This window comes from Sciurus carolinensis, chromosome 6 (genome assembly GCF_902686445.1).
Source record: "Sciurus carolinensis chromosome 6, mSciCar1.2, whole genome shotgun sequence".
Lineage (NCBI taxonomy): Eukaryota > Metazoa > Chordata > Mammalia > Rodentia > Sciuridae > Sciurus > Sciurus carolinensis.
In genome coordinates, this window is record NC_062218.1 from 57,129,344 (window position 1) to 57,263,047 (window position 133,704).

Here is a 133,704-nt window from a genome sequence, read left to right on the forward strand (position 1 = left end):
CAGCCCCTCAAAAGCCCCATTTTCTCTATTTTGGATTCATTGTACTTCCTTCCCATTTGGGTTTTGACATCAATTCTCCATATTGTTCTTTGAGTTCTACATAAATTCATTCTACCAACCATTTTAATCAGCATTTTCTTATGCCACATCTTCCTTTAAGGTTATTTGAGATGTTAAAAAAATCTAATATTGAAGGGTTTTTTAATCATATAAGTCTTTCATGCCTTGCCACAGTGGTGACAATACCAGTTATTGTTTATGGAGTGCTCACTGTGAATCAGGCATCATGCTAATTGCTCCTCGTGCATTAGTATATTTAACCCTCACAAATCAGAGGGTGTAAATTCTATTAGAAATGAGGGAACTGAAGTCAAGAGAAGTCATTCATCCAAGGTCATAAAGTTAGTAAGTGAAACCATAATTAGTTCATTCTTTCAGCAACTATATGTTAGGGATATATATATATCTATATCCCTAACATAAATATATAAGTAATATAAAAAATATATGTTTATATATAATGTGGCTCATATGTATATGAAATAAGCCACATCTTTTTAAAAGTCTAGATTAAAGAAAATAGAGATATAGTTATATTTTTAAATGTAACTATTCACAAGAACTGTGAAAGCAAGTCAAGAACAATTGAAAAATAGAGAACTTCATTTCAAAGACATGGGCAGGTTTTTTTGTTTGTTTGTTTGTTTTGATTGTCAATGGACCTTTATCTTATTTATTTATTTTTATGTGGTGCTGGAATTGAACCCAGTGCCTCACACATGCCAGGCAAGCACTCTACCACTGAGCTACAACCCAAGTCCCAGATTTTATTTTTAAAAACTAGCCACAGCCATACCTTCCATTCTATATGTGATTTTAATTGTGCTTCCAAGGTAGGTCTAGTTTGCCTCTCTTGAATCTTGGAGGGTTTAGACTTCTGGTGGAAGTGACATGTACTTCCAAAAAGAGATCATGAAAGGTTCACAGTTTCTGTCAGTTTCTCTCCGGATGCTGCCCTTGGACCCAGCTACTGTACACTATGGGAAGTCCAACTGTCAAGGGGCCAGCACTAGAAATTCCAGCTGACATCCCCAGCTGAGGTTTCAGCCAATCGTGAGCATTGACCTATAGACACAGCACTGAAAGAGAGTGGTTTCAGACCCCAGTAACCAAGTTGCCCGCCGATCTTCAAGTCTTCCCAACTGAGGCTCCAGACATCATAGAGCAGAGATAAGATATACTCTTTGTGCTAAGTATACCCTTTCTGAATTCCTGATCCATGGTATCCATGAGCAGAAAGAAATGGTAGCTGTTTGACACCAAGGGAAATAAGTTAAACAGCAATAGCAGCTGGAACAATGTTCAACATCAAGCACCAAAGAATAGAAACATAAAATTGCAGTAACCTGGAATGTCATATTCACCTTTTCCTCAGTTTTATAGTTAGGCTTCTTCACAGCATGGAAACTGTATTAGTCAGGGTTCTCTAGAGGAACAGAATCAATAGGAATTATGATTATAAAAAGGGGATTTATTAGATTGGCTTACACAACTAGAAACTGGATAGTCAACAATGACTGTCTGCAGACTGGAGAGAAGGAGGACCAGTAGTTGCACAGTCCAAGAGGTTGAAGTCTCATAACAAGGGGGATCAACGGTGCTACCCTAGTCTGAGAAACTCCCTGGAGAATCACTGGTAGAATCAGCTTTGGAAGAGTACAGAAGCAAGAGTCTGATACCTCAGGCAATGGCAGCAGCAATCAAGAAGAATGGAGCTTGCATTTGCTGTTGCTTCCTTGTTCTTCCAACTTCTATTCCATCCAAGCCACCATCCTATTGGACAATGCTGCCCATGCTTAGGGAGGGCCTCCACTTCAGTTCACTATCCCACTTGCCAATCATTCTTAGACACACCCTCACTGATACACCCAGAAGTCTCTTAATCATTGGCATCTCTCAATCCAATCAAGTTGACAATTCAAATTAACCATTACAGAAGCACAAGAGGATAGGACTAGAAATCAAAAAAAATCTTTGTCCTCATGTCAACTTAGAAAAGAGCCATGTCACCTTGGTCAAGTCTCTTGGCCTCCATTTCCTCACATGTAAAATGAAGTTTATGCCTAACCTTCTGAGTCCTTGTGAAAATCAACCAATATATATATATATGTAAGAAAAGATTTGGTCAGAATACAAAACAGAAAATGCCATTTGTCTATCTTATTATTTTACCAATTGCATTAGTTTCCTAGGGCTGTAAATAAAGTACCACAAACTGATGCCTTAAACATAGAAATTTATCACCTCACAGTTCTGGTGAATAAAAGTCCAAGTCCAAAAGTCCAAGATCAAAAGTTCATCAAGGTTGGTACTGTCTGAGGGCTGTGAGGAAGAATCTGTTCTATGCCTTTCTCTTCTTCCAGTGATTTGCTGGCTATCTTTGGCATTCCTTGACTAGTAGAAACATCACTCCAATCTCTGTCCTAATAGGCACATGGCATTCTCCCTGAGTGCATACCTATGTCCAAATTTCCCTTTGTTACAAGGACACCTACCATATTGGATTTGAGCCCACTCTAACAACCTGATTTTGATATGTTTTCCTCTGGAAAGACCCTATCTCCAGAAAAGGTCACATTCTGAAGCACTAGAGGTTAGGAATTCATATGAAAGGGGCAAGGAGATGGCACACAATTCATCACATAAAATCAATGAAAACATGATGATCGATCCAAAATGGGTAGTGAGGTCATGTAGGGAGAGCAGGACATAAATCCAGCAGACGATGACAACATGCTTGATGCGTAGAGAGAAATGTGCAAAACATTTCTTTTGAATTCCCAGACTAAGTGACTCTGGCTGGATCACTTTATGAACCTCAAGTTCGGCCCAGATTCATAAAAACTGGAAGAAAATCCAAGCCAATTTTGGAGTTTTTGACAAGCTCCAGAGGCTGAGTGGATCAGACAGAATTTCACTTGGTATTTAGGCTTATTGAGTCTAACTTGAAGCTTAATGCAAATTCATGGAAAACAAACTCCTTACAAATTGAATAGAAGCTAATACAAAGGGCCCCTGAGCCATCTGGAATGCATGTGCTGAAGGTTGAGGTTTTCCCATCTCAGTAACATGGGGGCGGGGGAAGCCAGGCTGGCTAGGTCTCACCATCACCACCTCTGCAGCAACTCCTCTGACTCTGAATTATTTCAAATAGTGTAGAACGAAAGTAATAATAATGGCAAACTGTCACTTTGCAAACAAAATTTAAAACAATACAAATCTCCTTAATGTAAAACCTTGTCAAAATTTGCAAAATTTTCAAGATGGGCCAACTGAGATGCTCATTAACTGTATTTTTGTTAATATAGTCAGAAGGTGTTTCTCTAACTGGTTAAAAGAAATATTTGCCATCTTCAATCAGCAGGCCCTGTAGTACATAGGCATCCAAACATTGGCCAGCAGTCTTAGGGGAATTGTGCTGTCATTGTAAAGATGACAGTTGCTAAGAATCAGAATATTTTGAATAGTCTATAATAGTGTCATCCAGGAGTTCATGTGAGTGATGGCCATACGGCTGAAAAAAACACACTAGAAAATCAACAACTTGGAACTGGAAGTTCAGTGTGATAAAGTTATGAGGAAGATCAGACATGGGCCTTGATATACTCTGATGTTAAATTAGGAGACAGCACTGTATAAAAGATGAAAGACTGAGAAAACAAAAGGCAGGTAAAGCAAAACTATGCCCATAGGTGTGGGGTTTTGCCCTTTAAGAATATATCACCTCTTCACACTTATTCCTATGGGAAAATTAACTTGCTATACATTTATTTGATTTTAAATTGTGCAAGATTTGAATTTTGCAAGGTCTTCAGGAATACATCTTTTTTTTTTTTTTTGGTACTGGGGATCGAACTCAGGGCCTTGTGCTTGTGAGGCAAACACTCAACCAGCTGAGCTATCTCCCCAGCCCACATCTTTTGAATAAAGGTCACAACCCTGTGTTTTCTTAACAGTTTTATTGAAATATAATTTACATACTGTAAGATTCACTCCTTCAACAATTTTTAGTTCATTTACTAAATGTGTAAACACCAACAAAACTAGCTTTATAGCATTTTAGCATTCTAATAAGAACTCTTATGCCCATTTATAATTAATACCCAGACCCACCTCTAGCCCCTGGCAACCACTGAACATCATTTAACTTTTGGTCTCCTTAGATTTGCCTTTTTTGAACATTTCATACAATAGAATCATAAAACAAAGACATGTTTTTCTTTCTGGCTTATTTCACTTAGCATGATGTGTCCAGAGTTTATACATGTTGTAGCATATATCTGTGTCTCCTTCCTTTGTATTACTGAATAAAATTCTATTGTATGGATCCTATAGCTATTTTTAGGTTTGTAGTTTCAATGAAAACCAGAGGCATAACTACTTCTTACCATATGTGCCAGATGTGACTACAAATATGTGTGCTAGATGGTCCCAAATATGGTCATGATCAATTCCTCCCCTTCCTGTATATACTCCTTGTAATGAGACATGAAGTCTATTTCTTCTTCCCTAGAATCTGGGCTGGTGCTGTTACTTGTCTTAGTCTAGTAAGATGGAGTAGCAGTGATGTTCTGTGCAACTTCTAAGCCCAGACTTTAAGAGAATTGGCAGCTTCTGCTTCCCCTCTTGGAAGCCAGCTTCCATTTTGTAAAAAAAAAAAAAAAAACTAGGGCTAGACTACTGAGTGACAAGATGTCACAAGGAGAAAGCCCTGGACAATGAGAGGCCACCTTGGAAGGCCAAGCTTCCAACTAAATGCAGCTGCATAAGTGACCGCAGCTCCACCCCATGAGAAACTACCCAGGTTAGCCCAGCCGACCCACATAATTATGAAAAGTAATAAACTATTCTTTTTTTCCAGTCATACAGATTTGGACTAGTTTGTTATACAGCAGTAGGTAACTGAAACACTATCATTTAACCAAGTCTTTCTCTTTCCTTATTGATCTTATTGGGTTTGGGTTTTTTGTTTTGTTTTGTTTTGTTTTGTTTTGTTGCTGTTTTTGAGTTTTTACAATTGTATTCTAGTCTATACAGATTCCCACTGGGCCCCGACTTTAACATCACTTCCTTGGCTGTTTGTGTTACATGGAAGAGTTTTGTCAGTGAACCTTCCTGATATTCATACGCTCAAATCTTGAGACAACACTTTTTTAAATGTTCTGAAGAGAATCACCTGGAAATCTTTGTAAAAATGGATTCTCCATCTTCCCTCCACTCCCTCCATGATATATAAGGAATTAGTATCCAGCTGCTCCCCAAATGGTGTACAAGTTAATTTAATAATCACACCAGGAAAGCTATTTCAATAACTCAATTAGGTATTTCCTGAATTTTGATTAAAGGAAAATCAGCACGCTAACCTCTGTGCATAAGGATAGAAAAACTGTCAAAATATAATCCTTACCCTCAAAAAGTTTAGAATTTGGCTGCAATAAATAAATAAATAAAAATGGCAATAGCAAAATAGCATTCCATCAGCCCTTCCTCCATATTACACAACTCTAGGGGGCAGGGTGCACAAAGAAAACAATGTGAATTGTGCCTCCTGGGAGGTATTTAATGGACTGCATTCAATAGTGAAGATAATAAGGGCTATGACTATTCCGGCAAATAATGTATCCTTCAAGAGCTGCAACTTTGTCATTCATCTCTGTCAACTCACAGTCTCTGGCCCAGCAGCTGGTACAACACAGGTGCTCACTAAGGCTAGTTCAGTGGCCATCATTGAGATGACATGTTTACTATGTGCTTCAGTGGTCATGGAAGGCTTCAGGCTTCATCAAGGAGAGGAGACTCAAATCAGACTTGGGGAAAGGGGTGCAGCGAGAGAGGGAGTGTAAAAGCTAAATAGGCCTGATGAGTATCTTTTCCTCTCAAGAAGAAATTCTCAACATGAAGGTGAATGTGCATCAGCACAAGACTCATGCTTACTATAACTCATAAGCCTTCAAAATCATCCTACTCAATTCCCATCCTCTGCATGCACCTCAGATAAGATACAGAGAAAGAGGTGAGAGCCCCCATACCACCACCCTCCACTGCAGGCTCTGGCTCGTACCGTGAAAGACAGTGCTCTTGCAGAACAGGGGAGCCCAAGATCTATATACGACTCTTCTTTTCTTTTCTTTTTTTTTTTTTGCATTTTACAAATTTTTTATTCTAATTAGTTATATACAACAGTAACAACTCTTTCAATTAGAGTGATAAAGACTACAGAGCCCTGATATCAGGCTGTGTCCCCATGACACTATATTTCTGCTATGTTTGGAAAAAAGCAGGAATGAGTATTTCCAAAGATCAAGCTACTCCTGATTCCTCATCTTCTGTGTCTACAGAGTCTGTAGAGGGCTTCAGGGAACTGAGTAGCCATGCGAGGTCTGAAGAGGACAAGTGTTTGAAGCGAGCAGCACTCAAAAATGATCACACAGCTTTAGTTGGCACCCCTGACACTCAACAGCAAAGCATAATGTACCATGCTGGTTTGAGAGGCTTCTCAGGCTCAAGTCAGAAGACATTCAAGTTTGCAGAAAACATGCTAATTAGAATGTGAAGCATGCCCCACCACACAAGTCCTCCACATCAGCAAGCTGGCATGGACTGTTACCAAGTCCTAACTATTGGGCAGGGGAAAATTCAAAGACAGAGAATCCTCCAAACTCAAGAGTGTGAAGAACCTTCCTACAACTCCCATGCAGGAAAAACAAGTACAATTTCCCACTGCTTCAAGATAAGTAAAACTCAACCATGGATGACATTTCATATCAGGGGTCAATTTCTACTGTTAGTGAGAATATTTTCAATGGGTGGTAGAAGATAATTTGGGTACTTCACAAACAGAGAAAGGAACCTGCCTTCTGTCCCCAGTTGATGAGACTCAGCTGTTGGTATTGTAAATAAATACTTAAGGCAAAGCTGTTGTGTCCGTCAGGTACAGAGACGATAACAAGGACACCCACAAAAGGAGATGAAATGCGAAGAGAAAACAAGCATGGGTGCTGAGTCCCTTCTGTGGCCTTTCTTTCAGATTGGTCCTTCCTGGGGTCACACATAGTCTTTTCTACCCCAGTTGTGCAGAAACAGATCTGCCCACGACTCTGAATAAGTGAAATTTTCATGCTCCAGGTAGTTCTAGAAGGAACAAAGATGCTATTTTGATCTTCATCAGTCTGATTTCATGTTTTATTGCTGCATATGCACCTTCCAAACTCCCAGAGAGTTCTCCTCACCCTCCCTGCCTGTTGAGGAAGAATCTGTCTTTGCTAGGTCTAGTTTTGGGAAATGGTGGTAATGATCTCAGTGCAGAAGAGCTCAAAAGAGGTCGAATTAATTTGCATGAGAAAGGGCATGGAGCTCATCTCGAAAGATAGATCTGGAAGGCAAGAAGAGCTGGCAAACAGCTGGCATTTGCAGAAAAAAAGCTGCAGAGACATGAGAAGCAGTTAGGGTGATGAGGGGACTTTGGGAAGAGAGATCTACAAAGATATTGGGTGGCCTAGTTCCCCTTTTTGCTCCCACTTCCAGAGGCTTCCATCTTGACCAGCCACGTAGCTTTTCAAGGCAGGTGTGGGGTTAGCCAGACTTGTGTTTCTTCTGGATGTGGCAGTATGCTGAAACTGGCCTTGAGGCAGCCCGGTTTCATTCAGCTTAGAACACATGGAGATTGACTCACAGAGCAAGGGGAACATTTTCCAACAGGCTTTGTTGAACATTAGTACCCATTCAGAGATTCACAATGGGTATTACTAATATGCCGGTCAAGGTTCTGGAAAAAATGTTAGTAAAAGAGCCTATGTGACTTCAATCAAGCAACTTCCAAATTTAATTTACCATAGAACTCTCCAGGTAAGATACTTTGAGAACCATGGCACAAAGGATAAAACAATAAGACCCAAAGTTATTGCTTAGTGATAAGGGACACTGCAAATTATTGCCAGAAAATATCACGGCATTCGTATCTCTGCCCACAATGAAACCGCTGTAACTGCAACTGCAGTTAAAAGTTAATTGTTTTAACTTGAACTTGAATCTGGAAGAACTCCTATCATTGAAGGAATCTGGGAGAGTTAGAGGGAAAGAAAGAGAGGAGGTGGGGAGAAATAGTCTGTTGTGGCCACACAGAGCATAAAAATGATGATCTTACAGAAAAAGTATAAAAACCTAAAGCACAGGACTACTTGCTGCAAAGATAAGAAGCTTTGCACGGTCGGGACCAGTCATAGCTACATAAAGGGAAGTCTTCCATGAGGTCAGTAGAGGAAAACAGAACACTTACAAACTTCATATGCAAAGATTAGAATTTACTACTTGGGCTCTGGAAACAAGAAAAGGCTGAGACAGGGGCAAGGCAATTCCCACAGAAGGGAATCCAGACCAGACAAGGCCTAGTCACGCTAGTTAAATGTTATTCCTAATTCCTCAATGAAGTGGCACTGGAAAATGATATGAATGGCAAGGCTGACTTTCTTATAACAAAGTACTTTTCTCTACTTCATAAAGTCCCGAGTTAAATAAATCCACTAGTTGAAAATATGAACAGATAAATAACTTCAAAAGGAATTTAAAGTATAATTGAGGATATAGTTCTTAAAATGGCACCTGGCCCAGAGGGTTTCGTTCAGTGAGTTCTACAAAAATGCGGGTAGAGCTAGGGATGTTAGCTTAGTGGTACAGTGTATGTTCAAGTACTGGTGAGGCCCTGGGTTTGATCTCCAGTACTACAAAAATAGAAAAGGAAGGTAATCTGAGGGCCACCAGTTGAGACCCACTGTCTTGGTTCAGTGCTGTTTTGTTTTCTGTTTTTTATACTGGGGATTGAACTCAGGGGTGCTTAACCACCAAGTCACATCTCCGGCCCTTTTTATATTTTATTTAGAGACAAGTTCTCACTGAGTTACGCAGGGCCTCGTTAAGTTGCTGAGGCTGACTTTGAACTCGAGACCCTCCTGCCGCAGCCTTCTGAGCATCTGGAATTACAAACATGTGCCACCACCGCACCTGGTTCCAATGCTGTCTTAATGAAACTTCTTTTGATCTGGCTGTGTTTCACCTATTAGAAATTGAAATCTTAAAACTCTAAACAAAGAAGACAAGTAGTTAAGGCAGCATTATCACAGTAGGAATGACATCAGGATCTTACCATCCGAGTAGCCTGGCAAGCAGGACACAATGAGAGGCAATAACCAGGCAGACCAGTCTGTCTTAAGATTCAGCTGAGCTGGGCATTGGAGCTCAGGAGGCTGAGGCAGGATGATCGAGAATTCAAAGCCAGCCTCAGCAAAATCAAGGCACTAAGCAACTCAGTGAGATTCTGTCTCTAAATAAAATACAAAATAGGTCTGGGGATGTGGCTCAGTGGTCAAGTATTCCTGAGTGCAATTGCAGATACCAAAAAAAAAGAGAGAGAGATTCAGCTGAAACTGAAGAAGTTAATTTGGAGTTGGACCAGGGTAAGTTCCAGAAACCAGGACATTCCCAGGAGCCCACTTATACAGAGAGCTGCCATCACATGTACACAGTGCATATGACATGCCTATGACAAAAGAAGGAGATAGATGAAATCCTTTTTTTTTTTTTCTTTTTTTGCAGTGCTGGGGATTAGAACCCCGGGCCTTAGTGCTTGCAAGCACTCTACCAACTGAGCTATATCCCTAGCCCTGGAATCCATTCTTTAAGGATTCCCCCAGCAGAGCGTTCACTAGAGTCAAGACTTGTTGAAAGAAAAGCCTTCTTTCTAAATCCATCTACCTCTGTTAACTACTGTTTTCTTGTCTCTCTCCACAACTATGCTCCAGTTGAATCAGCAGCTCCTGGGACATCCCTTGTCTTCTCTCCCAGTTTTATTCCCCACCTAGGTCTGGCCAAGATACAGAGGACGTGGGTACTCACCTTGACTTAAATCTTTCTAATTCTGTTATCTTATCAACTTCCTGTTGCCCACACTCAGATTGAAATTTCCATGCTTTCAGCTCAGGAGCCATTGTCTCCAGCCTGGCTAATTTGAGTTAACTAAACATTAGGAAAACAGAACTGGGAGATGTCAAGATAGATTAGGGCCTCAAAGTATCAGCAGGACATGTCTTTCAAGGTATACCGAAAGTTGGTACTACCCCCAGACTCCTCAATTCTGTGAGCCAAAACAGAGAGAGAGAGAGAAAGAGAGAGAGAGCTACATACCTTATACCTTTTTTTTTTTTTTTTTTTTTTTGCTTAAACCAGTTCAAATTTTCCATCACTTGTGAAACATCTTTCTTGGAAGTGTGATTTTCATCAACAGAATGAGTGTCATACTTGCTACCAGGTTTCAGCAGGGTCTATTTCAGAAAGTATAGAGCCTATTCAGTTGTAAAATATTGTTCCTATTTACTTCCTCTTTTCTTTTCCTGCTGGAGTTCCTTGCATACTAATCATTTTTAAACATAATAATATACCAAAGGAACATTTCATTACCTGATATTCCTGTTCCATGTTCAGGGACTCGTGATCCCATCTCATGTACGGAATTTTTTATATAATAGAATTCTTTGAAACCAGATCAGCAAAGTTCTGTTTCTATGAACCATTTGTTCCCCAGGTCACAAAAATAGCTTCTGCAAATAAGTCCTATGTTAAAAATGATACTGTGAAAATATCATTTACTTGTATATATATAATGCAAACGTGCTATGGAAATGAAATTGCCTTGTAAATTTGTTGTTGATGTTTTGTCAATTTTCATTACTACTAATGAAAGTCTTAGTTCCTTCTGGTTTCTTGATCTTGGGACTTGTGCTGCTCAAAAAAGGCACAGCCATACGGGGAGCCTACAATGAAAGCTCTTTGATCTTTATTCAAACAGCAGAAGATTTTCTTTTCAATAATCAACTGCTCATTTTACTTCTGTGATTCTCTTTTTCCTCTAATTCTACTTCTCCCTCCTTTTTTCATGACTCCTTAATCCAGCTTTGAAATTTGAGTCTTTGATTTAACCCATCTGTAATATTTATTCCTCCCAGCCATTATTGATGCCTTTGCAGAAACTCATCTGTTGCCTGTGGACATTAGAAGACATGGAGATAGGTGTTTTGTTCACACTCTAAAAAAATTGGTGTAAGAAACAATAGTTAAGTATGTGAATTTTAACTCAGTAAGACTGTTACTTAAAAAGCAAACAAAAGCAATGAGTTAATACAGCAAGTCCCTCCAGAACTAACAGAGTCACAAATTGCTCCTCCCCAGACACAAAACACTTGGGGGGGGGGGGGTTCTCAGCATTGAGGATGATGACATTCTTCTCTTGGTATCCAAATAGAACCCAGCAAAATCTCCTTCCAGTGTCACCAGTGAGGTATATGGGATCACAGTTGAGTGGGTTTAACTGATAAAGGCATTTTATTTGCCAGTGTTCAAATGCACCCCCCTTTAAAGACTAAAATCAATTACAATGTCCCTCATTATACTCTGGTGTGTATCTATAGCAAAACAACCATTAGGAAATAAGCTTTGCATCTCTCCTAATCCAAAATGATGGCAAAGTATGATATAATTAGATCAAGACCTTACATAAGAAAAAAATATATTATGTACTGGATTTATTCAAAGCTCCCTTCTTTGTAAATTTTACTTTCCATTTTTTGTTTCACCCCACCTTGCCAGCTCACTGTCCTTGTAATTCACTCTCTAGCTCGGGTGGAATTACTGCAGTTACTTAGGATGGCAGATACAACAGCAAAAAGATGATGTCACCCTTTAGCCAAATTGCACTATTATTCCAGAACCGCATGTACTCTCATTCATTTATCTCTGCTGACATCGCTCCCCGGGAAGGTTTTCCAGGGCAGATGTGCTCTCCTTTGGCAACAAAAGTGGTGGAGAATGCACATCCATTTTAAAATCCTGAGAGGTAGAATTTAGTAAATCCTGACGTTGTATAACTGTATGGTGAATAAAGGAGACATCAAATATTGTCCTCAAGTCTGTTCTGATTAAAAGCCTCAAAGAATCTGAGTGTGAAAGAGCCTCCCAACTTATTTTCATTATAAAAATGTTTTCTTCATTTCAAGGTATGCTTTTGACTCTCAAAAGTATTACTCATATTAAAGCAGTCTATTTTATAAGTGTATGTATATATGCTAAGAAATGACTATTTCATGATCATTTGAAGAGAGGTTGGGACAAATATTAGTAAAAGATCATTATGTAGGGTTCCATTCAAATGTATTAAAACAATTAGAGAGACAGGAAGGGGCTTTTTGAAGAGGAAAACAAGCCATCCGAGAAATGGTATAAAACAGAAAAAAAAAAAAAAGCAACCCAGGAAATGAGACTGAACAGAAATCCCAGGAAAACTCGGGTTCATTTGAGGGATACTTTCCCACAGATTTGTTCTTCCTTTTTCTTTCTTCCCTGGTTCTTAGGAGCAACAGGTAATTTTTTAAGCATTGTTTTTGAACATCTTTTTAGAACATAATCCATATACATAGCAAAAATTCCAATAAGAGGATATTTTAAAAAGTAAAAAACCTCTTTCCCACTCCTGACCATAGTTCCCTATAAGCTACCTCACCCGCCCCCACTCCCAAGGCAAACACTGATACCACATTCATGCTCTCCTTATTTGTGTGTGAGTACCATGGATCCCTTTGCTGTTTGATGAAGCCTATAGATCCCCCTCTCAGAAGAATGTTTGAAAGTATGGAAACTAAAATGCAAAGAAAGTTAGTTCTGTTGTAGATGGTTCTATCCATAAGGGCTTTAGGCATCCATGCCTTCAGAGTGACAACTTCGGCTCTTAGGGTTCCAGGCATGTGCAATCAGGTAGATGGGCACAAAGGTCCTTTCCCACAAGTGGCAGCATGCCTTCTGCAGTGGGTGCTGCTGTAGCTCTGTCCAGATCCCCTGTGGCCAGTACACCCACCTCTCAGCATCTGTGAGTATGACTAATGGTGATCAATGGTTCATGGTTGCCCTTTTCTACAGAGAATTCTCCACCTTGTGGCACACACCTGCCCACAAGAGACAGAAAGATGGGACTGCTCCCTGGTGCAATTCACTCTCCAGAGCTCCCCGTGGAATCAGGCTAAATCTAATGACCACTGAAACCACCTACTTGCTTGGCTTTTTCCCCTGCTTTATTCTGTTCCCACCCCTTCTTCTGTGAGCAAACCCTTCTGAAAGCATAAGAATCCCTCTCTCTCTCTTGGTTTCCAGAGATTTCAACTTAAGATACTTACTTGCTGTCCCTTATCTTGGTTTTTCCGTTTATTGGTTCCGTGGAAAGAATGCCATATCTCTCTATATATGGATCCATTGCACTCTTTTAACAGCCACATACTATTTCATTAAATGGTTTTGCCATAACTAATGGAGCACATTTCCCTGAGAGTCATTTCTAATAGTTCCTCTCTGGAAACTTAAAAATCTAATTTTTACACATTTAAATGCAATTACTGCCTTGCCACATTTTAAATATCTAGTTAGTTGCTAGGAAGCCTTTCTTCAATGTCATGAGCTACAAAACTTTAGTACCTTGCAATCTTTTTGGAACAAAGCTTTGTTCTCAAAGTAATTTATCTTCATATGTGACAACTATAAAGACTTGGCTGGCTCTTAGCCCTGCATCTCTCAGTCTTTACAGCCCCAGCCTCAAAGCACCAGATCCAAGACCAATCTCCATTCTAAACTGGAGGAAAACAAGGACCTGAAAATGCTAAAGTTAGACCCTCAAATCTCTGAGCTTCATCACATGCCTCCCTACTGGTGAGGGGAGAAAATGGGCTCTTGAGTCTGGTAGGGAATTTGTAGACTGCTTGTTCTCCCTCACACTGCTCCTAATGACAAACATTAATTCCAAGGACAGCACAGTTCAAACTCTAAGGGGAAGAGAAACCATTTCCTTCCGTCCACACATTGAGGTGTGTCCCTGCACAGTGTACTTACTACCTGTTGAGGGTAGCTGAGGCTGCCCTCTGCCTTCCACAGAGCCATCCTGTATGTAGGGATTTCCCTTAGTGTTAAATTCACTTCACCAAAGTCAAAATCCAGTTCTCATCTTCCCTGCAGGGGGCTCACAGTTTGCACAATCATATGTCTAGAGCAACACAAGGAACAGGTGCTACTTGAAATCATTTTCTGACCAGGATGGAAGGCAGTGACAAGAGTGCCAGGGATTCTTGGGGTGGCAGTAGTGTCTCTGGTGGACTTGGGAGGTGGTGCAAGTTCTGTTGCTGGCACTCAGCAGAAGAGCTCTCAGAAGAGCTCAGTCTGAACCATACTGCACCTTCACTTCTTCCTCCCTCACAGATTCCAACCTCTTCCAACCATGAGAAGAAAAGGAAAAAAGCATTCAACTTCAATTAAAAGAGAAATGCAAAATGAATTAAGAGAAATATTTTTTTCTACCTACTGAACTGGCAAAGATGAAAACATTCAATGCAATACCTTGACAAGAACATAAGAAATCATACTGCAAGTAAAAGAATAAATGCAAGCTGTACAAAGAGAATTTGGCCATCATTATCAAGTGTGAAATACAAAACCTTGTTTTTCAAAAAATATATTTTTAGTTCTCAATGGACATTTATTTTACTTATTTATATGCAATGCTGAGAATTGAACCCAGTGCCTCACACATGCTAGGCAAGGACTCTACCTACCATTGAGCTACAACCCCAAACCTGAAATACAAAAACTTTGACCCAGCAATTCTTTTTTTTTTTTTTTTTTTTTTTGGAGGGGGTTGGTGGTGGTTAGTAGAGATTGAACTCAGGGGCACTTAATTGCTGAGCTACATCCCCAGTCTGTTTATTTTTTTACTTAGAGACAGGGTTTCACTAAGTTGCTCAGGGCCTTGTTAGTTGCTGAGGTTGGTTTGAACTTGTGATCCTCCTCCCTCAGCCTCCTGAACTGCTGGGATTACAGGCATGGACCATCGTTCCTGACTGACCCAGCAATTCTTCCAATAGGAATTTTTTTTTCCCACCTCTCCTCTCCCTCTATACAGTCCTTCCTTCCTCCATTCCTGCCCCTCTCCCTAAACCCAACTCCAACCCCAACACTAACCCCTCCCACCCCCCATTATGTGTCATCATCCACTTATTAGCGATATCATTTGTCCTTTGGTTTTTTGAGATTGGCTTATCTCACTTAGCATGATATTCTCCAGTTTCATCCATTTGCCTGCAAATGCCATAATTTTATCATTCTTTATGGCTGAGTAATATTCCATTGTATATATATATACCACATTTTCTTTATCCATTCATCAATTGAAGGACATCTAGGTTGGTTCCACAATCTGGCTATTGTGAACTGAGCAGCTATGAACATTGATGTGGCTGTATCTCTGTAGTATGCTGATTTTAAGTCCTTTGGGTATAGGCCAAGGAGTGGGATAGCTGGGTCAAATGGTGGTTCCATTCCAAGTTTTCTAAGGAGTCTCCATACTGCTTTCCAGAGTGGCTGCACTAATTTGCAGCCCCACCAGCAATGTATGAGTGTACCTTTCTCCCCACATCCTCGCCAACACCTGTTGTTGCTTGTATTCCAATAGGAATTTACAAATCGGAGGTCCGCAAACTGTTTATTTAAAGGACCAAATACTAAATATTTTGGGCTTCCAAGTCAAACATCATTGTTGCAATTACTCAGCTCTACTATTGTAGCAAAAAAGCAGTCATAGACATGCATAAACAAATGGGCACATCTGTGTTTCAATAAAACTTTATTTACAAAAAAAAATGGCAAGTTGAATTTTACCCACAGGCTATAGTCTGCCAACCCCTGTTAGGTAACCTAGCACATGCATACAAAACATCTACTGTATTCATCACAGCAATAGCCTAGGAATAGCTATTGTTTTGATGTTATCAGGAGAGAACTAGATAACTGAATTACATCACCTCCATTCAATGGAATACTGCAGCCACTAAAAAAGAAAGAGAAAGTTCTGTGTGTACTGATAAGGATTGATATCCAAAATACATGTTTTAAAAAGCAAGACAGAGAACAAAGTAGAACGTGTTCCATTTCTTATTAGTAATGTACACATGCATATTACATATTGGTTTCTCATAGCAGAGCCTATGTCCCAGGGACACACAAGAGATTGGGGAGGGGAGGGACAGCTGAGGGACAGGAGCATGAAGAAGACTTTGTTTAGTTTCATCGTGTGCTCTTTTGTGCCCTTTGAATTTTATACCATATGCTTTATGAATAATAGCAAATAAACAATTTAATTTTTTAAGTGTGTTTGCTCTTGCAACAGTGTTTTAGATCACCAAGTACAGATAGAAAACTAGAGTAGGGTTCTGTACAACAGACTAGCTATCTCCAAGGACCCCTCCCATGCCCAGAAGCCATGTGGCGTCCATCAGGAACATTGGAGTGGATATCAGGAGGCCTGGCTTTCAGCCCAGATTCTGGCTCCAGCTCTCTGTACTGCCCTGGCCAGACACCTCATCTCCCTGATCATCCCTTTCCTCTTCTAAAAAATGAAGGCAATAGTACTTTTGAGCTACTTGAGTAAAATAATATTGCTGCTATTGGAGAATCTCTTAATATCTCTCAGCTTCTCTTGATCTTTAAAATCAGAACATTGGACAAAAAGGGTCTTTCAACTCTATGATGCAGGGTTCTGTTAATAAACAAAGTTGTCATTTACAAGAATTCAGGCAAAATCATCAACTTGGCAAGTAAGTGAGGATCTCTTTTTGCTTACCTCAAGAGAGTGAACTCCATGTCCAAAAAGAAAATTAGAGAGATGCTTGTGCTTAGAGATCTAGTCCAACCTGGAGGTGGGAAAGGACTGCCTACTTCCAGGGACATCAACTCTTCTATCCTTGCCTGGTTAACCCAGTCATTGCCAGCCATATTTTTTTAAACTGTCACTAGTTATAAAATACACCCTTTAGAGAAAAAAATTGGAAATGTTCCTCATAAAGAAGGATGCACTAGGAATTTCAAATAATTGACTACTGAGAACTGGCAGGACAAAGAATGGAGGGGTTGGGTCAGAGGGTCCACTCAGGTAGTCCTCAGCCCCATCATGATTTCCAGGCTCTGCCAAGAGCCATCATGTGTATTACTTCAGGAACTTCAGGAGATGACAGAATTAGTGGTGAGGCAGAGGAGCATTGCACTATCCTCAAATTTCTGAGAATTAAGAACAGGAATTGGTTATTGTTAAAGTTTGGAGGAGTTAAACTGACAGGAAATAACATACATGTTGAGTTAGAGGGTGCCGAAGGTTGTGAAATCCACTGCCAGAAAAGGCCAACTGGAGGAGAGTGTGTCGATGTGATAAGAACAGAGTTCTCACCCCCTCTCAGCTGGAGGGAGACGCTCCTCTCTTTCCTCATGTCCATGGGCTTGTGTGTAACTTCACAGACACTTGGAAAAGAAGTTTGAAAAGACTCCTCCTGACCCTGGCTTTGAAGGACATTTCATTCCTGAATAAACCATTGTTGTTTTGTCCACCTAGAACCAAGGCAGCCAGGCCTAGCTAAGAGATTTTAACAAGTCACAGACTTCCTGGCAATGCAGAGTGCAGCCGAGGTTGATTCCCAAAACAATGATGGGATGGGGCAAGGGACAGGGAACATGGCACCCTACATCAGCAGAAAAAGAGGTTGGATTTTAAATGTGAATTAAAGGATTACATTTTCTCTTTGGTAAGTGAGAGATGAATATTTATTAAATACAAGATACAAGACATGAAGGTTTGGCAACAATTTTGGAAGATGATGGGGGCAAGTAGAAATCAGATGGAAAAAATAAAAGAGAAAGTGAATATGACACCAGAAGAATTGGTTTTGTGTCCATCTTTGGGTTCCTAATGAAGAGAAAACTCCCAACAGGGGACTTAGTACTAGAAAAGAACAGGACAAACCCTGATAGGGCAGAAGCCAGAAAGAGAACATTCAGAAAGACTAGCATCCAAGAGTTTGAGAAAGGGACCCAACATATGACCCTTTATTTCCCTAACCCATCTTAGTTCTCTCCCAACCTCCCCAGAGAGAACTACGTCAATTAGTCTTTCAGTCTGTGGGGTTTTTTTAAATATGTTTTTAGTTGTTGATAGACCTTCATTTTATTTATTTACTTTTATGTGGTGCTGAGAATTGAACCCAGTGCCTCACACATGCTAGGCAAGCACCACTGAGCCACAACTCCAGCACCCAGTCTGTGTTTTGATCCATACACACACATCTGCAAACAATGGATATTTTTGTGTGTTTTCACTCATCATTAGAAAGAATAGTATCATCCAGGATACTTTTTTTTACAACTTGCTTGGAAAAAAAAAAAAAAAAAAAAAAAAACTAAAAACTCATTGTATCCCATTGTATCATTGTATTCTTTCTTTTCAACAACTTTGCCTCCCTCTACCATGTCTTCATACCCTGATTATTTATGTATCCCCACACACCTCTTTTTTTCTTGTACTGGGTGTTTACAACTAAGACACATCCCCAGCCTTTTTTAAAGTTTTTTTTTATTTTGAGACAGGGTTCCCCTAAATTGCTAACACTAACCTCAAACTTGTGATTCTCCTGCTTCATCCTCCCCAGTCTCTGAGAGTACAAGTATACATCACTATGCCTGACAATGTATCCCTCTTTTTTGTGTATGTGTGTGGTGCTGGGGATTGAACCCAGGGCCTTGTGCTTGACAGGCAAGCACTCTATGACCTGAGCTATAGCCCCAGCCCTGTATCCCTCTCTCAATGGACAATTAGCTTTTTTCCAATTTCCTACCTTGCAAACAATGCTGCAATGTTTATCCTTGTACATATTTCCTGGAGTGCATATGAAAAAATGTTTCCCCAGACCAATAGCTACCTAGGAATAGAATTGTTGAATACTATAGTATGATTACTTTCAACTTTAGAAAACATTGCTGAATTATTTTCCAAAATGATCATGGTAATTTATACTCACACCTACTCCCTACAGACTATTATGTAAATTTATTTTTGCCATTCTAATGAATATAAAGTGCTACCTTGTTTTGGTTTGCATTTTTAAGATTAATAGTGGGATGAGCATCTCTCCATATAAATTTACCATCTGTGACTTTTCTATCTATACCCTTTGCCCACTTTTTTTTGCGTGTGTGTGCACGTGTGTGTGTGTGTGTGTGTGTGTGTGTGTGTGTTTTATATCAATTTGTAGGAGTCCTTCATATATTCTGGAAACTATTAATTTGTTTGATATATCTGAACAGATTTTCTATTCCACGGTTTGGGAACCAAAATATCAGTAATCCTTTTCATAGTATAATGTTCAGTTATATAAATGTTCTTATAAGATATAAGAACTCATTTGATTTTCTAATACAAAAAAATCAATTAAAATATTTACTTTGACTCTTTATATATTTTTCTGTATTTTGCACCAAAAAATTTACAAAAGGACAATTCCTAAAATGTCTAAGACTATTTTATCATATGGTCCAATCAAATTTCACACAGCAAAATTTTCCCTCTGAGTTTTAAACTTCTGTATCAGGGAATGTCCCCTGCCTCACAGAACAAAAACAGATGGTACACACAAAATGGGAAATTTTGAAGCAATTTTATTTACAAGTGGACTAATTTCAAAGCATTGGGTGAGTTTTGAGGAACGATGAGAGATAAGAGCAGAGTAGCTGTTGCCATCCCTAAAGGGAGAAAGGGGAGAACTTGTGGAACCTGGAAAGGCAGAGAGTAATACAGTGGGCCACCCGAACAAGAGCAGTGGTCTTTTGCAGAAGGACACAGCAGCCTGAGGCAATCTCAAAAGAAGGAACCAGGAAAATAAATGCCCGGAGCCCATGCCCCTCTCCCCCTCCTGCAGAAAGACAGAGAGCATAGGTGCCTTTGATATAATCCATGCAGAACAACCCATTCACAGAGAATGGTCTGGAGAAAAGTGAAGAATGCATCTAGAGGGGCAAACAAGAAATCCAACACTCTTGTCCAGCCAAGTAACATGAGATTCTATTTCACATATAGGAAAGGAAGATAATATAGAGAAGATATAAAAAAAATTGAGATCACTACTCAGAATGGCAGTCATCAAGAATACAGACAATAACCACCATTTGACCCAATTATCCCACTCCTCGGTATATACCCAAAGGACTTAAAATCAGCATACTACAGAGACATAGCCACATCAATGTTTATAGTAGCTCAATTCACAATAGCTAAGCTATGGAACCAACCTAGCTGCCCTTCAACAGATGAATGGATAAAGAAAATCTGGTACATATACACAGGAATATTACTCAACCATAAAGAAGAAATTATGGCATTTGCCTATAAATGGATGGAACTGGAGACTATCATACTAAGTGAAATAAGTCAGTCCCCAAAACACCAAAGGCTGAATGTTCTCTCTGATATGAAAATGCTGACAATAGGTAGGGAGGGGGTGTTACTGGATTAGGGGAGTAGGGAGAAGGAAGGAGGGTGGGAATGAGAAAGATAGTAGAATGAATTGAACATAATTTTACTCTGTTCATATATGAATACAGGACTAGTGTAACTCCACATCATGTACAACCATAAAAATGGGAAATTTTTTATATATATATTTGTTTTCTTTGTATATATGACATATCAAAATACATTTTACTATCGTGTATAACTAATAAGAGCAAATTTTAAAAATTTTAAAAGAATACAAACAGGGCTGGGGTTGTGGCTCAGTGGTAGAGCACTTGCCTAGCATGTGTGAGGCACTGGGTTCAATTCTCAGCACCACATATAAATAAATACATAAAACAAAGGTCCATTGCCACATCAATGTTCATAGCTGCTCAATTCACAATAGCCAGATTGTGGAACCAACCTAGATGTCCTTCAATTGATGAATGGATAAAGAAACTGTGGTATATATATAGAATGGAATATTACTCAGTCATAAAGAATGAAAAATTATGGCATTTGCAAACAACTAAAAATTATTTTTAAAAAATAATATAAACAATAATGCTAGGGCTGGGGAGATAGCTCAGTAGAGTGCTAGCCTCGCAAGCACAAGGCCCTGAGTTCGATCCCCAGTACCGCAAAAAAAAAAAAAAAAAAACAATAATGCTAGAGATAATGTGGGGGGAAAGGGACATTTTTACACTGTTGGTGGGATTGTGAATTAGTACAACCACTATGAAAATCAATATGGAGTTTCTTCAAAAGGCATGGAACTACCATAGGACCCACCTATACCACTCTTCGGCATTTATCCTGAAGAATTAAAGTCATCATACGTAGCAATACATGCAAACTGATGTATATTCCAGCACAATTCACAATGCCAAACTATGGAACCAACCTAAGTGTCCATCAATAGATGAATGGATGAAGAGAATGTGGTATATATACACAATGGAGTTTTATTCATCTCTAACGATAAACAAAATTATGTCATTTATAGGAAAATGTATGGAACTTGAGACCATTATGTTAAGCAAAATAAGCCAAACTCAGAAGGTCAAGGGTCATTTATTTTCCCCCAAATGTGGAAGCTAAAGAGGAAAAAGGAAAAGAAAGGTGGGGATGAGGATCTCATAAAAATCAAAGGGAGATCAGTAGAAGAAGGATAGAGTTGGAAGGGGAGGGCATGCTAGGAGTGATATTGGCCAAATTATATTGTTATATTGTGTGCTTGTACATTTGTAACAACAAATTCCATCATTATGTACAACTATAATGCACCAATAAAAAATGTGGAAAGAGGGAAAAAAATAATTGAGACCTTTTTTCCTAATATAAGTTTAAGCCATGAGTTACTAAGTCAAGAGCCCCACTCTAAAACCTACACTACACACTACCATACTCCAATCCAATAAAAAAGCCCTTTAAAAAAAGAACAGAACTGTTTAATAACTGACAAGTCCTTGTAAACTCTTGTGTTCCACTATAAATTTTAAATGTTAAAGGTGAGTTAAAGGACTCTCTGAAATTACGCAAGAGTAATGAGAACAGGAAAGTGAAAGACTGATAATAGGAACAGATATATAGTCCAGAGAACTTCATGTATTTTCTATCTTTCATCTCTGTCAAGGAGAAAGATCACTGGATACAAAAAAAATAGAATATTGACCAAATTATGTTGTTATATTTTATGCATGCATGAATATGTACCAACAACAATATTGCATCAATAAAAAAAAAGTAGAATAAGCATTTAGATGAACAACCTAAAAAATCCAAACTGGTAGAGATTATAAGAAAGCACCTGGTTTCATTGTATCAGTGCAAACCTCCGGGCCCAGCAAATCACATCCCAGGCTCCTCCTAGAAGAGTTGGTGTGAAATAAGCCAATATTTGTTATATAAAAAAGAAATCCTAGAAACTGAGAAGAGCATGAACAATGTACTTCTCAGACAGGGCTATCAAACATCACCTTAAACACAAGAAGGCGAAAGGGTAACAATCGTGTATAAAATTCAAGAAGGACAAATCATGATTGAATGAATTGACAGCACTTTCCTTTCTATTCAAACTCTGCTGGACTCACAAATCAGAGAAAGTCATCACACATCTTCAGCATGTGAACTCGACATTTGACAAAGACTCTTACTTGTAAACAAGACAGGAGAATGTGGCCCAAATGACCACAAAGAGAGAAGCTAATTTTGAATCAGTGTCTGCCGAGAGTCTCTAGGGCCATGGTGTGCTGTCTCCAGCCCTGACCTGTTCATGGAATAAATGGCTAAGTGTACAGCCTGCTTGCCTGTGCCCTTCTTTCATAACTGGGAGATGAAACTGATAGATTGAATGACAGAATGAAGATCCAAAGGCTATAACAACAAGCTAAATTCAACAATAAAAAATTTAATTGAAATTAATATAAAACTCTACACTAACACTTTTTCATTCACAAGAACAGAATTAGAAAAACATGAAACATGGCAGGGTTTATTTCTTGCTTTTATTTTTCTCTCTTTCAAAACCTATCAAAATGACAATAAAATAATTTTTTAAAGAAAAAATATTGAAAAGGGCAAAAAGAATGAGAGAGGAGAAATAAAGAACAGGAGATGTGAGCAATATTTGAGAGATGAAAAATACAAAATAACTGATTTGGCATAACCCATCACCAAAGCATCTGCAAAGAGGAATTCCAGTGTGAATGAAGCCAATTCACCCAAGAACCCTGGAAAGACCTAGGACTAGGTCTTGCTCAGATATTGCAGAAGGAACTAGTAAAGCCCAGAGTAAAAAGTAGAAGTGTGTTAAATCATTACAATAGTCTCCTCTGATACTTGTTTCTGCTTTCTGATGGTTCAATCAATCATATTCCAAAAATATTAAATGGAAAATTCCAGAAATAAACAATTCTTAGGTTTTCAATTGCATGCTGTTTTGAGTAGCATGATGAAATCTCTCCCCACCCTGCTGCATCCCACTCCATCCCACCCAGGAAATGAATCAGCCCTTTGTCCAGCATACCCACACCGTCTGCAGTCTACCTTACCTCCTCCGGTCACTTAGTAGCCAGCAGGGTTATCAGATCTACTGTCCCAGTATCACAGTGCTTGGATTTAAGTAACCTTTATTTTACTTACTGATGCCAAAGAGACGATATATAGTGCTTCCATTAAGTGTGAAGGAGCCAGGAACTGTCACCCCTCAAAATAGCATGCTGGTATGTGGATTATTTTAAATTAAAGGTCTTAGAGAGCAGTAGGTGCTGAAAGAAGCTTTCCTCCTTGTCTGCCTAAAGTCTGGAACCACCAAGGAAGAAAATAATTACCTTTGATTCCTTTCCTGAGTTTCCATTAATTAAATTCATTTCACAATAAGAGAGACTGAAGTCTGTCAACATCCCTGAACAGAATTTTGTCTTACATCATTTTCTTCTTTTTTGGTTCCATTAAGTATTCAAAAGAGAATCATTTACAAACTATCGTCTGTTCTTTGGGCCAAAAAGAATTTGTCCCAGGTCATTGTATGTCTGAGTCCCGCAAAAGTCATTTACAACTCCTCAAAACTGTGTACCTTCAGCAGGACATGGTGGCACACACCTGTAATACCAGTGACTCAGGAGGCTGAGGTGGAGGATCACAATTTCAGAGCCAACCTCGGCAACTTAGTGAGGACCTAAGCAGCTTAGTGAGACCCTGTCTCTAAAGAAAACATAAAAAGGGCTTGGGATGTGACTCAGTGGTTAAGAACCTCTGTGTTCAATCCCTGGTACAAAAACAAAAATTGTCTACATTCCCTCTTTTCCCCCTGCAAGTCATTTCAGGCAGTGGGTAACAACAGTATGTGATTGCCTCTTTGCATGTAATAAATCCATATGCCTTTTCTTCCATTTAATCTGCCTTGCTCAGATTATTCTAGTAAATCTGCAGAGGCTAGAGAGGAACTTTCCCAGCACCACTATAAGTGAGAAAGTGAAGGTCCTTGGCTTTAATAAGATAGGAAAAATATTGTATGCTGAGGTTGCTAAAATCTATGGTAAGAATGAACCTTCTCTCTGTGAAATAGTGAAGGAAAAAAAATTCATGCTAGTTTTGCCATTGCACCTCAAACTGAACAAGTTACAGGCTTGGTACATAAATGCTAAATTAAGATGGGAAAGGCATTCAATCTATGTGTGTATGTATAAGAAAAACATAGGATATATAGATTTTGGAACTATCTGAACTTTCAGGCACCCACTGAAGGTCTTGGTGTCTTTAGCAGGACCACTAAAAATAGAACCAGCTAGCCAGGAATGGTGGCACACAGCTGGAATCCCAGCAATTCAGGCAATCTAGTGAGGCTCTGTCTCAAAATCAAAAAATTTTAAAAAGGGCTAAGGATGTTGCTCAGTGGTTAAGCACCCCTGGGTTCAATCCCCAGTACTGCAAAAATTAAAATAATAAAAATAAAATAGATGGAGATTTTCAGTGAGTCTAAATCCAGTCACTTGAGATTTCAAGCAGAATTAGACAAACACTAATCAAATATGTAATAAAAACGATTCACTATTCGATTATAAACTTGACTCTGATGACCTCTAAAGTTCCACCATATCTGAAGTTATGATTCTAGAATGTTTACTGCTGTCATTGTGTAGAAGGGACTACAGTAGGTTTTGGTGATAGTTGGATGTAGTTCCCATGGGTCTCCTAGAGATGGCACTGTGGTTTATGATGAGACCCAGCAAAACTGCCACTCCTGCCTGGCTCCCTGGCTGTACTGCGTGTGTCTGGTGATACATAACTAGAGTTTCTAATTTTAAAAACATCAGAAATCTAAACCCATAGATTCAGAACTTGTAGCTCTAGTGAGGCATGAGTCATCATGTGCTTTGGTTGTTATTTCTTTCAGCACTGGGCTTCTACCTCATTGATATCTCATCTGCTGCACTTCATTCTATTTTGTCATTCTTGGGCAGCTAAATAAGTCAAATGCCAAAGTTGCAGCTGCTTTGCATCCCAGGCCTTCTGCCTCATTATGCATACCTTCATCTCAGGGGTGCAGGAGTGTGGGACTCCACAAGTAGTGACCCCACCTTGATTATTAAAATAATATTTGTTATTATTTTAAACAAAAACAACAACAATAACAAGACCCTTTTCCAGCACAAGTTTAGAACCTTATCTCTAATATGAATACCTCTGGCTATCCTCCCTTTTCCATAGCTAATGGAGATTTATGCTTTGCTCCTAAAAAATCAATTACTTAATACCTAGCTCCTCCTGACAAAGGCCAACACTCAAGGCTCTAAAGCCCAGTTCCTTCATTTTCCCCTATCTGTTTCAGAAGTACAAAGTCCATGGTGGTTTTCTTCTGCTCACCATAGAATATCTCCATCAACTCCATAGATTCAAACAGCTCTGCTCCTTCATCCACATCTCAAATCCAGGACAACTTCCTAAGACTAGGGATCTATAAATGTCAGATCCACTCATTTTTATCATAACTTGCCCCTTTGGATTTTTCAACCTACAATTTTTTTTTTTTTTTTTTTTTTTAGTTAAATGCCAGTAGTCCAGCCCAAAACCTAGACTGCCTTTATTTATGCTAGGGTCCAGTCTAACTAACAAAAAATACTAGTGAGTTAAATAGGAAAATAATTCCCACCTCACAGTCCAAACAACAATAAATCCCAAACAACAAAAGCAGCGTTCTTTTCATTGCTGTCTTTTCAATAGTCAAGGCTTCTTTGCATCTTATTCCAAATATGTGTTCCAACCGCTTTGGTCAGTTATGGAAATGCTCCCCGCCAGTCAGGTGCAGTGGTGCACATCTGTAATCCCAATGGCGAGGGAGGCTTAGGCAAGAGGATCACAAGTTCAAAGCCAGCACTTAGGAAGGCTCTAAGCAACTTTAGTGAGACCCTGTCTCAAAATAAAACACAAAAAATGGGGGGCTGGGGATATGTCTCAGTGATTAACCGATGGACTCTGTTAGTTTTGTTTAATTGTTTTTGCTTTTTTTGTTTTTCAGAAATGTCCTCTGTACTAACTTCATCTGAACTCATATGTCCCAATTATCCTAATTCTTCTATCAACTTTCTAGACTTATCTTTCTGTTCTTCTCTGGTGAGAAAGAAATGTTTACAACAGTTAATAAGCACTTGTGGAAACATCTCTGAGTTGTTTGTCCCACAGAAGGCAGGGCTGCACCTAGTTAATTCTTCTTTCAGTTAAACAATTTCTATAGTTAGGGTTAGGGTTAGGGTTAGGGCTCTTAACATTTCCAATATCAAATAAACAGTTCCCTTAACCCAACTCCCAAAAAGGAAAACTTCTAAATTGGAACAGATTCTGATGTATTCAATTCAATTTCTTACCATATTCATAACACGATTCTTAATCCTTTCTGTATTTTATAAAGGTGGGGTGGAGTGGTCTAGCAGTCCTTCTGATCTGTTTCTGTCAGGCAAATTGTACAGCCTGCTGAAAAGTGAGGATTTGAACATGGTAGGTTCAAAATCAGCACGTAAGCCCCCCTTCAGGCCAAATTCATTAATTCTGTGATGAAACTATGTCCTGGGAGATCCTGAGGATGAAGGGAACCAATGTCTCTGATGTAATTCATGCATGTGGAACAGAGATGTGGCTCGCCTCCCAACAGGATGAGAGAAGAGCTTCTAAAGCTCATGGAAGAACTGCATGAGAAAGCATGACAGTTCTTGGTTTCTAAGGCAAAAAGAAAAAAATCAACAACTTGAGCCTATAATTGCCTTAAGAAGTTTTTCAGTGAAATTTAAACAACAAACAAAAATAGCATAACAGATGCTTGCTACAGAGTTAGCTTTTGGTTAGGGTAACTAGGCCTCTAGTTCTCTCTGAAGAAGAGGTCCTAGGTCTCTCCAAAAGTCTACTCAAAGGAGCTATAAAAATGTCCCCATTTGTGACTCTTATGGTATTAATCTTCTGATGTTTCTAGTGAAAATAAGAACTTATACATCGTAGATCAGGCTTCTATGAAATTATATCACATGAAGTGTGTCTCTGTCAACTCAGGCTGCCATAATAGACTGAGTGGCTTAAACAACAGACATTTATTGTCTCACAGTTCTGGAAGAGTCCAAGTCCAAGATCAGAGACAGTTTCCAGTGAGCGCTCTCATAGACAGCTGCCTTCTTCCTGTGTCCTCACATGGCAAGGAGAGAGCCAGTCCTCTGGTACCTCTTCTTATAATCCTATCATGACCACATCCAAACCTAATTATCTCGCAACGGCCCCATCTCCAAATACCATCACACTGGGGTTCATGGCTCCAATTTGTGAGTTGGGGGTAAGGATACACTTGAGTTCATAGCAGAGTGTAATTATTTGTAGTATTTTATAGTGTTGGCCTGTTTTGTCCTTTGGAAAACTTAGTGCGAATATAGTTGGGGGGTAGGGGGCCTTGTTTCCTTAAAAAGAAAATCACTAAGAAAGAATATCGTTTGCTATTTTACTTTTGATTCTATGGGAAGCTAAGATACAGCTTGCCTCATTTCAACTCACAGGAACTTTTTCCAGTTCACACTCAACAAAGAAGGATTTAACTTCTTTGTTGTACATGAAGCTAAAACAGTGGTAAGTGTAGCAGGACATCTAGGTGGGTTAAGTTTTTTGGTATCAAACAACTTTAGGTTACTTCAAGTTCTGAGGGGTTTTTTTGGAGGGGGTTTGTTCGTTTGCTTTTTGGTTTTTTTATGAGTTGCATATGGGATTAAGAGAACTTGGACTCTCTGCTATTTGGCCAGGCATTACAAGGCACAGACAGCAGGAGAGCTGGTCTGCAGTTTCGGAACTGTAAGAAGACAATGCAACAGCAGAGACAACAGACCCCAGGTAGCCACACTTTCCTCAGCCCCCCGAGGACACTGCCCTCCACTGTCACAGTGACTCAGTGTCTGTCTTCCTCTGCTTCTCCAGCTCATCTGTCTTCAACCACCACCTCACTCTGAGTATCTTTTCTCCACCCCATGGCTAACATAACTCCTGACTTCTGCCAGTTCGTGGTATCTGCAAACTCTTGGTATCTGCATCCTGCCCTCCGTGTGGAGATCCAGGTAAGCTTTCATTACCAATCACCTACCTCTTTCCCTTTATCAATCACCAGTACAAACACCTGAGAAAACCCAACTGATTTAGCTACTAACCACAGACCACCTGATACACTGCTAGTTCAGTGGTTCTCAAACTTGAGGATGGAATCAGCTGGAAAGCTTACTAAAGGACGGATTTCGTATGCCACCTCCAGAGTTTCTGATTCAGTAGACTTCTAGAAAAGACCCAATAATTTGTATTTCTAACAAACTTCCAGGTGATACTGATGTTTCTGATTTTGAGACCACATTTTGAAAAGCACGCTATAGCCTATAGGTGGATGGTTCTTGGTTAAATGTTCATAGCAATAGGTAGGGCATAAGTTATGTGGTTTAGAGGCACTTATGAATAAGGAACTTCCCAGTGCCATTTCCCTCAGGAAAAGGTTCTGAACGTAAAGCTTTATTACAGCCTGTGGCTAGGCAAGCCACACTCCATTTTCCTGTTCTAACTTTTCCTAAGTGAAGCTCATCAAGCATTTGTTAAGTGCCTACTACTGAGTGCCTCCTCAGTACTTAGTGCCTTCTTAGTACATTACTTCTTGTGGCAAAATGAAGATGCAAATAGAGATACAAAATCAGGCCATTTTAATTTGTAATGACAGAGGACTTTACTAAATAATTTTAATAACTCACAAAAATGAATAGGAAGACACGTCACCAAAAAAACTAGACATTCTTAACATCTGCGCTCAAATTATATTGTGGTAGAAACAGAAGTTTGAGAGGGGCATGAACAAGAAAAGCACATTTGAAAAACTAAGATGAAAAAAATGAGTTATGAACTATTCAGAATTTCTAACACTGATAAAACTGATGTCTGTTAGATCGAAAACACCTCAAAATCCAATTGCATACAAAGAAGGAAACACTCCTGAAAAGGAAGAGGTATTTGACAGGTCTGCTAGACGCAGGAAATAAGCCAAATATATGCTGGCGTTTGGGGAAAGAGCAGGTATTGTCAGCCTCTAAAATGGGGGCACTGTTTTTCCCTTGAAAGTAGAATGGCAGAAAGTAGAAGACAACTTAAAGCCTGCTCCCTTTCCCAGGCAGGCATCCCAGGCTGCAGCGCCCACCCTTCGCTTCTCTGAATTTTGGCAGCACTTTTGCACTGTCTGAATTCACAGTGTATAGTGTTGTATTACATCGTCCTCTAGTGGTTACAAATTTTTTTTGTCTCCCTTCTCTTCAAGGCAGTGTTAATCTCAGTGCCTAATAAAAAAGTCTGTTAAATAACTAGATTTAATGACAGGTCCTATGTTCTCCTTGATGACTGAGACTAGATATGACCTACCTCAGCCTCACTAGGAAAATGGGTGTTCGAGAGTCTTGGACTCAGGTAACTCATGCCATCACTGATCTTTCTTTAAAATAGATAATGCCATATAGTTTGCCATTGCCTCTGCTATGGACTGAATGTTTGTGGCCCCACCCCCCTGAAATTCATGTTGAAACCTTAATCATAAATGTGATGTATTTGAAGGTTGAACCTTTAAGAGGTGGTTAGGTTTAGGTGAGGCCGTGATGGGGGAGCCTCCTTATTGGAATCAGTGGTCTTCTAGCATTCCCTCTGTGCCATGTGAGGACACAGCAAGACAGCCACCTGCAAGCCAGGAAATGAGCCCTCATCAGTACTCCACCATGCCAGCACCCTCATCATTTATTTCTCCAAAATGGTAAGAAATAAATGTGTATTATTTAAGCGCCCTCTCTATGGTGTAATGTTATAGCATCCTGAGCTTAGACAGCCTCTTCTTGTACAGTTTCAAGGAAATCCAGAGTAAATTTTGGGCATGCCAGGGAACACAAAAACTTCAAAAATAATAACTATAGGTTTCCTATTGATATGATCTACGGTAGTCAGTGAGTAGATTTGAAACTGGTCTCTATTCCAGAATATTGTGACTACAAAGGATTTCAGAGTGAGCTTTTGCATCTCAGTCATGTCTGAATTGTGAACACCTCACTTCCTGAATAGAGAAACCATGTAAACTTATGACTGTTTCATCCTTTTGTCTCAGCGTGGTATATGGTATTTGGGGGGGTTCGTTGCTTTTCTTTTAATTTTGTCCTTTTGCTTCTACTGTGCACAAGGCACACTGAAATCAGTTTAGGGACATGGGAAATACAAATGGAACACACCCTTCCCCTCAGTGTGCTTACAGTATAGGGAGAAACCAGAGTACATTCAGATTCTATATCACCAGTGTTTTAAAGTTCCCCAAGAAAGGGATAGAGGAAGAGTTTTAGGACTTCAAAGAAGATAGATATCACCTCTCAAATAATTCTTTTTGGATGTATGACATCTGTCTTTCATTCCTGAATGAAAACCACTCAACTGCAAACCAACCACAGAAAATCAACAATGACTGACAGCTGATATCATTAATCTATATTGAAACTGACTAAGGACAAAGGACATCACTCCTACTCTTCAGATGACAAAAATTTTACCGGATTTTAACATAGAAAAAAATCGCTCATTATTTACTGGCTTTAAGATACTTTATCAAGTACTAAAGAAAAAAATAGCAAAGATATTGACCATGACCTGAATAAATGTATCATACAGTGGGAGAAAGTTGCTTAGTCAAGTAATGTATCAGAACCAAGATCTTATGAATGACTTTCCAGCTTAAACTCAGCTATTTTTCTATTTTTTTAATTTCAAGATATTCATTAGCCTTATTTTCCAATTCTAGAATTAGGCAACATATCATACCACAAAATAGAAATAGTGTTCCCTCAGGAATTTTTTAAGTTTTATAATATAAGTTGTGCCATATCTAGGTGTTAGGATTGGAGTTGAGGGTAAAAATAAGTTTTATCATTTTGCTAGAAGAAACTAATTTCAAAATATTTGTTGACAAAGGAATGGTATATGTAAAATATGAAGAACTACAACTCAATAATAAAAGACAAACCACCTATTCAAAAGTTGAGTGGTTTTCCAGAAAAAACTCAGCCTCATTCTATAAGGACCAGCCTCAATATATTGTGAGACACAAGTAAGAGGGGCAGACCGCTTCAGAATTGCACCAAGCGTGATCTATTGGGGTACTTACTGACTTAAGGGTGGTCCTGGGCAGTGGCAAGACCAGTTAAGGCCCCACAATTAGGGTCAGAAAGAGGGGCTGTGGGTTAGGACAAAAGTGACTTTATTCTGGCTAGAATGTATTTAGTTTCTCGTAAGCTAGTAACAAAGAGGCAGACATATTCCTAGAGCTGGGATCTAGTTGTAAATCTCCACATACCACTCTAATGGTTTTGCCCATTTATAGTTTGCTGGGAAACTATCCAGGAAAACCTGACTGGGATAACTCTGGGGTAATCATGGCTGCAGTCATGTCAAGCTGAATCTATACAGGTGGAATGCTCACAGACTTTTCAAAAGATGACATAGAAATGGTCAATAAGTATCGCGTTCCCTCTGCCCACAGAGAGAGACACGACAAACGTCTGAAGCTTTGGAAGTTTATTGTGCACAGTCTTCCTTTCTTTCCCTCTTTTCTATCCCTTTCTCTCTTTTCTTTCTCTCGCTCTCTTTCCCTCTGCTTAACTCTCGCCTGCTCCAGTCGCTCCGCTTCTCCCGCTCAGCTCACACCTGCTTCGGCCGCTCCGCTTCTCCCACTCGGCTCTCGCCCGCTCGCACTCTTCTTCCTCGCTTCTACTCCTACTTTCAGCTTCTCCGCTTCTCCCCCACCCATCAAGCTTATATACACTTCAACCAATCAGGGGAGAGCACACGAGGTAAACGCGCGGACAGCTGCAGGCATAGAATAGGTACACGAGGGGGGCATGCTCTAATCACATCGTTAACTAGCCAATCATTGGAATTCGCTGGTTGTTTACTGTATAGCTGGCCGCTTTTGGCTCAGCGCCAGGCGCCATCTTGACCGTGCCCAAGGCTGGGGGTCCCGGAAACCCTGACATATCCCCCTTCTTTATTATTAAACTAAGGCTCGGGACCGTGTCTGTCTTAGGCTGAGTGGTCAGCATATGTCCTTACCCGTCATCAGAGCCTGCAGAGCATGCTGCAGCTCCTGTCTTAGGTTGGTACACAGCCACCTCCATTACCCGTCTTTGACTACCGGTCCAGCATCAAGAGCCATACTAATGGGGGGCTGTCGGCCTTTAGGGCGGTCATGGCCTGATGAAAGATAATCTGATCTCTCTATTGGCTAGCTCATAGATGCATGCCAAAACGAATGAAGAGAAGGAGGCCAAGGCAGAGGAGTACCACCATAGCTCCTAAGCCTGCCCGCTGTTTGATAAATCTATAAACAGAAGAAAAACCATGTAGCCATATTAAATACAGAAACAATATACATCCCAGTAGAGTTACAATACGGGCAACACAAACAGCTCTCAGGGAATAAACGCATCCCAGTCCCAAAAGTTCTTGCAAGGTATCCACTTGTTCTTGTAGTAAGTCCACTCTCTGATAGAGTCTCTATGGTCTGTAAGGCTGCAGCTGTATTTTCGGCCGAATGATCGTTGTTATGGTTGTGTCAATGCTGCTACTGCAAGGACTGTGATGGCAATGATCACGGCTGTTGCAATGTCAAAGCCTCTTCTGTTTCTTGATAATAGCACTGGCAATTCTATATCTGCAACAGAAACTAGGACTGGTAGGAAGATAGGAATGTGCATCAAAATTGCACGGGTGGCAAAAGAACCATTCCAGCATTGTGAGAGATAGCACACGGTTAGTGAACAATTAAGAGGTGTTATTAGAAATGTTAGTTGGTAGAAACATAAAAGGGAGGAAATACACAAGCTGACGTGGGAGGAAAAGCAATATTACAGCTAGGGTCAGCAGAACGAGTTGCTCTACTCTGGGTCTGATTTGTAGTATGATTCCAATGGCAAAGTGCAAAAATTCCTCCTGTTAAAGCAAAGAAAGACTAGAGATATCCTTGTCACCAAAAACAGCACGACCTGAAAAATCATCAGTAGAATTGACAGGCTTGTAGAGGAATTGGTGAAAAACAAGAAAAGGAAGGATAAAAAATGTGTTAGTTAGAAGTAAAAAATATGGCTAGGCTAACAATGGCCCATAGGTTCCGGGTTTGCCTTTCCGTCTGAGTTTTTGTTATTGGAGGAAGGCTCAGGCTCGCCATTGCGAGGAGGAGCAGCATCACTTGCATGCTGTAAAACTCTGATTAGCCTTTCTGGAATAAAGTCTCGGTGAGTGAAGGTTTTTTGTTTTTATCTCACAGACAGGATTTAATAAGAGACCAAATAGCCATAGTGCCTACTGGCAAAGGGTTTTGCCTATCCGCTATACGAAGGTCCTCCCCCAGCTGTTCCCTCTGTAGGGTATTCAAAAGGCCCTCATCCAAAAACCAAGGGGAAACCCTTTCCACAGTATCAAGAAATACTTTAGCTGTTTTTTCCTTTAATGGCGTCCCATGGTTTTTTAATAGCTCCCTGAGGGGTTGCTGCATTCTGAATTTAGACGTTTCAGACCCCATTGTTACTAATTTGAATAGCTTCAGTTATGGCAGTTACAATAACAAACAGTGGCCTAGCTGCCAGGAGCAACGAGATTACTGAAAGGAAAACTATCTATCAAGTGTGCATTAAAATTTTTATAGCGGCTTTTCACGTGCTACCTATACCCTAATTGGACCGCTTCAAGCGTGTTTCTACTTTCACTTTTAATTGGACCGCGTTCCACGCGTCAGGACCGCTGCTGGCGTATCCCGATACCGGACCACCTTCCGTGTGTCCTTATTTTTATTTTAATCGGACCGCATCCCGCGTGCCCCCAGGACCGCTGATGGCGTATCCTGATACCCTTTAACTTTTTTATAACTGGTTTAACTTATTGAAAATTTTTAAGATATCTTACCTTGTCTTCTTTATAAACCCTTCATGTTCCCGGGTTTCGGCACCAGTTATCGCGTTCCCTCTGCCCGCAGAGAGAGACACGACAAACGTCTGAAGCTTTGGAAGTTTATTGTGCACAGTCTTCCTTTCTTTCCCTCTTTTCTATCCCTTTCTCTCTTTTCTTTCTCTCGCTCTCTTTCCCTCTGCTTAACTCTCGCCTGCTCTGGTCGCTCCGCTTCTCCCACTCGGCTCACACCTGCTTCGGCCGCTCCGCTTCTCCCACTCGGCTCTCGCCCGCTCGCACTCTTCTTCCTCGCTTCTACTCCTACTTTCAGCTTCTCCGCTTCTCCCCCACCCATCAAGCTTATATACACTTCAACCAATCAGGGGAGAGCACACGAGGTAAACGCGCGGACAGCTGCAGGCATAGAATAGGTACACGAGGGGGGCATGCTCTAATCACATCGTTAACTAGCCAATCATTGGAATTCGCTGGTTGTTTACTGTATAGCTGGCCGCTTTTGGCTCAGCGCCAGGCGCCATCTTGACCGTGCCCAAAGCTGGGGGTCCCGGAAACCCCGACAAATAAGTACATAAAAAAGTGCTCAATTTTTTATTAGTCATCAGGAAACGTAAATTAAATGAAATACCACTAAGTATGCACCTGTCAGAATGACTCTCAATTAAAAAGATTGATATGCCAAATGTGCACAGACATGAAACAACTCTCATACACCGTTGATAGATCATAAAATGATACAACTATTTTGAGAAAAGACCTGGCATATTCTTGTAAAGCTAAAAGTACTTGCAGTGGTCATTGCCCATGGTTTGGCAATTCCACTCCTAGATATTTACCAGAGAAAAAAGAAAGCCCTAGTCTACACAAAGACATGGGTAGCAGCTTTATTTATTATACCCCAGAATGGAAACAACCCAAATACCTATGAATAAGAGAAAGAATAAATGATGCAATATCCATACAGTGAACAAAAGTAACAAAATACACAGTAACAAAAAATAATAAGCTATTGATACATATAGCAACTCTGAGAAATCTCAAAAATATTTTGTTGAGTGCAAGGAGGCTTACTCAAAAGAGAACATGTTAGTCTCCATTTATATGAAGTTCTAGAATAGGCAAATCCACTCTATGGTGGAATAAAAGTAAAAATAGCTGTTTCCTCTGTTGGTGGATGCCTTCATACATTGATATGTCATAATCAGTGAAATAAAATTAACAGGAGGGGCTTTAGGGAGGAGAGAGTTCAGGTGGTAGAATCTTCATAAGAGAAGAATGGGGTTAGTGCCCTTATAAAAGAGACACCAGAGCCATGCCTAGTGCCTTCCACCCTGTGGGGACACAGCAAGAATATGAACCAGGAAGCATTCCTTACCAGATACTAAATCTGCTAGCACTTTGATCTTGGATTTACCAGTCTCCAGAATTGTGAGATACAAATTTTTTTTGTTCATAAGTTACACAGTCTATGGTGTTTTGTTACAGCAGCCTAACCAGACTAGGACAGTGGGGTTAAAGATTGACTGAGAAGGAACATGAGGAAATTTGTGGGGTGATGACAATGTTCCATACTGTGATGGGGGTTTAGATTTAAAAAATACTGTATTTCTCAAAACTTGACAAATGATGACTTAAGATTTGTGCAGTTCATCATATATAAAATTTATATCAAAGATATGGGGGTATAACTCTTGCCTAATATGCTCAAAGACCTGGCTTTGATCCTCAACAATACAAAAGATAAATAATTTTATATCAAAAAATATAAACAAATATTGAATTTAGTTAACAATACACCTACTGCAGTATATAGGGGGAAAATATTGATGCCTACAATTGACTTTTAAATGCATCCAAAAACATGATGGAGTAATAAATGGGTAGAGAAACAGACATGTGATAAGACAAGCATAATATGTTGCTAACAATAGAATCTGGATCACCGGCATGTGGGCATTTATTCAAAATTCTTTCAACTGAATGACGTTTGGAAATTTTTGTAATACAAATGTTAGAAAAAATACACAACCAATAAACTTAGAAAGTAAGTTTAATGGCATAAACACTGAAATAAGTGTATCTTAGAAATATTTTTAAAATGTGATTGTAGTCAGGATTGGTACCTGCCATGGCCCTCTCTCTTAGCCTTGGCCATTAATTCAGGGAAGAAAATGAACAAACAGGAGAGATGAGGGATGAAGAAAAGATAGACACACATAGAAAAAGGTGGGGCCGGTGGGCAGCTGAACTCTGATGGAGTTTGACTGACCCAGAGCTACCCCTGCACTTTTATTATATAAGTTGCATCATCCAAAAGGTTATTTGTTAGCAAAGCAGGCAATCTGAAGACTGGTGAGACATTAGGGTCATCTTGTTTTGCTTAGAATTCTCTATCCCTGGGAGTTGGTGCCTGAACTCAAGGTCCCAACTGATAATTGCTGTGTGCCCTTGCAAGTAGCCTCCCCAGGCTGGCATCACCATAGCAACTGGACCATTTGACCTGCACTTCTGCACAGGCAGTTCCCAGTGCAAATGCAGCCACAAGGCTGTCAGAAAGACCATGATTCAAATCACCGCTCTCCATAGGTACCACCATATTCCACTTTTTAAAAATCTTTTTTGTGGTGGAGGGGTGCACTGGGGATTGAGCCCAGGGCACTCTACCACTGAGTCCTTTTTATTTTTTATTTTGAGGCCCAAGTTGGCCTTCAGATCCTCCTGCCTCAGCCTCCTGATTCGCTGGATTACAGGTGTGTGCCACCACAGCTGGCTAAAAAATCTGTCTGTATTTCACAGTGTTCCATGTTTCTTCATTGTCATATTTATCCCTTAAAGTACACCAGTATCATGATGTCAAAAATCATTAACTGTTCCCTTATAACTAACTGTTCATTATAGAACGGACAGAAGAAGAAGCCCTACAATGCAGGCCAAACATTTGAGGTTCCAATCTCATCTGGCTAAGCAGATTCTATCTCACCTTCCCTCAGTCTTCTCCAACTTTAACTGAGGCACTAAGATGAAAAGAACTCCACCATTCTGCCAGTTCTGCATTTGATGCTTTTATAGGGTAGTGTCTAGTTTTTCCTGTGTAGTGCATAAAACCACTATGAATACAATTTTAGAATATTAATTTCAAATTATAAAAGTCATAATATTGGGGCTGGGGTGTATCTCAGTGGTAGAGCACTGACCTAGCCTATGTGCGGCCCTGGGTTCTATCCCAGTACCACCACAGGGAGATAAAAACAGCAATAATATTGAGTGAATGCAAAAAGTATTCAGAAAAACTTTTTAAATGTTTAAAAACTAGGGCAAAATAAAATTAAACTATCTATAACCCCTCTACCCAAAGAATATCATTTTCCACATTTCATTGTCTCCTAGTTCAAATTTGTCAATTTTTTAGTGTGCCAATTTAAAATATTTTAAAAAGAGAAAAGATGAAACTAAGGTTGTGTTGCCCAGGGGTATGTGTCTCAGTTTCCATATTAGAAAATAGGGGATAATAATAGCACTGTCTCATAGTTTTGAGGAACGAATCATTATAAAGTTATTAATAGAATGAGTTAGACCTCATAGAAGCTAAATAAATGATTATTATTATTGTTAGCACTTACCTAGTAGTCTTGCTAACAATTATTGCAGCAATTAATATCCTTGTATCTATGTGTTTTCACATTTGTGTAACATATCTGTGAATTCCTAGATCATGTACACTTTAAAATTATATAGATATTATAAAATTGCCCTTGAAATAAAACTACATGAACTAACAATTCCACCGACAATTCGAGTCCCTATTTTCTGACACCCTTGACAACAGTATCAAATTTTTTTTTAATTAAATGGTAAATAATATTATCTTTGTGGTAAGGCACATAGAGAACTGTGAAGGAACTAAGATTCTACCCTGCTTGCAAGCTCATAATCAGCCTGCCACAGTTTCATGGCTGTTGGCAGAAGGCCCTAGACTCTTGTGTCAGAGACTGTGTTAGTCAGCTTTCCATTACTGTAACAAATACCTGAGGAAGATCAACTTTAAAAAGGAAAGTTTATTTTGGCTCACAGTTGTGAAGTTTTCAGTCCACGAATAGTTGGCCCCATTGCTTTGGGCCTGTGACAGCATAGTACCTCAAGGTGACAGTGCATGATGGAGCAAGCCCATTCACCTCACGACTAGGATAAAAAAGAAAGAAAGGACCCCCAAGCTGGGGACCAAGCCTTTATCACCTGGACCTTTGGGGGACATTCCAGATTCAGTGTTCTTCATTGCAAATCATTGCCACAACTCTAATTCCTGCAAAAAAGGAATTTTTTTAAGTAGGAGAGAATGGGTAATGGGTAATCCACAGAATATTTTGGAGGATCAGAGAGCCAAATCTAAAGCTAGGCAACCAGAAATAAGATCCAACCAAACCATAGAGGCCACTCTGGAAAAAAAAAAAAAAAAAAAAAAAAAAAAAAAAAAAAAAAACCTGCCACAGACTCTTGGAACCAATGGCTCTCAGCTCAGGAACCAATGGCTCTCAAGCTCAGGACTGGTCATCAGAGGCTCTACCACTGCTACTTTCAAAGAAAAGGCCAAATGCCTCCTCAGGGCAGAAAGTCCACACCCCCACTTGTTATCTCCCAACTGAATTGAAGTCATATCTGGGTATGTTTGATCAGTGAAACCCAAATGGCATTCCAGAAGTATGGAAATGTGAATTTTCTAGTTCAACCTCAGGAAGGTGGAAAATACAATGTGAAAGATGAACAAAACACAAGTAGCCTTATAACAGAGGTTATCAGTAAGCCCTTGTCCGCGGGGATCATTTTCCTATTTTCACACATACCAATAGCCAATACCTTTATCTCTGTTGGAGAACTACTACTGAATGTGATTCCCAGCATGCGACCTTCATAATATCCAAGCCCCATGGAGGAACTTTGCCTGATTTTACACCCTTGCTTTTTCTTTCCTCTCTTGTCGCACTTTCCTAGATTTCCAGGGATATTTACCTCAAATCACTTTAATTTAATCCTCATCTCAGAGTCACCTCTGGGAAACCTAACCAGGACCTACCTTTGGATCTAGTATGTGGTAAGCACTCAGCAAGTATTCCTTGGAAGGAAAAAATGTGATGCTAAGTTGCTGGTCAGGACAATATCCACCATATTCTCTGATCCAGATTCCTGGAGGTGACCTATGAAACAGCCCTCCCCATCTGGCTCTCACATCACTGGAATCAGTTGTCACTCATGCGGGAAGAACATAGCAAAATAGCTGAAACTGAAGTGCATCAATATAACAAAAGCAATCACTTATACCACATTAAATGAAATAGGAAGGCATGAAATACTGCTATCAATTAGTAGATAAATAAAAGTACAGGAAAGTTTTACCTTACATTCAAAGGTCAATAATAAATGTTGATGGGAGGGATGATTATCATTTTGTTACATTTAAAGTAATAATTGTTTTGGTCAAGGAGTAAAAATCAATAATAATATAAATGGGTGAAAGCGTAAAAAGGAATGGGATCTTTACACAGTCTCAAGATGTCTCCAGACAAAATACTTAACTAAGAAGTATTTTAAGAATTAACTTCTTATCTTTTCTCTTGCTTTTTCTCTCCTACTCACTTGCTTTCTTTCTCCTCCTCGCTTTCCACTCTCTCTAGCACAGGCCCTTTCTCTTTCCCTTTCTTTTTCTCTCATTTTCTCTCTTACCCTGCAGGGAGACACTCTGTTTGCTTAATAAACTCCCTTATGTGAAAAAAAAAAAAAAGAATTAACTTCTTAGCAGCTCGGGAGGCTGAGCTAGGAGGATGGTGAAATCAAAGCAAGCCTCAGCAAAAGCAAGGTGCTAAGCACCTCAGTGAGAGCCTGTCTCTAAATAAAATATAAAATAGGACTGGGGATGTGGCTCAGTGGTCAAGTGCCCCTAAGTTCAATCCCTGGTACCAAAAAAAAAAAAAAAAAAAATTTTGTCTGATGTGGAATTGACATAGTTGGTGTGTCCAGCTGGGGTTCAGGTCCTTCTTATCCCAAAAAAGATCTGAGCAAAACATACACAAGTAACAGGCATAGTACAGATATATTGAAGGTGAAGGTGAGAGTAGCACTCCATAAGGTAGAGCAGAGTGGACTGAACAAGAAAGAGAGGCTCATCAGTGTCTTATACGTCAAGCTGTGAAGCATTCTCTTTCGGTAGGTTTTGTTTGTTTGTTATTTCCAGAAGCCCAGAGTGCTGGGGACTCGAACCTGGGCCTCCAGCACGAGAGCCTGGCACGCTATGAGCTGTGCTATACGGACTGCCCCTAAGCATTCTCTTTTCTATACGAACTGGATTGAAGACCTTACCCCACTTGTTCCCGTTGGTTACCCTATGATACCTGTTAGAATGTGTCCAATTTTCTCCCAGTAGTTACTTTAGAAAACCTAATTAGACTACTGCCAACTTTACCCCCATTGATCATTTTAAAATAATAAATCTGTGGCGGGAGTTGTCATGGTGATAAGCCCTCAGTGGCAGGAGTTGTCATGATAATAGAACTTATATCAAGCAGGGACATAATTTGTCTCCCTATCTTGTCCTCCAGCGGTATCTTCCTCATACCCTGTCTCCACCATCTTGGTACCTAACAGAAATATCAGACAAATACAAACTGACTGATGGATAGTCTGCAAAGTCATTGGATTGTCCTCTTTAAAAATTCAAGGTCATGCAAGAATGGCAAGACTAGGAATTGTTCCAGAGAGAAGAAAATGAATGAGACATGACAATTAAATGCAACACATGATCCTGGAATGGATTCCCATAAAGGATTTTATAGGGAAAAAATCAGAAAAATCTGAATGAGGTTTGTAGGTAGAAGATGCTATGGTCTCAATGTTCATTTCTTGATTTCGATAGACATGATATTTTGAAGACTGTCCTTATTTTTACGAAACAGATACTGCCAAGTATTTAGGAGTAATGTGACATCATGTCTGTAAATCACTCTCAAATGATTCCACAACACAAAACAACAACAAAAAATGTTCTCTATATATAGAGAAAGAGTGATAAGACAGAGGTGTTAAATTGCTAACAATTGAGGAATCAGGCTGAGGGAATACAGGTGTTCTTTGAATTCTTGAAACTATTTCAAAGTTTTAAATCATTTCCACTTTAATAGTTGTGAACTATTTCTAATAACTATTTTAATTCCATGCAGCAATCTAATTCAAAATGAGTATGAAATAAAAGCATAAAGCTAATGAGAAATAAGTCACGAACAAAGTAAAAGAATTTTTAATATAAATAAGAACTACTCACTAAATGTTCTAAAACCTATGAGTCTTGAATTCTATGCTTCATTTATGCACTAAATTTTACTATTAAGGAGCCATGGGTGAGGGGTTGGAGAAGTCTAGCTCCACAAAGGTCTTCTCTTCGTATTATTAGGATAAAAAATAAGGAACAGTGGCACATGCCTGTGATACCGGTGACTTGAGAGGATAAGGCAGAAGGATCCGAGTTTGAGGCCAGCTTTAGTAACTTAGCAAGACCCTGTCTCAAAACGAAAATAATAGTAATAAAAAAAGCAAGGGAGTGAAGCTCAGTAGTAGAATGTTTCTGAGTTCAATTCCAGTACTATAAATAAATAAATAAATAATAAGGTACAATGAATTCCCAAGAGGATTTCATATCAGTTTTTCTTAATATGCAAAAGCTTTCATTTATTTCATTTCATTATAAACAAGTCAAACAAAAGTCTCCAAATTATATAATATAATGAACCCCCATCGAACCTAAATACATTTGTTTTTTCTATCTGAAAACATTTATTAGTTTTCTTTCACCTTGTATCTTCCACACACACGCACACACAAAAGAAGTAACTTCTATTAACATAACTAGGGTCACATACAGCTATTGGTTTCACCGTTTTACAACAAAACTATTTCTGAGAGTTATACTTTCTTTAAATAATCTCCCTTACTAAAAATAATATTTTGAAAATTTTTAAAACTACCTAAAAATGATTTAGATATTTTTGTTTTCTTGTTTTGTTTGCTTTGTATTAATCATGACTATAAGAGTTCCTTCCTCTGTGTTCTTCACATAGAATGTGTCCTCTGCCAATGTTTTTCACAAGCAAAATCTTAAGAAAATGTCAGGTACAATTGCCTACCCATGAGTCTTTTCTTGTTACTATACCTTATTTGGGAAAGCTTAGTATTTGTGCCTTTAATGCATTATATTACCAAGTGGGCCTAACTCAAATTACTAAATATTTTTCACAATAGATTATAATGTCCCAGCCAGCAGGCTGTTTCTTACTAAGGCTCTTTGTGTGTCCTCAAATTAAGTAGAATATTATAAACTAATTATAGGGCTGGGGTTGTGGCTCAGTGGGAGGGCCCTTGCCTGGCACATGTGAGGCACTGGTTTCAATTCTCAGCACCACATATAAATATATGAAAAAAATAATGATCCATCAACATCTAAAAATATATACAAAAAATGAATAATTATAATCTATACTGTTCAAAATCCTGTTTTCATTTCCAACTCCATATCCCCAAATTTCCCTATGAGCAGTAAGAGTTAATGTTTATTGAGTAAAACTATATATCATTCACGTTTCTAGATACTTTGATTGAAACCAGGGCCTTGTGCTTTTGAGGCAAGCACTGAGCTATATACCCAGTCCTTCCTAGATACTTTTTAACATTAACACATATAATCCTCCCAGGTACCCTATGATATAATTATTAATATTCCTATTTTCCAGTTGAGGGAAAGAGAAGTCAAGTGATTGACAGTAAGTGGCAGAGTTAGGAATCAAACCAGGAGAGACATGTTCCCAACTTCCTAGCAAGAGAAAAATAGCCCTTTTAAAGGTCTATGTTTACAGATGTGTCTGGATTAAGCAGCAGTTTCACAGCCAGAATTTAAAGACATTCTATACTTTTTAAAAAAACACGATAAAACAGTTCACAGCAACATTTTACCAAATCCTGGCCTTCTTATGCTCTGTGCGCACTTCAGAAATTACACAGCCTCTACCTAGCCCTCACGTCCAGTATTCCAAGTCCCAAGCAAATAAACACCAAAACAAGCAGTCACTTCTCTCCATTCTTTCATTAGACAGATCTTTCCCGCCTCCCACTATTTGTTATAGAAACAAAAAACTCAAGATAGTTATATCTTTAAGGGGACTTGTTCTTTTAAAGATTTTGAGCCTTCTCATCAGAAAAATGTTGATCCATTTATCACACAAAGTTGGAGGCAGCTACCGTGTTACAGACCCTAGATTAAGAGTCCCTATCTCGAAGATTAAGACTTGCAAAGTTCAATCACACGTGCATTTTCTGTGACCCGCGCCCCGCTGCACTACAGGAACCCGCTGTACCCCAAACGGCCCATAGATGGCGCTGCAAGAACACGTAAGTGCATCATCCGCGTCAATGGGAACGACTTATAGGGGGCGGGGATTCGAGCCGTCACCCCATGGTGGGAGGAGCCTACAGAAGGACGCGGGAAGGCAAGTGTTCTCCTGTGCGCAGGCGCAGGGTTGGGCACTCCCCCGGGAGTGAGGGCTGCTGGGCTCGATGACGTGGCCTGGCAACGTCCCTGCCGGTGCGGCCTCCGGAGAACCGGCGCCGCCGAAACTGCCCGCGGCCTAGTCCCCTGCGCTCGTGTGCTTGTGAACCGGAGCTGGGGACAGCAGTGGCGGTCCGGCCTGCTAGGACTAGACGGGGCTGCTGCCATGGGGGAGTGACGCGCCTGCGCCCGCTGTTCCGCGGCAGCGGCGAGACATGAGGAGACCCCGCGGCAGGGGCAGCGGCGGCGGCTCCTGAGCCCGGGGATGGAGGAGAAATACAGCGGGGACGCGCTGACCAGCCCCGGCGGCGGCGGCGGCCTCGGGCGGGTGGACGTGCCCAGCGCTCGGTAAGGGATCGATCCCGACTTGCCGCTTGCGTACTGCGGCCCCGGACGGCAGCTGCCAGCCGGGCGGTTCGGACACACCTTCTCCGGCCTCCCTGGGGCCCCGCACGCGCTACCGAGCCCTGGGTCCTCTTCCGCTGCCTCCCAGCCGGCTGCCTGCCTCTGGGCTCCTTGGCCCCTGTGGCGCCCACTGCAGAACGGACGCTCTGAGATCCAGGAAGCTTCTGCTGGAGTCCCTGGGTTTCAGGGCAGACCGTCAGCCTTAGAACCGCCAGCCAGTTTCTAATCTCAGAAACATTTCTCTTTGCTGTTTCTCCTTCGCTCAGTAGTTTGGTGACAACCTTAACGACGTTTCCCTGTGTAAATTGGGGGAAGGTGTCACTATCATCTCTGAAGAAATCAAAGTACAAGCAGATGAACTTGGGTGTGCAGGTTAACCCAGCACATCAAGAATCCAGCCCCGTCGTTGAGTTTTCTTTTCCTTTTTTGGTTTTCTTTTGTTATTTAAATAAGAAGTGTGTGCTCGTTGTCAAAAAAAAAAAAAAAAAAAAAAAAAAAAATCATAGAGTTTCACCAACACCCAAAGGCCAGGGACCAAGTAGCACAGTGACACTGTCCAGTGTGTCTTTCCTGACCTGCCCTAAATTCTGAGGTAGTATTACAGGATGCATAAAATATGGCCCAGCAGTTTGATTAGAACTGGTATTTATTGCCTTCATTTCAAATGAGGTTAAGTTTCTGTGGTTCTTTAAAACTTTGAGGTTTAAAAATTATTTTGATAAATTCCTGAGAACTGTAGTAACAGCTTTACTGACAACTTTTTTGTGAAAAATCAAAACACCACATATCTTGGAGCAGAACTTCAACCACCTGCATTATTGTAGCATAAATTTTCTAATCTATTTTGAGCAATTCATTTTGTAAATATCAGCATATATCAGGTGTTAATTTTTGACCCATGACAACTAAATGCAATGAGATTGTGGTCTAGATTTGGTAGTAGTGAAAGAAAAATGCTATAAAATGACATGACCATGTCAGTTGACAAAATTGGACTATGGACTACAGATGAAAGTATCATATCATTAAGTTTCCTGTTGATAACCCTACTGGTTTTATAGCAGAATGCCCACATTCTTATTTAGGAGTAAAGAAACACTGATGTATTTTACTTACTCTCAAATAATGGGAGGGGGGGGAGCTATTTGAGAGAATAAAGCAAATGAGACAATATGTTTACAATTAAGGTGTTTAGATACAGGGCATGCTATTTTTACAGATTCTGTGTTAACTTGGAATTATTTCTAAACGAAATAGTGTTAAATGCTTTTTTACTCAAGAGCTTATTGTCTTAGGTAGGTAAATGTGATAAACAATCCTTTGCCATCTTGTTTGCTCAGCAGAGTTGTCGTGTTGGTTCATTGCAGAACCCAAATCAATTCAGGACTGGCTGATTTTGATGGATTCCAGGTTACAAAAGTTTTCTTTATATAGGCTGAAAAACAAATACTGGTGTAATCTCCAACAGAAACTGACTGTGGTGGCACATGCCTGTAGTAATCCCAGCTATTCAGGAGGCTGAGGCAGGAGGATCAAAAGTTTGAGACCAAACTAGCAATTTAGCAAGACCCTGTCTCAAAATAATACATTAAAGGCCGGGATATAGTTCACTGGCAGGGAACTTGCTTAACACGGGTTTGATCCCCAGTATCTCAAAAAAGCAACAACTAATTGATAAAAAAAAATTATTTAATTGAAGATATTTTTATGCCTGAATTCACAGATATGGACTGTTTTAATAAGGTTGTCTGGTTTTTTTTGTTTTTGTTTTTGTTTTTTCTCCCTTACATAACTAGGGATTGGACCCAGGAGCACTTAACCATTGAGTCACATCCCCAGCCCATTTTATTTTTTATTTTGATAGGGTCTCACTAAGTTACTGAGACTGACCTCAGACTTACAGTCAGTCCCTCCTACCTCATCCTCCCAAGTCACTGGAATTACAGGTGTGCACCCCATGCCGAGCTCTGTGTGTGTGTGTGTGTGTGTGTGTGTGTGTGTGGTTTATTTAAAAAAGGAATAAAGAAAATTGGTGTGTCAGAATCATAAGAGTAATAACATCAATATGTATTTTACATATATAAATGCTCTGTATGACTACATCTTGGCATTCAAGTGCCTTATTTTTCAAGTTTTGTTAATACTTTAGTCAGAAATTATTTAGAAATCTATATATTACTCACCTTCTTAAAACAAGTGCATTATAAATATAGCTTAGTAGTAGAGCACTTGCCTGGCTGAGGCCCTGGGTTTGATCCCCAACACTACAAAAAGAAATTACATATGTAGGAATATATAGACAGAGATACAAAATTTACCTTTCCTTAATGATTTGTAGTCATGATGAGCAGCATCCCATGAACTGAGCAATACAATACTGTCTTCAAGGGCTGCTTCCCAGTATTCGTGTTTTACTTTGCTGCTGCCTATATTTTGAAATATTCTTCCTTTTCCATGCTTTTATTTCCAACACAGTCTTCAATACAGACTATATCTCAAACTCTGTGGAGATATCCTTCCCTTCCCTTGGTCACTTCTACTACATGTGTTCTTATCAAACTCTGTTCAGTGGATCACATAGATTTGTCTACTTGCCAGTCTTTCCCAGTAGACCTCAAGCTTCTTAATGCAGGTCTCTGCTATGCATTTAGTGTCTCAGCTGTTACCTAGAAATGTGTTTAATTGTAAGAAACAAAAATAACAGAGGCTTAAACAAATAAAGCTTCTTTCTTCTCACAACAAAGAAACCAGGGGTTCCTGGTGTTTGTTCAGAGTCCTCAGTGTTACCATCTGGGAGGCAAGTTCTTTTTGTCTTTCCTCTCTGCCATTAATTCTTAGTGTATTGGCTTTCATATTCAGGCTTGTTATAATCCCAAATAGCCATTTGGGATTAAAATTGTGCAGATAAATTTTAATAAAATCCTCCCATTAAGGCAGGAATGAGGTTGAGGAAATAGTTCCAAGTACATCTTGCCCTTATATGTGGAAGAGGGAAGGCTGTACCTGAAACCACGCTGTCAGTAAGTGAACAAGGACTATTTGAAGAATGAATAGCCCTATGGAGGATGTACGTATAACTGGGAGTAGATGAGAACCCTCAAAAGCCTTTTGAATGAACTTTGGTCTTCTGAGCAATATTAAAAAGAACAGGCTAAGGAGACATGGGATTGACCCTGTCTAGCTCTCTGTGCTTCATCTTCCCAATCTACAACTTGAGAGGAGCTGGACTGGAGAATCTCTGAAGGTGTTTTCTTAACCTCTTAATGTCAATGTCCTAACATTTTTGCCCCAACATCTGCTTTCAGACCTACATAACTGCTAGAGATTTGGCAGGCTCTGTAGAAGGGTTCTGCTGGGAAGTTGTAGCCTGGCTATTGGGATGTTAAAATTAAAGTAGAGAAGGAAAGCAGGGCTAAGAAGAGAAACTTCTTTTTAATCTCCACAGTTTTAGTCCAGTGCCTCATCCTTCCTTTCCTTTTTGCTTCATGTCCAGACCTAAGCAGAGGCTAAGCCTTATGACTCATGTGGTGGTTGAGAAAGGATGTTGCCTGGCTGTGTGGGACAAGAACCTGGGAATCCAGTTACTTAGAAGACTTCCCCAAGGATCCTCCTTTTGCAGCTTCCCACATCCTTTCTCAAATGCTTGTGGTTCCTGGGCCTTTTCAGGACTCTCTAGTTCAGGGCATTTGAATTTTCAATACTCACCGTAATCACTTAGCAAGTTAGAGGAGGAGAAACCTAAGGTGTTTACCATTTCTTTGCTTCTTCCTGAGTGACTGTTGTTGAGTTTCATCACAGATAGAATGTAGTTCCTATTTTGTTTTCCTTATTTGTTTGGAGTAATTGATAAATTAAAAGACATATTGTAGGGGCTAGAGCTGTGGCTCAGTGGAAGAGCACTTAGTTGCCTGGCACGTGTGAGGCACTGGGTTTGATCCTTAGCACCACATAAAATATAAATACGTGTGTGGTGTGTGTGTGTGTGTGTGTGTGAGATATATATATATATATATAAAAAGATGTTACAAGCTGGGCACAGTGGCACACACCTGTAATTCAGCTACCTGGGAGACTGAGGCAGGATGATCGCAAGTTCGAAGCCAGCTTCAGCACTTTAAAAAGACCCCCAGCAACTGAGCCAGAGCCTGTCTCAAAATAAAACATAAAAAGGGCTGGGGATGTGAAGGTGTGGCTCATTGGTTAAGCGCCCTGGTTCAATCCCCAGTAACAAAAAAATAAAAAGCATATTATAGCCAGACATGGTAGCACTTGTAATCCCAGCAATGCAGGAAGCTAAAACAGGAGAATCAAAAGTTTGAGGCCAGCCTTGGCAATTTAGTGAGATCCTGTCTCATAATAAAAAGAACTGGACCATATACAGCGAAAGGAATGAAAAGTTATGCTCCATTTGTGTACAATGTGTCCAAATGCATTCTGTCATGTACAACCAATTAGAACAAATTTTTAAAAAGGTGTAGAGTGTAGCTTAGTGACAGATGGTTAACCAAGACCATCTTTATTTTTAGTTTGTTGCTTTTTTAAAAAAGTAGACTGTATCTATATATATTATCATTCATATACACTGAAAAGAAACCAGTAGTATAATATACACCAGAATGTTAACAATAGTTATCATGTGTATAATGAGTAGTTTGGGTTTGTTTGGCTTTTTTGTTTTATTTCATATTTATTGATGTGTATATCTTTGAATTCTGTAATGATATCTCCTGTAAGAAGAAAAACAAGAAAGAGTACTGAGTTCCTTGTGATTTCAATGATACTGAAAGTTGTTTGTGCTTTTATTTTCAGATTAACAAATATATTGTGTTACTATGTTTCACTAAAGTTTTGAAAGCTGTGGGACTTTTTGAATCATATGATCTCCTAAAAGCTGTTCACATTGTTCAGTTCATTTTCATATTAAAACTTGGGTGAGTATGTTCCTTATTTTCTAAGTTAAACCATGTTAGAAGCTAGGCATGATGGCATACAACCTATAGTCCCAGGACTTGGGAAGTTGAGGCAGGAAAATCACTTGAGCCCAGGAGTTAAAAGTCAACCTGGCAACTTGGCAAGACAAAAAAAAAAAAAAACTCAAAACATGCTGAACTGCACTTCCTATATAATCCCTTCATTGTGTACTATGTTCTCTTCTACATATAGTAATTCATTCTTCCTAAATTGAGATTTCTGGATCTTGAATTGATCGTGACCACCCTCTGCTATTTTATGTGTTACTAAAAATCTATTAAACTCTTGGAGTATAATTTTGGTGATCTAAGAAAGAGATTCTTGACTAAAGAAATTTAAGCACCAGTTGTATGCAACTGGGGGAGACAGGGAATTGAACCCAGGGCTTTGCACATGCTAGATAAGTACTCTTCCACTGTGGTACATCCCCAGCCCCTTTTATGTTTATTGTGAGATGGAGACTCAATAAATTATCCAGGTTGGTCTTGAACTTCCAATCTTCCTGCAACAGCCTCCCAAGTAGCCATGATTACAGGCATGTGCCACCTTGCGTGGCACATTTTATATCACGTTTTGGCAAAAGTAGCAACATATAATTAGTACTTTCTTTATTTCTATCATATTGGTTCAAGATTTGTTATTATTGAACTCTAGAGAAAATAAGCATTTTTCTTTTGTATGTCAAGGTATTAAAAAATATTGAGACTCCACTTATGTGGCTTGTGAACTGGTTCTAAAGACAATTACAAAAGAATAATTCCCCAAAATGTGCCGTGGAAACTTGTTAGAATAAGTACAGTTCTCCAGTACAGTTCTTTAGAGGACAACATACCTTTAAAGTTCTGGTACATTTATTTAAAATAAGCGTACTTACTTAAAACCACATCTTGTATTTAAAATTGATTAATATGTTACTGTTTTAATATTACAGGACTGCATTTTTTATGATTTTGTCTCAAAAACCATTTCTTCTGGGAAAACTGTTACCAAACACCAGGTAAAGTTTTTGCAGAATCATTTATTCCTTGCTCGTTTTTTAATCAGGGATACTTGGAAAATAATTTAAATGTTCAACAGAAAATATGTACAACTAATCTGCTCTTGACTTATTTGACATATATTTGGTTTATGTCACAAATTAGAAACCTAGGGCTGGAGATGTAGCTCAGTTGGTAGAGTACCTGCCTCACAAGCACAAGGCCCTGGGTTCAATCCCTAGCACCACCAAAAAAAAAAAAAAAAAGACCCTGTCTCAAAATTTAAAAATGAAAAAAACGGAGTTCTAGATCAGTGGTTAAAAAAAAAAAAGAAACCTATACCAGGATTTTTATTAGAATGACAAATTTAAGTATTTGTGTTTTAGAGACAGAACATTTTTTAAAAATAGGATTAATATTTAAACCCCATGTTACATGTCTTTCTGTTTTCAAATAATTGAAGCACTAAAATTCCTGGTAGAAAAGAATTTGAAGACTAAATCATTCCATATTCCTAGGAAACTGGTGAGGAAACTGAGAGAAAACAGAAAATTGTAAAAAAAGTATTTCAAGAGCTAACAACAGACAAGAACACAGATAATGGAAACTACTGTCTTGCAATCTAGAGTTAATCAAGGGATCTTAGCAATTCTAATTTTAATTTTAAAATATGTAGTTATTTAGCTTTTAAAATGTTTGTTACTATTTTTTTTTTCTTGTTTTTTTTTTTTTTAATTTTTTTAGTTGTAGATGAACACAACCCCTTTATTTATTTATTTATTTTTATGTGGTGCTGAGGATTAAACCAGTGCTTCACACATGCTGGGCAAATGCTCTACCACTGAACTACAACGCTAGCCCCCTATTTTTCTCTTTTATGTGTTACCATTTTTATCATTTTATCTTCATGTTTATTTAAATTGAGATATTTAGTAAACATGACTGAAATTTTCATTTTTTGTTTCTATTTATAGTGGATCAAATATTTAAACATGCAGTTGCTGGGTGTATAATTTCACTCTTGTGGTTTTTTGGCCTTACTCTCTGTGACCACTAAGGTAAATAAAAGTGCATATTTAGAACGTTTGTTTATATTTCCTCATTTTGAATGTTAATTTTGTTCCACTTTATTTTCTGTCAAGTATTTATTTGTACAAAAGCTTTTATCACTTCTATAGCTTTGGATAGAATTCAACAGAGAAAGAATAACTGGCTTGTGGATTAGTTCTTCGGTGAATTCCATATGTATTTACTTATGATCTGTCGTAGATACTTTACTAGTTAGCATCCAAGGAGTTTCAGAAAATGTTTATCATAGTGGCTTTTTTTTAAATCACTTATTAGTGATCATTTTACTTGCTGATTTAGAAGCTAAAAGGTCTGAAATGGTAATAAAATCAACCAATAAGGAGAGACACAAGTATTTAAAGCGTGTATGTGTGTGTGTGTTTGTGTGTGTGTATACTGGGAATTTAACCCAGGGGTGCTTTACCACTAAGCTACATTCCTAGCCCAGCCCCTCCCCCAACCCCTCCGCCCCCAGCCCCTTTTTGTATTTATTTAGGGACAGGGTCTTGCTGAGTTGCTTAGGCCTCCCTAAGTTGCTGAGGCTGACTTTGAAACTAGCAGTCCTCCTACCTCAGACTCCCAAGCCACTGGGATTATAGGCATGCACCTCCACACCCAGTGTATTTTGACATATTATTCATGTACAACTTCCTGTCTTCTGGTTGTACATGATGTGGAATTATATTGGTCATGTATTCATAAATGAACATAGGAAAGTAATGTCCAATTCATTCTACTGTTTTTCCTATTTCCCATTCCCCCTTTATTCCCCTTGTCTAACTTTTTGGCCCAATTCTACAAGTAACTTGTAAACAAATGTTTTGAAATAGATTATCAGTCATCAGATTAAAGGTGGCAAGTTAAGTAGACTCCCATTTCTTGTTCCCCTAGAACCTATACAGAGTAATCTTTAGTGTGCTGATGGGCCTGTTTAGAGAAGAAATGCTTAAGGACACTTAATAGAATTAGAACATGAAATTGTACATAAGCCTCCTTTTACTATTTTTTCTATTTCTAATTGGTTTTATTTACTTAGTAAGTATAAGAAAAAGTACCTTACCAATCATGAGGGGAAGTGTGAGAACAAGAGGTAAAGAGTAAAATGAAGAATCTCACTCAAAATAGTGGTGTGAACAGTGGGGAGAATGATGAATGAGAAATACTTTATGTAAAGTTCTTTTCCCTCTCTCAGACATTAGAATAGCTTCTGGGATGGGGTCCCTTTGGGTGGTTTGCCCTGTGCTTTGTCAACTACAGAGTGTGTATAAATCCAAATGTCATATCCCTGTCCATAATAGCAACAGCATCCAAAAGGGTGGGAAAGCTGGCAAAATTTCTCAGCTTGGGTACAACTTTTTCAATTTGTTCTTGAATATAAGTGAATAGTACTGCTGCTTACATCTGTTAAGATTTTAAATTTCTTACAAAGTTATGTTTTAGTTCATATGCTATTAAATCACTGTCTCTATGTAGTAAGACAGGGAAGGAAGGGGGAAATAACTTAAACTCTTCCTTGGCTCCTTCTTTAGTCATCTACCTCCTACTTTTGCAACTCCTGACCACACCAACACTGCTGCTCTTATCTTTGACTAAAACTATCATGCAGTTACTCATTAGAAAGATCTCCTTTCAAGTTGAATGGGTGGCACATGCCTGTAATCCCAGTCACTAGGGAGGCTGAAGCAGGAGGATCCCAAGTTCAAGGCCAGACGTAGTAACTTGCCAAGACCCTGTCTTAAAATAAAAAGGGCTGGTGACATAGTTCAGTGATGGAGCCAGTCACCAGTACCTCCAAAAAAAAAAAGAAAGAAAGATTCCTGCCATATTTCATAGTCTGTATAATTTTAGGTTAGTATTGCTATGTTATATATTTTATTTTCTTAAATTTCCAATTTTAACAGAACCAAGTTATCACCAATGTGCTCTCATTACAGATTTTTAGGTAAAGAGAAAAAGTGAAACGTATTTAATAAGCAGCTGAAATCACTGCTGTTTAGACCTCATAAACCTCTTATGACTGGAGATATAAGTGTCTTATATATTTCAAAGAAGTATTTCAACTAAGAAAGAATAAATATAGACAAAATATGTTGAAGAATAATAAATGACATCCATGTATCTTAACACTAAGACCCGAAAATAAAACCTCATCAATACCTTTGAAGCCCTGTGTCTCTCCTGATTATATCTCTTCCTTTCCCTTTGAATATAACCAACATCTTAAGTTTTGTTTTTCATTCTGTCCATTTTTTTGTAGTTTATTTTTCCCCCTCTTTCTCTTTTCTTCCTACTTTCTCTTAGTGTTTAACGTTGCAAGTTTTTTACTTTCTATAAATGGAATTACTTTGCATTTATTTTTCTGCAACATGCTTCTCCCACTCAGTGTTATGCTATATATATAGTATGCGTGTGTGTGTGGTGTGGTGTGTGTGTGTGTGTGTGTGTGCGTGTGTGTGTGTATACATTTTTTCTTTTTTTTTTTGGTACGGGAGTTTGAACCCATAGGTGTTCAACCACTGAGTCACAGCCACAGCCCTTTTTATATTTATTTTGAGACAAGATCTCAGTAAGTTGCTTAGGGCCTTGCTAAGTTGCTGAGGCTGACTTTGAACTTGCAATCCTCCTGCTTCAGCCCCTAAGCAGCTGGGATTATAGGCATGCACCACCATGCCCAACTCAGTATATAATTTGTATAGCAGTTTCTTTTTTTTTTAAATTCATGTCTTAAAATTCACCTTTCTTAAGCATTTTTTTTAGGTGTTGATGGACACAATACCTTTTATTTTATTTTATTTTATTTTATTTTTACATGGTGCTGAGGATCAAACCCAGTGCCTCACATGTACTAGGCAAGTGCTCCACCACTGACTGAGCTACAACCCCAGCCCAAAATTCACCTTTTTAAAATGTTCACCAGAATTGTTTATAACATGCACCTATAGTCCCACCTACTTGGGAAGTTGAGGCAGAACAATCACTTGAGCCCAGGAATTCAATGCCAACCTGAGTAACATAGTGAGATCTTGTCTCCAAAAAAATAAATAAATAAAGTGTCCACTTCAACCAGGCTGGCGCATACCTGTAATTCTAGAGACTCCGGAGGCTCAGGCAGGAGGATTGCAAGTTGGAGGCCAACTTCAGCATTTTAGTGAGGCCCTAAGCAGCTTAATGAGACCTTGTCTCAAAATAAAATATCAAAAGGGCTGGGGATATGGCTCAGTAGTTAAGCATCCCCGGTTCAATCTCCAGTACCTACCCCCCCAAAAAAAGTATATACTTCAGTATTTCACATATCAATAAGATTTCATTCATTCTTACTCTGTATAATAAATAGTTCACTGAGTGGTAATACTCTAGTTTATATTATTTATGCTTTTATTAGTGGATAAGTAAGTTGTTTACCCTTTGGGCTTACTGCAAGCAGTGCTGATATGAGCAATCTCATAAGTATTTCCTGATACACACATACAAGAAATCCATATGATTACCATTAGTTAGTGGTCTTATTGGATGTTTGTAGGGTCAACCTTTCTAAGGTACTTAATACCAAAATGTTTTCCATAGCAATTGTACCTACTTACTTGTCTCATAATGTATGATATTTTGTTAATTCAAGGGAAATACTTTCTTTTCTTGTACTTTAGATCATGCTTCCTGATAAAGGTCATAAATGATATTTTTTTTCCCATAGGACTTTGCTGCTATTTGAACACAGTGATATTGTTGTTATCTCACTACTCAGTGTATTGTTCACTAGTTCTGGAGGAGGACCAGCAAAGGTAGATTTTCCATTATCAATTACTCAGAAATTGAAAGTATAGTTGTAAAATATTATCCAAAGCAAAAAAAAAAAAAAAAAATTTACCATTTATAATAATGCAGGGTGGGGAAAGAATGCAGGGGGTTTTATGTTGGCTTTGTTGGTTTTAGATTTTTCTTACAAAAATGTTTTTCTTGTGTTTTTTAATTTTGAAACGATTACAGATTCCTAGAAAGTTTAAAAGAAAAAAAAAAAAAAGAGAGAGATCTACCTTTCAGTTTTCCCCAAAGATTAACTTCTTACCCAACAAAAGTATACTATCAAAGCCACCAAACTGATGTTGGTACAACCCATAGAGCTTATCCAGATTTTACTAGTTTTACATACACCTATGTGTATATATATATAGATCTGTGTAGCTACTACCACAACCAAGATACAGAGCTGACAAAACCACAAAGCTCTCCTTCCCCCACCTGTTCTTAACCCCCATAATCATTTTTGGAAAATACTTATAAACTTGTTATATTTAAAGTCTGATGAACATTCATCCAGCAATTTGCCAATTTGGAACCCCTGTTAAGTAATTCAAGTATTATCCTTTTTGGTGAAGTGATTTACCAATCTATAATTTCAAACTGTTAAAGCTATAATGTTTCTGTTTTACCAAATTAAAAATTTCCTGTGCATGGTACATTATCCTAGACACAGAGGAAAGAAAAAATAAAGACAAGATAAGATAATCCGTGTTCTGAAAAGGACTTTACAGTTAAGTTTATGTTCTCATTTATCAAGTGTAGTGGTAATCACATGTGAGTGGCGTAGAGGAAGATAAATAATAAAGTGAACAAAATAACATGCCAAGTAGAGCAGAGTAAAAGAGTGCCTAGACTGCAGATTTCAAATTAGGTCAAATTAGTGTGAGAACATAGGCCACTCTTTACTCCTTCCCCCTTGGTAAGAGAGTACTCCAAGATAAAATACAAGTGAACTGAAGAATATTGTGTGCTTTTAAAAAAAGATGTTTGTGAAAACAGTAATCTCTAGGTGAAGAAGAACTCTCCAAGCATAAAAGCAATGGGAGAAAATTTAACAATAAAAAATAAATACTATACTTTCAGGGATCATTTCTCAATAAAATAGAGAAAGGGAATCGGGCAGGGAAGGAGGGGAGGGTAAAGGGAGGTTCTTGGGAATAAAATTTATCAAATTATATTGTGTACATGTACAAATATGTAAGAACAAATTCCACTATTATGTATAATTGCAATGCACCAATAAAATGTAAAAAGACAAATTGCCACAAATAAAAGTTTTATGTTTATTTTAAAATGTAAATCACTCCTATCAGTTAAGGAAAATGCTTAAATTCCTCAACAGAAATGAGCAAAAAGCAGGAAAAAACAACTCACCAAAGAAATACAAATGACTTTAAAACACTAAAAAAAAAAACAAGTTTGGCAGCACTAACAGAAATGAAATGAAAATATAAATTTTGCATATCTTCTCATTAATATTAGTAGTGAAATCAGAGCATCTGTCTAGAACGCATTGATTTTTTTTAAAAAATTCATTTTATATGTGTGTGTGTATATGTGTGTGTATATATAAATATATGTGTATATATATATACATATAAATTAAGGTTCTGAAGCACTACAAAATTCTCAGTTGTCCTCTTTCTTAACAGAAGATTAAATTATATTCTCTATTTGAGTGTTGTTGATATCCTAAATCAGTGAAATGTTAAGAACTTTGAAATGATATGTTTTTTATGTATATTAACTTTTGTCATAGTGCCTACCACACTGAAAATTTATCAAGCACAGTGGTAATCATATCAATAGACTGGTATTCCAACTTTTGAACTTTATTAACTAGAAGTATTATCTACTAGAAGTATTTTCTCAAGTATTTATACTCACATATAAATATATGAAATATTACACAAATGTATACATATCATGCAGAAAGTACCTATAAATATGGAATATATAGTAATGATATTTCAGGTCATTTTTATATATACCTGACATTCTGAAATGTTTACATCAACTAAGCCAATGTATCCTTTCTATAATTTCCTTTCATTAAAATCTTTTCCCTGAAATGAGAACATAAACTTAAAAAGTTTTCAGGAGCTGAAAATGTAGCTCTGTGGTCCAGCACTTACCTAGCATGCATGAGGCCCTGGGTTCCAGCCCAGCACCATATGAAAAAGAAAAGTTTATCAGTTTTTTTAATGTGCTTTACATCCTTACTAGACATCAGAAATGACTTTGCTAATTTTCTTAACATAGCCTCATGATTCTTCTTCCTTAGAGGAATAAGTAATAACTATAATATTCTCTATTCCTTGCATGTTATGCAGGACAGTAACTCCCTGTTAATCATTCTATAGCTAGTTGGGGCTTTTCAACCAGAAGTAAAGTAACATCTAGGAAGTTTGATTACATAAACATTAATAGTGTGTTCATACTAACATGCCTAGCCACATTAGCAAGGAGATAATCAAAGTTGTCCATATTATGTGTATTAAATAACCTTAAAATATTCTGCAGGAACCAGGCATGATGGCACATCCCTGTAATCCTAGCAATTCAAGAGGCCAAGGCAGGAGGATCATGAATTCAGAGCCAGCTTCAGAAACTTCTGAAGGCCCTAAGCAACTTAGCAACACCCTGTCTCAAATTTAAAAGGGTTAGGGACATGGCTCATTGGTTAAGCACCCTGGGTTCAGTCCCTGGTGCCAAAAAACATATTCTGCAACTTTGTTGAATCATTTTACATTTATATCTTACTATTAATACTATAAACTTATGTAAGGGCTTTAATATCAGATGTTGTTATTTCTTTAAGTGTTGATTTTTTTTAATGTTTTGCTTTAGTATTTAATATAGTTATTTTAAGAATCAACCCTTTAAAAAAGACATCCTTTGTATTTTTTTTATTCATTTTCAGACAAGGGGAGCTGCTTTTTTCATAATTGCTGTGATCTGTTTATTGCTTTTCGACAATGATGATCTTATGGCTAAAATGGCTGAACACCGTATCCTTTAAAATGCAGTAGATTGGAATTAAAGTCTTATAGAAAATAGAAGACTGGCAGAATGAAAAAGAGATGAATGAATTAAACTGATCAATCATGAATGACACAGATTAATGCAGACATCCTAAATCAATATTTAAATTTATTAAATCAATAGTGAATAAATTCATTCTAAATATCTTTTAGATCTCAATATTTTCTAAACAGCCAAAGTTTTCCAAAATGTAAAGACATTGAAAGAATATATTAGAATGTTCTTGTGCTTAAAAAAAAAAAAAAATCATGGGCTGGGGAGATAGCTCAGTTGGTAGAGTGCTCGCCTTGCAAGCACGAGGCCCTGGGTTCAATCCCCAGCACCACAAAAAAAAAAAAAAAAAAAAAAAGAGAAAAGAAAAGAAAATCATTTAAATTCCCTTACCTGGTGTTTACTTGCTTGCTCTAAATTCTTATTGCTAGCTCAGCCCCCACTCTTCTCTTGTATGAACTCACCTTTCCAGTCAAATATGTCTATTCATTTTATTCTACAGGCAAGTCCTGTTCTTTCCTATCCACATACTATTGCCCACTCTATTCAGAACTCATAGCAGCCATTATGGTTCTTCTGGTTACTCATACTCACTACCCTAAATCTTATTAGTAAACTAATAATAATTTACTTTGTGACAGTGAGAGAGTATAGCACTTTGAAAAAGCTTAAGCACTGTTACAATTGTTTTGGAAACAAATGAAACATTCCATTATTTAGTTTGTTTTGTTTTGTTTTTAAGAGAAACATGTTATTGAGGGTAGTCAGGTTTGTGACAACCAGACTAGTCTGTATTCAAAACAATAATGTAGCTAAAATTTGAAAAGGACTTCAGATTTTGAAGAGTTAATATTTGGAATTTTTTTCTTTACTCCAACTCCCTTAGCTGAAGGACATCATGACAGTGCTCTAACTCACATGCTCTACACAGCCATTGCCTTCTTAGGTGTGGCAGATCATAAGGTATGTTCTTTCCTTTATTGTTAATGTGATCAAAAGATTTTGAAAAGTCATAGCAACTATAACTTTAAAAGTACATTTAGGGCTCATTGGTGGATCACTTGCCTAGCATGTGTGAGACCCTGGGTTCGATTCTCAATACTGCATATAAATAAGTAAAATAAAGGTCCATTGACAACTAAAAAAAACATTTAAAAAAGGGGGGGGGGAGTCTGGAGTTGTGACTCAGTGGTAGAGCGCTCACCTATCATGTGTGAGGCACTGGGTTCGATTCTCAGCACCACATATAAATAAATGAGTAAAAAATAAAGGCCTATCAACATCTAAGAAGTTTTTTTTTAAAAAAAGTGTATTTAAGGGGCTGGGGATGTAGCTCAGTGGTTGAGTGCTGGCCTAGCCCTTGTGAAGTACTGGGTTCATACCCAATACTCCCCCCCAAAAAAACATGCATTTAAAATAAGGTGTGATGGCTAATGATTATTATCCTGGCAACTCTGGAGACTGAAGCAGGAGGATCACAAGTTACATACCAGCCTCTGCAATTTAGTGAGACCCTGTCTCAAAAGAAAATATTAAAAGGACTGGGGATGTGACTCAGTTGTAGAGTGCCCCTGGGTTTAGTCCCCAATATCCCCCCCAAATAAAAAAACAAGATACAATAAGTAATCAGGGTGTAGAGCTCAGCAGTAGAATGCTTGCCTAGCATGTGCATGACCCTGGGTTAGAATCCCTAGCACCACAAAAATAAAATTTTTTAAATATTGGTAAATAACAATATTGCCTCCCACTTAAGTAGTTAGGTAATTGGGAATACAGGAAAACCATACTGGTCCCATTTCTTCATATATGTATTTAGGATTGAATATTGAACTGTGTGTTTCCAATGACACTTACCTAATTTTATTCATAGGGTGGAGTACTATTGCTAGTACTGGCTTTGTGTTGCAAAGTTGGTTTTCATACAGCTTCCAGAAAGCTCTCTATAGATGTTGGTGGTGCCAAACGTCTTCAGGCTTTATCCCAGCTTGTTTCTGTGCTTCTTTTGTGCCCATGGGTCATTGTTCTTTCTGTGACAACTGAGGTAAGAACAAGAATTTACTAGTAATTAAAATGAATTGCTATAACTTATAAATTTTAGTCCAGTATATTTAGTCTAAATATGAAGTTGAAAGTGGCTTAAATTATCCTCTTTTTTTTTGTAATTTTTTAAAATGTGGAATTAATGTTATTGCTTATAAAAATACAAGTGAAACATTATTACATTACATATCCCTCATATTCCTATGGCCCAAACAAATCATTTGAAGAAATAACAATTTGATTTAGGCTCAAGAGCGGATTGTGGGTCAACTAGTAGTTATAAAATTATTATTAAATAATATACTTTTATTTTTAGGAAAGAGGATTGCAAGTTTAAAGCCTCAGCAACTTAGCAAGACCCTGTCTCAAAATAAAAATTGAAAAGGCCTGGAGATGTGGCTTAGTAGTTAAAAGCCCCTGGGTTCAGTCCCTGGTACCCAAAAATATATATACATATATACTTTTTTTTTTTTTTAATACTTTGGAAAATACTGGGAAAATGTACCAATTGTTTATAACTCATATATATTAAGTTGGCATTTTATGAATCATAACAAGGATTAACAAAAATATAACATCTTGTAAAACGTGATTTTGATGTACATATAGTATTGACTCTTTTCTTTTTTCCCCAGAGTAAAGTTGAGTCTTGGTTTTCTCTCATTATGCCTTTCACAACGGTTATCTTTTTCGTCACGATCCTGGACTTCTATGTGGATTCCATTTGTTCAGTCAAAATGGAAGTTTCCAAATGTGCCCGTTATGGGTCCTTTCCCATTTTTATTAGTGCTCTTCTTTTTGGAAATTTTTGGACACATCCAATAACAGACCAGCTTCGGGCCATGAACAAAGCAGCACACCAGGAGAGCACTGAACACGTCCTGTCTGGAGGAGTGGTAGTGAGCGCTATATTCTTCATTTTGTGTAAGCATTTTTCCTTTTGTTTTATTTTAACATTATTTTCATGGATTTGGTGTTCAAATCATTTACTTGATTTGGAAATTTGTTCACTGCTTGCATTTCAGTACTTTTTGACAGTTGCTATTTTGTTTTTGGTAACTTGAACTTTGAAAACTTTGTAATATACTTTTCTTTCTCTTTGCAGCTGCCAACATCTTATCATCTCCCTCTAAAAGAGGACAAAAAGGTACCCTTATTGGATATTCTCCTGAAGGAACACCTCTTTATAACTTCATGGGTGATGCTTTTCAGCATAGCTCTCAGTCGATCCCTAGGTTTATTAAGGAATCACTAAAACAAATTCTTGAGGAGAGTGACTCTAGGCAGATCTTTTACTTCTTGTGCTTGAATCTGGTAAGATTTTTAAATATTGGTGTCATATCTTAAAAGCTCAATATTTTAATTTTGGCAGAGTGCTATAATTCTAGTACTTCCCAAATTTCTGATAATTAGAGATGGGCTAAAATTTATATTTTCTTTGAGTAGTAGCAAGATCAAGAATCATATTCAGATTACTTAAGCAAATAATTTTTGAGGAATTGTGTGGAAGCATTGATTTAGTATGCTATTTCAAATCAATGAATATAGTAGTTTTTAAGAAGTTTAGGGGCTTGGGTTGAGGCTAAGTGGTAGAGCGCTTACTTAGCATGTGTGAGGCACTGGGATCAATTCTTAGCACTGCATATAAATAAATGAATAAAAATAAATGTCTATCAACACCTAAAAATTTTTAAAATATTTTTAAAGTTTAATCTCTTTATGAGTATATCCTAAACCATCAGTTGCTAACATTTGAGAACCTTATTAATTTTTTACAGACATATAAAATAAAAGTCTCCTTAATAGTTTATAAGATGGATATATCTGATTTTACTTAGCTTCTTAGAATTTATTTGAAATGAGGTTTCTAGTATAAGTGGCAGTTAAATGACTAAAGATGCAGAGTTTAAGCAGATCTTCAAAGAAGATTTGGGTAATTAAAAGTCCTCATGAATAAATTGATAAATCTCTATTGAAATATATTTCCCAACATACTTTTTCCATTTTTTTTAAACATCTTTTAGCTTTTTACCTTTGTGGAATTATTCTATGGTGTGTTGACCAATAGTCTGGGTCTGATCTCAGATGGATTTCACATGCTGTTTGACTGCTCTGCTTTGGTCATGGGACTTTTTGCTGCCCTAATGAGTCGATGGAAAGCAACTCGGATTTTCTCCTACGGGTAGGTACATTGTCAAGGTAATACAGGACAATGAAAAAAATCTTAAGTGCACATTCCACCTTAGGGAATAAAATTATATTACTTTTAATACAGATAATTTTCAGACATTGATTTTTCTTTTAGTTTGAAGTAGATAAAAAGGATATGAACTAAGCATTTGATAAATACAAATGGCAATGAACTCAAGATCATCCTCCTTGATAAATCCTTTTTCATAGGCAGTGAGAAAGACAGTTAAAATCTTTAGATGTTTGCCCAACATGTTTCTTTGAAGCAATGAACTATGCATGATCATTCACATTTTTTTTTTTTTTTCAGTGCTGGGGATCGAACCCAGGGCCTTGTGCTTACTAGGCAAGCACTCTACCGACTGAGCTAACTCCCCAGCCCCCATTCACATTTTTGTTGTTAAAAAGCGTATTCAAAATTTGAAGTGATCACATATGAAAAATCCTTTCATTAGTCAATTCACATATCAGAATCCCTTTTGTACAAAGTATTTTGATAAGACCTACTCTAAATTAATAAATTTAGTTTTTAACTTTATATTTTGAAAGGTGGATGAAGCAGAGCTACAAATAATTTTGGTACAAAACAGAATCTCTGTACCATAACAGATAAAGAGAGTACATCAAGGATTTATAGGAGAGAAAATAACTTCTTGCTAAGAAATTAGAAAAGGCAGCCAAGTACAGCAGTACATACCTGTAATCCCAGCTACTTGGGAGGCTAAGGCAGGAGGATCCCAAGTTTAAAACCAGCATGGGCAAAACAGCAAGAGCCTGCATCAAAGTAAAATAAAAGGACTAGCTCAGCTGTTGAGTGCTTGCCTAGCATACATGAGTCTCTGGGTTCGATCCCCAGCACTGGAAATAATAATAATAATAATAATAACAACAACAAAGACTTTTATATCCAGGATACTTTTGACTATATAAAATTTCAACAGATATATGCATAAAAGGACTTTTATATGATATTTTAAATCATGGTAATTTTCTATTTTTGTTCATTAAATAGTTTGAAAATCTGGATTTGTTTCCTAACTTATAAACTAATATTATCTGTACTTTAAAAATACTTGTCATTTTCCTTGTCTAAAACAATATTCGTGTTTTTAGGTATGGCCGAATAGAAATTCTCTCTGGATTTTATTAATGGACTTTTTCTGATAGTAATAGCTTTTTTTGTGTTTATGGAGTCAGTAGCTAGATTGATTTGATCCTCCAGAATTAGACACAAACATGTTAACAGTAAGTCTTTTCTTTTCCTATTTGAATTTCTACTTGTACTTAAAGTTTTTCTGTGTATGGAGTTTAACTATTTGTTGTTTTTACCTAAGAAAGTTTTATTTTTATTTAACTTACTTTCTGCTATATAGTCCCCCATTGCCTGAGGTTTCACTTTTTGTAGTTTTCATGGTCTAAAAATATTAAATTCCATAAAAATATTAAATATTCCACAAATTAATTCCAAAGGTTTAAACAACTTTTATTACATTTTTATAATTATTCTATTTTATTATTCTTGTTGTTGTTAAGCTCTTACTGTGCCCAAATTATAAACTAAATTTTATGATAGATATAAATGTATAGGAAAGTAACGTATATATAGAATTCATTACCATCTGTGGCTTCAGGCATCCACTGGAGGGCCTTGAAACATTCTCCAAGAATAAGGAAAAACTACTGTTGTTTACATTTACACCAATGACTCTTAGAAATAATTTTTTTCCTCTTAATATTTTAGTAGTCAAAATGTTAGATTATATTGTAAAACATGGGTTTCTTCTGATGTATTAAATGTTTTTCCTTAAAGTTGGTTTTTCTTTTTTTATTATGTTTTGGTTTTGCTTTGTTTTGGTACTGGGGATTGAACCCAGGGGTACCTTACCACTCAGTTATATCCCCAGCACTTTTTTAATTTTGAGACAGTATCTCACTGAGTTGCTTAAGGCCTTCATCAAGTTGCTGAGGCTGGCCTGGGAACTTGTGATCCTCCTGCCTCAACCTCCTGAGTTGCTGCAATTATAGGTGTGCACCACCACACTCAACTAAAGATTTATTTTTAAATACCTGAGGAAATTTGTACAATGTTAGAAATGAAATCAGAAAAATATTAAAAGTTTAAAGGTTTTACTCCACAGATTATGTCACTACCATAGAAACATTTAATGTTCTCTCTGTACCCTCCAAACATTTACATGTACTATTTCTTGTAATTGACACACTCTACCCTCACTTCTGCCTGCAACTTCCTCAAGATTTTGCTAATATGTCTCCTCTGGTAGTGTATTTTCCTTTATCCCTCTCTTGTCTTCCATCCTCCAAGAAGGAAGATATATATTAGCATGAAAAACATTTCAAGATGTACTAAATAAAAATCATAGCAACCAGGTGCAATGACACATGCCTGTAATCCCAGCAACTTGGGAGGCTAAAGCAGGAAGATTGCAACTTTGAATCCAGCTTCAGCAACTTAGGGAGGACTTTTTTTCAAAATTAAAAGGGGATGGGGATATAGCTCAAGAGTAAAACACCCTTCGGACTCAAGCTCCTATACTGGAAAAAAATAATACACAATTCTTTTTAATATATAATTCTATATTTTTAATGTGTGAATTTATGTATGTTATCTTTTACATAAAAGTGCTATTTTCTTAGAAGAGGACTGTAATTCTCTTTTTTTTAAATATATTTTTTATGACTTTTATTTATTACTTATTTTTATGTGGTGCTAAGGATCAAACCAGCGCCTCACACATGCTAGGCAGTGCTGTACCACTGAGTTACAACCCCAGCCCCTGTAATTCAGAGGAGTAGAATTATAGGGAACTATCACTTTCTAGTACATTTTTTTTCCTGATGAAATATACAAAAATGAGATGTTTTTCAGTAGAGGAAAAGGAGTATTTATGAGGTAATGGGCTTTTTGTAAGCAATATTTGGTTTCATTCAAACTCATTACCTACAAACTTATAAAGCTAACATTTTAAAATCTGGCAGACCAGCTGAGCACAGTGGTATACACCTATATCCCCAGCTTACTTGCGGGGCTGAAGCAGGAGAAATGCAAGTTTGAAGCCAGCCTCAGCAACTTAGCAAGACACATCTGAAAACAAAAAGGACTGGGGATGTAGCTCAGTGGTTCAATCCCCATTACCAAAATATAAAAAATAAAATCTGGCAGAAAAATGATCTGAGTCCAGGAAGGATCAGATAAGCTCTGTACATGTTCACTAAGTAAATATGTTTTCTTACTGCCTTGAAATATAGTTTAAATTATTTGCCCCCCACAATTTTATATTTTCCTTTCATAAAGTAAATGAATTTCTCTAAAGGAAAACATGTAAATAAAATAACACCCTAAGCTACTATTCAAAATCATTTTATAAGAGAGGATAATCAAGGGTAGTAGCTTTGTTTATACTTTGGAGTATTACTGTGGCACCACTGGATCAAGATAATTTCATACATTTTGTTAAAATAATTAAGAGATTACTATGTATGTTTGCTTTTCATTGTACCTTTTATACTTCAGAAAGTTTTACTATAAAGATGATATGTTGTTTGGAATCTACCAGTTAATAAATTATAATCATTCTCATACAAATTGTTGAAATTTACACAGTAATATAAACAAGATTTCAAATTCAATTGTATATCTCTTCGTAGTGAACAATACTTTCCAACTCTTTATTTAATTAAACAAAACTTTGTATCATTTATTTACACATGCATAAGCCATGAACAAAATACATGTCATTCTTTAATGACTTGTTTAAAGTAAATCCAATCCCTCTACTTGTCAGTTTTGTTTGGTGTTTGAAAGAATGATCCTTCCAAAATATTTCAGAATTCACATTTTTAACATTTTGGACCTAAATTTTTACTTAAGTTAAACTTAAGTTTTACTGTAAATATTTTCACAACTGTAAACAGAAAACTATATGTAGCCATATACTAATTTAAATAACAAGTTTCTTTGATTTTGCAAATTTAAAGGATTTCTTTTCCTCCCTTTTGCTAGCCAGTCTCAGTTGGAGGGCTGATAGTAAACCTTATTGGTATCTGTGCCTTTAGCCATGCCCATAACCACAGCCATGGAGCTTCTCAAGGAAGCTGTCACTCATCTGATCACAGCCATTCACATCATATGCACGGACACAGTGACCATGGGCATGGTCATCGCCATGGATCTGCAGGTGGAGGCATGAATGCTAACATGAGGTGAGTCCTTAGGCAATATTCTGTTACTTTCAACTGTGTTCTGAATTGATATTTTGTGCTTGTTTTTATTCAGTATTGACTCTATAGTACACTGTTATTTTTAGAAAGTAATCTGGCTTTTAAAAAAAAAGGCTTGAGCAGGACACATTGGTGCTCCCCTGTGGTATCTACTCAAGAGACTGAGAGACTGAGGCAAGTAAGATACAAGTTTGAGGGCAGCCTCAGCCATTTATTAAGACCCTGTCGCAAAAATAAATAAATAAATAAATAGAAATAAAGGGCTGGGAATATAGAGCTAGGGATATAAATCAGTGGTAGAGTACCCTGGGTTCACCATAGTGCTAAAAAATAAATTAATTAATAATAATGATAAAAATTAAATTAAAATTAAAAAATCTGAAGTTGCCTTCAGTAGAAAACACTGGTATTTGGCCAGGTATGGTGGCGCACACCTTTAATCTCACCTACTCAGGAGACTGAGGCAGTAAAATTGCAAGTTCAAGTTCAGGCTGGACAATTGAGATCCCATCTCAAAATAAATAATAAGGGTTGGATTGTAGCTCTGTGATAGAGCACTAGCCTAGTATATTCAAGGCTCTGGTTTCAATCCCTGGTACTACCCACCCATAAAAGAAAGAAAACAGGGCATGTTTGTTTAAGTAAAATGGAATATTATCATCTTTTTAAAACTAAGAAAATTCTGTAACACGCAACAACTGGCTTGAAGATATTATGCTAAGTGAAATAAGCCAATCACAAACAGTTTCTGTGTGATGAAATTCATAGATTCAACAGTGGTGACTGGGAAGAGAGGACAATAAAGGTTGCTGGTCAACAGGCAGAAAGTTTCACATTAAGCAAGATGAATAAGTCACAAGCTCTTTTGTATAACATCATACTGCTAGGCAACAGTAATGTATTTTGCCATTAAAATTTGGTAAGAGGTTAGTTATTATGTTAAACATTCTTACCATAATAAGTGAATTTTTTAGAAAGTGAAAATCAAGGGTCTGGGGATAGTCAGTGGTAGAGCACTTGTCTAGGTCCTGGTTTGATCCCTAGTGCCACCAAATATATATATGTTCATAATGTCTACTTTTAAATTATTGTATTCTTTTTCATAGTGACTGTTTAATAACTATGGTTGCAAGGGAAACACTAAATGTACTATATGAACTTTGACTACAAAAAAATAGGAAATGTTTATTGTACTATAAAGTATGGGGAATGTATTAATCTCACTGTGTTGAATTCTTTTATACTAATTGCTTACTATTAAAAATTGGGTGATGTCCAAACATTGGCTCAAGCCATAATTTTTTTTTTTTTTTTTTTTTTTTTTTTTTGCAGTGCTGGGTATTGAACCTCAGGGCCTTGTGCTTGCGAGGCGAGCACTCTACCAACTGAGCTATCTCCCCAGCCCACTCAAGCCATAATTTTTTAGGAAGCCTTCCCAGAAAAAGTACACCTCTTAAAACTTAACCACACTTGTGGCCTAGTTGCCCATTTCTTTTCCTTTTTACTGTACACTAAATGCCTTAAAGACAGTGACCAAAACATGCCAAACTTTGCTACTGTTGGTGGTTTTTTCCCCCCTGGCCTGGTTGCTTTGGTAACAAAGGAAAGACGCCAGCAGTTTAACCAGGGATCTGAGAGAAAGTGTGTGGTGTTGAGGGATGAGGGGGTTGGAATTATATTCTGGGTTTATGAAAGAATTTTTTCTTTATGGATTCAGTAGAGTGTAAATAAAAGACACTATGGATATCTGGAAAAAATAAAAAATAAAAAGACAGTGACCATGTCCATTTGAAGTACCGCCACTAGCAAAGTGACGATGCCTAGTGGGTACCCAGCAATATTGGTAGGAGGGATAAAAGAGCTAAATTAGATATTTTAATGTGTAATGTTTTTATATATTTTCTTTGTAGGTGTATTTCTACATGTTTTAGCAGACACACTTGGCAGTATTGGTGTGATTGTATCCACAATTCTTATAGAACAATTTGGATGGTTCATTGCCGATCCCCTCTGTTCTCTTTTTATTGCTGTATTAATATTTCTCAGTGTTGTCCCACTGATTAAAGATGCCTGTCAAGTTCTCCTTCTGAGACTACCACCAGAATGTGAAAAAGAATTACATATTGCTTTAGAAAAGGTACTGTATGTAATATCTTTATTATTGTTTTCCTTTTAAAATAGCATTTAAAAATGAATAAATTGACCTGGCAAGAAATGTGCAAGAAAAAAAAATTTTTTTTTTTTTTTTTTACTTAACAGATATAAAACAGACTGAATAAAGGGAGAGAGAGTTACTTAACAGATATAAAACAGACTGAATAAAGGGAAAGAGAGATTTTCTTGGATGAGGATACTGTATTATAAAGATGTTGATTTTTGTTGTTTAGATCTGAATTCATTTGCCTCACATTGGAATTATTCTGTTTTGCTTTTTATTTGTAGGGCTAGACAATCTAGTATTATTTTGAACTTATTTGGAAGAGTTAGTGCTTGAGAATAAACAAACATACATAAATTTATAGAATTAACTAATTAGTTTAGTATATTCTTGTTTTATGATTACAAAGTTACACATTACACATACAAAACTAACAGTTTTAGTCCTTAACAAGAAAAAATAATTTAAAAAACTAATAGTTTGTCTAGAAACAGACCCAGAAATTTTATGAAATTCAATGTATAGCAAAGATGCCATTTCAGATCAATGAGGAGGAGTGACCTGCTTTGAATTAATTACACCTTTTGGTAGAAAAGAAAGCTATAGCCTCCATGCTATACTATATAAAAATATATTGCCAACAGGTTAAGTGTTGTAAATGACAAAAAATTATAAATTGCCGAAATAAAATAGAAGTTTTTTTGTTTTTTTTTTTTTTAATTTGTAATGTGAGGAGGGGAAATCTACACATTTAACAAATTGAAATTGCTAGTTGGTGAAAGATTCCATTATGAACATGAAATACAAAAGGCAGACAAGAGGAAATATTTGTAGTACTATGAACAGTAAACCCTTACTATTCGTGATCCTTTTAAATCAAGAAAAGACAGTTATATAGAAAAATAGACTGAGGATATAAACAATTCCTAGTAAAAACAATACAAAATTGTTTTCACTTCGTGTTTGCCATATCAATTAAAAGAAATTGGGGTTTGCTAATGAAGGGTTGGATTGCAATTATGGAACATAGTGTTTGCCCATAATGTGTGTTACAGAATGATTCTTACTAGAACTAACATAAAAACCAATTAATATCTTTTAAAAAAAAAAGGTTGATTTTCTAATTTTTCTTATGTGTGTGTGTTGTGGCTGGAGATCAAATTCAGGGCTTTGTACACTAACACATACTGTACCACTGAGCTATACGCCCAGTCCCAGCATTGTGGAATATATAAATTATAGCCTCTTGTGCTAGGGACATAACTCAGCAAGTATTTTTTACTTCAGCCGGGCATGTACACATACCTGTAATTCCAGTGACTTGGGAGGCTGAGTCAGGAGAAGCCCAAGTTTGAGGCCAGCCTCAGCAACTTAGTGAGGTTCAAAGCAACTTAGCAAGACCCTGTCTCAAAAGAAGAAATGAAGGGGCTGAAGCTGTAGCTCAGTGGTAGAGTACTTGCTTCACACGTGCAAGGCACTAGGTTTGATCCTCAGCACAACATAAAAATAAATAAATAAAGATATTGTATCCATCTACAACTAAAAAATATTAAAGAAAGAAATGAAAAGTGCTGGGATATAGCTCAGTGGTAAAATACCCCTGGTTTTAATCCTTAGTAACAAAAATAAAATAAAATAAAAATGAAAAGTATTTTTTATTTCAAAGAAAATATAGATGTCCACCACAGAAAACTTCAAAATACAAAAACGAAAAAAGAAAACCACATGAATTTGACCACCTGGGAAGAAATACTTTTCCAAGTTGTTTTTCTGTATAAAAATACTTCAGAAACAAAATAGCAAAAACTTTTTTGTACTGTTTTATAAGTTTTTACCCATTTATTTAAATGTTACATTGAAAATATGAGGATGAAACCCAGTGCCTTACATGTGCTAGGCAAGTGCTATACCACTGAGTCACAATCCCAGCCCCTTTAATAAATTTTTAATGCTGGTGTGCCATTACATAACCAATCTTCTATTTTTGAACATTGAGGATAACTTTGAATATCTTAGCTCTATATAACAATAATATGTTTATGTATGTATCTGTAATTGAACCCATGTATTTCATTAAACATATCCAGATTATATTTAGAACAGGCAAAGTATATATCAGTGAAAGATACCTTTACTTCAAACCAGCTGTCTCTCCTGTACCTTACTACTTCTGGCCTATCCTCATTACCATTTTCTTTTTCTAATCAGCATAATATTGATTTCTAAACCAAGGCATTTATATGTTTGCTTTCTAGCAGAGAGCATCCCCATTGCATTAAGTAAATTAGTCTGAGCTGGGTACAGTGGCACATGCCTGTAATCCCAGCCACTCGGGAGACTGATGGAGAAGGATCATAAATTCAAGTCCAGCCTCAGCAACTTGACAAGGCCCTGAGCAACTCAGTGAGACCATGTCTTTAATAAAATATTTTAAAGTCTGGGGATATGGCTCAGTGGCTAAGCACCCCTGGGTTTAATCCATGGTACCAAAAAAATAAATAAAAATAAATAAATAACTTAGCCTTTAAGACCATTTATATCACCTCTTCTTTGATTCAACAGATACAGAAAATTGAAGGATTAATATCATACCGAGACCCTCATTTTTGGCGTCATTCTGCCAGCATTGTGGCAGGAACAATTCATATACAGGTGACATCTGATGTGCTGGAACAAAGAATAGTACAGCAGGTAATAACTTTGTTTTAGTAATTTGGTATAAGATGATTTATACTTAAAATAGCAAACATCATTATGGCTCATAGTCATTACTTTACAGAAATATCAATCTTAGCCAGATGTAGGGGTGCATGCCTATATTCCCAGCTACTCAGGAGGCTGAGGCAGGAGGATTGCAAGTTGGAGGCCAGCCTGCACAACTTAGAAAGAACTTGTCTCAAAATAAAATAATGAAAAAAAAAAAAAAAAAAAAAAAAAAAAAAGGACTGGGGCTATAGCTTAGTGGTAGAATGCTTGCCTACCATGTACAAAGCCCTGGATTCAATCCCTAGTACCACCAAAATAAACAAACAAATAAATGAAAGTGTCAGTATTCAGCAGTTCAAGGGTACTATCACTTATTTTTTTATACCTAGATTTGTTTTTATGTCCAAAAATGTTAAAATCGTTTTAATATCTAGAGGACAGACTTTAATGTAAAAATTTTCATTTATGATCCATCTTGGTTCCCAGTTGATTATCAAGAAATAAATTATTGGAAATATACCTGAAATTAATAATAACTAAGTTGGCAGGATATATGCTGTTTGGAGATAGGAATCAAAACAGTCCCTAGGGCTGGAGATGTGGTTCATGGTAGAGCACTGGCCTGGGCATGTGTTAAGGCCCTAGATTCAATCCCAGTACCACACACACAAAGAAAAATTCTTGTGGCCCTATGGTAGATACAACAGATGGAAACCATAGCTGTTTTCCTTTACTACTTTAAATGTCAGGTCGGTAATTTAATGACCTTCTTAACAGATGTATCTAACATTTTGACTAGATAATAAACATTTCTCTGAGGGTTTATCTTAGACTATTAACTATAAAAAATATATTAATTATTTAAGATGTGTACTAAATACCCTAAATGCTTTAAAATGTCTGGATTTTTGTAACAGGTTACAGGAATACTTAAAGATGCTGGCGTAAACAATTTAACAATTCAAGTGGAAAAAGAGGCATACTTTCAACATATGTCTGGCCTGAGTACAGGATTTCATGATGTTCTGGCTATGACAAAACAAATGGAGTCCCTGAAATACTGCAAAGATGGTACTTATATCATGTGAAATAACTCAGGAATTATCCCTGGGAAATGAACAATAGTTAAATGACTCTGTTTATAATATTGCCAGGACAAAAATTTCACATAATTGTACAATAACTTTTCAAGCTCCCTACTGTTGGATCAAGGAATCTTTGTTAAAGAAAATTTAAATACAGAATTAAGCATAATGGTATAAGAAAAGTAATTAACCACATTTGAATTATGTGTATGAGAGCAATCTCAAGATTTGAGTGAACATGATGTACTGCATCGTCTTCAAAAATGGACACAATGATGGATTCTGGTGAAGACCAAAATTACTTCGGTATGTTTACTTTCTATCAGAAAGCATCTCCATTGTAAATATGTATTTACATGTTTATTACAAAGACCCAAATGAAAAGTTTTTAGTCATTTTTTGCATAGCCTAAGGATAAAATAGGAATAAAAATTCTATATTTATGGATTTTCTGTATATAAAACTCTTTTCTAATTATAACTTAAGTCCATTAAGTAAAACGTTTTGCCACTTTAAATGTAAACTAAATTATTTAGAAGAAACTTCAACCACTGATTTGAGATAAGCAGTAAGCATAGGGAAGGATAACATTACAGTTTTTGATGTATTACAAAACCAACCACTCTGTAAAATAAATTTTTTTACTTTTGGTAATATTTGCAAATGAATAATTAATTTATTAGGGTAAAGAGCTTAGTGTAAGTTGTGTCCATGTTATTCAGTTACTTGCCATCTTCCTCCAAAGTAGAATATTCCATTTCTTGTTACTCATTTGGCATTCCAAGCTATTTATCACACTGGTATCCAAGCAATCCTAGGCTTCTCAACTTCTCATTTGCCTCCATATGTTCTGGAACAGCCAACTGAGAGAATCATAAGTAATTGCCAATTCAGAGTTTAATTCTCTGCCTATGGATAGAATTTTTTCAAATTTCTGGAAAAGTGTAGCTTTATAAGAAATAATCAAAGAATAGTTGTTATGTCAAGTTTAATAAATAAAACTTGTCAGTAAACATTTGGACAGCATGAAATCAAAATGCCATGTAATTACTTTCAGTAGTGATATCTAATTATATTTTCTAATTTTAACTGGATATATCATCCAAAAAGATTTTATGATAAATATATAATATATGCAGTTTTATGAACACCAAAGAATGTTGTCCAAAAGATATACTTTTGTATATCTATTTATATGCATCTGAATAGTTTCATTTTTATGCTAGGAATTTTGATAAGTAGGATAAATTTAGTATGGGTACTATTTTCTTATCTATCTCATAATGGCAAACATGTACTGTAAATCATATTTTTGTCTTAGCAGTTTTAATATGTGAGGAATTTTAGAAATTTGCTGTAAGTTATTTTATAATCCTTGTCTTCTCTTTGCACATTTTTTGGTCCAGAATCTTCAGTACATATTAAAATTTTTGAGTGGTGGGAAAATAATTGCACATTGATGTTTTAATGCAATTTTTATAAAGATTTTTTAAATAAAATTTTTTTAAGCAGTTAGGTACAATAAATATTGTACTAACGTTAAAATTTTATTTCCCTTAGAAGGCAAATAACAGCAAAAATAAATTAATATGATTGAGAACTATAAGGATAGAAGAGAAGTGGGGCTGACAGTTAAGGGGATATAGCTGCAAATTAGAGCAACTAAGTTTTGAAAGCATCAACTTGCCATTTCCAGTTCATGGAAGCCATGTGACTTTAGGCAAATCAGCCTCTTTTTTTATATATTTTCCTCATTCATAAAGGCAGTCAAATCTGCTCAAATCTACTTCACCAGGGTTTGGGAACCAAAGGAATAATGTATGTTGTAAAGGGCTGAATAAAGTTGAAGAATCATTATTTTAACTTGGACTTCAAAGGCAGCTTTCATTAATTTCTCTTTTTTAAAAATCAAATCAACATTCCAAGAGGTTAATTAGATATTAAGTATACAGGTAAGTGTTTTTAAATAATATCCAAGACAGAAGCCTATTTCATAGTTCATTTGCTCCATAAAAAGTAGTGATTGTTAACTATTCTCTCAACCATTATTTCTATTATTACCAATTTAGGAGCATGTGATTTCGACTTAAAACAAACTTTGCATCTTTTATACGATAAATTTGTTGTTCCTGCAGCAGGGCATGGTGGTGCACACGTGTTACCCAGTGACTCATGAGGCTTAGGCAGAAGGATTGTGAGTTTGAGACCACCCTCAGCAATCAGAAAGGCCCTAACCAACTGAGTCCCTGTCTCAAAAAAAAAAAAAAAATTAAAAAGGGCTAGGGATGTGGCTCAGTTGTAAAGCACCCCAGGGTTCAATCCCCTGGTACCAAAAAAAAAAATTTTTTTTGTTGTTGTTCCTTTAATATAATGACTGATCAAATATTAACTTTTTTCTAGTTTCAGAGGAAAAATAATGAAGCTACATAATTAGATGTTTCTCACCAAAGGATTTTTTTTTTTGCTTTAAATTTAGATAAAATGTACATATTCATAATATATACACTGGAAACAACCTAAAATGTTCATCAATAAGAATAAATTAAAAAGTTGTGGTATATTCATTTGGAATACTACTCAGATGTAAAAATAAAATTGACTTCTCAAAAACAAGTACACTGAAAGAAGCCAAACACAGAGTTCACAGTGATTCTTTTATATGATCAAGTCCAAGAATATATAAGACTAACCTAGGGTTTGAGGTGTAGCTCAGTGGTAGATTGCTTGCCTAGCAAGCATGAGGCCCTAGATTTAATTCCCAGAACCAAAAAAATAAAGACTATAGTGATAGAACACAGGAAGTGGTCTGTATAAGTTTTCTATTGCTGTTATAACAACAAATTATTGCAACCTCACTGGCTTCTATAGGTCACTTCATAGAGCTAAAATGGAAGCGGGGCTGGGGAGATAGCTCAGTCGATAGAGTGCTTGCCTTGTAAGCACAAGGCCCTGGGTTCGATCCCCAGCACCCAAAAATAAATAAATAAATAAATAAATAAATAAAATGGAGGTGTCAGCAGGTCAGTGTTTCTTCTGGAGACTCCAGGGTAGAATCTGTTTCCCTTATCATTCAAGTAGTTGGCTAAAGTTAGTCTTTCTATAATAGACTGAGATCCCTGTTTCTTTGCTGCTATTCCCACCTTGTAGAGGTCAGCTGCTTTCTTTGGCTTGTGGACCCTTTCCTCTGTCTTCAAGCCAGCAGCAAGTCACTTGTCATGCTTCAGATTTCTCTGCCCCTCTTCCCACTGTTGCATCCTCGGACTGGTTTTTCCACCTTCCTCTTCTACTTTTAAGGACTCAGTGTGGTTACATTAGGCCCATGCACATAATCTAGGATATCCTCCCCATCTCAAAGTTCTGAAAGTTCCTTTTGCCACATAAAGGGAATCATAGGTTCTAGGCTTTAGGGCCTGGACAGCTCTGGGGAAGATGTTACGCTGCCCACAGCACATGTTGTCTTGAGAGTGCACAGGATTTATTGGAAAGGAGGAAAAGGGAATGTTTGAGGAGTGTCGGGACCATTCTACATCTTGGCAGGGTAGTGATTACACAGCTATACACAACTGTCAAATCTTTTAAATTTTAATTTCTACATTGTTGCATTTTCTTTTTCAAGTTGTTTTGGGGTTTTTGTTTGTTTTTAGCTTTTCACTATTTCACAATTATTTTGTGCTGGGCACTACATTAAGCATTTTACATGACCATATCGTTACTTTTTTTTTCTCCTACTGCTCTGGTGTTACCAGATATTAAGTACATGTTAACTGATCAAGTTTGATAATGCAGTATGGTTGACTAGATTTTTTTCAGATATATGTTGTTCCATTTTATGGTTATTTTTCATTTGAACTCAAAGTCTAAGGAGAGACCCCCTGCAACTGTGGTATAGTACCTAAAGTTTTCAATATTAATATTACATAGTTATGGAAAGCCTTTTTAATAAAATGTGCTGGGTGCTGTGGTATAGGCCTATAATCCCAACTACTCAGGAGGCTGAGGCAGGAGAGGCAGGACAGAAAGTCTGATGCCAACCTGAGCAACTTAGCAAGACCCTATCTCAAAATTTAAAAATAAAAAGGGCTGGTGATGTAGTTCAGTGGTAAAGTGTCCCTGGTTCAATCCCCAGTACCAAAAGAGAAGTGGGGGAGAGCTGGGGAAATAACTCAGTGGCAGAGCACCTACTACACTGCTATGGGGATAAAGTCATCAATAATTAACAGTCCTGCCCTGACAAATATACTTTCTAGTGAAGACAGCCTAATATGTAACGAAATGTCAGGTATGCTAAATGCTATAAAGAAGAGTAGTGGGGCTGGGGGTATAGCTCAGTTGGTAGAGTGCTTGCCTCACATGCACAAGGCCCTGAGTTCGTATCCCCAGCACCGCAAAAAAAAAAAAAAAAGCAGTAACTATGGAACCCTTCCCATGTGCCAGATGAACACTGGCTTAAGCAATAAATACACATAATTATTATCTTCATTTTACTAATGAAGAAACTAAGGCAAGAAAAGTTTAATTAACTTGTCCAAAATCATACAGCTAGTAAATGGGAAACCAGCTCTTCAAACCAAGGCCTTGTGGATTCAGAGTTGACATTCAGCTAAAGCAGGGTTCAAGCCAAAGTGCCAGAGAATTTACTAAAGAATGGTCAAAGAGGATCTCTGTGGAAGAAGGCTTTAGGGCCTGATGGAAGAAAGGAAACAATATCTACTATTTTAGACTGAGAGAACATAAATGCAAGAGCTCTTGAGGCAGGAAGTACTTACCATAATTTCAATACAAAACAGGCTGGGGTGTAGCTCAGGTGATGGAGCACTTGCCTGGCACGTGCAAGGAAAGGCCTGGGGTTTAATCTCCAACACCACAGGAGGGAAAAAAAAAAAAATATATATATATATATATATATATATCATGATATATATATATATATATATATCAAGAAGGTCAGTGATGCAGCAAGATTAGGCAGGTGACACATTGAGGACGTTGGAGACTCTAGGTGTACCTCCCAGAGTAAGGGACTGTCATGAACCAATGTGTTTCAAAAGGATCAGGGTAGGAGAGTGAGTAGGATATAGGGGACAGTTGGAAGGTTTTCGTTGAAGCCCAGCAGAGAGAACAGTGACTGGGACTAGGTAACTATTCATTGCCTCTTATTTGTAAATTTGTTTTTCAAGATAAAAACATGAATCAGACACAAACCCTGTATTCAGTATGCTTATTACAGTAGGTAATATAAGACCCACAACTATAATTAAAGATTGAGAGAGATTTGATGCCTTCACAGAGCAGCAAAGTTCAGAATGTAAAGGTTACTTTTAGCTGGAAGAGAAAGACTTCACAGAGTTAGCATTTATAGACCTAAAGGACTAGTTAGGTTTGGAAGTACAACAAGAAGATCATTCCACATTTGTGGTTGTTTTTGCATGATCACATACTTCAGATTTGTAGACCTATGAGGTCAAGAGTGGGGTTTTGAGGGTATTTGAATACCTGTTAAATATCTGTTACTGTGCCTCTCTTTAACCATTACCAGTTAATCAAATTGTACTGACTTATCCTTTACAAATGCCTCATTTTAAGTACGATTTCCCATTATTGGTTGCCTCAATTTTCCATAAGAGCAAGATAGGAATACATAATATGAAAGACTGAAAATTGATACTGAGGTAGGCTGGCCTAGGAATCAGATTCTCCACTACAGATGTGATCCAAGGTCCACTTATTCTCTGACTTAAACTGATGAAATCTGGATCCACTAAATATATGATAGATTCCTGCAGGATTTATGGAATCAGTTAATTTATGGGTACACTTTTATCAAAAGTAGCTATTTACTCAATAGATGCATTAAGTGCCCAATATATGTAAAGCAGAGTGATGATACAAAAGATGTATAACATGATTTCTGCCCTCACAAGAAGTCACTAGTTACTGAGCATATAAAAAGTTGTAAAATAGGAGCTGAGGATGTAGCTCAGTAGTATATAGCATTTGCCTAGTAAACACAAAGTCCTGAGTTCAATCCACAGCATGCACACACACAAAAAAAGATACACCAAACATATATAAAATAATAGAGCATAAAGCCAGGCAAGCTCTGAGAATGAAAAAAGCAATATTGTTACACATTCAAAGGAGGACAAGAACTTTCTCCTGAGAAATGAGAAAAACCTTTATGGATGAGAGGGCCTATGTTAATAATGTGGGAAAATCAGTGAAGTTAGCTTTTTTTTTTTTTTCTGGTGCTGGGGTTGGAAGCGAGGACCTCTGCACAGGCTAGGCAAATGGTTTATCGCTGAGCCTATAGCAATGATTTTGAAGCTTGAAGCTTGGCTCATTTCATATCCTGGTCATCTGACACTTCTGTTTAAACTCTGATCTTCAGGTTAATCAGCTGTGAGCACCACAGTCTTGGGGTGATCAATGGGGCATTTCTTCTATTCATGACCCCCAAATACTCTATCCCCACTAATCAGCAGAATGTAAAGTATAGCTGGGCACCAATATAAAACTTATCAAATTGTGGGAGTTTTTTTGTTTTTTGTTTTCTAGTACTGGGGATTCCCAGGCCTGGTGCATGCCTCCATCTACCTCTGAGTTACATCCCACCCCTTTTTTTTTTTTTTTTTTTTTTTTGAAGACAGGGTCACATTAAATTTCAGAGGCTGCCCTTGAACTTGCAATCCTCCTACCTCAACCTCCAGAGTAGGCATTACAGGCATGCACTACCATGCCCAGTTTAAATTTTGCTTTCAAATTCCCACTGTTACATTTCACGTTTCTCGGCCTGGCTTTGTGGGCCTCAGGCCCACTCAGTCCTCTACAAAAACTACTCTGTTTAAAAAAATGTCATTCGACAGGAGTGGAATGTGGAGAGAACCCTCACTTCAATTTCTGGGACTGGTAGAGTGCTCTCATTCTCTATTCTCCACCACTCTTTTTTGAGGCCTCCTCTTTTATTACTTGTCCTTTCTCTTATTCATTTCCTTTATTCTGTCCCTTTTTTTTTTTTTTTTTGTACTGGGGAGTGAACCCAGGGGCACTTAACCACTGAACTATATCCCCAGCCCTATTTTCTATTTTATTTAGAAACAAGGTTTCACTGAGTTGCTTAATGTCTTGCTTTTGCTGAGGCTGCCTTTGAACTCCTGATCTCCTTCCTCAGCATCCAAACCACTGGAATTACAGGCCTATCTCACCACACTCAACTTTTTATTTTTGAGATGCCAGGCTGGCCTCACACCTTTGAACACAAGTCATCCTCCTGCTTCAGTCCCCCAGGGCACATTATACTACACCCTGCTTGACTCCACCTTGCCCTCACTTAATTTAGCAAACTGAAGGTCACAGGAGGACTAAAGTTAAGCCTCGTAACAAGATTTCTCAAATAGGTAGGACATTTACTTGTGAAATACTCTGCCTCAGGAAGCATAACTTACTCTTAGAACAATGTCTATAGAAAACAAAAACAAAACTGGTTCTCCTCCCTGGACTGCTATAATCATCACAATAAATAAAGCTTTTATCTATGCTGAGGAAACCTTTGCATGAAAAGTCAAAGTTTGATTACACAAGGCCACATGTGAAATACAACAAAATACAAATTTTCACTACCTTCTCAAGTACTGATTCCAAAGACTTCTATAAACCTACTGCATGCCCGTAAACCAAGCAAAACTGAGACAGGAGCATCACAAATTGGAGGCCAGCCTCAGCAATCTAGAGAAATGAAAAATTATTTTAAAAATAAGAGTCGGGCGTGGTGGCACAGGCCTATAATCCCAGCGGCGCGGGAAGCTAAGGAAGAACAATTGCAAATTCAAGGCCAGCCTCAGAAATTTAGCGAGGCCCTAAACAATTTAGTCAAAACCTATCTCAAAAAATAGAAAAGAGCTGGGGATGTGGCTCAGGGGTTGAACGCCCCTGGGCTCAATCCCTGGTACCAAAAATAAAATAAAGGGCTGGGAATGAAGTGCAGTAGTAGAGCACCTCTGGGTTTAATCCCCATAATCTAAAAAAAAAAGTAACTGTGAGATGTAGATAACGTTAATTTTGCTTCAATAAGGTACCCATTTTGGTTTGTGTATGTATCTCATTAACACTATGTTGTAAATCTAAAGTACCGTCCTACAAAGGTACTGGAATGATCGAAGGAAAGAATTACCTATATTAAAGTCTTTCACGTGCCTTAAGATGTTACTACTGCTACTGAAGGGGAGGAAAGTGTATGACAATAAACCGGACTAGACCCACAAGTGCCAGTTTCTAAAACTACGTACGCTCCACCGTCGTTTTTCCGAATAGGAAAGACTCCAGCAGGCGCCAGACACACGCACTCACGCCCTCCAGATGGGCGGTGCACGCAACGCGCCTCTCCCAGGTGGCCCTGAGCTGCCTTAGGGCGCAGGCGCGGAGGCAGATCACGCGAGCTGAGAGCGGTGCCTTGGGGAATCGCAGCCTCGCTCTGGCCCCGCCCCTGTCGAACGTCTTCACGGGGTCGCTCTGGAAACGCATTCTGCAAGAACAGACTGGGACCAATGGGAAGCGAGCGAGTACCATGAATGGACCAATAAGGAGGGAGTGGTGCGGGGTTTAAACCCGAGCGGGCCAGCTCCTCCCGGCGTGCTGCAGAGGAACGGCTGTTTATCTGTGGTGGGGTCAAGTCTTTGGTTAGTCCGAGACTCCAGTGTTCCTGTACCTGCTTCTGCCAGCTGACCCGCTGCCTGGTGAAAAGAAAGCCATGGCGCTCCGAGTCACCAGGGTGAGCCGTTACGGACCGTGAAAAAACGCGGTCTTCCTTGCTCCGGGCTTGTGCCTTACCTCACCTGCAGGAGTCCCCCGAACCCGAGAGGACCACGGCAGCGATGGGGGGCAGATGGGAGAGGGGTTACCGAGAGAGCGCCTAGCTGGGCCTCTGGCATGCTGGGGGAGTTCTGGGGACGAAGGGAGGTGAGAAAGAGCTGAATGGATCTTGGATGTAGATCTGGAAAGTAGGTGGAAGAGGATCAACGGGAAACCTTTTAACAAGCAATGGAGGGCCGCCAAGTCAGCCCTCCACCCATTGAGCAGCCCTCTTCTCATAGAAGTGTCTGTATTTGAACGCACATTTCCAATGTAAATTCACGGTGTTTCGGGGCTGGGCGGGGTACATGAAAAGCTTTTGGGAGGAAAATGCTGAGGCCATAGAACCTGGAACTTAGGTTTCTCCTCAGAACCCATTTGCAGCCAGCTTTCCTTCTGAAAGCCTCAATTGTTCCCACCTTAATTAACCCTTGACTTCCTCGAGCCTCTGGACCAGCCTTCAAAAGTGTTTGCTTCTTTCAGAACATGAAAATTAATGCCGAAAATAAGGCCAAGATCAGTATGGCAGGTGCAAAGCGTGTCCCTGTGGCCACTGCTGCAGCCTCCAAGCCTGGGCTAAGGCCAAGAACCGCTCTTGGAGACATTGGCAATAAAGTCAGTGAACAGCTGCAGGCTAGAGTGCCTCTGAAAAAGGTAACTCTCTCCTGAGCCATCTTCCCCCGAAGAGCCCACATTCCAGCTGTGACCCTTGATAGAGAAACATTTCATTCTCTCTGTTTCACAGGAAGCAAAACCATCAGCTACTGGAAAAGTTATTGCTAAAAAACTTCCAAAACCTTTGGAAAAGGCACCTGTGTGTGTTCCAGAGCCTGAAGCTGAACCTGAACCAGAACCTGAACCTGAGCCTGTCAAGGAAGAAAAACTTTCGCCTGAACCTATTTTGGTAAACTTACTCTTTATTGAGTGCTTAACATAAGGCAAGCTGTGCCAAGTACTTTATGTGCATTAACTCACGTAATCTTTATTTATTCTTTCAGGGTTAGGTGTTATTTCTAGTTTCTGGATAATGGCTAAGAGAAATTAAGTGAATATGAAATTTAAGCCCATTCTGTCTTGCTTCAGAACCTTTGTGTTTTTTGGGTTTTGTTTTTTGTTTTTTGATTTTTTTGCAGTGCTGGAACCCAGGGCCTTGTGCTTGCAAGGCAAGCACTCTAGCGGCTGAGCTATCTCCCCAGCCCAGAACCTTTGTTTTTAATTGCTTTCTTATATTACCCCCTTTGTAAATGATATTAAATAGTAGATGCCTGAAGCTACAAAAATCTTTGTCTAAGTATGAGCCAATTCTATCCAAAATTCACTGAATGAAACAGTTTTCTTGAACTTTTTAATCCCTAATATGACCATTAAAGAATTGACTATGATGTCGGAGTATATAAAGTAAGGGGAGGGATATATATATACATATAGAGAGAGAGTGGGGAAGAAAATAATTTAACAGTCTAAAAACCAAGAACTTGTGACTAGGAAAGTAATTAGCTGGTAGAACATTTGCTTGGGGTCTCACTAAGCACAAGACTGGCTTTCAACTTCTGATTCTCGTGCCTCAGCCTCCCAAAGAGTTGGGATCATAGGCCTGTGCAACCTTGCCTGACCCCTTACTGATTCTTGCCTTTGCTTTCCCACTTAAGAATGCCTTCCCCACCCTCTATCTCATTTAGCAAATAATCTTTTTGTCTTTATCAAAACAGCTCAAGCATCAATTCCTGAAGCTTCCTCTGATTTTCCCCATACTATCTCTGCTTCCACAATCAATCTTAGTTTATTTGTCTCTACTAAGTTTAAAGCCCTTGAGGATGCTAGAGATCAGTTTGACTTGAAGGTGCTCAATAAGTATTTGAACAGTGGTGTCAAAGGAGTGTAAAGGAAATGGTTAATGGTAATAAAATCCGTTAATCCTTGGTAGTCAGAACAGAACTTGTATTTTCCTGAGTAGTGAGAAGCAATCCCTGTTTTATAACAGACTAAAGGTTCATTTATCTTTCTTTTGGCGGTGCTGGGGATTGAACCCAGAGTATCATTTGGTGTTTTGTTTGTTTGTTTTGTTGTTTTTATTGTATACAAATGGGATACATGTTGTTTCTCTATTTGTACATGGAGTCAAGGCATACCATTTGTGTAATCATAAATTTACATAGGGCAATGATGTTTGATTCATTATTTTTTTTCCCTTCCCCCCCAACTCTCCCACCCCTCTCACCCCTCTTTTCCCTCTGTACAGTCCTTCTTTCCTCCATTCTTACCACCCTCCTTATCCCTAAACCTAACCCTAACCCTAACGCTAACCCCTCCGACCCCCCATTATGTGTCATCATCCGCTTATCAGCGATATCATTCGTCCTTTAGTTTTTTGAGATTGGCTTATCTCACTTAGCATGATATTCTCCAGTTTCATCCATTTGCCTGCAAATGCCATAATTTTATCATTCTTCATTGTGGAGTAATATTCCATTGTATATATATGCCACAGTTTCTTTATCCATTCATCACTGAAGGGCATCTAGGTTGGTTCCACAATCTGGCTATGGTGAATTGAGCAGCAATGAACATTGATGTGGCTGTATCTCTGTACTATGCTGATTTTAAGTCCTTTGGGTATAGGCCAAGGAGTAGGATAGCTGGGTCAAATGGTGGTTCCATTCCAAGCTTTCTGAGGAATCTCCATACTGCTTTCCAGAGTGGCTGCACTAATTTGCAACCCCACCAGCAATGTATGTATCATTTGTTTTTGAATTAACTTCACATGATGCTAATAAACAGCTTCATTACATGCTGATTTTCTTTGACAGAAAGCTTAGAATATGAATTTATTTGCCTCTTATTCTACTGACTTAAATTAGCTTAATCTAATTTGGAATTTTACTTTTTTTATATTAATCACTTCCTAAAAAGAAATTGAACAAAACTGATACTTTTCCTCTAAGAAAATGAATTGTCTATTCAGTAGTATTGTTTATTGAGTTGGTGATACCAATAATCTGCCCTTCATTCCCAAGTTATAGTGTGTGTTTTCTGCTATTATTTCAAAAGGTCTCTCTGTTTCAAGGTTGATACTCCCTCTCCAAGCCCAATGGAAACATCTGGATGTGCTCCTGCAGAAGAATATCTCTGTCAGGCTTTTTCTGACGTAATTCTTGCAGTGAATGATGTGGATGCAGAAGATGGAGCAGATCCAAACCTTTGTAGTGAATATGTAAAGGATATTTATGCTTATCTGAGACAACTTGAGGTCAGTATAATCACTAGAGTCTGTTTTTTTCTAAATTGCATTTAATTTTATTAAAATTTTTTGAGTCTTTTGTTTGAAATATTTCCCAGGCTTGAATTCCTGGGTTTAAGTGATGCTCCTGCATCCGCCTCCTGAATAGTAGGGACTGCCAGCATGTGCCATTATGCCCAGCTATTAAAGATATTTTCTATCAACAGTTTACAATAATAAAGCAGGACTCCGTCAGCATTTCCCTGTTGTGTATGTATTGGCAGGGGAGGTGTGCTAAGGATGAAATCCCAGGGGTACTCTACCCCTGGCTACATCTTCTGTCCCTTTTATTTTTTTATTTTGAGACAAAGTCTCACTAATTTGCCCAACATGGCCTCAAACTTGGGATCCTCCTGCCTCACTTAGCCTCCTAAATTGCTGGGATTACAAGCATTGGATTCCCCCACCCCGCACTAGAGATTGAACCCAGGGGCAATTAATCACTGAGCCACATCTACAGCCCTTATTATTTTGAGACAGGTCTTGCTAAGTTCCTTTTGGGTCCTGCTTAGTTGCTGAGTCTGGCTTTGAACTTGCAATCCTTCTGCCCTGCCTTAGCCTCCCAAACCACTGGGATTACAGGCATGCCCCACCATGCTTGGCAGCATTTCCTAATGATACATTATGTTTTCAATTTCTTCATCAGGGCTGGAGATATAGCTTGGTGGTAGAGTGCTCACCCAACATATGTGAACACTAGATTCAGTCCCCAATACCACAAAACAAAATACTATATATAGTATAGCCATATAGATACTATATGGCTCTTTCTGAAGGAAAGTCCATAGATGTGTAGACACACATCACAGTTGGGAGTGGCGAGTCCCAAACTCCTTGGTTTTAAGAGGACTAACAGGCCAGGCATGGTGCCACACACCTATATTCCCAGCTTCTTGGGAGACTAAGTCAAGAGCATCACAATTTCAAATTTTAAAAGGAATAATAGATAAAGATGAAAAAGATGCTGACAGACTGTGCCCACTGCCAACACAAAGCTTTTTTGTCAGTGTGCCTGATATGCATCATTTTTTAATCTTACTTAGAGACAGAGTCTTGCTGAATTGCTTAGGGCCTTGCTAAATTGCTGAGGCTGGCTTTGAACTTGTAATCCTCCTGCCTCAGCCCTCCTGAGCTGCTGGTATTACAGGCATGTGCCACCACACTAGACTTATTTTATTTTGAGACAAAGTTTCACTAAATTGCTCAGGCTGGCCTTATACTTAATATTCCTTCTACCTCAGCCTCCTAAGTAGTTGGGATTACAGGGATGCACCACCATGCCTGGTCCACTTCTGAAACTTTCTATTGCCATTTGCGTTTCTTCTCCACAAGGAAGCATTCTGCATAATAAAATAAACATTCTAATGTAAAGTTAGCAAATATGCCCAGTTGTTTTTAATGCAGTCTTCTCATTATCATTTACATCTTCAATCATACCTGGTCCTTTTGGGTTTCTTCTCACCTTCATTTTATTACTTCGTAAGAGTTGTATTGTAGCCTTGGAGGATTATGTTTAGAAGATGTACATTGCTAGTCCTTAATGGTTCCTTATTCTCTTTAGATATCTTGAGGTTTGTAGTCTGGAACAGGAATGTGGTAGCACATGATATCCAGCTGATCTGTAAATTACTGACATTTTTCTCTATTTCCTAAAAGTTCAGTCAGGCTGAGTCTGGTTTTAGAGTCTTCAGTGAGAAGATCTGAGATGATAGTATGGTGTCTTTATTTGGGAGGATGATGGGTACAGAATGTGAACCAGCCACAGTGATAGTGAATTGAACATCATAACATCTAACAATGTTTAAAACCTGCCACATTGTCCTAGCTAATGTTCGCTTTCTTCCTCAGTGACAGAACTATTTAAATTTACCATATAAATAATTGGACTAAAAACTTGTAAATTCTAAATGCTCCAAAGCTATTCTATTTTTTTTTTTTTTTTTTTTAATGGTTTTTCTGGACAGAAATGTCACATGCATTTGTGCTTCTAAGGAAACCTGCATTTTCTTTTTGCAGGAAGAACAATCAGTGAGACCAAAATACCTACTGGGTCGGGAAGTCACTGGAAACATGAGAGCCATCCTAATTGACTGGCTAGTACAGGTTCAAATGAAATTCAGGTTGCTGCAGGAGACCATGTATATGACTGTTGCCATTATTGATCGGTTCATGCAGGTGAGCCTGGTTCAGTAACTAAGGGTTCTCCATTGTAGAATCCTAGCTGAGTCCAAGAAACTGGTTTTTCAGCTAAAATCTGTCTCAAGAGATAGGACATCATTAATTAAGATTTTGCTGTATGTCTCCTTCATAACTGTATCTCCTTTTCAAGTACATGTTATTTATACAGGTGAAATTCTCATTGTAGGATAATTGTGTGCCCAAGAAGATGCTGCAGCTGGTTGGTGTCACTGCCATGTTTATTGCAAGCAAATACGAAGAAATGTACCCTCCAGAAATTGGTGACTTTGCTTTTGTGACTAACAACACTTACACTAAGCACCAAATCAGACAGATGGAAATGAAGATTCTAAGAGTTTTAAACTTTGGTCTGGGTCGCCCCCTACCACTGCACTTCCTTCGTAGAGCCTCTAAGATTGGAGAGGTACACACTTCTTGAGAAGCCTTCGTTAAGATATATTAGGGAGGGCTGGGGTTGTTGCTCAGTGGTAGAGCACTTGCCTAGCATGTTGTGGCACTTAACAGAATTTTACCAATGTAAAATTCTCTGAAAGAAGTTCATTAATATGTGGGTTTTGTTCCAGGTTGATGTTGAGCAACATACTTTGGCTAAATACCTGATGGAACTAACTATGTTGGACTATGATATGGTGCACTTTCCTCCTTCTCAAATTGCAGCAGGAGCTTTTTGCTTAGCACTGAAAATTCTTGACAATGGTGAATGGGTAAGCTCTTGTCTCACAGAACTCCCAAGCTTTTAAATTGTAAATGCTGTTTGAATACAGAATTTTGTCATTAAGACATTTTCCACTGGTTTCTAAATATAGAATCTACTGAAGGATGCTAAAAATAATCTTGTTTCTGAGGTCATCTTGATAGAATGCTCTCATTTCTTTTCCTAATTTAATCTTCATAGACCCTTTGAAAAAGACATAGTAACTGTTGCCCTTTATATATGTAGAAACTCTGTCAAATGACATAACTAAAAATTCATTCTAAATCATTGATTAAACTAATATTTCTCCCATGTATCAAATACTATCCTAAACCCTAGAAATAGAGAAAGTCAGCCAGCCTCAAGGAACTTGGAGTCTAACTTTAGGGTGGACAAGCCGTCAATTACATTAGTGTAATGAGATTTAAGCAGAGGTTTCTACAGAACTCATGAAAAAGAAACTGGGGAAGAGAAAGGCTCAAACTTGTCTTAAATTTCAATTAAAATTAGTCACATAGTACCTATCCCCCTGCTGCTCTTGAATAACATCTAGAAACTTTATGAAAACCATTATTGATGAGTGTTCTTAACATTTTGTTTTTGTCTTAGACACCAACTCTACAGCATTACCTGTTATATACCGAAGAGTCTCTTCTTCCTGTTATGCAGCACCTGGCTAAGAATATAGTCATGGTAAATCGTGGGCTTACAAAGCATATGGTAAGTCAAAATAATAGTGCATGTTGAAAAAATGAGAATAATTCAGATTTAGTGCTTGCAAATATATAGTTTACTTTTCTTTGTGTGTGTGTATATATACATACACACACACACATTTAGTTGTCAGTTGATCTTTTATTTATTTATATGTGATGCTGAGTATCAAACCCAGGGCCTCACACATGCCAGACAAGCGCTCATCACTAAGCTAGAACTCCAGCCCCCATAGTTTACTTTTAAGGAGTTCATGTTAGGTGTTTGGGGTTACTACTGCTGTTGTTTTACCTCTGAGCTGTACCCCAGCCCCAAAGAACTGATGTTTTAAATGAATATTTATAGCATTGATCTTATAAATCTTCCCACTTGAATCACTGTTATTTCTTTCCAGACTATCAAGAACAAGTATGCCACATCTAAGCATGCAAAGATCAGCACTCTTGCACAGCTGAATTCTGCACTAATTCAAGATTTAGCCAAGGCTGTGGCAAAGGTGTAACTTGTAAATTTGAGTTGGAATACTTTATCTGCAAATAAAATTGGCACCATGTGCCACCTGTACATATTATACTACCTTTACATACTTTGAAATAAAGGTTGTGGCCCTTTTTATTTTTCATAGCTTAACTCATTTTAATGTGGTTGCTTCCTATTCTTGTCTTAAAAGGATGGTGGGGAACATTTTTTTAAAAAACTGCTTTCAATTTACTAGGGGATCCAACTGATGTATATAATTGTTGCCTATATGTTAATATACTTGTTTTATATACCTGACATTTGCTTTTTTATGAGGTAGTAAAATTACCTAAAACTGTTATTTCCATTAGGGCATACTGCATGTGAACCAAATCACCTTGGAGAATCTTCTACCTAGTTCTGTTTTTAAAGTAGAAGACTACCACCTCATCCCTAGTTCTTCTTTTTGTTTTATTTATTCTGAGGGTTTCTGCCCTAATTGTAAGTGATTTACTTTAACCATTAATTTTGAGCTATCAGCTTTAGTATTTTTTTTTAATGTTTTCACTTTGAAAAATAACTTTAATTTACTTCCTAAACCCAGTTTTCATGTTATGTATTTATCTTTTTGTTTAATGGTTTAACAAAATAACAGGATGCTCAAAACATACAAATGTATCCTTTTAAGAAAAAGGTAATTTACCCCTCCCTTCTCAATCCCATTGAAGATTTGAAATGTATCCTTCCATGTCTTGTGTGAATATAGACAGACATATAAGTTGTCATTTTTTTTTTTTTAAATAGGTTCCTTCTGTACACAGCAGTTCTTTTCAATGTACATAGACCTTCCTGGATTTGTGCATCACATTAAGTTCTAATAATAGGTGGAGTCAGATGATTTTCCCAGTGTCATCAGTAGCATGCAAATGTGCTAGTTTTCTCTGCATCATTGTTAGAATTGAAGGTCTTTAACTGGCAAAAAAAAAAAAATATTCTATCTCATTTGTTATTTTAATTTACACTTCTGGTGGCAAGTTGAATAAATTGTTTTATCAATGTGGAATACTTTTCCAAGCTTCTCATTTGCCCTTTGACTATGCTATCTTTTACCTTGCAGAAAGTTTTCACATAACCAAATCTATTTTTTTGTTGGTGTTGTTCTTTTGTTTTTGGGGGGTTTTGTTTGTTTTTTGGGTTTTTTGTTGTTGTTGTTTTGGTGCTGGGGATTGAATCCAGGGTCTTGTGCACGCAAGGCAAACACTCTACCAACTGAGCTATATCCCCAGCCCCTAATTCTGAATTTTTAGGTCTTAAGGTCAACTTCATTCCCAAACTATGAACAATTTCTAAAATTAATTTTTCTCATTTAGGTCTATACTTAAGTAAAACATTTTTTACATTTTTATTCATTTATTTATAGACTAATTCTCACTAAATTTCCTTGGCTGACCTCAAATTTGTGATCCTCCTGCATCAGCCTCCTTAATAGCAGGAATTATAGGTGTACACCAAACCCAGCCTATATAAAAATTTTCATAGGCCAGGCTGTGTATGGAATCCATTAACATTTTCAGCATATGATACTTGGGGTTTTTCTTCTTTAACTTTGATGTAATATTCCACATTAGAGATTTCCTACAGTGGGATAAATTCTTGCTTGTGGTATGTAGACTTAATATTGATGCTTTAGAAATTCTTGGGAAATTGGTTTTTCTTGTGGCTACTGTTTTCTGGGATTTTTTTGTTTGATTTTTGTCTTGCTACCTTTGAACTGGATTAAAGAAAGAGGTTTTCTTATTTAAAATCCTCATTGTCCGCTGGAACACTGAAAACTAAGTTAAACTCATTTGGACTGTCAATTGAATCCAGGGCCTCACAAATGTCAGCCAAATGCTGTACCACTGAGCCACATCCCCAGCCCTAAAGTTACATTTAGTCTCTTCTTAGAGCATAGTTATATCTTTAATTCCTTGTTTTGATTACTTGTTTTCTAATTCACCTTGCCAAAAGTGATTCTTTTATTGATCTTTTCAAAAACTTTTGTGATTGTTACTACTACTTTTATTTTGTAGCTTTTATATTTCTATATATTTCATTGTCTGTTTTTCTTTAAAAGTGCTTTTTCCAAATACAAACTTCTCTCTACCCGCACGTTCTGCATCTGTGGATTAAGCAAAACGAATCTGAGATTAAAAGTATTTTAAATGGCATTTATACTGAGTAAATACCTAATGGTATAATTATTTATGTAACATTGTATTAGGTATTATAAGTAATCTAGAAATTATTTAAGTATATAAGCAAATATGCATAGGCTATATGCAAGTGCTGCACATTTTACATAAAGAACTTGATATCAGCAGTTCCCAAGGATATCCTGTTCCCAAAGATCCTGATGGAGGACCGTAGTCTGGGGGTTTTTTGCTTTCTTTTTTTCTCTTTTAATTTTTTGCCAGAATATTTATGTTGGTGATTTTTAATTTCATTGGATTTTTTTTTTTTTTTTTTTTTTTTTTTTTTGACCCTTTAAAGGTTTTCTGTGTGGATATATACTTGATTGACTTACATAAATATTCCATGGACATAAGGAGGGATTTTATTCTCACAGGAGACAGTTTTGATTTATTTTCCTAAGTGAATACTAAACTACAAATGTGTGTGTGTGTGTGTGTGTGTGTGTACATATGCCTTTTCCCCCAAAGCCCTTTGAATGTAAATTTCATGTGTTGAGATAATTTTACCTTAAAATACTTCACCATGCATCTCATAAGACTTAAGGTCATTTTCCTTAAAAAGCCATAATCTTCTTAAATACATTAAAATATATATTCAAATTTACTCAATGGTTACAAAGATTTCTTAGAGTTTTTTTTTTTTTTTTTTTTTTTTTTTTTCCCCCGCTTCAATTAAGGTTTATTTGTTTTTACATATAGAACAACTGCCTTGCTTTTTGTTTTGTTTTGAGACAGGGTCTCACTAAATTCCCCAAGCTCTGGCCTCAATCTAGTGATCCTATTGCCTTAGTGTTCCAAATAGCTGGAATGACAAGTGTGGGACATCTAACTCCACTATGTCCCTATTTGATTTTTTTTTGTGTCATAATTTCTTTAAAGTTCAGATCATGTATTTTTGCAGCAATACAGGTCATGTGTATCATTGGAGTCGCATCAGATTGTTAGACAACTGATAACAATCTTGATCATCTGGTTATAGTGGTTATCACCAGATAAAACAGCTGGAAAGGTATTAATCTCTTTTTAACTAGTTTTAGCATCTCTCACTGTTACTCTCCTGATTTGTTTGTCTCACTGCCAGGGACATGATGCTGGTTTTCTAATAGTATCTTTTATTATTGGACCTTCTCTAAAGAATAGCTTCATGGGCTAGGGAGATAGCTCATTTGGTAGAGTGCTCACCTCGCAAGCACAAGGTTCTGGGTTCAATCCCCAGCACCGCAAAAAAAGAAAAAAGAATCAAAAAAAAAAGAATAGCTTCATACTATACTGTTTCAATGTTTATTTTGTTGTTTTGGTAGGGGGGTTACACCCAGGGGCACTTCAGCCTAGTCTTTTTTAATTTTATTTGGAATATATTTTAGGAAAAATAATTCAAGATATGAAACTATACGCAACCATTTGGCTTGTTTGAGGAAAAGCAAGGAGGATGATATAGATGGAGCAGGTTGAAAAGGTTAGGAGGGGTCAAATCAGGCAGAGTAAGAGCATAAACAGAGAATATGGGACAATATGGATATTCGGGATGAGAGAGACAAGCGGATGTTTGCCTTTGATTACACTACACATTGACCTACTCTAACATACTAGGTGTGGGTAAGATAGACAACTACTGTGAGGGGTTTTTGTTTTCAGTGCTGAGAATCAAATCTCCCCTGGCCTTAAGCATGCTAAGGCGGGTGCTTAACCCCTGAGCTATATTCTCAGCACTGAACTTTTTGTGTATTCAAGGCCTTTAAAGAGTTATACATGAACTTGCCAGGTGGTGCACGACTGTAATCTCAGTGGCTCAGGAGACTGAGACAGGAGAATACCAAGTTCAAAGCCAGCCTCAGCAATGGTGAGATGCTAAGCCAATTCAGTGAAACCCTGTCCCTAAATACAAAATAGGGCTAGGGGTATAGCTCAGTGGTTGAGTGCCCTGAGTTCAATCCTGGCTACCCCCACCTCAAAAAAAGTTATATATGGACATAAGAGATTGCTTTTTAAGTGTGACTTAAGTATGCTGTAAAGTAAGTACTTGAATTGTGACTAAAATACTGAGGTGGTTGATGAGAAGACAACTTATTACAATGGACCATAGACAAAATGCCATATGAATATTCCTGTGTTGAGACTTTCAGAAGTGCAGGAGTAGTTTGTTATTAAAAATAAAAGAATGGTAAGTTTTTTTAATGCCAAATTTTCAATTATCTGAATATTTAAACAAAATCAATATAGGTGCATTAAAATAGGTTGGAAGCCAGGCAAGGTGGCATTTGCCTGTAATCCCAGACTCAGGAAGCTAAAACAGGAGGATTCCAAGTGTGAGGCCAGCCTCAGCAACTTAGTGAGGCCCTGTTTCAAAAACTAAAAAGGGATAAGGAGGATGTAGCTCAGTGGTAAAGCAACCCTAGGTTAAATTCCTAGTACCAAAAAATAGGTTGGAAGTAATAATCCAGATCTTATATATTATACTAAATATTATAATTATGCTCTTATCATTATATCTTACATACCAGTTGTAGGTATTCCACATCTGGGATAATGGGGCAAAATGGGCTGTGCCATGCTCCATTCCTTAGGTGATTCTCTAAAGTTCCATCAAAAATCAGCAACCGCAACTTCACCTGAGAACTTGTAGAAGTGCAAATCAGAATCCTAGAAGCACACAGAAATAGCCTTCCCCATAATCTGCTGCATTCTCTGGTTGAAGAACCATTGCATTATTTTTGTTCCAAATCTGGCCAGTGGGTAACCTGATGGGCAGCTAACTGCTTGCAAGAATGAGATTGAGGTGATATTGGAAGGCAGTCAGGATAAGTGGTTAAGTGAAAAAAGAACAATGGGATCACTTATTTATTTTTTAATTTGTTTGGTTTTATTCTGGGACTTGAACCCAAAAGCACTCTACCACTGAGCAACATTGCCAATTCTTTTATTTCTTATTTTGAGACAAGATCTTGCTAAATTGCCTGGGCTGGACTCAAACCTGTGATTCTGCCTCTGGCTCCCAAATATCTGAGATTACAGGTAGGGCCGCCACATTCTGTGGGATCACTTTTTTTTTTTTTGAACCCAAGGCCTTGTGCATGTGAGGTAAGCACTCTACCAGCTGAGCTATATCTCCAGCCCCATCACTTTCTAATAAAACAATAAAAGGAAACAATGTTCCATGAATTTGGGGGTAGATGTAGCAAAACTAATGCCTTCTTTTATATCCTACTATGCCTTTGAATTTTTAGTTAAAAAACCAAGGAAACTAATATCCAGAGTTGTATTTCTTAGATGTAGGAGAGAAAGCACTGTGTGGTCAAGTTTAACTGAGAAAATTTGTAGCTATAAGAATTCTCAACCCCCTTTTTCTTTCTTTTTTCTCTTTCCACTATTTTGTTGGTGCATTGTTGTTGTACAGTGATGGGATGTGTTGTTACATATTTGTGCATGAACACAATATAACAATATAAATAAGCCAATACCATTCCCCAACACTTCCTCCCTCTTTGCCTCCCAAACCCTGGTCCCTTTCCTCTACAGATCTTCCTTTGATTTCCATGAAATCCCCCTCAAACCTTTCTTTTCCTTTTTCCTCTTTAGCTTCCACATATGAGAGAAAACATGCCATTTGGCTTATTTCACTTCACTTAATGGTCTCCAGTTCCATCCATTTTCCTTCAAATTACCATTCATATTTTTATGGCTGAAACAAACTCCATTGTATACATACACATACCACATTCTTTATCCATTGATTTGTTGATGGACACCTAGGTTAGTTCCATAGTTTGGCTTTTGTGTACTGTGTTTCTATAAACATGGGTATACAGGTATCACTGTAGTATGATGACTTTGATTGTTTAGGATATATATACACCCAGTGGAATAGCTGGGTCATATGGTGTTCCTAGTCTGGAACCTCCAAACCGACTTCCATAGTAGTTGTACTAATTTACAATCCCACCAACAGTGTAAAAGCGTTCCTTTTCTTCTCCACATCCTCTCTAGCGTTTATTATTTATATTCTTGATGACTGCCATTCTGACTAGTGTGAGATGAAATCTCAGTGCAGTTTTGATTTATATTTCCCTAATTGCTAATGATGTTAAACATGTTTTCATATCCCCTTTTCAAAGAGGACCAAACTACTGTGCAAGCGCGACAAGGACAAATAAATGTGCTTTACATGACTATTACAATGAAAAACTACAAATCATTTATATGTGACCAGCGATTTCTTCACCTTCCACCCCTTCGTGGCTCAACAGTAACCTGCTCAGTCACAAGGCAGACACTTGGGGGCACCCAATTCTCAGGAGTGTTGGGAATCCTACTTGATAGCAGAGTTAAGTACCCATGCAAGGAATTGGAAGTGCAAGTGGTCACGCTGAAAGTCTGGGTTTCATGTGCCTGCACTGCTTTCTACTCGGGGGACATGGTAGACTTAAACTTGAACTACTCATTTCTCCGCTAAAGGAGGGGTATGGACCTCATGGACTCAGATTTAGAGCCTTCTTGGGGATTGGAATGCGGTTTAGTGGTGCAGTCTTGACAAGCGAGCGCGAGGCCCTAGGTTCGATTTCCAAGCACTGAGGTGGGGGCGGGGGGACTACTCTCCAAAGTTTATCTTTCCCATCCCGTTTTCCAAGTTCTGCGGACTGGGAGTACCAAAGTGGATCACTGAAGAGCAATCTCCATTCCTATGTCCCAGGGTCAAATCAGACTGAACACTTAGGTGGGTCCCCCCCCCCACTTTCCAGGCTGCTGCTTGTCTAGGACACAGCTGACGCTAAATTAAAGTTCTTCGACTTTTTTTTTTTTTTTCTTTTTCGATGCTGGAGATAGAATCAGGGTCTCGCGCACACGAGGCAAACTCTTCCTACTGAGTCGCACCCGCAGTCCAGTTCTTTGAACTTGTCGCGTGTGCTGCACAGCGACCTACACCGCTGACCAGGGCGAGAGAAAGGAGCACAGTCCTCTCGGCCACACGAGGGCGGCGGCCGCGGCGCCGGAGCGGAAGGGGCGGGGCTCGCGGCGCCTTCCGGGCGCCGACTTCGTGGCGGGAAAAGCGGCCTCTTCCAGACTTCCCGGAGAGTGTCTTCGCGTCAGCCATGGAGCATCTTCTCCAGGAGCAAGCCGCCGCCGAGTCGGCGGACTCCGGAGAGGCCGGCGGGGCGGGTGGGCTGCCGCAGGTTGCCGGCGCCCAGGAGGCACGCAGCGACGACCGCATGACCCTGCTGCTCAGGTTGTTCCCTCCCGCGCCTCCGCCTGAGCCAGTGGGCGTCCAGGCTCAGGGCTCCGCTCCTTCCTCAGTAGGACCCGGGTTCTAGTTCGTACGCGGTCACGTTAAGGCTCCGTTACTAACCGCAGTATTCATTTAAACTCTTTAGTGTCCTCCTGCGTCTGCGAAAAGTAGAGAAAATGACACCCTCCTGGGAGACATGCTAAGGGGGTTTGAGACCCTCTGGAAGTGTTCAGCCCAGAGCCCCTAAGAAGCTCCTTCGGAACTGCAGCTTCCCGCTTCCTTCCTCCCAGCTCATGCCCTGGGGCTCCAGTTTTTCTGGCGGGATGAGGGACGCACCCAAACTAGAACTGGAAAGGGGATGCCACACCCCTTTTCAAAGAGTTGGGTGTTTTTTTTTTCTGCTGCATTATAATTATACATACTAGTGGGATTCACTGTGGCATATTCATACGTGCAAATGACATAATTTGATTCATCAATTTTTAGAAGAGTACCTAGGAGATGGTAAACACTTGATAAATTTTGACACTATGCGCCTATCTCTGGAGAGCCGCCCCCCCAGTTCTGGCGCTCCTCTTCCGGGGCTCCTTGTCTGCATTGGCCGCATGGGCTCTTCCACCGTCCCTCCCAGTCTGCTTTGTTTTGGCATCTGGGAATATAAGCCCAGGCCTTCTCCTGGCACCTGGATGTTATTGAAACCTGAGGTGCCCCCAGCTGGGGTACCCAACACCATCCGGAGGCACCTCCCTGTGACTTTCGGGCCACACCCTTGGGTCGGGTAGCAACTGCTGTCTGGTGTCCTCTCCAAGAGCTCCAGCCCCTGGCTCCCAGCATGCTGGATGCGGAGAGGCTGCATCTGTAGGCGTTGTTGCCAGTAAGAAACTGGCTGCCTGGCCACAGATGTTGCCCACCCTTCTTTTATGGCCATGACCCTTTCCAGTTCTGAAGCTTCATTTGTTTTGTATACCGAGAGTACTAGTTTGTGCTTTTCCATTAAGCGGTTGTTAGGGAAGATATGATGACATGGGACATCAATCTTTTTTTAAAAGCGGGCTAATTAAGGCCCTAGGCCTTATCCACCCTACTGCTTATTTTTGTGTGACCTCTCAAACTAAGAATATTTCTTCTGCGGGGCATGTTTGTGCATGCCCGTGATCCCAGCAACTCGGAAGGGTGGGCAGAAGGATTGCAAATTCCTTATCAACCTCAGCAATTTAGCAAGGTCCTAAGCAATTGAGCAAGACCCTGTCTCAAACCCTAGTACCAAAAGAAGAAGAAGGAAAAAAAGAATAATTTTTTCCACGTTTAAATGGCTGTGGGGCAATTCACAAGAATATTTCATAACAGAAATTATATGAAATTTAGATTTCAGTGCTGAAGTAAAGTTTTATTGGAACACAACCTTCCCATTACAAGGGTGAAGCTGAGTCCTTAAACTCCAAAGAACTTAAACTTATTTGCTGCATGGTCCTTTACAGAAAAATATTTGTAGACTTTTTTTTTTTTTGGTAGTGCTAGGGATTGAACCCAGGTCCTTGCACATGCTAAGCAAGTGCTCTACCACTGACCTATAATCCCCAGCCCTATAGACCTTTATTCTAAATCATAAGGGGATTTTGCCTTAAGAATTGTTATTATATTTTAACTTTACTTTGTTTTGAAAGGTCTTGGCTAATCAATGAAATTCATACCCTCTCTTTAAAAATGCCCTCCAAAACTGAGTATAATGGAGCACCCTTGTTTCTTTTGTTTTTGTTTTATTTTTAAGCTGTTTTGGGGGATGGAACCCAGAGCCTTCTGCATGCCAATCAGTCCCTCTACCACTGAGCCACGTTCCTGCTACTGGGAGGGAGACTGAGCCAAGATTAGAAATTTGAAACTGGAAAAGCACAACTGAAGGAGAACATAGCAGGGAAAAGAGATAATCAGACACGTCCAAGAATGTGTGATAGGTTTATGAAAGAAATAAAAGGAGCACCTGATCCAGACCAGGGGAGAGATAAGACATATCAGAGAAGACTTTCCAGAGAAGATAATTTCTGAGATCAACTCCACCATATAGAACAGATTTGCCATAAATATGAATATAAAATAAGAAGGACATTACTAGTAGATAGACTAGCATACACAAAAGCAGAGAATGCATTACCATGTTCGTATAGGATGGATATAAATACTAGTTGTTACCCACTGCAGAATTCAGGAACAAAGATAGACTGAAGTTTGTTTCTAGTTCTTTTGCTTGTTTGTTTTTCTTTTGTTTCTGTTTTAGAGTTCTAAAATGATAAGTCTCTAAAACAAAACTAAATAATGCAGTCAAAATACCTAAATATCTGAATTTTTGCAAATATTATTTTAAATTGAACATTAATCAGAAGCACATTTTATTAAATAAGACTGAAAATAGAGTTAATAGAAGAATTAATTAATATTTAAATCAATTAACAATTTTCAGGAAAACATGTGCCTTGTAGATAACTATTTCTTCAAGTTTATCCATGGTTAATTTACATCCAGATAACATTGAATGCTTTTGAAATGTTGATTCCTAGGTCCAGTATTCAAAGATTCTAATCTAATTAATTGGGGTGAAGACAAAAATTCTGTATTTTTAATAAGGGATTCTGATATATAACTGGCCTGAGTTCATCTATTCCAAATTTGATTTTTACATACTTTGTTATTCTAATTCCTGCACTTATATCTCTTTAAAAAGTTAACTTTAATATCTATAATTATTTAGCAGACAACAGATAACACTACCTAGACTATATCTTAAGTGAACTAATATGTCATCCACTATTTTAAAATAAAAACCTATCATTTAAAAAAAAAAGATAAGAAATATGAGGCAATTTAGGGAGATGCTGTCTCAAATTTTTTTTCAAAGGACTGGGAATGTAACTCATTGGCATAGTGCTTTTGCGTTCAATCTCTAGTACTGTAAAAATTAAGTATAAAATAATATGAAAAGGTAAGGTTTTTTTCATTTCAGCCAAAAAAAAGGAATTATTCTTTCAGTGTAGCTTATAGAATGCTAGCCTACCTCCAAAACATTTCTGTTTTTATTTGGAATTTTGAAATATAATCAGTTTGCCATAGAGTTTTAGGAATTTGTCAAATGTCTCTTTAACTAATTAAATAGGTCTCCAAAGTCACAAAGCAGTTTTATACCACTATCATGCAAATGTGTTTTGTAAATAACAACTTAATAGCTGTCATTTTGCCCATAACTTTTCTACTTATTTTATGTTTGATTTTTAGATTAAGGAAAATAATAGAACCAAGAAACTTCTCTCTGAATTATTTAACTGTCCATTATTTTCTGTTTTCTGAGAATATTATAGTGTATACGTGTAAACTGATTACCGTGTTCTTGGGTTTTATCACTTTGGTTTGCATTTTTCTTCATTGTGTTTCTGTTTTCGTTAAGCCCCATTTCAATCTAGCTTATTAGAATAAGTTTTTTTAATATTTTTTTTAAGTTGTTGATGGACCTTTATTTTATTCATCTATTTATATGTGGTGCTGAGAATTGAACCCAGTGCCTCACACATGGTAGGCAAGGACTCTACCATTGAGCCACAAACCCAGCCCTTAAAATATACTTCTAAAATTTATCTTGGGGCTGGGGATGTAGCTCAGTTGGTAGGGTGCTCTCCTGGCATGCACAAGGCCTTGGGTTCAATCCCCTGCACCACCAAAAGAAAAAAAAAAAATTGATTCTTTGGCTGGGGTTATCACTCAGTGGTAGAGCATGTGTGAGGCACTGGGTTTGATCCTCAGCACCACATAAAACTAAGTAAAGATTTAAAAAAAAAAAAAAGTATATTTTAAACTTTTCCTCATAGATGCTGTTTTCCCACTATTTTTAATTTTGTGTCTTCTTCTGAGGCCTTAAAGTTCTTTGTGTCTATTTTAAATAAAATGAGACCCAACCGAAAAACTATAATGCTGAGTTTCTTTCTTTATACTCATTGTGTTATATCAACTTCTTGTGAAGATAAGTTTTTTTATTGTATTATAATGAGTAAAACCTCTATCTGTAATAGATGACTTTTTCTGTTCTTTTTGTTTTCAGGCTGAGAGCACAGACAAAACAACAACTCTTGGAATATAAGTCAATGATTGATGCAAGTAAGTTGTTTCGTTTTCAAATAAAGTTTTGGAACTTTGATGATGAGTATTACTCTAGGGGAAAAAAAATCAACCTTACAAAAATTCATTTATGTATATTCTAGTGTAGCAAAAGCAAGTAAACAAAGAGACATGCAAGATAAGAAGTATGGTACCTCTAAGGAAGGAATAATGGCATAAGAGGGAGAGACTACATAAGATATGGTACTGGGTATATCTTCTCTGAGAAGATGGTTTTAGAGCTGATCCAAATGATGAGTCCCCCTTCTCTTATAGTCCTTGTTTCTCTGTGTAGATAATTTCATTTTTAAGGGATTTAAAACATCAGAAAACTTGGGTAGGTTTAATAGTCCATACTACAGAATTTCTACACTTGAAGGAGAGGATAGATTTAAAGCAGGCCACACAAGATGTGTTTCTTTTTTAATTTTTTTTTAGTTGTCAGTGGATCTTTTATTTATTTATATGTGGTTCTGAGATTGAACCCAGGACTTCACACATGCCACAACTCCAGCCCCAAGATGTTTAATTGTAGTCTTTGAAAGTAAATATTTAGGGCTGGGGTTTGTCTCATTGGTAGAGTGCTTGCCTAGCATGTGCAAGTCTCAGCACTGCATATAAATAAATGAATAAATTAAGGGTCCATCAACAACTAAAAAAATAAATAAAAAAGAAGAGTATAAATATTTAAAGCCAAACTCAGGAAGTCAAGGGTTGTATGTTTTCTCTCATATGTGGAAGCTGGGGAGGAAAATTAAAAGGCAAGATGGGATCTCATGAAAATCAAGGGAGATCAATAGAGTAAAGGAAAGGGAGGAGGGAAGGGAAAGGGAAAGTACTGGGGAATGATATTGGACAAATCATATTGTTACATTGTATGCATGTACAAATGTATAATGAGTCCCACCCGTTATAGGCAATTATGATGCATTAATAAAAATAAATGTGAGAAAAAAGTTTTGAAAAAAAAGATAGATTATACTTAATCCTAGCTATTTGGGAGGGTAAGGCTGGAGGATTACAAATCGAAGCCCAGCCTGAGCAACATAGCAACACCCAGTCTCAAAAAGAAGAAGAAAAAAATTGTTTCTTTTATCTTGTATTTGGTTCAGGGGATTGAATTCAGGGGCACTCAACCACTGAGCCACATCCCCAGCCCTATTTTGTATTTTATTTAGAGACAGGGTCTCACTGAGTTGCTTAGTGCCTAACTGAATGGCTGAGGCTGGCTTTGAACTCTCGATCCTCCTGCATTGGCCTCATGAGCTGCTGGGATTACAGGTGTTGGCCACCATGCCCTGTTCTTTTATTGCTTTTTTAAAAGATACTGCACTAGAAGTATATCTCAGTGATAGAGCACATGCTTACTATGCTTGAGACCCTAGATTTGATCCCTAGCACACACAAAAAATTAAAATTAAAAAATATGCTGGGCGTGGTGGTGCATGCTTATAATCCCAGCACCTGGGAAGGCTAAGCAGAAGGATCAAGAGTTCAAACCCTGCCTCAGCAACTTAGCGAGGTGCTGTGCAACTCAATGAGACCCTGTCTCTAAATAAATACAGAAAGGGGCTGGGGATGTGACTCAGTGGTTGAGTGCCCCTGAATTTCAATCCCCAGTACCCCTAAAAAATAAATAAATAAAATAAAATTTTAAAGTATTGCTGACTTATTGGTTAAAGGATTTTTTTTTAACAATAAAGGCATTCATTTTAAGAGTATAAGTTGATAGGTTTTGACAAACATGTGCATCTGTGTAACACTACAATTGAGATACAAAGCATTTCTCTTGTACCAAAAGATTCTCTTGTGCCACCTCATGGTCAGCAACCACCAGTCTGATTTGTCTTCTAGAACTGTATTGTCCAGCAGAGTATTCACTAGCCACATATGTGTTTTTAAGTTAATTAAAATTTAAATTACATATAAATTCTTTAGTTGTATTAGTCACATATCAAATGCTCAATAACCACATGGAGCTAATGGCTACTCTGCTGGACGTCATAAGTACAAAACATTTCCATCATTGTAGAAAGTTCTTGACTCTTTCTATTCCATTGAAATATTTGTCCTTATTACAAGTCCCACAATGTCTTGATTGATATAACTTCATAGTAGGTCTTGATAACAGTTACAATTTGTCCTCCAACTTTGTGGTCCTTTTTCAAAATTGTTTTGGCTATTCTAGATCCTTTGTTTTTCTACATACATTTTAATATTAGTTTGTTAATTTCTATAGACAAAAAGAATTTTGAATAGGATTTGACTGGGATCTAAATATCAATGTGAGAAAAACTGTTACATTAGTATTGATTCTTCTAATGCTTGAACATTGTGTGTCTTATCCATTTGGGTAGTTAGTAGTTTAGTGCAGAGGTCATAGTTTCGCTAAACTTCTTATGTTTCAAGGTTTTCAATGCCATTGTTAATGGTAATTTTTAATTTGAATATCTAGTTGCTAATATGTAGACTTATACTTGATTTTTATTTTTTTATTTTATTTTATTTTTTTTTTAGTGCTGGGGATCAAACTCAGGGCCTTGCAAAGGTGGAGTGAGCACTCCACCATTATGCTATGCCCCCAGTTTCCCAGCCTTGATTTTTTTTTACATTAAATACCTTAATCATTTTTTACTCCCTTTTACTTTTTATCATTCTAAAACTGGTCCGTCCAATATGTTAAACACTAACTCTGCTGCTCTTGAAATGTGGTTAGTCCTCATTGAGATGGGCTATAAATATAGAAAAGAATGTCAAATGTTTCATTAGTAATTTTAAAGTAATTGCATGCTAAAATAACATTTTGGGTTTATCAAGATAAATAACTACATCAAAATTAATTTCACTTGTTTCTCAAGTGAAAACTGACCGTTTTGGAGGAGTTTACTGGGAATTGAACCCAGAATGCTTTACCACTGAGCTTCATCTTCAGATCTTTTTGACTTTTATTTTGACACAAGGTCTTGCTAAGTTGCTTAGGAATTCACTAGGTTGCTGGATGGAAGCTGACTTTTGAGACTGGGAGTGTAGTTCAGTGGTTGAATACATACGTAATGTTTTATCCCCAGGACCAAAAAATAAAATTACCCTTTTGCAATCATGGCTTATATTACATTCCTTTTGAAAATGTTACTGACTTCAAAAAATTATTTATTTGTAGATGAAGAAAAAACTCCAGAACAAATCATGCAAGAAAAACAAATTGAAGCGTATGTCATATTTTTAAATTTTATTTCTGGTTTTTACTAAGAATTAACCGTGTTATCAGTGTTATAGCATTGTCTTTCTTTTTCCTTTTATTTTTCCAAATAATATGACATGCATTTATCAGGAAGTTGTTGATTTGGAATGAAGACTTACATGTAGATGACTGATTACATTAGTGTTCACTGGCATCCCCCTTATAAGATACTGTGCAAGTAGCTCAGAAAGCATCAGTTTACCAAATCTTTAAATATGCGTAGATATGTTGAGCTTGAAGACTATTTCTATTCCAGTAGAGGTGTTTTGTTTTCAAAGCCTTAATTTATACATTTATTTCAATTATACCTTTTTCTGATGTTTTGTTCATGTTCCTTTAATAGTAAAATTGAAGACTTAGAAAATGAAATTGAAGAGGTAAAAATTGCTCTTGAAATGAAAAATCTTACATTAGCCAGGTAATTATTTCTTCTTCTTCTTCTTTTTTAACCCCCACACACAAAAAACCTTTATTTACAGTTGAAAATTTAAACACAGAGGATTGTGATTCTGAATCTGTAAAACTTCCAGGGTCTCTTGATCAGATGGGGTCACAGCAGGCAGGAGAGCAAACACAGAGGCCAGTCCAACTTCTCTGACTCAAGAATATCACCCAGAGCAAGGGACAACCTGAAATGGTATAGAAAGGGAGGTCAGCCGAGAATGGGGATATAAGCAGCTTGTCAAGGGAATAGGAAGGCGACACTCCATAACAAACAATGCTTCCCAGCTCTCCTCTGTACTTCTCATCCTCTGGAATAAGGGTGGAACCAGTCAGACTCTTTATCATCTTTTCAACCTTTGCTTCCTTGTGAAATGAATGGAGGACAAGCCTAATTGCCACCAATACATCTTGCATAATCTTTCTCTACAGAAATGTATAATGTCTCCAGGTAATTCCAGAATGGGGGACAGTGTCTTCTATACCTCAGTCATTCAGATAGCGCCTTCAGGGCTGGGGATGTAGCTCTGTGGCAGAACACTTACCTAGCATGAGCAAGTCCTGGATTTTGATTCTCAATACTGATTGAGTCTTAATCTAGCCCATATCTCCCCACACTGTGAGATTGCCACAGGCAGCGTGGGCTTATTATTGGGGCCTTTGGAAACATACTCAATTTTTCTCATCACAAGAAGTCCATCAATGATTTTTCCAAGCACTATATGTTTCCCATTCAGCCAATTAAGTGATAAAGAACTGACAACCATTTATACTGGGACCTCTGTTTGCAGTGGAAAGAAGGCCTGGAGCTGAGTGTCCACCTTTAAATTTTTCAGCTGCAAATGGCCCCAGATAAACACTGGTGATTCCAGTACCATATTTCCATTAACGAAATCTCTACCCTGAATCATAAAGTCCTTTATGACCCTGTGGAAGGTGCTCCCTTTGTATCCTATTGGCACCTCATCTTTTCTGAATTCTCCAGTGCAGAAAAAAAGTTCTCGGCTGTCTTAGGCATGTCTGTAAACAGCTCAATCTTCGTGCAAGTGGCAAGGGACAGTGTGAAGCACCAGGTCATTTGAAGCATGAGTCAACAACCCCTGAAGGACTCATGGAGCTACCCCAGCCCCACGCCACTTGGCATCTCCCACTTCCACCCTTGCTCGTCCTCCATCTGCCCACCTTAACCTTTCATCCTGACCAGTCCCTCTAATTATTATATATTTTTTTAATGTTTTTAGTTGTTAATGAATCTTTTATTTATTTATATGTGGTGAAGTATCAAACCCAGGGCCTCACACATGCCAAGCAAGCACTCTACCACTGAGCCACAACTCCAGCCCCTAATTATTGCATTTTTAATGTAGGCATTATGAACTGTATACAAGATGGTTATGGGTTCAAGGTGGAAAGAATTTTTAAACAAGGCTAAATGAGTTAGTCATCAGTTAAATGATGATTATTACAAATTTTGAACCCTGAGAGAAAAGTTACATTGTTCATTAATATCTTCCTTTGAAGAAGTTATGTAGGATACAGTTAATAAGGAAACTTCATTTAAGACAATGGAAATATGAAATTAAATCACATTTGGTATTTGAAAGGATACATAGATTTTTAAATAGCTGTTTTAATTGCTTACGTGTATCAAAAAGGAAGAGATAACTACTGTTGCCTTTTTTATTATTACCTATGTATTAGCTACTTGAGTTTAAAACTCATTTATAGCAGCATGTTTTAAAGATTATGATCAAATATGGTTTTATATTTCCTAAGTGTCTCCATTTCAGACCCATGCTAATCCACCAAAGTAGATGGTGTAGAGAACTCATCCAGCTCAAGATGGATTCAGATCCACTGGGCCTCAGCCTGGCAATGCACAACTATGTGCTACATCCCTGTTCTTGGTGTTATTTCACATTTCTATTTTATTCCTCAAAGTCTTTCTTCTGGAATACTGTTTAAAGATCTACTTATGGGGCTGGGGATATAGCTCAGTTGGTTGAGTGCTTGCCTCTCAAGCACAAGGCCCTGGGTTCAAATCCCCAGTACCACAAAAAAAAAAAAAAAAAAACTACTTATGTTTTACATATATTTTAAGGAAAATCCATCTTTAACTTGTCATATTTGAAAATGTTTTTAATGTACTATAAATGTTATTCATGTTTGATAATGCAAGCTTTTTCCTTGTCATAGGATGCAACTGTCAACTGCACTTAAAAAAAACCTGGAAAAAAATAACACCGTAAGTAGGTATGATTTTCCCCCTTCTGGGTTTGGAAAGGAAGGGAATAATTAGGGAGTTCTGCATACTGCTTTTAGTTTCGTGAATTTTTAAAAATTGACTGTCAAGGGCTGGGGCTGTAACTCAGTGATAGAGCACTTGCCTAGCCCATGTGAGGCCTTGGGTTCAGTCCTCAGCACCACATAAAAATAAATAAATAGAATAAAGATATTATGAAAAAACTTCTTTTTTAAAAAAAATTGACTGTCAATGTCTGCCACCTTCAACTAGGAAATTTTTAAAAGATTAAAAGATGGAATTTTGATAGACCCTCCCCAGAATTACAAATTTTATAGTCCTGACACCTTGTTCCGCATGAATTATGACTGTAAGAAACAGGTTGTATACAGATGACCTGAAAAATTTGAAGATTTTGTTAACATTTATTTAGTGTTAACTATAAACCAGAAACAATGCTATCTTACTTAATCCAACAACAACTCAATGAGATAGGAAGTATATTCCTCATTTTTCATTGGTAGAAGTGAGCTTATTCAGGTTAAACAATTTGCCAAGGAAGTTAAAATAAAAGCTGGCAGTCAAAGTCTTCTATAACCTGTTCCTAAGAATTTGGTTTCAGACCTTACCTATGATCTTACTCCTCAAATCTATAAAAATCTTGTGATAAAATACACCTTTTCCCATTAGCACTGGAGAAGTTCCAAGGTAGCTCTGAGCACTTGTCCTGAGTGTCTCAATCTAAACTAATTTGCATTCCTCCAATATTCCAGATAGTTCTAGATTAAAAATCTTAAAATCTGAATTTAGGTTTTCTGGACTATTGTTCCTCCATAAAAGAAGAACTTAAAACATTCTCAAGATAACGGGGTGGGGTATAGACCGACCGATCGTATGATACTCAAAGACCACAGAAAGGTCAAACAGGCCAAGATAGTTCTTTTAACATGTTTTAAATTCATAACTGTTTTAAAAAATCAACTGGAGCTGGGTGTGGTAGTGCATACCTTTAATCCCAGTGACTTAGAAGACTATGGCAGGAAGATCACAAGTTTAACGAGGTTTAACTTGTTAAACTCAGCAGTTTAACCAGGTCCTGAGAACTTAGTGAGACCCTGTCTCAAAATAAAAAATGTACACGACTGAAATACAAAACATAATTAGAAGCTATTTTGAAAATCTATACTCCAACAAAACAGAAAACCTCGAAGACATCAACAAATTTCTAGAGACATATGAATTACCTAAACTGAACGAGGAGGACATACACAACTTAAATAAACCAATTTCAAGCAATGAAATAGAAGAGGTCATGAAAAGCCTACCAACAAAGAAAAGTCCGGGACCAGATGGGTTCTTAGCCGAGTTCTACAAAACCTTAAAGAAGAGCTCATTCCAAAACTCCTCAAAGTATTCCATGAAATAGAAGAGGAGGGAACCCTCCCAAACTCGTTCTATGAAGCCAATATCACCCTGATACCTAAACCAGACAGAGACACATCGAGGAAAGAAAGTTTCAGACCAATATCCTTAATGAACATCGACTCAAAAATTCTCAACAAAATTTTAGCAAATCGCATACAAATATATATTAAAAAGATAGTGCACCACGATCAAGTGGGTTTTATCCCAGGGATGCAAGGTTGGTTCAACATTCGGAAATCAATAAATGTCATTCACCATATCAACAGACTTAAAGTTAAGAATCACATGATTATTTCAATAGATGCAGAAAAAGCATTCAATAAAATACAGCATCCCTTCATGCTCAAAACACTAGAAAAAATTGGGGTAGTGGGAACATTCCTTAACATTATAAAGGCCATCTACGCTAAACCCATGGCCAATATCATTCTAAATGGTGAAAAACTGAAAGCATTCCCCATAAAAACTGGAACAAGGCAGGGATGCCCTCTTTCACCACTTCTATTCAACATCGTCCTTGAGACTCTAGCCAGAGCAATTAGACAAACCAAAGAAATTAAAGGGATACAAATTGGAAAAGAAGAACTCAAACTATCCCTGTTCGCTGACGACATGATTATATATTTAGAGGAACCTGGAAATTCCACCAGAAAACTTTTAGAACTCATAAGTGAATTCAGTGAAGTAGCAGGTTACAAGATCAATGCTCATAAATCCAATGCATTTTTATACGTAAGTGATGAATCTTCAGAAAGAGAAATTAGGAAAACTACCCCATTCACAATAGCATCGAAAAAAATAAAATACTTGGGAATCAATCTCACAAAAGAGGTGAAAGACCTCTACAATGAGAACTACAGAACACTAAAGAAAGAAATTCAAGAAAACCTTAGAAGATGGAAAGATCTCCCATGTTCCTGGATAGGCAGAATTAATATTGTCAAAATGGCTATACTACCTAAAGTGCTATACAGATTCAATGCAATTCCAATTAAAATCCCAATGATGTACCTTGCAGAAATAGAGCAAGCAATTATGAAATTCATCTGGAAGAATAAAAAACCTAGAATAGCTAAAGCAATCCTAAGTAGCAAGAACGAAGCAGGGGGTATTGCAATACCAGATCTTCAATTCTACTACAAAGCAATAGTAACAAAAACAGCATGGTATTGGTACCAAAATAGACAGGTAGATCAATGGTACAGAATAGAGGACATGGACACAAACCCAAATAAATACAATTTTCTCATACGAGACAAAGGGGCCAAAATATGCAATGGAGAAAAGAGGCTCTTCAACAAATGGTGCTGGGAAAACTGGAAAACCATAATCAACAGAATGAAATTAAACCCCTATCTCTCACCCTACACAAAACTCAACTCAAAATGGATCAAGGACCTCGGAATCAGACCAGAGACCCTGCATCTTATAGAAGAAAAAGTAGGTCCAAATCTTTAACTTGTTGGCTTAGGATCAGACTTCCTTAACAGGACTCCCATAGCACAAGAAATAAAAGCAAGAATCAATAACTGGGACAGATTCAAACTAAAAAGCTTTCTCTCAGCAAAGGAAACTATCAGCAATGTGAAGAGAGAGCCTACAGAGTGGGAGAATATCTTTGCCAACCATACTTCAGATAGAGCACTAATTTCCAGAATCTATAAAGAACTCAAAAAACTCTACACCAAGAATACAAATAATCCAATCAACAAATGGGCTAAGGAAATGAACAGACACTTCACAGAAGATGTACAAGCAATCAACAGATATATGAAAAAATGTTCAACATCCCTAGTAATAAGGGAAATGCAAATCAAAACTACCCTAAGATTTCATCTCACCCCAATTAGAATGGCAATTATCAAGAACACAAGCAACAATAGGTGTTGGTGAGGATGTGGTGAAAAAGGAACACTCATACATTGCTGGTGGGGCTGCAAATTAGTGCAGCCACTCTGGAAAGCAGTGTGGAGATTCCTCAGAAAGCTTGGAATGGAAACACCATTTGACCCAGCTATCCCACTCCTTGGCCTATACCCAAAGGACTTAAAATCAGCATACTACAGAGATACAGCCACATCAATGTTCATTGCTGCTTAATTCACCATAGCCAGATTGTGGAACCAACCTAGATGCCCTTCAGTTCATGAGTGGATAAAGAAACTGTGGCATATATATACAATGGAATATTACTCCACAATGAAGAATGATAAAATTATGGCATTTGCAGGCAAATGGATGAAACTGGAGAATATCATGCTAAGTGAGATAAGCCAATCTCAAAAAACTAAAGGACGAATGATCTCGCTGATAAGTGGATAAGGACATATAATGGGGGGTGGGAGGGGTTAGCATTAGGTTTAGGGTTAGGTTTAGGGATAGGGATAAGGAGTGTGGTAAGAATGAAGGAAAGAAGGACTGTATAGAGGGAAAAGAGGGGTGGGAGGGGTGGGGGGGAAGGGAAAAAAAATAATGAATCAAACATCATTGCCCTATGTAAACGTATGATTACACAAATGGTATGCCTTGACTCCATATACAAACAGAAACAACATGTATCCCATTTGTATACAATAATAATAAAAATTTAAAAAAAGAAAAAATAAAAAAATAAAAAATGTAAAGGCCTGGGAATGTGGTTCAGTGATAAAGCACCCCTGAGTTCAATCCCCAGTACCCAAAAAAAAAAAAAAATTAACTGGAACACCATTAGTTTGAAACGTCTCCAGTACCCAGGGCTCTGGTGCCTTGTGTTCCTATGTAAGCAAACAAGCCCAGTGTAAACAGTAAAAGAAAATACTTACCCTGTCAGAAACCACTAATGAACCTTTAACCAGAGACTTTTGACTTTAACCGACCAAGTATATTTTCTTTGACTTGCTTTAGTGAACACCTTACTCATGTTTCCTCCCCTTGCTATAACTAATGCAAAAATAAGTTCACCTTTCCCAGGTTCTTGCAAAGATTCCCCTTTTTGAGCTAAGTAAATTTCTTACAGTATTTTTCACATCTGTCTGAGTATCAGAAAAATTAGTATTGTCACAGTGATCACATTGCTAGTCCTAGCCCAATCCTGCTGTCACAATCTCTGAAGGTGGGGGTTGAGGAGTCCATATTTAACAAGCCTCCCAAGTGACTATGGCATTTTGATGAATGAGAGCCACTACTTTGCCCAGTTTTATTCCTTACATTTTGCTCTAGCCATACCAAACTACCTGATCTAGGTAATTACTTCACATTTTTTAAGACTCAAGGATTTCCCTTTTTCTGTGTCCTTGTATAACTGATTCATATTCATTACTGCACTATACTATGGTTGTTGATTTGTTTCTCCCCCACTGGGTTCTTTCCTCTTTGAAAATGCTTACTGTGTTTTATTTTATTTTACATCCTAGAATATGGCACAGTTCTTTGCATGTAGTAAGCACTCGGAAATAGTTTTTGAAGAAATAGGAGTAACATTCCTTGAAACTATTTTTCTTAATCTGTTTTCTGTTGCTATAACTGAATACTACAACCTGAGTGTTTTATAAAGAACACATTTATTTAGCTTATAGTCCTGGAGGCTGGAAAGTTCAAATTATAGAGTCAGCATTTGGAGAGGACCTTCTTTCTGCATTATCACATGGTGTAGGGCATCATGTAGTGAGACAGAGCAAACGTCCTAGCTGCAGACTTTCTCTTGAGGCTGACTTTGAACTTAAGATCCTCCTGCCTCATTCTCACCAATTGCTGGTATTACAGGTGTGTGCCTCTGCACCTGGCTTTTCTTCCCCTTCTATAATGTCACTAATGCCATCATGAAGACCCACCCTCATGATCTAATCTAATTCCAGTTACCTCCCAAAGGCCCCAACCTCCAAACACTGTTAACGTGAATTTGGGTATTAAGTTTCCAACAGGCATGGGTATAGTGGCTCATGCCTAGAGTCCCAACAACTCAGGAGGCTAAGGCCAGGGATTGCAAGTTCAAGGCCAGCCTCAGCAATTTAGCAAGGCCCTAAGAAACTTGGTGAGACCCTGTCTCAAAATAAAAAATAAGAAAAAGGACTGCAGATGTGGCTGAATGGTGAAGTACCCCTGGGTTCAATCCCAGGTGCCAAAAAAAAGGCAAACTTTTGGAACTAAACTATGGCCCTAAGAGCTGGAGATGTACTTGGAGTGGTAGAGCACTTGCCAAGCATGCTAGAGGCCTTGGGTTCAATCCCAGCACCACAAAAAAAACAAACAAACCCAAAACCCATAGTAGTATTCTGTATGATACCTTAATGATAATACATGTCATCATGCATTTGTCAAAACACATTTTCAAGACCAAGTGAACCCTCACATAAACTATGGACTTTGGATCAAGATGAGGTATCAGTGCAGTTTTATTAGTTGTGACAAATGCACCACTCTGGTGGTGAGACTGAGTACGTATAGGGTCAGAGTATGTAAGAAAATATCTGTACTTTTCCCTCAATTTTGCTGTGAACCTAAAATTGTTCTAAAAGTAAAATCTATATTTAATTCAATATTCTTTCTTATCTGTGACCAAAATTTTTTCTAGGGAATGCAGCCATAATTTTTAATAAATTAAGTTTATATCAAACTTTTCCAGATTTGTTTTGTAAGTAATGACTTTCTACTAAGGAGTCAGGGGTTCAATAAAAGTAAATATATACTAATTGATTTCTTTATTAATGAGATATTTATTTTTAAGTAAAGATGATCATATTTTTATTCCTTTGCAGTGTGCTCATGGATGACATGAAACACATATTAAAGCTGAATAAGTTAATAATGAAATCACAGCAGGTAAACTACTTACACATTAGGCTTCTTATACATTCTCATGTTTTCAGAGATAATTTCTTGCTGATAACTTTATCATATATGTTTAAATAAGTTTGCCCAAAGGGAGCTGGATGTGATGGCACATACCTGTAATCCCAGTGGCTCAGGAGGCTGAAGCAGGGGGATCAAGAGTTCAAAGCCAGCCTCTAAATAAAATATAAAAAAGACCTGGGGATGTGGTACCAGGTTCAATCCCTGGTACAAAAAAAAAAAAAAAAAAAAAAAAAGATTGCCCAAAGGAACTGGTATGATTAGAATTTACTTTCCTTAATTTCCCTCTGTGTTCATAATTCTTATTGCTGACAAATGATACAAATGATCTGCTTACATCAATGATTTAAGTATTCTAGATTTATTAAATAATATGCTTTAACCTTTTTAATATTTAATATTAACGATTTGATATTTAATTTTAATAACAGGAATCTTGGGAATTAGAGGAAAAACTGCTTGATGTTCGGAAGAAGAGATTACGTATGTAGAACACTTTTTGTTGTTGTTTTGATAGAATACATTTTTACCTACTTTGAGATTTATAAGGCCAGGTCTCAGCTACTGAGAAATTTTTTAATTTTTAATATTTTGAACGTGGAAATTTTAAAACATGAAATGTTTTTGCGTATTTATTTTTGTTGTTTAGAACTTTAAGTCATAAAAATCAATACATTCTTGGGGGAATCAGATGATACAGAAAATTACAATGCAAAAGTCATGCTTCCTTCCCATGTTGTCTCGGTTTAATATATGTCATTAGAGACCTTCTTTCAGACCAATAGAAAATAGTTACATATGCCAAGTACAGTGAACCTTGCGTATAATCCCAGCTACTCAAGAGGCTGTGGCGGGAGAATCACAAGTTCAAGGCCATCCTGGGCAATTTAGTGAGAACGTCTCAAAAGAAAAGAATGGAAAGAGCTGGGGGTGTAGCTCAGTAGTAGAGTGCCCCAGGTTCAATTCCCAGTGCCGAGGGATAAAAATATAATTTCTGAAAAACCAGTTGATACATGTAGTTCTGTAGCCTTTCACTTAATTTTTGATGGCATGACATGGCTTTTTGCATTGAAATGTTTATTGCAAAAGTAATGCACATTCTCTATTGAAAAGTTAGGAAAAGGTAAATATATAGCAAAGTTAAATTTTTTCCTCAATTATTAAGAGATAATTAATCTTCAATGCATATATCTTTTAAAATTGGCATCATTTTACTCTGTTACAACCTTTTTTTTCATTTAACAGCATAGAGGAATGATGACTTTTTAAAAAATATATATTTTTTTTTTAGTTGTTGTTGTACCTTTATTTTATTCATTTATTTATATGCAGTGCTGAGAATCGAACCCAGTGTCTCACACATGCAAGGCAAGCACTCTGTCTGAGCCACAACCCCAGCCCATGATGGCTTATTTTTAAACATCATATAGATTTACCTCTTAGCAAGTAATTTCAGGGTCAGGGATATTTTGGTCATCTATTCTGATCACCTTGTTGATGTTTTTGTTTGTTTTGTTTTGTTTTTTATTGTTGGTGCTGGGGATTAAACCCAGGGCCTTGTACATGGAAGGCAAGCACTCTACCTCTTTTTTTTTTTTTTTTTTTTTTTTTTTTTTCCATTGCATTCTAACCTGTTTTTATTTCATTAATGTCAATTATGTAATTAAGGGAGGAAAGTATTTGCTTTTACTTATAGGTATCTCCTGCTTATGTTGACAACTTAGAATAAGTTCTCTTTTACATGATGCCACTTCAAATGATAGCCGTCATTGTCATACATAAATACCTTGAACATTTCATTTAGGGCATTGCTGAACATAAAATTAAAATATTACTGGGCATGATGGACTATGCCCATAATCCCACCTACACTGGAGGCTGAAGCAGGAGGATCACAAATTCCGGTCAGCCTGGGCAACATATTGAACTCCTGTCTCAAAATAAAAGTAAAAAATGAACAAGCACCAGATGTTATGGCACGCACCTATAATCCCATGGATTTGGGCGGCCAAGGCAGGAGGATTACAAGTTCAAGGCCAGTCTCAGCAACTTAGCCAGACCTTAAGCAACTTAGTGAGACCCTGTCTCAAAATAAAAAGGTCTGGGGATGTGGCTTAGTAGTTAAGCACCCTAGGTGCAGTCCATCTCTTGCTCCCCCCCCCCCCCGCCCCTTGCAAAAAAATTAAGAGGGCAGGTGATAGTAGGTGTAGCTCAGTGGTAGAGAATACTTTTGCTAGCATGCATGAGGCCCTGGGCTCAATCCCAGTACCACAAAAAATAATAATAATAATAATAATTTAAAATGTTATTTTGTACCAGGAAGTCATTTGCAGATCAAAATAGAACTGTAGCCTAACATTTATTAAAAATTTTAACATGTTTATTAAAAATTTTCTCTTGACTAAAATAACAAGGAAATATTCTACTTCACAGTTTTTGAGATCTTTGTTTAAAGAGTTGTCATATATAGTATGTTCTTTTATTTTTATCTAATAGAATTAAAACAAGCTTCAGAAAGTAAGCTTTTAGAAATACAGACAGAAAAGAACAAACAGAAAGAAGATCTGGACAATGTGGAAAATTCAGACAAGATAAAGACTATGCAACAAAACCTACAGAAAGAGATACAAATTACTACAGTTATTCAACATGTGTTCCAGGTAACATTTATATAAATTAGGAAGGGAGGTGTAAAGAATATTTTTATAGTATCGACTTACTCTTATTTAGTCTTTGATCCTAATAAAATAATTCCATACTAGAGCTGAGGATGATCAGTAACTTGATATCATTGAACCATAGTTTTTCATAGAAAAATGACCAGAATTTTTATTAATTAAGACCCTAATTATTCCTCTATTATCTACCATGAAAATATTGTTCACTTCTTTGAGGGTCTTGAAATTCGCAAGGGCTAAGCACTAAGTCTTTTATCTCTTTTAAAAATAAGGCATATTGCTTGTGGCTGTTATTGCCTTTCACCATACTAGTGCAAAATTAACTCTAAACCATAACTATATTCTTTTTCCTCCAATCTAGGATAACATTACTAGTATCCTTAACAAGTAAAAACTGCCTCATCAGTATAAACTGATGAGGTATAAAAAATTATCTTAAGGATTGTAATTATTGTGTAGCATTGTAGGAATCAAGGTAGCCCTACTGAAAGTAGGAATGAAGATACAAGAATGTACTATTTTTCCTCATGATCACAAAGCTACATACCAAATAAATGTTCAGTAAATAAGATATCGAAAAGATTTTTTAAAATCTTTTTAATTTTTAAAAGTACCTATAACTTAAAATTTTTTTTTTTTATTATAGAACCTCATTCTAGGAAGTAAAACTAACTGGGCAGAGGATTCTGCCCTCAAGGAAACTGTTCTGCAACTTGAGAAGAATCTCACCATGATCTAATAAAAATTCTGTTTTGGCAGATTTCAAGTGAAATATATTTGTGTTTTTGAAATCATTCTAATGCTGTCATTTTTTTAAGCTTGAATTAACATTATAATATGGTTCTGTTGTTTTAAATATGATTATTAAAGTGACATATTCTAAAGGTGTCCAAAAATCTTAGCCTTGGGAGAGAAGATATTTGTTTCAACTCTGTTGAATGTGGATATTTTTCAACATTCTTAATAGTCCCAGCTCTTATTTGTAATACTTCTGTACTTCTGTGCATTTATGCATTTGGTTTTTGGTTTTGTTTTTACGATGCTGAGGGTGGAACCCAGGGACTCACTCATGCCAGGCAAATACTCTACCTCTGAGCCACACCCCCAAGTCTTATGAATTTGCTTATCAATCAAAATATTAGTAAAAAGTGTTAACAATTGTGATTATTTGTAGTAGAATTTGAATCTCCTGTTTTTCTCTCCCTCCCCTACCCCCTCATTATTGTTATTTTGTTTTGGTTTTTGGTACGAGGGATTGATCTCAGGGGTACTTTACATTGAGCTACATTCCCATACTTTTTAATTTAATTTTTTTGTTGTTGTTGTTACTGGGGATTGAATCCAAGAGTGCTTTTGCCACTAAGCTATATCCCCAGCCCTTTCTTAGTTTTTATTTTGAGACAGATTCTTATTAAGTTGCTTAGGACCTCACTAAGTTGCTAAGCCTGACCTTGAACTTGGAATCCTGCCTCTGATCCTGTGTCACTGGGAATCATGTTCCACCACTCCCAGCCTTTTATATTTTTTATTTTGAGAAAGGATCTCGCTTAATTGCTGAGATCCTCCTGCCTCAGCCTCCTGAGTTGCTGGGATTACAGGTACTATTGTGGGCCAAACTATATGTGCCTTGACCAGACAGACTCCATTTTACCTTGAGACTCTATTTCATATAAGAAATGCTTTTCCATGTGAAAACTGTACCTCTATAACCCACCTCCTGTTAAGCATACCCTGTTTGGCAAGGCTTTGGGGCTAAAAAGTGTTTCTTTTATTCTTATACAATGTATTATTAAGAAATGCTTTTGTAAGATGTGCTCTTTTTAATTCCCATTTTTCTTGGGCAATGTACCCTGACTGTACCCTGAATTAGGTCATTCTGACCCACTTCCTATGTTGCTATGGTTTTGATTTACTGGTAGCTTATGTATTTTGGCTATAAAAATGTACCCTACCTTCTGCAAAGAGTAGAAGGGTGCAGAGGTGACTTGCTTGCTGCCCTTTTGGACTGTCTGTGAATAAAGTTCCACGTCCAACTTTAAGACTGACCCAGTGATTTATTTCAAATGTGCCACAACAGTACAGGTGTGTGCCACTAAGCCCAGCCTCTCTTTTTTGTATTTCTCTTTTCTTATTTTACTTCTGTCTCTCTTTTTGTTGTTGTAGTTGTTGGTTTTGTTTGTTTGTTTGGTTGGTTTTTGGCAGTGCTAGGGATGGAACCCAGGGCCCCAAGAATATTAGGCAAAGTCTTTACCACTAAGCAGTCCTTACATTTTTCTATTTAGCATATCCATTACCTTTAAACATGAAATTTCAAAAATAAATGTTACTTTGCCTTACTAGTTAAAAAGTTGTGCTGAGCACAGTGGTGCAGGCTTGTAATCCCAGCAACTTGGGAGGCTGAGGCCGGAGGGTCACAAGTTCAAACCCAGCTGCAGCAACTTGGCAAGACTCAGAGCAACTTAGCAAGACTGTCTCAAAATGAAAAGGGCTGGGGATGTGGCTCAGTGGTTAAGTGCCCCTGGGTTCAATTTTTTGTCCCAGTACCAAAACAATAAAAATAAAAACTTTTTATAGCATACCATTCCATTTTTAGAAAACGAATGTTCTTTTGTTCATTCAGAGCTGTTGGTCATTTTTATAGACAACGTAGTGTTGCTGAAGGAATTTATACTTAAAAAAGGTATATTCATTGGATAATATAATTTGAAATCTATTCTTTAGATTAATAGTTGAAATAGATTTGCTGAAACCCAAATTCTAAATACTCTCTTTTCTTTGGAATATTTGCAGCTTTACTTCATTTGTTTTAACAAATCATAATTTATATGTAGTTTTATTCTTTTTGCCACAATATTTTCTTTATAAATTATTTTAAAGAAAGTTACATTTTTTTATACAAAAACATTATTTTGGGAAATGCCTTCCTGATCCAAAAACATAGCATTAAATAAATCATAGATACACACTATATTAATAAATCCCAATCCACAAGGTGTGGTGGCACAAGCCTGTAATCCCAGAGAGGCTGAGGTAGGAGGATCACAAGTTTGAGGGCAGCCTCAGCAAGTAAACAAGACCCTAAACAATTTAGGGAGAAGAGACCTTGTTCTGTCTCAAAATAAAAAGGGTTGGGATGTAGCTCAGTGGTAAAATGCCCTTGGTTTCAATCCCTAGTACCAAAGAAGGAAAAAATAAATCTCAATCCAATGGATTATCAGCATCATCTGTAATTTGTTTCACCTTTCCATTGTTACTAAGTTCTATCTAAATATTTTATTAAATGTAGTTTCACCTTTTTTAATCAAGAAAATTCACAAGGTGGACTGGATACCTCCATCTTTCTGAGTTCTTCTAATAGATTTACAGTAATAGGACACATGGAACAAGAAATATAGAAAGAAGTCAAAGGCCAGGTAAGATAGGGGCATTGCCAGGCATGGTTGTGCAAGCCTGTAATCTTAGTGATCCCCTGGGAGGCTGAGGCAGGAGGATCAAAAGTTCAAGGCCAGTCTCAGTGATTTAGCAAGACCCTGTTTCAAAAGTGAATAAGGGAATGTAACTCAGTGGTAAAGCACCTCTGGGTTTTATCCCCAGTACCATAAAAGGAGTCGGGGCACATTAACAGGACACAATAGATTAAGGGTGTACTCAGTGGTAGAGCATGTGTTTAGCATGCACAAGACCCTGGGTTCAATCCCCAGTATCCTCCTCCCCAAAGCGGGAGATACAAGAGATAGAATCAGATGATATGTTTCATGATCTTGTAAACAAATAATAGCACAGAGGATGTGGACAGAAATTATGTGACCTAAGTAGGTTGAGTAAATGATCTGATGACCAATCTCAGGAGGCCGACTGTAACTGAGGAACAAGAAATGGAGATAGTGGCTCTAGGGTCGGTTAGTCGTCGCCTTCCGAGGTGTGCCCTGGGTTTGCCTCGCGGTCGCTGCCGCCCGGTCCCTGCATCCCCGCCCCAGTCTTGGCCCCAGCCCAGCGCTCTCCCTGCCCTCCTCCCCTTGACCACCCCCCGGTTTCTGCCGTCGGGGCCCGGGGCTGGGCGAATGATGCCCTCGGAGAGCGGAGCTGAGCGCCTGGAGGGGGCAGCTGCGCAGGTGGGGACGGCCGCAGCCTCGGCAGTGGCCACGGCTGCCCCGGCAGGCGGCGACCCCGACCCAGAGGCCTCATCAACCTCCCCCAGGCACCTGAGCAGGCTGGCCTGGCCACAGGTGAAGCGGCTGGACGCGTTCCTGAGCGAGCCGATTCCCATTCACGGGCGCGGCAACTTCCCCACGCTGAGCGTGCAGCCCCGGCAGATCGTGCAGACTCCAAAGGGAACAGGTGCTTTCACCTGGCCTGTTCAGCCACTTCCACAGGGAAGAAAGTCTGTCTGGCAAGAATCTGCAGCTGGCTGTTTCAGGAGCTGTCAGGGATGTGGTCCGCAGCAGCCTGGAGGAACAAGGACTTCACGTGCACAGTGTGAGGCTGCACGGCTCAGCCGCCAGCCGCGTGCTACACCCTGAAAGTGGCCTGGGCTACAAGGACCTGGACCTGGTGTTCAGGGTGGACCTGCGCAGCGAGGCCTCCTTCCAGCTGACCAAGGCAGTGGTGCTGGCCTACCTGTTGGACTTCCTGCCGGCCGGCGTGAGCCGCGCCAAGATCACACCACTGACACTCAAGGAAGCGTACGTGCAGAAGCTGGTGAAAGTGTGCACAGACACAGACCGCTGGAGCCTCATCTCGCTGTCCAACAAGAGTGGCAAGAACGTGGAGCTCAAGTTCGTGGACTCTGTGAGGCGACAGTTCGAGTTCAGTGTTGACTCCTTCCAGATCGTCCTAGACTCCCTCCTGCTCTTTGGCCAGTGCTCATCCACACCCATGTCTGAGGCCTTCCACCCCACGGTGACAGGTGAGAGTCTGTATGGGGACTTTGCAGAGGCCCTGGAGCACCTGCGGCATCGTGTCATTGCCACGCAGCCCGGAGGAGATCCGTGGCGGCGGCCTCCTCAAGTACTGTCACCTCCTGGTGCGTGGTTTCCGGCCACGGCCCAACACTGATGTGCGTGCCCTACAACGGTACATGTGCCCCCGCTTCTTCATCGACTTTCCCGACCTGGCAGAGCAGCAGCGCACTCTGGAGCGCTACCTGGAGGCTCACTTTGGCGGGGCCGATGCAGCCCGCCGCTACGCCTGCTTGGTGACCCTGCACCAGGTGGTCAACGAGAGCACCGTGTGCCTCATGAACCATGAGCGCCGCCAGACACTGGACCTCATTGCCACGCTGGCACTCAAGGCACTGGCTGAGCAGGGCCCAGCTGCCGCTGCCGCTCTGGCCTGGCGCCCTCCAGGCCCTGATGGGATTGTGCCAGCCACTGTCAATTACTACGTGACCCCTGTGCAGCCTCTGCTGGCTCGAGCCCACTCCTATCCCACCTGGCTGCCTTGTAACTGACTATAACCCTGGCCAGAAGGGACTGGGCCTCATGGGCTGGGGTGGGGTCACCAGTAATATGTAGAGGAAATGACCAGAGACAGGCAGGCTGTGCCAACCGGCCCAGCACTGCTGCAGGGTTGGGCCTTCAATTGGACACACCAGACTTCCCTGAAGGAGGCCTCCGTGGGCTTCAGGCCACACCAGGTTCTTAGCAGGAGGTTTCTGCACCACACTTTGGGACCAGCATGATTGTGGGGTGCAGGAGCTACTTGTCTTGAGGGTCAATTGCCTTAAAGCAAGTGTAGGTAGTGACCTCAATGCTCAGCACCCTGGGTTTATTTCCATGGCCTAGAAAGGATCTTTTTGACTAGGGCCAGCCAGCCCACAGACTGGTATGTGATGGGGGTGACTCACTTTGGATCAGGCTGGACCACTAGAGTCTGGGTGGTACAACCTGGCTAATCACTAGGGGGAGGGAAACTGAGGCATAAGGCAGATACCTGGCTTTGGGGAGGGAGGGTTTGGCCCAACCTCCTGAAACCCATACCCCAAGCTGTGAAACCTTCCTCTTGAGGGGTGGGGTGTATAGTGGGCCAGAAGTGAGCAGCCAGAGGATGTAGCCCAGGCCCCTCCCAGTGTATCCTCCCTTCCCTTATGTGGTGAGAAACCCTGCTTGCCTGGGAGCATGTCCTTTGGAGCATGCTGGGCCAAAGTTTTCACAGTGGAGTCCCCTGGCTTGGTTAGAGGACTCTTACCTGGTGGGGGAGCCCTATCCTCACCTCCTTTTCCACTCCTCTGGATTAGTTGCTATTTTGCACTCTTACCACCTGCCAATAAAAATTGTCTACACCGAAAATAAAAAAGAAATGGAGATAGTGTTATGCTTTAGATATGAGGTGTCCCCCAAAAGTTCATGTGTGAAACAACACAAGAATTTTCAGAAGTGTAATGATTTTGTTATGAGAGGTATAACCTAATCTGCGAATTAATCCACTGATATGGGCAAAAAAAAAAAAACACTGTCAAGACCCAAAGCGATGGTCCAAACTCACTGCTACAGTGACTTCTAGAAGCCAGGAGAGAGTATCCTACCCCGAGCTAAACTAAAATACCTGGATTGCTGTAGTAGTGGTGGAAGGGATTATAAAACAAGGAAATGAGCATGCTAGAATGGATGTATTTTCTGTGGTCAGAAAACCCAATTAGAAAATGGGAAAATACACTAAGAGCAAATAATCACCTGAGATAATGCACCATTATAAAATAAGTACATGGAAAGATTCAAGGTCAGAAGTCATTGACAGGCACATGACCTCTTTAGGCAGAAGTGTACCATTTGAGCCTTTAAGGCTATGGCACCCTGGTCTCCTGATGTAAGCAACTTAGGCTTCTGGGTTGAGATCCATTGTAAGCCTGGTGGGTGGCTGGACAGGAGCCACAGCTTTGTGTATCATGTCTAATAGGACCAGATTGCCCAGTAGGGCCTCACCCTACATACTGCCCCTGGCCTGAACTGGCCTAGCTGGCCCTGGCCATGCCATCCATGAGTGACTCAGCTACCTGCAGAGGAAACTGCACAAGAACATCAAGTAGGCCTAGGCCAAGGAGAAACCAGGAGACACACATGCCAGTAATGAGGCAGCTGGCAAGTTAAGACACAGATGGGTCCACCCACCCAGGTATTAGACCAAACCTGAGGCCAAGCGGTGTCTGAAAAAAGGGTTTATTGAGCTGTGCAGACATTAGACAAAAAGTGAAAGAACAGTCCTCAGACAAATTCCCTAAGCCACCAGCATTATGATCAGATAGCAGCTGGAAAAATATCCCTTAGACCTAAGGCACTAGGGTGATTTATGAAAAAGGTACAGAAAGAAACAAATCAGGGGCTGGGGAGATAGCTCAGTCAGTAGAGTGCTTGCCTTGCAAGCACAAGGCCCTGGGTTCGATCCCCAGCACCACCACCAAAAAAAAAAAAAAAAAAAAAAAAAAAAAAAAGAAACAAATCATTTACAAACCATTTACACCGAACCAGCACTATAGATAAGCTATAGATAAGAGGGCAGGACAAAGTCCCTGGGTAGGATGCGAGCCTATAAAGAAAAGGCTTTAGTGATTCCTGGGTGGTCAGTGCAAAAAGCAGAATGCAGTGTGACCTTAGTGTGTAATCCTTAGCATACAGGAAAGGAATTGGGAACAGCTTTGTTTTGTTTTGCTTTTTTCCCTTTTTGATTTAGTTTGTAACTGTGGGTTAAAATGGCCTCTTATCATTGGGCATGGGGGTGTGCACTGTAATCCCAGCTACTTAGGAGGCTGAGGTAGGAGGATAGCAAGTTCCGGGCCAATGGGAGCAATTTAGTGAGATCCTGTCTCAAAAATAAAAAGGATTGGGGATATAGACCAGTGGTAGAGCACTCTGGTTTCAAACCCTAGTAACAAATAAACAAACTTCTTAATCTCCTTCCTCCATTCTCTGGCCTTTAACTTAATTATAGGCAACCCAAACTGTGAGGAGTTCAGTGAAAGTAGCAGTAGTGGCAGCTCCAGGATGGAGCCTTCTGGGCATCAGCTCTTCTGCCTAGAATACAGGGGAATACAACTTGGGATCTTCTTGCCTCAGACTCCTGAGTCGCTGGAATTGCAGGCATGTACCACAGCACCCATCTAAGACTTGTGTTTTCAACGAGGGTTCCAACTAGGCAATCACTACTTCATGTTGAGCTTTCCTTTATAAGAATGTACACATGTACACAGGCCTCTGGATCCACCCACAGGAGAGGCCAAGTTGCTGAATGGGCAGGAGATGACAAGGCATCAGAGCCATCAGTGATCATGTTGAAGCCATTATCTGCAGGCTGGATTCAAAACACTGGGAAGAAAATTCTGCCCAGGAACTCACCTCTAGTTTGGGGGTACCAGGACTAATCTGTCTGATGATCTTAGGACACTTACAACTATTGTATCCACAAGAATATTGCAGGCCCCCATAGCACAAGAAATAAAAGCAAGAATCAATAACTGGGATAGATTCAAACTAAATAGCTTTCTCTCAGCAAAGGAAACTATCAGCAATGCAAAGAGAGAGCCTACAGAGTGGGAGAAAATCTTTGCCACTCATACTTCAGATAGAGCACTAATTTACAGAATATATAAAGAACTCAAAAAACTCTACACCAAGAATACAAATAACCCAATCAACAAATGGGCTAAGGATATGAACAGACACTTCACAGATGAAGATCTACAAGCAATCAACAAACATGAAAAAATATTCACCATCTTTAGTAATAAGGGAAATGCAAATCACAACTACACTAAGATTCCATCTCACCCCAATTAGAATGGCAATTATCAAGAATACAAGCAACAATAGTTGTTGGAGAGGATGTGGGGAAAAAGGTACACTCATACATTGCTGGTGGGGCTGCAAATTAGTGCAGCCACTCTGGAAAGCAGTGTGGAGATTCCTTAGAAAGCTTGGAATGGACCTACCATTTGAACCAGCTATCCCACTCCTTGGCCTATACCCAAAGGACTTAAAATCAGCATACTACAGAGATACAGCCACATCAATGTTCATAGCTGCTCAGTTCACAATAGCCAGACTGTGGAACCAACCTAGATACCCTTCAATTGGTGAATGGATAAAGAAACTGTGGTACATATACACAATGGAATATTACTCAGCTATAAAGAATAATAAAATTATGGCATTTGCAGGCAAATGGATGAAATTGGAGAATATCATGTTAAGTGAGATAAGCCAATCTCAAAAATCCAAAAGACGAATGATCTCACTGATAAGCGGATGATGACACATAATGGGGGGTGGGAGGGGGGCAAGTATGGAGGAAGGAGGGACTGTGTAGAGGGAAAAGAGAGGTGGGAGGGGTGGGGGGGAAGGAAAAAATAACAGAATGAATCAAACCCTATGTAAATGTATAAATATGCAAATGGTATGCTGTTACTCCATGTACAAACAGAAACATGTATACCATTTGTTTACAATTAAAATAAATTTAAAAAAAAAAAAAAAAGAATATTGCAGGCCCATACCTGTCCCCTCTTCCTTGCAGCCATCCTGTCTTAAATGTTCGCCCATTTACCCAGGCTAATGGTCTGGAATTTTCTGAGAATTTTCTCAGGCCAACTTGAAAGCAGAGACTCCAGGAAAGCCAGGTTGGTGAATCTGTGCCATCCTGCTTTCTCACTGAGGCTGCATGCCTGGCCATTCTAACAGCCATGTCCTATCCAACACCATTAACTGTGTTTTCATTTTATGGTTCTTTGCTTTTGTGCATCCACTCACTGCCACCCATGTTTTCCCAAAGCTCTTTTCTTTTTTTCAGCTCTGATTTTTTTCTGCCTCCAGTAGACTCCATCACATCTCCACCCCTACTCTACTTTCCTCCAACAAGACCATGCACCTCTAGCTGCTCAGGACTTTGGAGGTGAAGAACTCTGGAGATCCACCTTTCTAGCAAGTTCTCTGAGTAATTCTGGCACCAATATTGTGAGAGACCTTTGCTTTTGTGGCTCGCTTACAAGCATGCCTCCCTCCCTTTCCATGGCTTTTTCAAGTTGTTTGTGTGCTCTACTGTTTGGTGTTATCTAGATAGACCTAGGAAGAAGATGGCAAAGCTAAACTGCAAGGATTTCCTATAGCAACCCTGCCTTGATGAGGGCTACAAAACCCAACTTGTTTAAAAAAAGAATTTTTATATATTGTTTCAATGGACCTTTATTTTATTTATTTATATGCAGTGCTGAGAATTGAACTCAGTGCCTCACACATGCTAGGCAAAAACTCTCCCACTAAGCTACAACCCCAACCCAAAAACCCAACTTTTGACCTCATTCCTGGCTAGGGGCTGGGGTTGTGGCTCAGTAGAGGCGCACTCACCTATCATGTGTGAGGCCCTAGGTTCAATCCTCAGCACCACATAAAAATAAAATAAAGGTATTGTGTCCACCTACAACTAAAAAATTTATTTGAAAAAAATAGACTGTCCTATCCTCAGACTTGAAGGAAATTAATCACTATAAGTGTGATACTGCTTCTCCAATTGTGACTTAACAGTCTTGAATATGCATATTAAGGGAAACCCACAATAATTGCCTGTTCAGAACCCCAATTGCCAAAAAAAAAAAAAAAAAATCCTGAATTGTGCCCCAGAAGTGATATAGGCCCCTCTAGTCTCCCCAACCCCTACCCCATGCTTCTTTCTTTCCTACCCCCATAAATATAGAGTAGAGATCTCAGGAATATGCAGCCGTTTTTCTAATGTAGGCTTGGGCAGGGCTGAAGTCCACAAGACATACCGTGTACCAAAGTTCCAAGGCACTTCAGCTTTACAGCAAGTTAGCCTAATTTCAGCACCTTGAAATGTTGAAATTTGCCTGTCAGCACTGAGACTTCCTGAAACCAAAGCCCCTGCGCTAGGGATTTCTTCATATCAGGGCCTCAAGGTAAGTCTGGCTGTTTTATCTGGGCAGTTTTTCTCTTAAGGGACATCTGAGGGCATTGTTGTTTATGCCTTAGACCCTTGAAAAGCAATTCCTCACCCCTAGAAACAGGGCCAAGGAGGCTGTGCCAAACTCCACCCGCTTCTTCCTTCAGGGCAGAGGACTCATTTCAGGCCTCTGGCTCCTCAACCGATCTTCTGATTTGGAACCTAGGATTCCACTGAGACTGTTTGGATTCTTAGCCCAGAAATACTTTTTTGATTTGTCTTCTTACAGATTTATTATCTGTTTCCTGTTTTGTTTTTTAACTTTTTTAGTTGTGGATTGACACAATACCTTTGTTTTATTTATTTGTTTTTATGCAGTGCTGAGGATGGAACCCAGCACCTCACTCTGCTAGGCAAGTGCTCTACCACTAAGCCACAACCCCAGCCCATTTCCTGGTTTTATTATAGAACTTAGAAAAAAGACCAGAAGAATTTGGACAGATGTTTAACCTGGACATTGTACTCAACCCTCCTCTGGTAACATTTGGCAAGCCAGCCAGGAGGTAGGATGTCATGCCCCATTTATTCCCATTGCTTATTTTATTTTCACCGAATTAGAATACAGAACTTGTTGCAGGAGTCATTCTGGTGATAAACCCTTCACAGGCAGGCCTTCTCACAGGCAACATGGTGACGCAAGCAGGTACATGGTTCTGTGACCCGGCTGACATCAGGGTCCTAACACCATCACCTCACCCCTCTTTCCAGACTTTCTATCAGACTTTCTGATAGTACCACTTTCAGATCAAGGAGCAATTGTGGCACCTCCAGGGAAGATCAGAAGTTAACTCTAAACTGCTGGAAACCTTCAACCTGTAAGGGTGGAGACCCCGTGACTTTACTATACCCTCTGGTGCTCAACCTCTTTGCTTTGTGCCTTGGGATTGTTTGGGTACATTTGCGCATGGGTTTCCTTTTAATGTGTTCATGCCTCCTACAATTTTCTTGCTCATGCACTAGAACATGGGCCAGAGCAGGATGGCAATAACTGTCCATTTTATTACTTAAATTTGAGCCCCCCACCCCAAAACAAAGTGGAGGCATGATTTGGATTTCTGGAATATGGTCCCACAGTCCCCAGCTGATAAAGTAGGCTGAGTGATCCTTAGCCTCTTGAATAGGAAAGCCAGATTGCACTGGACTGGTAAAAATAATTACAGGATGCCCAAAGTCAGGCACTCCATCCAGGAATCTCACAAATTATTGTTGGTCACCTTCCTTGGAGGAAAAATTCTACCTCATCCCAAGGTTAAGAAAGCCCCCCAGAGGGGTAGGGTTGTGAGTCAGTGATAGAGCACTTATCTAGCACATGTGAAGCACTGGGTTCAATCCTTGGCACCACATAAAAATAAATAAAAGATATTGTGTCCATATACAACTAAAAGAAAAAAAGCATCCCAGAGAAAACAAATTGGAACTTACCCTCCTAATGTATCTGTGCTGGTTTCTTATCCGTTTCCTCAGCCCTAGGCTTCACGTGACTCCCTGTTTTTTGCAATCAGTTCTTTGCCACCAGGCCAGTCTACAAAGGCATCCATCATCTCAGTGAGCAATTTAGGAGCCAAAGGGACTCACAGGATTAGAGAAAGAATGTGCTCCAGGGAACATTCGACAATGCACCACTGCCCACTCTTAAGAGCTAACGATGACTGGTCCTAAGCCATGATCCCCAAGGGACTGCCGCAGGATACCTAAGTCAAGATACCTTATTCCTCTGAGGGATGCTTTGTATGAAATTTGGAATCTAGTTCCAAGATCCTTGGGGTTTCCTCTTTCACAGATAACCATAGAAGGAAATACCTGTATGGCACATGAATCCCCTCTTGGCAGTATTCTTAGCCACTGGGACTCTGTTCTGATAACCTGAGAAAAAGATGCCTCACCTTCTATTATAATACTGTCTGACCCCAATATAAGTTAGGAAACAGAACAGTGACCCATTAACCGTAGCCAAAATCATAATACTCAGGCACAGTGGCATGCACCTATAATCCCAGCAGCTCAAGAAGCTGAGACCGGAGGATTGTGAGTTCAAAGCCAGTCTCAGCAACTTAGGGAGGTCCTAAGCAATTAAGTGAGACCCTGTCTCTAAATAAAATATAAAAAAGGGCTGGGGATGTAGCTCAGTGGTTAAGCTCCCATTAGTTCAATCCTTGGTACAAAAAACAAAACATAATACTATCTGTTTTGCAAAAGATAAGGAAAATGGTCAGAAATTCCATACATCCAGTCCTTCGTGGCTTTATACACAAATTCTTTAGTATGAAAAGATAACAATCCTGTAAATCACAGAGAAGCCTCTGCACCTGCCTCCAATCCAGACATCATAGACACCCCATTACCAAGTTGCACCCATGTCTCTCGGGAAACACCAACAAATTCCTCCATACCAAAAGCCAGAAGTAACTCACCAGTTCCCACTTCTTCAAATATTCTGAACCCACAACATACTCATAATGGGCCCACCTATTCAAACACCACACAAGGCATCCTACCCCTTAGGGAAATGGCTGGGACTTAAGGGACAGTAAGAGTACAGGTTCCCTTCTTGGTCAATGACATCTAACAATATAAAGAAAGACTAGGTTGAACCAGTTATCCCATTCCTCAGTATTTATCCAAAGGACTTAAAAGCAGCATAGTACTGTGATGAAGCAAATCAATGTTTATAGCAGCTCAATTCACAATAGCTAAGCTATGGTACCAAATTAGGTGTTCTTTAACAGATGAATGGATAAAGAAAATGTATATATACACAACTGAATATTACTCAGCCATAAAGAAGAATGAAATTATAGAATTTGCTGGTAAGGGATGGAAGTATCATACTATGTGAAATAAGCCAATCCCAAAAAACCAAAGACCAAATGTTCTCTCATACACAGATGCTAACACATAATAAGAGGGTGGGAGAGAGAATAGAAGTTCATGGGATTAGACAAATGGGAATGAAGGAAAGGGAGGGGAAGTGGGAATAATAGAAGGAATCAGACATAACTTTCCTATGTTCATTAAGAATACACGACCAGTGTAACTTCATATTATATACAACCACAAGAATGGGAAGTCATAACCCATGTATGTGTAATATGTCAAAATACAACTACTGTCAGGTATATTTAAAAAGAATTAAAAAAAAAAGAAGAAGAAAGAAAGAAAGACTAAGAAAATACCATGAGAACCCAGACAAGTTGATTGATGTGCTTCAGACTCTAACTGGTTTTTGACTTATCCTGGAGGGACATTCAATTAATTTTGACAGTGTGCTTTACTCCTGGAGAGAGAGAGCAAATTTTTGAAGGAACATTCCAGGGATGCTGATCAAATCTATGCCTTTACTCCAGAAATCACCCTGTGAATGAAACTATTCCAGTTAATGACCCCAAAGGGGTCTACAAGACCCAAACAGGTATGACGAGAAAAGCATAGATAAGAGCACTCTTGACATGAGTATTTTTTTTTTTTTGGTGGTTCAAATGTACTTTATTTTTTAAAATTTATTTTTATTGTAAACAAATGGGATACATGTTGTTTCTGTTTGTACATGGAGTAACAGCATACCATTCGCGTAGTCATACATTTACATAGGGTAATGATATTTGATTCATTTTGGTATTTTTTCCTTCCCCCCACCCCTCCCACCACTCTTTTCCCTTTATACAGTCCCTCCTTCCTCCATACTTGCCCCCCTCCCACCCCCCATTATGTGTCATCATCCGCTTATCAGTGAGATCATTCTTCCTTTGGTTTTTTGAGATTGGCTTATCTCACTTAGCATGATATTCTCCAATTTCATCCATTTGCCTGCAAATGCCATAATTTTATTATTCTTTATAGCTGAGTAATATTCCATTGTATATGTATACCACAGTTTCTTTATCCATTCATCAATTGAAGGGCATCTAAGTTGGTTCCACAGTCTGGCTATTGTGAATTGAGCAGCTATGAACATTGATGTGACTGTATCTCTGTATATGCTGATTTTAAGTCCTTTGGGTATAGCTGGGTCAAATGGTGGTTCCATTCCAAGTTTTCTAAGGAATCTCCACACTGCTTTCCAGAGTGGCTGCACTAATTTGCAGCCCCACCAGCAATGTATGAGTGTGCCTTTTTCCCCACATCCTCTCCAACATCTATTGTTGCTTGTATTCTTGATAATCATCACTCTAATTGGGGTGAGATGGAATCTTAGTGTAGTTTTGATTTGCATTGCATTTCTCTTATTACTAAAGATGGTGAATATTTTTTCATATGTTTGTTGATTGCTTGTAGATCTTCTTCTGTGAAGTATCTGTTCATATCTTTAGCCTATTTGTTGATTGGGTTATTTGTATTCTTGGTGTAGAGTTTTTTGAGTTCTTTATATATTCTGTAAAATAGTGCTCTATCTGAAGTATGAGTGGCAAAGATATTCTCCCACTCTGTAGGCTCTCTCTTTGCATTGTTGATAGTTTCCTTTGCTGAGAGAAAGCTATTTAGTTTGAATCTGTCCCAGTTATTGATTCTTGCTTTTATTTCTTGTGCTATGGGAGTCCTGTTGAGGAAGTCTGATCCTAAACCAACAAGTTGAAGATTTGGACCTACTTTTTCTTCTATAAGATGCAGGGTCTCTGGTCTGATTTCAAGGTCCTTGATCCATTGTGAGTTGATTTTTGTGCAGGGTGAGAGATAGGGGTTTAGTTTCATTCTGTTGCATATGGATTTCCAGTTTTCCCAGCACCATTTGTTGAAGAGGCTATCGTTTCTTCATTGCATATTTTTGGCACCTTTGTCTAGTATGAGAAAATTGTATTTATTTGGGTTTGTGTTTGTGTCCTCTATTCTGTATCATTGATCTACCTATTTTGGTGCCAATACCATGCAATTTTTGTTACTATTGCTTTGTAGTATAGTTGAAATTCTGGTATTGCAATACCCCCTGCTTCACTCTTCCTGCAAAGGATTGCTTTAGCTATTCTGGGTTTCTTATTCTTCCAGATGAATTTCATGATTGCTTGCTCTATTTCTGTAAGGTACATCATTGGGATTTTAATTGGAATTGCATTGAATGTGTATAGCACTTTTGGTAGTATGGCCATTTTGACAATATTAATTCTGCCTATCCAAGAACATGGGAGATCTTTCCATCTTCTAAGGTCTTCCTCAATTTCTTTCTTCAATGTTTTGTAGTTTTCATTGTAGAGATCTTTTACCTCTTTGGTTAGATTGATTCCCAAGTATTTTATTTTTTTTGTTTTTGAGGCTATTGCAAATGGAGTTGTTTTCCTCACTTCGCTTTCAGATGTTTCGTCGCTTGCATATAAAAATGCTTTAGATTTATGCATGTTGATTTTATAGCCTGCTATTTTGCTGAATTCATTGAGATCTAGAAGTTTTCTGGAGGAGTTTTTTGGATCCTCTAAACAGAGAATCATGTCATCAGCAAATAGTGACAGCTTAAGTTCCTCTTTTCCTATTTGTATCCCTTTAATTTCTTTAGTCTGTCTAATTGCTCTGGCTAGAGTTTCGAGGACAATGTTGAATAGAAGTGGTGAAAGAGGACATCCCTGTCGTATTCCCATTTTTAAAGGGAATGCTTTCAGTTTTTCTCCATTAAGAATGATGTTGGCCGTGGGCTTAGCATCAATAGCCTTTACAATGTTCAGGTATGTTCCTACTATCCCTATTTCTTCTAGTGTTTGGACCATGAAAGGGTGCTGTATTTTGTCAGACGCTTTTTCTGTGTCAATTGAAATAACCATATGATTCTTATCCTGAAGTCTATTGTCATGATGGATTACATTTATTGATTTATGGATGTTTGTGTATGTCCTCCTAGTTCAGTTTGGGAGGAGCATATGTCTCTAGATATTTGTCGATGTCTTTGGTATTTTCTATTTTATTGGAATATAGATTTTCAAAGTAGCTTCTCATTATGTTATGTATTTCAGTGGTGTCTGTCGTGATATTTCCTTTTTCATCACGAATTTTAGTAATTTGTGTTTTCTCTCTCCTTCTCTTTGTTAGTGTGGTTAAGGGTTTGTCCATTTTGTTTACTTTTTCAAAGAACCAACTTTTTGTTTTGTCAATTATTTGAATTGTTTCTTTTGTTTCAATTTCATTGATTTCAGCTCTGATTTTAATTATTTCCTGTTTTCTACTACTTTTGCTGTTATTCTGTTCTTCTTTTTCTAGGGCTTTGAGTTGTAATGTTAGGTCATTTCGTTGGTGACTTTTCATTCTTTTCTGGAATGTGCTCCATGCAATGAATTTTCCTCTTAATACTGCTTTCATAGTGTCCCAGGGATTTTTTTTTTTTTTTTTTTGCAATACTGGGGATTGAAACCAGGGCCTTGTGCTTGTGAGGCAGGCACTCTACTAACTGAGCTATATCCCCAGCCCTTGTCCCAGAGATTTTGATATGTTGTATCATCGTTCTCATTTACCTCTAAGAATCTTTTTTTTTAATCTCTTCCCTGATGTTTTCTGTTATCCATGTTTGATTCAATAGCATATTAGTTAGTCTCCAGGTGTTGGAGTAATTTCTGGTTTTTATTTTGTCATTGGTTTCTACTTTCATTCCATTATGGTCTGATAGAACACAAGGCAGTATCTCTATTTTTTTGCATTTCCTAAGGGCTGCTTTGTGACATAACATATAGTCTATTTTTGAGAAGGTTCCATGTGCTGCTGAGAAGAAAGTGAATCTGCTCGTTGATGGATGGAATATTCTATATATGTCTATTAAGTCTAGGTTTATTAAATATTTTGTCTTCATTGTCTGAGTTCTGTCTTCCAAGTGGTCTAGAAGCATCATCTTTCAGTGATGCTTTCCATTGCGTTTTTTATTTGGTTTATTGTTTCCTTCATTTGAAGGATTTCTGTTTGGTTTTGTTTTTTTTTTTTTTTTTTTTTTTTTAAGAATCTCTATCTCTTTGTTGAAATGATCTTTTGCTTCCTGCAGTTGCTCTTTCAGCTTATTGGTATTATCATTCATTGCCTGCATTTGCTCTCTTATCTCATCCTTTCCTTCGCGAATCATCTTAATCTGTATAATCTGAAGTCCTTTTCTGACATTTCTTCTACCATACTGTCATTGGATTCTATTAATAAAGAATCTAGATTTGTTTGGATCGTTTTCTTCCCTTGTTTTTTCATGTTGTTCATGTATCTTCCCCTCTAGCAGTGCAGATCTGGGGTATTGAAGATTTCCCCCTAAAGGCTTATAGTGGCCCTATAGGTTTCCAAAACCTTTTCTTTAAGGGGGAGATCCATATTAGCAGTGCCCAATTCAGACACTATGCAATCCTAGACCAAATAGCCCCTATGAGGACAATAACAAAATCGTCGTAATAAACCAAATGAGTTCAAATATTATCTTCAGTAAAACAAACAGATTTGCAATAAGGTCTGCAGTTTCTAATGGAGGACAAAGAGGATGCAGAGGGATGTAGAATGTGGCTGTTAATGGG

The 133,704-nt window shown here is 38.3% G+C and overlaps 4 protein-coding genes and 1 pseudogene across 5 annotated transcripts; 4 read left to right on the plus strand and 1 right to left on the minus strand.

The window, feature by feature from the left end:
* The first annotated feature begins 44,000 nt into the window (after window positions 1-44,000).
* On the plus strand, window positions 44,001-74,545 carry Slc30a5 (solute carrier family 30 member 5). The gene is given in 21 exon segments (XM_047556351.1): window positions 44,001-44,351; window position 44,865; window positions 49,218-49,339; window positions 50,311-50,345; window positions 50,348-50,376; window positions 51,331-51,337; window positions 51,340-51,424; window positions 55,116-55,203; window positions 58,146-58,233; window positions 59,145-59,221; window positions 60,129-60,299; window positions 60,934-61,222; window positions 61,404-61,612; window positions 62,323-62,480; window positions 63,602-63,629; window positions 63,631-63,699; window positions 63,701-63,733; window positions 66,510-66,709; window positions 68,636-68,864; window positions 71,448-71,576; window positions 72,509-74,545. Coding segments are annotated over 21 exon segments (2,301 nt in total). The 5' UTR covers window positions 44,001-44,268; the 3' UTR covers window positions 72,680-74,545.
* A 6,595-nt stretch (window positions 74,546-81,140) lies between these two features.
* On the plus strand, window positions 81,141-89,926 carry Ccnb1 (cyclin B1). Its single transcript, XM_047555898.1, has 9 exons — window positions 81,141-81,440; window positions 82,004-82,174; window positions 82,266-82,424; window positions 84,585-84,767; window positions 86,814-86,972; window positions 87,163-87,399; window positions 87,560-87,700; window positions 88,300-88,410; window positions 88,799-89,926. The coding sequence occupies exons 1-9, from the start codon at window positions 81,420-81,422 to the stop codon at window positions 88,904-88,906; spliced, it is 1,290 nt and encodes a 429-aa protein (XP_047411854.1). The 5' UTR covers window positions 81,141-81,419; the 3' UTR covers window positions 88,907-89,926.
* A 6,203-nt stretch (window positions 89,927-96,129) lies between these two features.
* Window positions 96,130-116,106, plus strand: Cenph (centromere protein H). Of its 2 annotated transcripts, XM_047556060.1 has the most exons (9): window positions 96,130-96,318; window positions 100,400-100,455; window positions 103,616-103,664; window positions 104,040-104,114; window positions 106,334-106,390; window positions 112,541-112,604; window positions 113,066-113,117; window positions 115,131-115,294; window positions 115,959-116,106. In XM_047556060.1, exons 1-9 carry the CDS (start codon window positions 96,185-96,187, stop codon window positions 116,049-116,051), a joined length of 744 nt encoding a protein of 247 aa, XP_047412016.1. In that variant the 5' UTR covers window positions 96,130-96,184; the 3' UTR covers window positions 116,052-116,106. The 2 variants fall into 2 exon arrangements, with proteins under 2 accessions (XP_047412016.1, XP_047412017.1); XM_047556061.1 differs by lacking the exon at window positions 104,040-104,114.
* LOC124986888 (peptidyl-prolyl cis-trans isomerase H-like) lies at window positions 104,713-105,311 on the minus strand (annotated as a pseudogene).
* A 3,138-nt stretch (window positions 116,107-119,244) lies between the features above and the next one.
* On the plus strand, window positions 119,245-121,592 carry LOC124987267 (terminal nucleotidyltransferase 5B-like). Its single transcript, XM_047556409.1, is given in 3 exon segments — window positions 119,245-119,630; window positions 119,740-120,279; window positions 120,281-121,592. Coding segments are annotated over 3 exon segments (1,278 nt in total). The 5' UTR covers window positions 119,245-119,373; the 3' UTR covers window positions 120,762-121,592.
* Window positions 121,593-133,704: the final 12,112 nt, after the last annotated feature.

What these genes read in the sequence shown, in the direction of transcription:
- Cenph (XM_047556060.1), top strand. Translation starts at nt 96,185, where the DNA reads ATGGAGCATCTTCTCCAGGAGCAAGCCGCCGCCGAGTCGGCGGACTCC. An exon ending in TAAGTCAATGATTGATGCAA is followed by an intron (nt 100,456 to 103,615) that starts GTAAGTTGTTTC and finishes ATTTATTTGTAG; the next exon opens with ATGAAGAAAAAACTCCAGAA. An exon ending in TTATTCAACATGTGTTCCAG is followed by an intron (nt 115,295 to 115,958) that starts GTAACATTTATA and finishes TTTTTATTATAG; the next exon opens with AACCTCATTCTAGGAAGTAA.
- Ccnb1 (XM_047555898.1), top strand. Translation starts at nt 81,420, where the DNA reads ATGGCGCTCCGAGTCACCAGG. An exon ending in CTAGAGTGCCTCTGAAAAAG is followed by an intron (nt 82,175 to 82,265) that starts GTAACTCTCTCC and finishes TCTGTTTCACAG; the next exon opens with GAAGCAAAACCATCAGCTAC. An exon ending in TTATTGATCGGTTCATGCAG is followed by an intron (nt 86,973 to 87,162) that starts GTGAGCCTGGTT and finishes TTCTCATTGTAG; the next exon opens with GATAATTGTGTGCCCAAGAA.